This window comes from Panthera tigris, chromosome E3, assembly GCF_018350195.1.
Source record: "Panthera tigris isolate Pti1 chromosome E3, P.tigris_Pti1_mat1.1, whole genome shotgun sequence".
Taxonomy (NCBI): Eukaryota; Metazoa; Chordata; class Mammalia; order Carnivora; family Felidae; genus Panthera; species Panthera tigris.
In genome coordinates, this window is record NC_056675.1 from 18,554,803 (window position 1) to 18,697,104 (window position 142,302).

The 142,302-nt window shown below is 48.3% G+C and overlaps 3 protein-coding genes and 2 long non-coding RNA genes across 18 annotated transcripts; 2 read left to right on the forward strand and 3 right to left on the reverse strand.

Annotated features, from left to right (window-relative positions):
- The first annotated feature begins 27,091 nt into the window (after positions 1-27,091).
- LOC122234645 lies at positions 27,092-37,616 on the forward strand. 6 transcript variants are annotated; one of them, XM_042971892.1, is made up of 4 exons: positions 27,092-27,374; positions 28,866-29,122; positions 32,094-32,174; positions 36,906-37,616. In XM_042971892.1, exons 1-4 carry the CDS (start codon positions 27,108-27,110, stop codon positions 36,907-36,909), a joined length of 609 nt encoding a protein of 202 aa, XP_042827826.1. In that variant the 5' UTR covers positions 27,092-27,107; the 3' UTR covers positions 36,910-37,616. The 6 variants fall into 6 exon arrangements, 3 of the variants coding, with proteins under 3 accessions (XP_042827826.1, XP_042827828.1, XP_042827829.1); XR_006212518.1 differs by lacking the exon at positions 32,094-32,174 and having other exon boundaries at positions 28,844-29,122; XR_006212517.1 differs by lacking the exon at positions 32,094-32,174 and having other exon boundaries at positions 28,866-29,846.
- A 15,326-nt stretch (positions 37,617-52,942) lies between these two features.
- On the reverse strand, positions 52,943-61,092 carry LOC122234759 (translation initiation factor IF-2-like). Its single transcript, XM_042972422.1, has 3 exons — positions 60,964-61,092; positions 59,574-59,890; positions 52,943-54,024 (listed from the first exon to the last, which is right to left on the reverse strand). Exons 1-3 carry the CDS (start codon positions 61,090-61,092, stop codon positions 53,973-53,975), a joined length of 498 nt encoding a protein of 165 aa, XP_042828356.1. The 3' UTR covers positions 52,943-53,972.
- Positions 61,093-75,567: 14,475 nt separating this feature from the next.
- On the reverse strand, positions 75,568-91,482 carry LOC122234650. 4 transcript variants are annotated; one of them, XR_006212530.1, is made up of 2 exons: positions 91,339-91,482; positions 75,568-76,508 (listed from the first exon to the last, which is right to left on the reverse strand). It is a non-coding gene; the product is annotated as an uncharacterized LOC122234650 (long non-coding RNA). The 4 variants fall into 4 exon arrangements; XR_006212531.1 differs by lacking the exon at positions 91,339-91,482 and adding an exon at positions 90,976-91,241; XR_006212533.1 differs by lacking the exon at positions 91,339-91,482 and adding an exon at positions 84,749-85,353.
- A 13-nt stretch (positions 91,483-91,495) lies between these two features.
- LOC122234644 lies at positions 91,496-102,020 on the forward strand. 5 transcript variants are annotated; one of them, XR_006212515.1, is made up of 4 exons: positions 91,496-91,875; positions 93,253-94,255; positions 96,506-96,586; positions 101,310-102,020. XR_006212515.1 is itself a non-coding variant. In XM_042971889.1 (4 exons), the coding sequence occupies exons 1-4, from the start codon at positions 91,496-91,498 to the stop codon at positions 101,311-101,313; spliced, it is 744 nt and encodes a 247-aa protein (XP_042827823.1). In that variant the 3' UTR covers positions 101,314-102,020. The 5 variants fall into 5 exon arrangements, 3 of the variants coding, with proteins under 3 accessions (XP_042827823.1, XP_042827825.1, XP_042827824.1); XM_042971889.1 differs by having other exon boundaries at positions 93,253-93,531; XM_042971891.1 differs by having other exon boundaries at positions 91,496-91,762; positions 93,275-93,531.
- Positions 102,021-108,617: 6,597 nt separating this feature from the next.
- Positions 108,618-111,780, reverse strand: LOC122234649. Of its 2 annotated transcripts, none has more exons than XR_006212529.1 (2): positions 111,194-111,780; positions 108,618-109,699 (listed from the first exon to the last, which is right to left on the reverse strand). It is a non-coding gene; the product is annotated as an uncharacterized LOC122234649 (long non-coding RNA). The 2 variants fall into 2 exon arrangements; XR_006212528.1 differs by having other exon boundaries at positions 108,618-110,569.
- Between the last annotated feature and the right edge of the window lie 30,522 nt (positions 111,781-142,302).

Below are 142,302 nucleotides of genomic sequence, written 5' to 3' on the forward strand. Positions count from 1 at the left end.
AATGCTTGTAGATTTCCACTGAGAACCACTCAGATTAGGACATTCGCACTTAAACACGACTTCACCTTACCACATTTCTGGAATGCCTAATTAGGGTGAAATCACGCCCTTTAGACAATATTCCTAGAAACAATTATACAGCTACACATTATTTTCGAGTCTAACCAATTAAATGAGAGATGAAAAAGAAATTGCTGAAAGAAAAGGAAAAGGAGAAATAAAAACATAGATAATACATACGTAGAAATTCAAAGAAGTAACAAAAATGATCAGCTGTGACTAATTTAGCACATCTTTATTTAGTACATAAAGATATGGACAGACATTAACATCACTCACGTTTGCCAACTGAACTAATCAGGCACTCTTCCAATGACAACAAAGCCCTCAGGAAGCACAGAAAACCTTTGTGTGTAGAAAGAGACGTGCCAGGCTCATGGGAAAGGACATCAATCCTCCCCAAAGTTTAGTTCACAGATATGCCAGGCCATCAATGCCTGGGATTTACTTATTTTTGGGTTCTCAGGACCCACCCCATAGCAGGGACCCACTAAATATATGGATTAATGTGCTCTCGACCAATCACAATCATAGCATTTTCCTAGAACTAGAAACGATACCAAAATTCACTTCTACACAGAAATGGGAGACAGCAACTGAAAAAGGAAAGCCAAAGGAGCCCAGCTCTGCCAGATTGAGAACACATTACACACCCACAGTTATTATTAGCACAGTGTGGTGTCGGTGCGCACAAACACACCCACCCGAAGCCACGTGTCGATGAAAACAAAGTCAACAGAAAGTCGAGGCAGGTGTGAGAATTCTATGGTTCAAAAAAGAGAAGCATCTGAAACGAATGGAAAAGCGAATAATCACTGCGTCACGACTTCAGTAAATAACATCCAGACGTAACCCGAATCACGCCAACCCCTCCCTTCTTCGCCCCTAAAGCCATGGTGCTAAATAGTTTCTCACGTCAGTCCCATGCCATTGTCCTGCTCTGGGGGCCATCACCTCTCCCTTAGGCTGCTGCTATCGCTTCCTGCTTCCTGACTCCCTGCTTCCTGACTCGACTTTCACTCGTGTCCCTTCCCCTTCCTCCACAGTCCTGGCTCACCTGCCACCACAGGACACCTCCTCAATCACCAGCTTGGCTTCCTCAACCTTCTGCACATATGGGCTCCCCCAATTCTACTGCAGTGGTCCTCAAACCACGATCCCCCAAAACTGGCCCGGAAGCTTTTCGAACAATGGTTCTCCACCGATGAGCACAAAGGCCGATCGATACTGCCCATCTCTAAGAGTCGACGTCCACGGCCACAGGTGTTCGTGTGTTTTAGCCCTGCCATCTTGGGGTTGTCTGAGGAACGTTACACATCCTAGCGTGTCCAAGAAGGTAAAAGCCGTGAGAGTAGTGAAAAGGTTCTAAGGGGAGATGAACAAGCATGATGCAAATTAAGGACATGAGAAGCTTCACTGTGAGAAATGATGCCTCCACAGATTTTCACAGACACATATGGGGCACATTCATTTCAACCTTAGCAGAAAAAATTAAAAACTGTCTATTTTGGGGAAAGATGGCTGTCAGTTATTATTAAGCAAAGAAAATAAGGGTACACTGGTTTTAAACCTTGTTATTAATGTTGATTTATTTTGAGAGAAGAGAGAGAGAGAGAGAGAGAGAGAGAGAGAGAGGGAGGGAGGGAGGGAGGGAGGGAGGGAGGGAGAGAGAGAGAGAGAGAGAGAGAGAGAGAGAGAGAGAGAGAGAGAATCCTAAGCAGGCTTCAAGCTATCAGCGCAGAGCCTGACACGGGACGGGGCTCGAACCCATGAACCGTGGGATCATGACCTGAGCCAAAATCAAGAGCTGGTTACTTAACTATGAGCCACCTAAGCCCCCTGATTTTAGACCTTCAAAGCTTTTAAGAACCAACTTACTCTATCTATTGGATGGAAATGCATCCAGAGGCTTGTGAATTTAACCACCACAATTGCTCTGGACTTAAGAACATATGGATCTACAAACAGCCGTTAGTTCACTACCTCATTGGAAAATAAGAGCTGAACAGACTTTTTCCACTGCTAGCAATCAGATAGTGTTGCCTTTTTCCAATTTAAAGCAAACAAACAAAACATGAAGTTAAAGGACAAGATGGTCAGTGGGTTAGGTTTCCCCCGAGAATTTTTCTTCTCCCTGGGAATTCTCTACCACCCATCACCCCTACCTTCCTGTTCTCAAGATTATTCAGGTGTCCCATGTCCGAGAAGGCTTCACGGACCCCTGGGCACGTCTCAGCGACCCCATGCCAGCGCCCACGCTACATCTATCCTGCACCCACTGTACCTAGTGAAGTAGAAGTACTTTCGTGTATTTCCCCAAGGTACAGACGGGCATGGGTTCAAGTGGCCAGTCCTGTCTATGCATCAAAGTATCCAGCGACCATGTGGCAGGTACCAAGTTGGTAGACTTCTAAATGTTCACACTGACAGGGAGCTGGTCATTGCTTAGAAGAATTTCTGTGCAGTTCTGAACATTTATTTTCATTTGAGTACCTGGTCACTCAGTCTACCATTTCTACTATAAACTCTTTAGGAGGCAGAAATTTAACGAACCCATTCAGAAATGATGGAAAAACTGCTAATGAAACATGAATGGAGAGATCAAGTGGACAACAGGCCGAAGTATCTCTGATAAGGAAGACACTTAAAAAAAAGAACTGTGAGAAAGGACAGAGAGAACCATGCTGGGACCAATCAAAAGGAAGGAGTCTAGGCAAGTAATGAATAAGCTGTAATTCACAGGGAATAGCAAGACTTCAGAAATGAGTCTTGAAACCTGGAGAGCTGAGATGAACTTAATATTGTTTTCGTGTCACTGGCTACAAAGAGGCTCCTCCTATTCAAAAGCAGTTTCTTCTATAAACCACAGGGTCGGTCGGATTTTCAACAGAATCCGCTTTATTTTCTGAATCTTGTATCAAACCTGTACCTAGTCGTGAATGCGTTCCCTCAAGATTCTGTCCCTGCACTCATTATGTAATGTACCTGAGGATAAGAACGTGAACTTGTTTACCTTGTCATGTATAAATAAATCAAGATGTGGCATTCATACTTCCTAAGGCCTGCTAGAATAAGTACAACCGGCTGTATTCAAATTATCTGCTTGTAGGTCTCTCTCCCCACTCAAATTCCTAGGAATCCGTTATCTTTTTCACCCCAGCATTTGACAGGTTCTCAGCAGACAGGTGTTGAACCGAAACTGGCGATTAAAAAACGAAATTGACAACTGGCAATTAAATGACCAAATAACACATACAGAAAACTCATCAAGAAATACAAATATGGGACACATTCATTTCAACCTTAACAGAAAACATTAAAATAGGTAGATTTTTTACAAGACAGCATCTAATGTTACCAGCCTAACGGTGAAACACGACATTCGTCATATCACGCACGGTGACATACGATCCAGTGTAAATTATCTGCCGCACCGTAACTCAATGACAGCACTATCGTTTCAAAGACAATTTAGCAATACTAGGACGACATAAAATGTCCTCCGAACGTCATGATGTCATCAGAAGAAAATAATTTAGAGAGGAATAGCTATGACCATTAAAATTTCGATTGGCCATGTCGGACCAAAGTGGAGGCCCAGATGTCCCACGTATGGATAAAATCCAGCTCAAGCTAGCTAAGCCGGTTGGAAGACAATTGTGAGTCCAGGTTAAAAAAAAAAAACAAAAAACAGTTCAAACCTTAAGAGACTCTTAAATACGGAGAACAAAACTGAGAGTTGATGGGGGGGGGGGGGGGAGAGGAAAGCGGGTGATGGGCCTTGAGGAGGGCACCTGTTGGGATGAACACTGGGTGTTGTATGGAAACCAATTTGACAGTACATTTCATTAAAAAAAAAAAAGAAGAAGAAAGAAAGAAAGAAAAAACCCCGCGAGCTTGAACTAACTAAGGCCACCGAGAGGCAGAGACCAAGTCAGAGATGGTCCAGAGGCAGAGCTGCCAGATGGCAGGGAGAGCCTGGGTATAAAGAAGATGGAGGAGAAAGAGGGAGATCGCAGGTGACAGAGGAGATGCGGTTTCTGGCATTCAGTGCACCAGGGCGGGTGTCCACAAACTCTTCCTGCAAAGGGCCAGGCGGTAAATAGCATGGGCTCCGTGGGCCATACAGTCACCGTGAGATCTGCTTGACTGTGCTGCTGCAGTGCGTGGCTGTGATCCAATAAACCTTTTTCACAAAACAGGCAGTGGGCAGGATTTGGCCTACAGGCCAGAGGTTGCTGACCCACGGCCTAAGGAATACAGGGAAAGAAGGCCAATTTGAGGATGCAGTTCATGAGCTGAATTTCAGCAGGACATTTAAATAGAGAAGTTCAAGACAAAGATCAATCTGGAGATGAAGAGATGCCAGGACTAGACACATAAAATTAAGGAGCACCCAGAGGGGGGTCAGTCTTGATCAAGCATCTTGATCTTAAGCCAAGACTCTTGATCTCAGCTCAGGTCACGATCTCCCGGTTCGTGAGTTTGAGCCTCGCGTCAGGCTCCGCCCTCACAGCATGGAGCCTGCTTGGGATTCTCTTTTCCTCTCTCTCTGCCCCTTCCCTGCTTGTGTGCGCTCCCTCTGTCTCTCTCTCTCTCGCTCTCTCAAAATAAATAAATAAACTTAAAAAAAAAAGACATCAAGTTGAAGGTCATCAGCCGTGTGGCGGTAGGTATGGGGATAGGACCAGGGATACGGTCTGAGAGGACAGAAGATGAGGCACACCTCCCAGTCCAAATACAGGGGCGGACATGCAATGGCACTTCAGATCACTGTGGCCCTGGAAAGGCAGGGACATTATAATCTAACCCCCCTTAACTCAAACTTTTTAAAAAAGAGGGCCCTATTTTCACTTGGGGTTCTCATTCCCTTTTCCAAAATAAATAACATTAAACTTTCAAATTCATAGAAGAGAACGAAAACTTCCCAGTGGCTAGAAAATAAGGCAGTGCTCCAGTGTTTTTTTCTTTTGAAATATTTTACGCTCCAAAATTATATAATAGGGGTTATAGCTCAGGGGTAGAGCACCTGACCGCAAAATTATGTGACATATACGTAAAGCACAACGAACAATGATAAAGCAAACGTCCCATCCCCATCTCAAGAAAGCGTTCACTACCAAAACACCACGGTCCAACTTTTCATTCGGTAAGAATCAGTCTCGCAACCGGAGGTCAGAGCAGGCAGCCCAAGGCCAGATAAAGCTTGCAGATATATTTTCTCTGGCCTACGTCCAGCGGTTTCTTTTCTTTTCCTTTTTCACTGCTGATACTTAAGTATCGATAAACTTCACAAAAAAATCAGCGTTCTGGAGTATCCTTAAAAGTGGGAACGTGGGTGTTCCTGCACCCACATTCACCATGTCAACAGGTAGCTAGACTTGCCAAGAGCAAGCAAGCCCGTGCAATGAGCTAGTTTTGCTATTCCTCGCCTCTCTCTACTGCCTTACATCTACCTTCCCTTAGCTTATTAATTTTACCTGCCTGGCACTTGAGTCTGTGACCCCTAGTTACAGAACATCATTGTGGTTTCTAACTTTTTGGAGTAAGGAGACATTACGTAGAGTAAAAGGCAAAACAACAAAACAAAACAAAAAACAAAAAACCATCTCAGACTCTCTCAATAGGAATATTACTACTGAGTAAACCAGCTCCATAACCCCTTATCCATCATTTTGAAATCTAAAAAACAAGGTGTTTTGGTAACTTATTTGGTAACAAAACTTGACCTGAACTAATATGAAACCATTTACAATCTTTAAGTGTTCCATTTAGCATGAAGTACCTTTATATTTTCACTCTAGAAATATTAACATATTCAACGAAGGGTTGCTGACCCACACCATGGATTATACAGTAACAGCATATGTACATTTTTACTTTTCTAAAATCTGAAAAAGGGGCGCCTGGATGGCTCCGTCGGTTAAGCGTCCGACTTTGGCTCGGGTCATGGTCTTGCGGTCCGTGAGTTCGAGCCCCGCGTCAGGCCCTGTGCTGACAGCTCAGAGCCTGGGCGGGGGGCGGGGCGGGGGGGAGGCCTGGGGAAAGCTTGGGTCCAGACCCCAGAGGACGATGCTCAGCGGGGCCGGGACAATGGGCGGCGGGGACCCGCGCGGGGGGCGTCCCGGGAGGCCGGCCCGCCCCGCTGTTCCCGGGCGCTCGGACGGTGGCTCTGAGCTGGGCGCCTGGCCGCTGCGTGGCCCAGCCCTCCTCCCTGGCCCGCAGCGGACCCGGCGCAGAGCGGGCGGCAGGGCGGCCGCGCCGGAGCGCGGGGCCACTACACCGACCCCCAGTCCCCGGCCCACGCGCTCACGGCCGGCCCGGCTACATCGCTTCCAGGCCGAGGCGGCGGCGGCGGCGGCGGCGGCGGCGGCGGCGGCGGCGGCGGCGGCGGCGGCGGGGGCGACTGCGGCAGCTGCTGCTGCGGCGGCGGCGGCGGCGGTAATGGCTGCTGCTGCTGCTGCTGCTGTTGCTGCTGCTGATCCCGGGCCGAAGCCCCGCCCTCCCCGCCTTACTTGCAATGGTACCGCAAGCCGGGGGCGCGCGGGACCGGGCTGGGAGAGGAGCGCCTGGCTCCAGCGCGGCTTGCAGCCTGTCCCCTGCCGCCCGAGCCCCCTCGGCCCCACCCCCCCCCCACCCGGGCTGCACCGCCGAGCGCGCAGAGCCCTGTGGCCAGGCGCCGCCTCGGTCCTGACTCCCGGCCCCTGCTAGGCGGGGCGCCGGTGGGAGGGGGCAGCAGGCGCCAGCGGTGTGACCCCATGGTCCTGGCGGCCGGGAACAGCCACACCCGGGCTTGGGGCACTCTGGGCAGGGGGCGGGGACCCGCGGGGGGGTGGGGGGGCGATGGTGGGAGAGGAAGAGGAGGGGTTGGGGTACCCGGGAGCCTCCGGATGCCCATTTCATGTCAATTACCAAAAAAAAAAAAATTGTTAAGTGGAAACCACAAGCTGCAGAGCGGTGTGTGCTTTGATTGGACTTCCCAGGAAGGTCCAGGGCGAGTCGCTTTTTCCACCGCAGGTGCGCACAGGCACCTGGGGACCGCGAAGGATGGCCGCGGGGCAGTGGGGGGAGGGTAAGGGGGCAGAGGGCGTGGGCAGGGGTCCCGGAACCTAGTAGCCCACGCGCGGTGTGGCGTTGCCTAGAAACGCCTGGTTGTGATTTGATTAGTAGCCTCGCGCAGGCCTCCGTTTGGAGACACTTAGCGGGACTGTCCGACTGCGCTGGACGCTTTTTGCCGAGCGGACCAGGTCAGTTCTGTGACCCGCAGCGATGTCCTTTTCGTTTGGTGGCCTGGGCCATTCCCTAGAGCAAGTGGGTGGCAGTGTGGCTTCTTTCACTGACCACATCTCTGAGGTCATCAAAGATGTGAGGATGGAGGGAACCGAAAAGGTGGGAGAAGGGCCTGACTCTGACCGAAAAGAGAGTGAAGGGAGTCGGGAAACCTTAAGATGGGAGAATCAGAGACTTAAACGTCTTTGTAGTCATCTGGAAGAGAAGTATGAAGCCTCGGAGCTTCAAATAAAGCGGCAGACTCTTAGCTACCGACATCAGCTACAACAGAAAGAGGCAGAAATGAAACTTCTTAAAGCGAGACAGATAGGGCTCAAGAACCAGTTGCTGAAGCTCCAATCAGCCCTTCGATCAACCACAGCGTCACCTTCCTTGGGTTACCGTATCAACTACTTTGCTTCAGCTTCCCCGGGGGATGACCTGGACTTTGCTGACCTCATTTGGTCACAACAAGAAATAAGCAGACTGTCAAATGAAGTCTTAAGACTGGAGGCTGAAGTTAGCTATTGGAAGCATTTTTCCCAGACTTCAGCACCGGGAGCGAATAGCGACGAGCAAAATGAAATCTACAAACTGCAGGTTACCATCAGGGAACTTGAACAGAATCGAAATGAGGCCATCGATGACCATCAACTTGAAAAGGCAGTACTGCAGAACGTCTATCAACAGACACTGGCAGAAATACGTCGCAGGTACCATCAAAAGTCAAAAGGCTATGAAAAAAGAATCAAAGAACTGGAAAATCTGTTAGAGAAGGACGACTCTGGACTCAGAGCAGCTGATGAGTCTGTCATTGAGGATATGCAAAACACCATTCAAGTGCTACAGACTGAAAAAGTGGAGTCTACCAGGAAAATTGAAGAACTTGAGGACACTGTAAAATACATCAATAACAAATTATCTTCGGTAGAAAGTGAGAGAGACGCTTTAAGGAGAGAATGGGACCGGATCAATGAGGAAAAGAAAGAAAGGACTGAAGAATGTGAATCGCAGCCTTCCGTTTTGAGGCAAAGTGACACAGTGACGGAAAAGGAAAGAGTTCTTTCCGAGAGTACAGCAGTGGAAGAAGTGTCTGGACCGCGGCAAGTGCTGTCCGATGCGGAAAAGGAGATGACGCCACGGTGTAGCTTAACCCAGGGTGACAATCTCATTGGAGACGATCTGAAACTTGAAGGGCGAGTCTACGTTTTAGAACAAGAAAACTCATCAGGTCAAGGACGGGAAGCACTTCAACTGGCACTTTGGAAAGTGAGCCATGAGCAGGAAGTGATTGAAGGTACGGCTCCAGGAGGTGTGAATGTGGATTCAGAAGTAGAGCATTTCAGATGTGACTTGGAGGCCGACGGACAAAAATCCACTCAGGGTAGGACCGAGAAGGAACTCCCAACAGCAGAGCTGGGGGAGTTCGATGGACAGAAACAAACTACACGGCCCAGGGTTTTGATGAAAGGTCAGCTATCAGAACAACAAAATGAAGGCAACGGCATCAACGGCAAAGTGGAACACGATCTCAATGATGAAAAGGGAGCTTGTCCATTTGAAGATGAGCAGATGGACACAGCTGAAGAGTTAGATGCGCAAAACGAAGAATCACCTCAAAGTCAATCGGCTGTTAATGATTTGCATCGGTCAGATCCGTCGCGAATACATAATTTAAACATCCCGAAGGAGAACGCTGAACTTAAGGAACACATTAAACAAGAGGAGGAGGAATCTGCTAGAGCTGAGAAGGAGCCAGAAGACTCTGACAATACTGTTGAAGATGACTCACTTAAGGGGAGGGAAACGACGGTTAGAAAGTTGCAGCAAAGCCTTTCAGAAATGGAAGAGCTGAATGGCAATTTAAAGAAAGCTGCTTTCAATCTCAAGGTGGAAAATGGAAAGTTGGTTTTGGAGCTTGAAGACGTAAGACGTCGGCTGGAAGAAACTACCGTCTGTAACCGTAAGAATTCTCTGGAAACAAAATCTATTACGCGGGCCTTAAAAATAGAAAAAGGACAGTTAATAGTAAAATTGTGCCGGGCTGAAAAGAAGCTGTTGGAGAAAACAGCCAGGTACGAGCAAGCTATTAAAGAACTGACCAACACGTATAACTTGTCTAAGTCGTCCTCCCAGTTAGAGCAGGAGTGTTTAATTCAACGCACTCAAGAGAAAGACGATGAAATACTACAACTCAAAAAGAGTGTTGAGCAGATGGATGCCGACCATAGAGAAACTAAGGAAATGCTCTCCTCTGCTCTGGAGGAGCATAAGCGATTGACACGACTTATTAAAGACAAAGAAATCTGTATCGAAAAACTTGAAAGAAGGCCAGAGCTCCAGGAGCTATTAGAGAAGTACGGCCAAGTCTTAAGAGAAAACGAAATTTTACAGCAAACCGTGGAGGAGCAAGACGTTCGTCTTGCATCCACGAGAGAAGAGAATGAATTTCTGCAAGACGAACTGGAGTGTCTGCGAGAAGACAGCCAAACTGTACCTGTGGTCGACCCGCAAACGCAAGACCGTATCATGGAACTGGAATGCGAGGTGTATGAGCTGAATGCAGAAAGAGTTCGTCTGGAAGACGAAATCAAACAACAACAAAAGATCATTGAGGATCAACGCCAGGGCAAGCTGCAACGGCTTCGTGCTTTACAAGACCAGAAACGGAAGTTAGATGATCTCACACGCCAGCATGAGCAAATGAACATTAAACACGCTCAGCTCCTTTCAGCGAAAGAGGAGATTAAGATTTTGCAGAACACAATAGAGCAAATGAAAACCCGGATCCTTCAAAAACCCAGCAAGTACATTCCTACAAAACATTCTGACGTTTTCCAAGTAACAACGATTCAGCATCTTCCTGTAGAAACACGGAAGTGAAAAGCATGATTTATCTAAAGCTGAAACTGAAAGATTAAGTAAAAGGAACAAAAGGACAAGAATTGGAGATTAGAAAAAAAAAAAAAAAACATAAAAAAAAAAAAAGAATTGGAGAATAAACTCCTCACTGAAAAGAACATCTGATTAAGTGAACAGATTGATCGATCACCCATCCAAAGATGAGACTGGTAAACTCACTCAGATTATCCGGCAAAAAGATTTGGAGATAGAGGATCGCCCCAGCAGGACATCTGTGGCTTCCTACAACCAGAATGTGGCAAACCTTCTGCAGCAATTGCAAGGTATGCTTTGGAAAGAGAACAAGTATTAGCTGCCTTCCAGGAGAACTAGGGAAAACAGCAATCTGAACAGAGAGTATCACAAAATGCCAGATAGAATTGTTGCCAAAGAAGCATATCTCACGAAGCTGTAAGATGAAAAGATTCACTAGAATCGAATTCACTATAATTCGATTCACTAGAATTCGATATTCACTAGAATCGGTCCACCTGGACCGGAAACGGATGGGTGTGGGCATCATCTTCTAAATGCTGTGACTGACACTTTACCCACGTACAACACCATTAATACTGTCACCTGGGAAGAGGACTGACCTGGCAAAAGACCTTTCAAAGCAATACAGGATTCTTAAGCCAGAGAGGAGACAGTACTTGAAAGAAACCAAGTCACTATGCACGTGTACCTTATCACAAAATGGCCTTTTGCGAAATGCAATATATTTATAGTTTTGGTTTAAGTGAAATGAAAATATTTTTAATGTTTGAAAAGACTGTCTTTTAATGACTGCAGAGGTATTCACCAAACTGAAAACAGTGGCTACTTATGGGGCACCTGGGTGGCTCAGTCGGTTGAGCGTCCGAAAAAGAGCTCAGGTCTCTAGGCAGGAGGGAGCAGGAAGAAGGAAGTCAAAAAAAGGTGGGTTGCTTATTGCAAGGTTACTTTCCTTTAGGGGATGGAAGGGGCTTATCATGCAGACTACCTGACTCACGATGATCAGGCTATTCGAAGGTTTATGGTTCCCTTTCTGGGAGAGCCAAAACTGTAATTAAGTTAAGCCTTAGTTTGGTGCAGTGGGACTTAGCACAAGCGACTCCATTCTGGGTATGCTGTCTTGTCTTTAACACTCTCGAGGTGGAAAGAACCAGCACTGGAAAGGCTCGCCCAGTTGCCACTAGAGAAGGAGGGGCATCTGCTTCAGGGCTCCGCACTAAAGCACCCCTAAAGCACCAGGGGTCAAGTGGGGCCTTAAATACAGTCTACGCTTTCCTTACCAAAGCACATTCCCTGGTTCAGGGCTGAATGTGCCAGGGGAAAGAGGCACATTTTCCTCCAAGAAGGAGCCCTCCCATTGCCAAGCTGTGTGGCCATGGGGTTGTGTCCATGTACCCAGAGGGGGCACATCTTGCAAATCCACTCAAAGGCATTACATAAGCTAGCAGCAAGCCTGAGCTGTACCACCCCTGCACCACTGTGGCCCCTCAGATCTCTACTACCCCTCAGAACATGGAGGACAGGTTCCTATGGATCCCATCCCCGAATCAGGCTTACCCTGACAGGTCATCTGAAGAGCAATCTTCTGTCTATTATGAATCACGAATCATTTGCAAAATAGGAAGCTGCCTAAATGCTGGCATGAGCTCCCTGAGAATCGCTGGATGAGGCAGATGGTTGCCAACGAAGGTAGGACTCGGCCATCATGGATTCAGTAGGCCTTCAAACGGGGTGCCTCAAACGGGCTTTGTTCCCGCGCCGAGGCTCCAGCTCTAAATGCTGAAGCACCTTCGCCCTGGCCTGTCCTTGTTGCTTACAGAGCCGACAGAAGCCCAGCTGTGGATGTTCAGGGACATCTTTGGGCAGAATACCAAGCCTCGCAGCAGTCAGCCCCTGTTCAATTAAGAGAAGAGAGGACTGATAAATGTTCGGTTTACTTGCATTCCCTCCAATATCCAACACAAGGGAGAGAATGATCTAATATATTCTGAAATAACTTAGACTCATTAAAATCGAAAAGAAGAAAGGGAAGAAAGAATTCTGCAGCAATGAGCTGACACAGAGAACAGGGATTTGGTGACTTCGCACAACAAGCCAAAGATGGGGCTCAGAAAAGACAGGAAACCCACTCAGGATACTTAAAAGTATGACCGCTCAGCTAGCTAGCTAACCAACTAACCAGACAGGCAAACCGGGACCAGGAGATCAGTCTCAAACACCCTGTGAGGTGAGGACGGATGGTTGAGTTCTGTTCTCAATGTTAAACCCGAATGAATTATCCTGGAGGAGGGAGAACTGCTATCCATTAAACAAATAACATGCTGATCAAAGAGCTGTGTGATGAGAACAATGAGGCACATTTATTCAGATGCTGTACACACATTTCATGCCCTCTGTTCAAGACATAGGCTCCTCATCTGTCACAGTCACACAGACGCGATGTAGGTACTTGCTCTGATGCCAGCAGATACAAAGCCCCTCTCCCTCGGCACGCACACCACTCACCCGACACCACCTAGGGAAAGGGCCTCCACACGCCGACCCCACATGCACCTTCATCCATTCCCCCGCCTCAGAGCCACACATACCAGCGGCCAGCCTCTTCATGCCTAGCAAGATGATGGAACATTCTGCAAAGCTGGTGGGGTCACTCCACTCCTCAGGAAGGTGCCACCTCCTGTGGCCTTGTGTGGCCCCTGGCTTGGGTCATGGCACTGCAAGCACTGCTCTGCTCCCCCGAAGGGTGTAAGGACCCCGTTGACCTGAGGCTCCCGGTTGGCCATCCACAAGTCAGTACCTGTGATCTATCCTAGGCTGTGAGGACCCGGGGAAGACACAGGAAGACACCCACTTCTGTCCTCTGGGAAGTCCTGCTGCTCTGTTCTCCGTAAAACAGAGAGTTATAAATGCACAAGGAACCAGCCAGACTGGGGATATAAACAAGGGCAGCTGGCCGGGTGGCCCCCTGTGAATGAAGCCCTAGGCCCCATTTAAAGAAGGCAGATGCTGCTGCTCAAGCCCTAGAGTATAAGAGAAGCTAGAAATAGGATTTTCAAATGCACGCTCCTCATGAAAAAAAAAATGCTATCAGGACACATGGGTGGCTGTCAGCTGAGCATCTGACTTCGGCTCAGGTCATGATCTCAATGTTGATGGGTTTGAGCCCCACATCAGGCTCTGAGCTGACAGCCCAGAGCTTGAAGCCTGCTTTGGATTCTGTGTCTCCCTCTCTCTCTGCCTATCCTCTACTCACAATCTGTCTCTCAAATAAATAAATAAATAAATAAATAAATAAATAAATAAATAAAATGTTGAAATGAAAAAAAAAATTTTAGAAATGCTATCAAATTCTTTACATTTCCCCTTTTCCAAGATAAAACAAATCTATCTGCAACTTGGTCTGTTGTCCCCAATATCTGGTGAATTATAGCTTTTGCTGTACTTGAGGATGCTGTTTTGGTTAATCTTCATCATCAACAGCTCTTCTGGTTATTGCACGTGTGCAAAAAATTCATGGTCACAATGTTTCTGATGGGGCTTTCCACACATGACAACTGTCTTGGACCTCAGCACAGAAATAATTTTCATGCTAACCTGTGCTCCTTCCAGGGTTTTCTTGTTCTCTACCCCCAGTGTACCCACCTGTACCCTGGACTCACTGCACTGACCTCATGGTAACACAGATGTTGATGAATGATGGGGCCTTTTACACTGTACAGGATTTGTTGACTGTCATCCACCCAAAGAACCTTCTCAAACATTTGTCATACAGAAGCTCCAAAGAAGAGCTTGACAAGTTAGGGGAATGTCTAAGGAAGGTGGCCTTATTAAGTTCCAAAAAGCCTTCTAGGGTGGCATTTGCTTTTTCTGTTCACAATACAGTTCTCAGTTTATTGGGCTGAAATATGGTCCAGAATATGACATCGGACCCATTTCTGAGGTGGACTTACCGAAGTAAAGGCTGGTATGTAAGGTGTAATTTCAAAGCATTCATTTACGATGAGAAATACAATTGTTCATTCAAGCCCAATGGCCAGCACCGTCTTTACGGTAGAGAAAGCCACACGGGAAGCCAAACGAGAACTAAAAGTTTGCCGATGGGGGGAAAAAATGAATTTGATTAACCTCAAATGTAGTAGCTACGTTGAGTTTGGCCAGAAGCCAGGGCCTCTGGCTTCTCATTCATCTGCTAAATGTCACCATGGGTGCTCAAGAGAAAGAATACTGTAGGCAAAATCACACTTTGTACTGAAAGGCTCGTGTCCCAAATCTAAACCGTGTGGCCCATTTTAGAGGCAGGCCAAGGTCCTCCTCCAGGGTAAGCAATTCTTCCTCCCTGGCCTCTTCTCTCACATTGACTGCTTGATTTGGGGGCTTGTGGAAGACCCAGAGACACAGCACTCGAGTTCCCCTTCAAAAGAAGCAAACTGCCGTGGCAACAATAGGAATAACTGACAGCCTCCATCCGGCAGCTCCTTCCAGGTACTTAGATTTGAACCAAAGTAACCCTTTTTGTGGGTTGGTCCTTGGCCAAGACTGAGAAGTATGGCAGTCCTAGGGGCTGGTCATTTCTGCCCAGTGCAGGACTCCTCTAATGGGCAACCTGGGCTCTGGAGCACCCTATACTCTCGAATTCCCCTGGGATTCTGGACATGCTGGACATTCTGGAGAAGAGACGGGAACTCCTTGAGAGGAACCAGACATTGAGAGGATCCAAGGAAGAGGTGACCTCGGCTTGCCTCTCTCTATCCCCGGAAGGATGTGCCGGTGTCTCGGCTGCAAAGACTCAGACCTCAGTGATGAATAGTGTCTTTACTCCAAAGTCCTCTGCTGTGATTGTGGTGTCCTGAGCAGGTATTTTTCCAGTTTCAGTGAAGCAATTCCTTCAAGAAACAGTCCGATGGTATTTCCAAATCCTCAAAGCTGGGTAACCAGGGGGATTTTATTACACATATTTATTCTACAATCCAGCATCTCACAAGACATCCAGAAGCTTCTTGTAAGCTGCCGCTCCTGCCTCCCAGGCAGAATGCTCATGTTGCTTCTCAGACATTAAAAATAAAATGAAAAAGCTCCCGTTGTGCAGGATGAAACCTTCTTAGCTGAAAGGTTCCTGCTTCCACCCCGGCCAGTTGGTAGACATGCCTGCCTTCCACCTCCTTCCTGTCTGTGTAAGTCCCCTTGTGGCTGGGAGCCTTTCTCGGCCATGGTCAGACCGACTTTCGATCTGCAATGCTGAGCCAATGGTTGAAATGTAACACAAAACTACCCTCCTTATATTTTCATTTCTATTAGACCTTTATCATGATTCCTTCTTGAACTGAAGCTTAAATGGCTAAAGACTGATCATAATAGAACATTTAATTGTTTACTTGTCTAACTCTCTCAGCCCTAATCAAATATTGTTTTTTCACTGAGCAGCTTACATGGTGTGTTTTTCCTGTCACTGAAGAGAGCAAGGGGGCTGAGGCAGAATTCAGATGAGCCCATGCTCACTTGGTGTTCTCATCCTATTCATTTTTCATCCAACAGCGAGGAACAGAGCCCTCTGGAGGGAGAATCACAGAGTTCTGGGGAAGGAGCTTTTGGACACGATCACACGCAGGTCCTCAGAGAGGAAGAAGGCGGCTGAAGAGGAGTTACCAGAGACCATGTCACCCTGTGGGGATTCCTAGAGGGGGTGCGGGCTCTGGGTGTTAAAGGCTGGTGTTGGAGCCGCCCCAGTTCCCTTTCTTCACACACCCCTTTCTCGCTGCCTATGGTGTCACCTCCGTGCCATCACCCAGGTGCACACCACCCTCCCCTGTCACCAGATCATTACAGAAGCCTCTTGACTGACCTGTGTCTGTCTATCCCAGCTTCACTACAGTCTGCTTCCAGCACAGCAGCAAGAGGTCTTTCATGTCCCCCTCCATCTGAGGACCCTCCAGTGGCTCCCAGCTCACTTAGAAGAAAGCCAGGGTTCTGACCACAGCCTCCACCCCACTGTTCCCTCTAACCTCGCCTCTTAGCGTTCACCCTTTGCTTATTCAGCTCCAGCACTACTGACCTCCTACCTCAGATATTCTGCACATGCCTCCTCTTTAGGGCTTTTCACTTGCCATCCCCTCTACTGGAACAGAACTCTCCTGGAAACCTGCGGGGTTCACTCCCTCAGGCCTTTATCCAAATGTCATCATTCAATGGGGCCTCTACCCCTTACATACTCCCTAGCCTCCCTCTCTGTCTTATTTTTCTCCATAGACTTTACTACTGACATACACTTTAGTTCACCTACTTATTTGTTTACTGCTGATCCACCTTACTGGGGTATTAGCTCTAGGAGGGCAAGGATTTTCCTCTGTTGTTTTCACTGCTGAATCGTCAGTGCCTAGAAAAATGTCCAGCACTAATTAGGTGTGCAAATACATATTTTTTTGAGTGACTAGAGTACATAAATAAATGTAAACATGCATAAATGAATGAATAGGCATTCATTTCTGGCCATGAATCCCAATGGCCAGAGTCTACTCTAGGCCAGAAGCCTGGATGTATCTGCACTTTGCATTCTAGGATTCTGGGCATAAAGGAATCTTCCAATGGGAGATGGCGATGCTAAAGGCAGAGTGAGATCCAGAGCTCAGAATGAGCCCCAGCCTTCCAGCCAAAAGTGCTGATTTAAGCCTAGGGCAACATGATGGAAGAGGAGGAGGAGGGGATGTGAACCTGAGTTCAAAAAGGCCCTGCTTCACAGCATGAGAAGGGACAAGTTGACTCAAGGAGCTTCCCTGGAGGCATCAGATAAAGACAGTTCAGTGAGTAGAGAAGGCATCATTGTGAACACCCCTTGAGTCTGGGGATGCTCTGGGAGCCTGGGGATGGTTTGGGCTGTTAGAGCCCAGAACAATCCAGGAAAATTTTCCAGAAGGAGAAGAGGGGAAGTTGGCTACCTAGGACCATGTCCTTTGTATAGGACTGATTCATAGAATCATGGGGCCAAGGTCAATGACTGAGACACATCCCTCTCCAAAGGCTTTTGGAGAGGGGAGTTCCATTTATCCCCTGTTCGCCAAGTCTGGGGTTTCAACCTTCTTACAAAAAAGTAGTACTTTTCCATGAGACTTCAACATTTGAGAACCTCAGTCAGTTCAACCTAACACTTATTTATCCATCAAATTTTCAAGGTACGCACATTTTACATTTTGACAGTTGTGTCAATCCGCCCACCAGAAATATGGTACCAATTTATATTGTCTGTTTCTCATGCCTTACATTGAGTATCTATCTCTTTCTACCTGCTTTGAGGAGAATCCTATTTCCCAGAGACTTGTCTACTTGATTTATCCTTCCAGAGTTCTGGTCCTTGATTCGATTAATCAATTCCACAGACCTTTTGCTCTGTGATTAATGTAGGCTCTTATCTTTATTAATTTCTTCCACTTTTTATTCTGCTGTTCATTTTCTAGCTTATTTTGAATTCTTCATCCAATTATTCTCAATCTTCCAACGTTTAAGCAGATTTATGTTAGCAGTATCAGCTTTAGATCATGAATTTTTACTAAGAATCACTTTAGTCCCATCCCCGTATGTATTTTTATACAGTGGTCTCATCATCTTAAATGTCTAGTCTGTCTTTTCAGTATTGATTTCCACTTTGACAGAGGAGCTGTTTTTTATTTTGTTTCACTTCCAGGTGGCTATCATTTATCTTCATTTAGGCACAGTCTTGCTATTAATGTGATCAGGAAATATAGTTTGTAAAATTTTAATTTGGGGATTAGTTGCGGATTTCTTTGCCTGGGTACGTACATTGTTATCAGTCAGGATGGGTTAGGTTAGGCTGCAATAACAACTAAATATTCTCAGTGCCTTCACTAACATGGGTAAGCTGGGTGTTCTTCTCATCGTATCCATTTAAGGACTGGAGCGGATACAGGCTCCACTTTGACACCTGCTTCCATGATCACAGGGGCAAAGAAAAGAGAACCTGGCTCTTAAAGCCACTTCTGTGTTCATTTCATTGGCTGAAGGAAGTTTAGATGCCAAGGTTCCACACAGCATGGATGTCTCAACCTCCCAAGGGAGGAGGACTGAGTATCTGTGAATAAACATTCTATCATATGCATTCAACAGATACTTATGAAGGACTGTGGAGACACCTCCTACTATATACCAACATTTGTCATAGACTTTGGAATCCTAGCAGATATTGTCAGTTGATGTCCTGCCTCCCCTTCTCATCCCTGACCCTCCTTTTATCATCCACTTTCCAGCCAGAGGAGGCCATGTGACCCAGATGTAAGTGGAAGTTGGTGAGGTTCCTAGGAAAGCTTTTTTTTTTTTTTCTTTTTTCTTTTTTAAGCTTCTGTTTTTCTGATGTTGGTGCTGCCTGGTCTTCTTCCTCCTTCTTCCTGTCTTGAGTGCTAATGTTGAGAAAGGCCAAGAGAATGCCAGAAACATTTGCCTTGACATTGTTGAGCATCTGAACCAATGTCAGCAGCTGCCTACTCACAGATTTCTCATATGAAGAAAAAAGTAGCCTCGTGTTTGTATACACCACTGTGGTTGGGTTTCTTGTTACTTGCATCTGAAAACATTTCTGAGTCATAAAAGAATTCAGCATGTAAACAAGACAATTCCCATCTTCAGTGAGTAATAATCCATTAGAAGTATTGTTATGAAAGTATAGAAAATATGTTCATTGGTCTCTGCCCCCAGTTCCTGCACAGAACTTCCAAAAGCCTTGTAATTTCCTAACTGATCAGAGCACTAAGAGCTTCTTTTGTTCCAATATTTGATATTTGATCCCAGTCCCTGACACAGTTCCTAAATTCCCCGGAACTTCCTGGGTGATAGCAGTGCCTTTTGTTCTAATGAGAACTCTGGATGGGCTAATGGGTGGCCCCTGGATGGGGGCTGGTTACTAGAAAGACTGTGATTAGAAGCTTGGGATTTTCAGCCCTACCACCTCTCTCTGTGCCTCGCCCCTCCGACCGTTCTCCACAGAGGAAAGAGGGATGAAAACGAGTCAATAGTTGTTCATGCCAACGTGATGAAGTCTCCATAAAAATCCAATAGCACAGGGTTTGGAGAACTTCCATGTTGGTGAACAGGGTTGGTGAACCCACCCAGAACTTGCCCTATGTATCTCTTCATCTGGATAGTCATCTGTATGCTCTATCACACATGATCTTTGTAAATGTAAATAAGTGTTGCTCTTAGTCCTATGAGCTGTTCTAGCAAGTAACTGAATTCAAAATGGGGGTGGTGGTGGTCATGGGAACCTCTGACTAACAACCAGGTCAAGAGAAATTGTGGGTAATCTGAGGACCTACCACTTGTAAATGGCATCTGAAGTGGGGGGCAGTCTCGTGGGACTGGGCCCTTAACCTATGGGTTCTGTGCTACTCCTGTTAGGGTCAGAATTGAATTGAATTGTAAGATACCCAGCCGGTATCATGGAGAATTGCTTGGTATCAGGGGGCGGGAGGGGAACACAACACATCTGGTGTTAGAAGTGTTGTGAGTGTGGTAGTTGTGTGAGAGTAAAGGAGAAAGTCACAAGAAGAGTGCGTTTTTCCTACTCATCTGTGGACAGCTGAAAAGAATGCTAAATAGGTATTCTAAATATGTAAAAGAATTTATACGGTCCCAGATTATCAAAGGTGTTCAAATATATGCTAGGAGACAAAGTAAGGTTGTCAAAATGTTGATAATCGTTGCACAAAGAATCTATTTTTTCCCAAAACGTATTTTTCTCAATTACAGGTGCAACAACCACACTAACAATTACTTAGCCAACTCTAATTTTCACTGGTATCAGTGATTCACCACTGTTATTTTCACAACAGCTTTATTGCAACTATAACTCACGTACCATATAATTTACCAAATTAAAATGTACATAGTTTTTAGTATATTTGCAGAGTTGAGCAACCATCACCACAATCTATTTTAGGATATTTTCATCACTCCAACAAGAAACTCTATATCCTCTTAGGAGTACTCCTCATTTCATCCCAACCTCCCCCAACCCCTCCTGCCCCTCCTCCATCCCACTTCTGCCCACAGCCCTAGGCAACCACTAATCTATTTTCTGTTTCCAGGGATTTACACCTATTCTGGACATTTCATATAAGTGGAATGATACCTACATTAGGTGGTCTTTCGAGATGAGCTTCTTCCACTCAGCGTGTTCTCACAGTTCCTCCATGTTGTAGCACACATCGGGACTTCCTTTCTCTTACTCCCAGTTATTCCCTTATGTGAGTATACCACATCTCTTCATCCGTTCACCGGACATTGCATTTTTTTCCTTTTTCATATGATGAATAATGCTGCTACAAATATTCACGTACAAGTTTTTGTTTGGACACGTGTTTTTGATTCTTTGGGGGTACATACCTGTGAGTGAAATTACTGGATGTTTAACTTTTTGAGGAACTTCCAGGCTGTTTTCCGAAGTGGCTGCACCCTTTTACATTTCTACCAACAGCGGATCACATTCCTATTTCTCCTATCCTCTCCAATGCTTGTCATCATCTGTCTTTTTTACTTTAACCATTCTAGTAAGCTTAAAGTGGTATACTGTTGAGGGTTGGATTTGCATTTCCCTGATGACTAACAATGTTGACATCTTTTCACATGTTTATTGGCCATGGGTGTATCTTCTTAGACTGAGTTGTTTGCCCACTTTTTAAATTTTTTAAAAAATCTTTTATTTATTTTTGAGAGTCAGAGACAGAGAGAGAGAGAGAGAGGGAGGGAGGGGCAGAGATAGAGAGAGACACAGAAGCTAAAGGAGGGTCCAGGCTTTGAGCTGTTAGCACAGAGACAGATGTGGGGTTTGAGCCCACAAACTGTGAAATCACGACCTGAGCCAAAGTTGGACGTTTAACTGACTGAGCCACCCAGGCATCCCTTTTGCCCATTCTTTTTTTTTTTTTTTTTTTTAATTTTTTTTTTTTTTCAACGTTTTTTATTTATTTTTTTGGGACAGAGAGAGACAGAGCATGAACGGGGGAGGGGCAGAGATAGAGGGTGACACAGAATCGGAAACAGGCTCCAGGCTCCGAGCCATCAGCCCAGAGCCTGACGCGGGGCTCGAACTCACGGACCGCGAGATCGTGACCTGGCTGAAGTCGGACGCTTAACCGACTGCGCCACCCAGGCGCCCCCCTTTTGCCCATTCTTAAATTGAGTTATTTGTTTTTGCATTTTTGAGTTGTAAGAGTTCTGTATCTATATTAGTACAAGTTTCTTGTCAGAAATATGATTTCCAAAAATTATCTCCCATTCTATGGGTTGTCTTTTCACTTTTCAACTATGTCCTTTAAAGCACAAACATTGTTTAATGTTTACTTATTTTGAGAGAGAGAGAGAGAGAGAGAGAGTGCATGAGTGGGGGCAGGAGCAGAGACAGAGGGAGAGAATCCCAAGCAGGCTCCATGCCGTCAGCATAGAGCCTGACGTGGGGCTTGATCTCACGAACTGTGGGATCATGACCTGAACCGAAATCAAGAAATGCTTGACTGACTGAGCCAGCCAGGCACCCCAAAGCACAACATTTTTAAATTGTGATAATGTCAATTACCTGCTTTTTTCCTTCTGCTGTGTTTTTGGTGTCAAGGCCACAAAGATGGACATCTATGTTTTCTTCTAAGAATTTAATAGTTTTAGCACTTAACATTTAGGTCTTTGATCCATTTTGAGTTAATTTTTACATAGGGTGTGAGGTAGAAGTTCAACTTCATTCTTTTGCGTGCAATATCCAGCTGTCCCCACACTGTTGAAAAGACTGTTCTTTCTCCCATTGGGTTGTCTCGATGCCTTTGTTGAAAATCAATTGGCTATAAATATGATGGTACATTTCTAGATTTTCAATTCTATCCATTAATCAATATGTCTTTCCTTACACTAATACTACACTATCTCGATTACTGTAGCTTTCTAATAAGTTTTTAAGTCAGGAAGGGTGAGTTCTCCAACTTTGTCCTTCTCTTTAAAGATGTGCTTTGGCTATTTTGGGTTCCATAAATTCCCATATGAATTTTAGCATCAGCTTGTCAGTTTCTGCAAAGAAGCCAGCTGTGGTTTTGATAAAGATTTCACTGAATCTGTAGATCAACTGGAGAAGTGCTGCCATCTTAACAACATTGTCTTCCAATCCACGAGTCTGTTTATTTAAATCTTGTTTAATTTCTTTCAATAATGTTTTATAGTTTTAGTGTACAAGTTTTGAATCTCTTTTTTAGTTAAATGTAATTAGTATTTTATTTTTTGATGCCGTTGCAAATGCAATTTTTTTTTGGTGGGGGGTTAGGTTTATTAATTTATTTTGAGAGTGAGAGTGCGTGAGTGGGGGGAATGCAGAGAGAGAGAATCCCAAGCAGGCTTAGCATTGTCTGTGCAGAGCCCAACGCAGGGCTCGAACTCAAGAACCATGAGATCATGACCTAAGCTGGTCTATAGCCTGGCCCCCTGAGGCTTGGAGTTTGCAACCCTGACCTACCTAAAGGCTACTATCCAGGAGAACATTCAGGCCTCCAGGGAGAGCTTCCATCTTGGCAGAAACCGACACCCAAAGAGACACTCCCTCCCAGAGCCTCACCCGCGTAGTCAAGTCTGCTATGAGGCCCCCAGATTGCTGTCCTCCTGGACTCATCGACCTCACAACCAAACGCTCAGGTTCCTCACCTTGGTGCACCCCTTCCTCCACACCCTCCACGCCAACTGCCATCCGCAGCTACTGGATTCTCTGCGCCACGGATTTCCAAAAAGCTCTTTCTTTCCTTTTAGCAGGACTAGAAAAGACCACACTTCCTGCCTCCTGCTGGGAAGAACACCCTGGGTATCTTGCGGGGGAGGGGGCTCAGCACTCTCCCATTCTAGGCCCCTGTGGCTTGGGTGGGGCTGACTCCATTTCCCTGTCCAGGCAAAGGCCACTGACCCCATCAGATACCTTCAGAGTCAATCCTGGGGCTCTGGCCACAGTGAAAGGTATTCTTTGTCCCTCTGGGACTTGAACTGAAGATGTTGGAAGCCGGGGGGTGGAGGGGTGGGGTGGGGGTCGATTCCTGCTTATAGACACAGCTTACCTAAAGAGTGGAACCCCTGGATCCAGCCCTGGCTGCAACTATATTGCTTTTGGACTCTTTTCCTCACATAGGAGCCAATCAAATTCGCAGCTTGGCTTATAACAATTCCAGTTGGTTTGGTTTTGTGTGTTTTTTTTCTTTTTTCGTCATTGAGACAGAGAGCGGGGAAGGGGCAGAGACAGAGAAGATCCCAAGCAGGCTCCGCACCATTGGCACAGAGCTTGATCCCAGGAACTGTGAGATCATGACCTGAGCTGAAATCAAGAGCCGGATACTCAGCCAACTGAGCCACCCAGTCGCCCCTCGAGGTGGGTTTACTGACAATCAAAAGAGACCTACCTACGGGGCACCTGGGTGGCTCACTGGGTCAAGTGTCAGACTTCGGCTCCGGTCAGGATCTCTCGGTTCGTGGGCTTGAGGCCCGCGTCAGGCTCTGTGCTGACAGCTCGGAGCCAGGAGCCTGCTTCGGATTCTGTGTTTCCCTCTCTCTCTGCCTCTACCCCGCTCATGTTCTGTCTACCCTTTCTCTCAAAAATAAATATTTACAAAAAAAATTTTTTTTTAATAAAAAAAAAAAAGGGACCCACTCAATACAACAGAAGTTTGAAAGAAGTGTTGAAAGATAGAGGGGAAAGGCTCTGGTCATATTTTCTCCTGTTTTTTTTTTTGTTTTTGTTTTGCTGTGTTGTGTTACCTCTCTCCTTCCAGTAAGAGTAGAGTTTCACTTAGTGTGTCAGCCATCCCTGTATAAGGACTTACCTCATGGTGTATAATCATTTTTGCTTGCCTATCTCTTCCACAAGTCTGTGGAGCCCCTTCAGGGCAGAAGCCGCGTTTGTATTCACTTGGATTCTTTTCTACTTTCCACAACGGCACATAATTTGGGCTCAAGAAGGGTCTCTTGAACGGATGAATCAAGCATCCTAATTCTCTTCTTTGGGATGCCCCACTCAAGAGACCACTGCATCGTCCTTGCGCCTGTGATACACAAACCATCCTCCGAAACAGACTCATGCACCCATTGTCCACAAACTGCATCATGAGAACTCAACTTCTTTCAGCCATTACAAATTCTCCCACATGTCCATCCCACAGAACCTCACTGTGGGGTGACTCATGAGATCCTCATTGTTGGGAAGAGAATACTTCCTCGCGGGACACCACTCAGAACTCTATACATCTGTAACAGACACAACAGGCGAGCCACTCACACACAGAATATCACTCCTGGCTGCGGCGGGGGGGCGGGGGGACGGGGGGGAGGTAACTTCTCTGCTTTCTAGCTTTCCTCGTGACCCAAATACCCCCCCCAAATCCCAATCCTGATGCCTACGCCAATAACACACAATTACAATTCTAGGCTCTCTCTTGCCTCCATTTTTCCTCCCGAGTCCTTCGTAATTCTTGACATGGAAAAAATACAAACTTATCCAGGGACTCAACAGCAGTAAAGCCAAAGCTTCCCCAGTAAACAGTTTTGGATTTGGGAGCAGAAATTGCCACACCCCTAACACCTCTGTAACAGCTGCTGCTTCCACTGGCATCTGGCAATAAAGATTTTCAAACATAGTCAAGGGTCTGGGCCAGAATTACAATGCTAGCACGAATCACCATTTACTCTATCCAGCTTTCATTTTCCCTTCTTGGGCTCACACCACCGGAGCGAGCTGGTGAGATCTAGATGTGTGCTATATTGACAAATGTTTATGGAGAATCGACCATATGACAGGAGCCACAGCAGAGCTGGCCAAGGAAACAGAAAGACGGCAAGGACTCTCAAGGCGTTCAGTCTAATGGAGAATACTAACAACTAAACAGGCGTTGCATTATAGAAAAACAGGTGCTATGCGGACGTATGTAAGTGGCCAGGAGAGGGACTCCCAACACGTTGGAGCATCACAGAAGGTCTTTTAGAGGCAGTGACCTTTACCTGGACACCTAAAGAATGAGTAGGAGGCAGGTCTAGGGCAGGTGAGGTGAAAGGAGCTTTGGAGAATTCCAGGTAGAGGCTAACAGGGAAGAAGGCTCGGCGGCCTCTGGCAACCGAAAGGAGGCACATATGGCTGTAATTCGGCAGCGTGAAGGGAGAACCTGCTACACAGAGGAAGCCGGAGCCAAAGAGACCCTGAGTGGCTTGATAGCTTGAAAAGTCTCAGAACTTTGTGCAAAAGAGCAAACACCCCTTTCCTCATGAGATGTACAAACTGGCCAGAACGACAATGTGACACGTGTCTTGAGAGTCACTAAATACTGATTTCACAATGCATGTTACTGAGAATCCGGGGGGGTGGGGGGCAGAAAACTCCTAAGGAGTGATCTTGTAACTCATTCACAGATGCCTGCTTGAAGCTTTGGGCCCCACGACTATTCCGTCTGCCTTCCCCTTGGCACTCCCTATTCCTATCATTTTCCTACAAATGACAGGAAGGTAGGCACTGCTAGGCTGTAGGGATAGGGATCCACTCTGGAAACAGGATAAGTGCACACGGAGATAATAGGGTGGGGGTAGCAACGAAATTGAACAAAACTAAGCAAAACGTTGGGGGGGTGGGACGCAAGTGTAAAAAGCAAATATAGAAAGCTCAAGGGGAAGTAAAAGTATTTTCAGACACACACAGAAAAGAAGCATCCCCACGTGCTCTGGACAAACCAAACGCCCCCTTTTACTCAACTCTTGAAAACAAGGAAGAAGAAAAAGCGATGAAAAAGTCACGCTTTCGTACCCCTTCTCGGAATAAACAGTCAGCAGGGACAGGACAGCTCACTGCCCTGAAAGACCTTGAAAGATTTACCCCAGAGAACACAGCACACGATAATCAACCTCCAGAGGCTCTCAAAACCACTACAAACTCCGGTCTCTTCTGTCATTTCATCGTCGATCGTTTCCTGTCAAGCATTAAAGCGATACCAGACAAACCTGGAGAAGGATTTGCTCCCCAATCCAAAGTGAGAAAAGCTGTTTTGAAAGCCCCCCCTCTTTTTGTTTTTCCATTTGCCCAAGGCGTTTCCACAATTCTTTCCTCCCGGTTCCAAATGTCTACAGGTCAAGAACTTGAGCAGTCCGGTCCACAGGGGCCACGGTTGGGAGACGGCACACCCTCCAAAGTGCCTCCAAGGGAGTCCTGAGTCTCCCTAAGCGGCTCCGATGGGCTCTGATCGCCCCTTATTTACTGCTATTAGGCACTTGGAGGTGGACGGCCGGTCGGCAACGGCCGGGCGACCCGGAAAGGCTGAGAATGCCGCCCCCCAGAGCACCGCGCCCGCCCTGCCTCAGGCACGCCGCTTACCCGAATTTTCGCTCAAGGCAAAGCCCCGGGAGAGGGGGGGAGGCCCGGGGAAAGCTTGGGTCCAGACCCCAGAGGACGATGCTCAGCGGGGCCGGGACAATGGGCGGCGGGGACCCGCGCTGGGGGCGTCCCGGGAGGCCGGCCCTCCCCGCTGTTCCCGGGGGGCTCGGGCGGCGGCCCGAGTTGGGCGCCAAGCCGCGATGTGGCGCAGCCCTCGTCCCTGGCCCGCAGGGGACCCGGCGCGGAGCGGGCGGGCGGCCGGGCCGGAGCGCGGGGCCCCGCGGGGCGGCCGGCCCGCGCCCATTCCCATTCCCGACCCCAGGTCTCCGGCCCGCGCGCTCCCGCCCGGCACGGCTCACTCACCTGCCCACTGTCTGGTTGACCAGCTGTTTCCTGCGGTTTAACTGCCTCTTCACGGCGGCCGCGCCAGCTGCGGCTCGCGGGTCTCGTGCTGTGCAGCTCCGGGGACAGCCTGGCGGGACTACATCGCTTCCGGGCCGAAGCGGCAGCAGCGGCGGCGATGGCTGCTGCTCCGGGGCCGGAGCCCCTCCCTCTCCGCCGGGGGGCCGCGGTTGAAGTGGTTCTTCTTGGCGGCGGCAGCAGCGGCCCGCGGGGCTCGGGCCGGGGAGGTCGGGGGACGGCCTGGCGCAGATACATCGCTTGCCGGCGGAGACAGCGTTGGCGGCGGCGACGGCGGCGGCGGCGGCAGCGAAGGCGACGGAACCTCCTCTTCCCCCTCCCGGGCCAGAACATCGCCCTCGCCGACGCGGGGGACGGCCTAGCGGAGGTACGTCGCTTCCAGCCGAGGCGGCGGCGGCGTCGGCGACAGCGGCGGCGGCGGCGGCTCCTCCTCTTTCTCCTCCTCCAAGGCCTGAGCAAGTATGCCACAGGGGTCTACATACTTGGGGTGTAGTGAGGGCAGTATCCTGAACACAGACATGTATCACACACCTGGAAGCACGAGGCTCGAGTGTACTTTATTCATTCGTGACACAGAAATTATTGAGCGTATCCGTTGTGCCAAAGCCTTCTTTTTTGAATGGTTGGTGGGTATTCAGTTTTTGGGAACACATGATGAATAGGACTGACGTGGCGTCTGAGGGCAGCACCATCCACCTCGTGGGAAAAGTCAGGAAGCAAATAATTCCCTGTGAAATCCATAATTACGGTTTTGTGTTGAGTGCTGAGAAATACGGCATGCCATTCGAGTTTGTCATTGAGGCAATAATGTTGAAGCTGAGATCACAAGGCTGAATGCAAAACGGGGATATAGGAGGGTGTTGGGGCAGAGCAGGGGAGTGCGAACTGTTAAAGGAATGAATAGAATGCCCTTGAAGCTGGGGCCACTAGGGAATGGAGGTGGGGAATGCCAAGGTTTTGGGTTAAGGCTCGCACTTTTTGTAGGTTCTTGGAGACTAAGCGTAGTGATTTAAAACATGGACCTTGGGGCCGGGCTCTGTCAAGCTGATCCCAGCTCTGCCACTAAACCATTCTGCATCAAGTTTCTTGATCGGGCTCTGCTGCTGATGCTGTGACTCCCTCTCTTTCTGCCCCTCTCCTGCTCATGCTGTGTCTCTTTCTCTCAAAAAATAAATAAATGTTTAAAAAAAAATTAAGAAAGAAAGAAAGGAAGAAACCACAGATGCTCACGTCCTACTCTAGACTCACGGAATCAGAATCTGCTGGGATAGGTCCTGGGCTATAAAGACTGGGCGTGTTTGCCATCTGGGTGCATTTCATTGAAGCTTCTTTTGCACTGGCCTTTCCCTCATCTGAAAAAAACATGCAAAAAGATTGTGAGAATCCGTAAGTTAGTGTTTTAAGACATGTTGTAGGTCTCTCTCCTTCAAGTTCTGTGATATCTTCACCGTAATGTGTTAAACCCTTCAATCTTGTCAAAAGATCACGTTATTAAATAGGGATTCCTTGCATGAACCGTGGGCTGTCTGTCGTCTGAGTTTTGAAGTGGGGGGATAACAATGGTAACCCACCTTCGGGATGTAAGGATTCAATGAGATCACAGACACGTGGCAGTTAGCACAGGATCTGGCACAGCGTGAAGCCTTCAATAAATTGTTACTACTGGTTTTGATTTCCCTCCATTGCAAACACTGTTTGGTTGAAGTTACTGAATATGTCATACCTGTGGATCAGGCTGGTTCCCCCCGCCTTAGGTTAAGGCCATAAAAGCCCTAATTTAACACAGGAGCCAGTTAGCTTCCCAGGACTCGTGCGGTTCTGTTACTTCTCTTGCAGGTTGTTCCCTCCTTCCTTTCAGAGCCCTCCTGGGGATAGTAGTGACGTGAACGGTGTCAGACGGCTGTCGGCAGGATTAAATGTGGCGCGCTCCCCACAGTGCCTGGCACACGGCAGGTGTCGAAGACTGGTGGTTATTATCAGCACTGTCCCAGTCGTCATCGTCAGTGCCGTGACCATCAGCATGGGCCTGTGCTCTCAGTCCTGCGGTCCTACAGCGAGAACTCTTCTGAGCGGACATTCTGGGCTTATGCTTAAAAATTCCGTGGGATTCCGCAGGTATTTTCCCAGCACTTACTGTGATCGCTAACTCTCGCCACTACCCATCTCCCCTCTCCTTGTCTTCTCCGTCCTGTGCTGCCCGCCCAAGGCAGTTCCCTCTGTTGTTTACCCCTGACCCCCTCTCCCCAGACCCTCCCTGTGTCCTGGGAAATTCCCACTCCTTAATCGCCAGCCTCGTCTCCTTCCTCAGCCTCTCCTTAGCCATCTCTTCCCTCTCTTTGCTTTGACCCTGGTCCTTCCCCGGGGATATCCTTTTTTGAAGTCCTCTCAGATGGTGCCTCTGTTTTCTCATACCCCAGGGTATGAGATTTCAGGATCAGGGGTGCAAGATTAGTGTCCTTGTTCTCTGACCCCCCCAACCCCCCGTTTCCTTGAGATCCATGGTCCCCAGGCGGAGCATCCTCTCTTCCTCCTCATTACTGTTTTCTCCGGGTTATTCACCTGATTCGTGGACGTCTTGGGTGCCCGGCCCACAGTCCTCCTGTCTGTCTCGATCTTCTTGCCATCAGCCCAGTCGGCTTCACTCTGCGTGTGGAGGACCCAGGCTACGCACAGGGCACTCATTTTCTGGAACGCCTCGTCTGTAGGGATCACCTCTTCTCATCCATGTCTGTCACCATCGCCGCGGTGGCACCCTGTGTTTCCGCCCTGGTGCCGCACCACCTCATGCGTGAGCAGCGCGGCCCCTCTCGACCCTGATCTCTGCTTTCCACCTTGCTTGGTCAGTTATTTCTGCTATGTCCTCAGGGTGTTTTTCCTTAGGACCTGAGGGGTTTTGGGGTTTTTTTTTTTTTTTTTCTGTCCTTTAGATGCCCCTCTAGGCTGGTATCTCTGAGTAGAGCTTAGAGTTTCCCCTGAGATGGCCCCCCGAGAAGGACAATGGTGGGGACAGGCTTGTAGGAGGTGAGGGAGGGAGCCCTGTGGATGTCTCTGGAAACGGTGTCCCAGGCAGAGAGCAGGGAGGGTAGGAAGGCCCATGGAGGGAGCAGGCCTGACTTGTTCCAGGAAGGACCAGGCCAGCATGAGGGAGAAGGAGGTGGGCTGAAGGGGCCTTAGGGACTTGTGGTGGTGTCCAATGGAGAATTTTGACCCGAAGAACGAGGTGACCTGACTTGGGTTTTAATGGGATCACTCTGGCTTCTCTGTTGAGAGCAGCCTGTAGGGAGCAAGGACGGAAGCAGGGAGATCAGTTAATAGGCTGATGGAATATTCCAAGACAGAGGCGCTGATGTCTTGGGTCAGGATGGTAGCACCGGAAGGGCTGAGAATCGACCAGATTCTGGGTACGTTTTGAAGGAGGAGGTGATGGGATGTGTTGACAGATTGGATGTGGGTGAGGCCAGTGAGTGAAAGAAGAAGCCAAGCCCTCTGGCTCATCTCAGATGCGGCTCCCACCAGGAGGCCCCTGACACCTGCAGACCAGGCCCAGCCCCTCCCGTGTTCTCTGTGCGTGTCCTTGGCGGCGGTCAGTCAGCTGCGGCGTAGGCAGGCGTAGTGTTGAACGTTTGTCTCCCCCCCGCGAGAAGAAAGGTGTGGGGAATGACCGTGTCTGCCTTAGCCACGTGCCTGCTAGACCCATTTCTCAGGCGGCCAAGTGACGAGGAACTGAATGCCGATGCTCAGGGTTGCACTTCCCGATGAGGTCTCCACATTCTGCTGTTCTGTTTCACTGGATTTGAGTGGTCTGTCTGTTTTAGAAGCCAGGCCCGGGGCTGTAAGACTGAAATCCTGTTGTAAAAATTACAGAAGTCAATCTGATTTCCACCGAATCCAAAAATGTCCCCCTTGAGGTGCAGGTGGGTCACAGGATCACCTCCCTGGAGAGGCGGCATTTTCCCAAGGGCCCAGGCCTTTCCAGCACACGGATTGCATCTTTGCAGCCGTGCCCAGAGAGCAGGGCTTGAGAGATTGATCTGAATATTTGAAGGTGGGCGCTGCTGCTTTCCATCCTCAGAGAAGATGTGTCACTTTAGAATTAGAATATTCTGGTGAGGATAAATTAGCTGCCCAACTTGCCCATCACGAAGGTCCCGTAAATCGTGGATTTTCTGCAACCCTCCTCATGTTTTCAAAAAAGCAACAAACTAAATTTTGGAAAATATCTATGAAAAACAATGGTTTCAAATCTAGAATACTAATTTTTTTAATGATTATGTTTTTAAGATTTTTTAATTTTTTAAACATTCTTATTATTGATGTTTTGTTTATTTATTTTTGAGGGGGAAGGTGGAGGAGCAGAGAGAGAGAGGGTGAGAGAGGCTCCATGCCATCTACGTGGAGCCCAGTGTGGGGCTCGGTCCCACAAACCATGAGATCGTGACCTGAGCCAAAATCAAGAGCCAGGCGCTTAACCAACGGAGCCACTCATGTGCCCCTAAGATTTTATTTATTTATTTTTTGTTATTTTTTAATGCTTATTTATTTTGAGAGAGAGCGCACGCGGGGTTGAGGAGGGTGGCAGAGAGAGAGAGAGAGAGAGCGAAAGAAAGAATCCCAAGCAGGCTCCACTCTGTCAGTGCAGAGCCTGATGTGGAGCTTGATCTCACAAAATGTGAGATCATGAGCTGAGCTGATACCAAGAGTCGGATGCTTAACTGACTGAGCCACCCAGATTCCCCTACCCCCACCCGCAAGATTTTGTTTTTAGGTAGTCTCTACACCCAACGTGGAGCTCAAACTCACAACCCTGAGATCAAGCATCACATACTCTTTGAGCCAGCCAGGTGCCCCTTAATGGTTAATTTGTTAAAGGGCCAAAGTGAATACTCTTCCCCAACTCATTAGTCTAATTTGAATATACCGTACATATAATTTTTTGTCTCCTTTTTTTGTTGTTGTCATAATGGCTGAACAGTATTCCACAATGTGGTTTTAGTTTATGTGACTGTTCTTCTGTTCATTATTTGGGTAGCTATGATTTTGCTATTAAAATGGGGTTGCGATAAACATCTTTGCATGTGCGTTTCAGTTTTCCAGTGAGATGGATTTCAGGGGAGAAGCCTTTGCAAAGTGGTCCTCGAAAGAGGTTGTGTCCGTTTCTGTTCTCATGGTAAGAGAGATGCTAAACACAGAATATTCTCAGTCTCTTAAATTGTTTGTCAGCTGGCAGGTGGATAATACCTCTTAAAAATTTTTATTTTATTTAAAAAACTTTTTTATTATACTCACTAGTAAGACTATTTTTATTAAAAAAAATTATGTTTATTTTTGAGAGAGAGAGAGAGAGAGAGAGAGAGAGAGAGAGCAAGCGGGGAAGGGGCAGAGAGAGGGAGAGAGAGGATCCGAAGCAGGCCCTGTGCTATTAGCACAGAGCCTGACGCGGGGCTCGAACTCACAAACTGTGAGATCATGACCTGAGCTGAAGCCAGACGTTCAACTGCCCGAGCCACCCTGGCGTCCTAAGACTGAGCATTTTTAGTTCTTCACTATCTCTGATATTTTTTTACATGACGCCTTTCTCCTTATCATTTTCCTAACTGGGTTTTTGGGGTTTTGTTTCATTTATGTTTTTATTGGTCTGTAAGAACTTGTCATATGTATGGTAGTAGTCCTTTGCCTACGTATGTGTTCCATTATTTTCTCTCAAACTGTTGCTTGTCTTTAAGTTTAGCTTGTACCATACATTTCATGATGCAGAAATTCTGAATCTTTATGGTGCCAAATCTGACAGTCTAACTTTATGGCTTGGGGCTTTTGGGTAACGTTTTATGCGACCATTTTCAATCACTGCCTTTTCTTTCAGCACTTTTACGGTTTTGGCTTCTATTGCTTAGAGCATTCATCTATCTTTATAATTTTGTATGTTATAAGTTAGCGGTTTTTGTTCCTACGCTGTCCGTTGATGGTCTGTATCCTCCATTGATTTGAAATATCACTTCCATACTAAATTCTTACGTATACTTTAGCACAGCAATGCGTAGATCATCCTTGACTTCCAGTCGGAATTGCTTTTTTCATTTCGATGCCTAAACATTTTGACTTGCGAAGTGTTAGTCGTGACTTGCCAAGAGCTCCTCTAGCTTGGGGTAAAACAGGGTTGTATCAAGGACTAGCACAATCTCCTTAGTTCATCTGAGCAGCTGCACTCCAGGAAGAAAGAAAAGAAAGCGATACTAACCAAAGCGTGTGTTTGAGTCTGTGAAAGCAATAGATTTTCAGGGAGTCCCACCCTGTAGACTTCTACATACTTCTCATTGGCCAGAATTGGGCAGGTGACCTCACCCCTAGCTGCAAGAAAGTATGGGAGGGGAGAATTTCTCAGGGGGCAGATTGATACCTCAAACAAAATGGGGGTAAGGAGGAAGGGGTAAGTGGATATTGAATGGGGCACTGGGAGGGTCAGCTATATCGCTCATCTTTCTTGTTCTTCAGAATTTCCCCAGGTATTCTTAAGAGACAGAGGGAGAGGGGAAGGAAGAAAATGGAGGTGGGAGAGCAGGGGTGGGAGGGTCATGATTTATAAAATAAAATGCTCAGGTCTTCAGTGTTCAGTTTGATGAGCCTTAACAAGTGTATATGGTTGACTCTTGAACAACATGGGTTTGAACTGCACTTATATGTGACTTTTTCAATAAATGCAGTACAGTACTCTAAACGTATTTTCTTTATGATTTTCTTAATATTTTCTCTTTTTTTTAATGCTTATTTATTTTTGAGAGAGAGAGAGAGAGAGCATGCACGAGCAAGGGAGAGGCAGAGACAGGGAGAAAGAGGTCCAAAGTGGGTTCCGCACTGACAGCAGAATGCCCGATGCAGGGCTCGAATCCATGAACTATGAGATCGTGCCCTGAGCTAAAGTCAGACACTTAACCAACTGAGCCACCCAGGTGCCCCTCTTCATATTTTCTTTAGCCTACTTTATTGAAAGAATACAATATATAATAAATCTAACGTACGAAATACATGTTAATCAACTGTTAAGACTTCTGGTCAACAGTAGTCAATTTGTAGTTAAGTTTTTGGGGAATCGAAAGTTATATTCAAAGTTTTGATTGCACAGGAGGTTGACACCCCAACCTGTGTTGTTCAAGAGTCAACGGTATATCTGTGTACCACCGCCCAAACAAGATATAAAATATATCTGAAACTCTAGAAACTTCCCTTGTTATATGTTTCTAATTAGTCTCCTTACCCTCACCAGTCATTTTCTGGTTTCGAAATCTGTGGTAGATTAGATCTGCCTGTTTTCGAGTGTCATGGAAATGGAGTCATACAGTATGTGTTCTTTTGTTTTCTTTCACTCAACTGTGTTCCTTGAGATTCACCCATGTTGTTTGCGTTATCAAAGATAAAGCCAGGGGCGCCTGGGTGGCTTGGTCACTTGAGCATCTGTCTCTTGATTCCGGCTCAGGGCATGATCTCACGGTTTGTGGGATTGAGCCCCATGTCTGGCTCTGCATTGACAGTGTAGAGCCTGCTTAGGATTCTCTCTCTCTCTCTCTCTCTCTCTCTCTCTCTCTCTCTCTCTGTCTTCCCCACCCCCTGCTCCTCCTTTGAGTGTGCATCCACACGCACACACAGTCTCTCAAAATAAATAAACATTAAAAAAAATTTTTTAAAGATAAAGCTAGATACTAGTTCACGTGGTGAGGACAGAGTTTAATCAGTAATTAACTATTCCAATAAGGAAAAGAGTCCAGAGTGAATGAAACTCAACTTCAGTTTGTACAGAGGAGATTTTAAAGAGAGAATGAGGGAGGAAAGTTGGGGGTGAATGAAATCAGAAGTAAAAAATTACAAAAGCCAGGAAAGGTATTGGTTCATGTGAAACCACCTGGATTTGCTCACTGGGAGACAGGGACCTGATCTTTCAGTGTTGGCTAGAAGAAACAATGGATGCTTTTGGCAGCCTTGAGTGTTCTCGGGCAGGCACTAAGGGGTACGGGAATCATCCTAGGGGTGGAGCCTTGAGCTGTTAAAGTCTACGTTAGTGTTTGTTCGAGTCTCTATACAGTAAGTCAAGGTTGAAGCCTAGTGGAGAAGAGGGCTCGAGGAACCTGGCTAGAGTTTGGTCAAGGAAAGAGTCTTTGTCAGTGTAGTTTGTTCCTATACATGTATGAATACACCATGATTTGTTCGCGTGTTCTCCAATGATAGGACATTTGAGTTGTATCGAAGTTTTTGGTCATTGTGAATAGGCTACAAGGGACATTCTCATACAAGTCTTCAATTTCTCTCAAATAAATGTCTAGGAATAGAATTGCTTAGTCACAGGTTGGGTATATATTTAACTGCTAGACTAATTGCCAAAGTGGTTTATCGCTTTACACTTCCCACCAGCAATATATTGAAACTCCAGTTGCTCAACATCCTTGTTAACATTCTGTATTGTCAGTGAGGGTGAAAGAGCATCTCAGTATGGTTTTAAATTGCACTTCCCTGGTGACTAATGATCTTAGGCATCTTTTTGTGTGCTTACTGGACATTCCTACATCTTTCGTGAACTGTCTGTTCAAGTCTTTTGCCCATTTTTGTTCTTAATGGTCTTTGGTTTTGACTCATTGGAGTTTATTCTATATTCTGGATAGGAATTCTTTGTCAGAGAGATATATTGTACGTATACATACATGGGTAGGAACATTCAAATTGAAAACATTGACAATAGCATCCAAAAACCTAAACTGGGTAGGAATAAATATAATGAAAGACGCAAAACACCTTTACACAGAAAACCGTAAAACATTGTTGAGAGGAATTCAAGGAGACTGAAATAAATGGGATATATGCTTTGTTCATGCATTGGAAGATTTGATGTTTTGAGATGCCTGTTCTCCCTGACTTGATCCGTGGAATCAGTGCAATCACCGTCAAAATCCTAGCCATCTTTTTTTTTTAGAAGAAATTAACAGATTGTTTCGAAAATGTATATGGAAACGTGAAGGGTCTTGAATAGCCAAAAAAGTCTTCAAACGAAGAGCAGAGTTGAAGCACTTAAACTGCTTAATACTGCTTAATTTGAAGACTTGCAGTAAAGCCACAGCAATCAAAGTCTTTGGCATAGAGATAGATCAGTGACACAGAATAAAGAGTCCAAGAAATAGACCAAACACAAGGACTGTTGGTTGATCTTCACCTAGATTATCAAGCCAATTCAGTGGGCGAAAGGGACGTCTTTTTAATGAATAAATCTGGGTAAAGTGGAAATTCAAGTGGAAACAAAATGGACCTTAGCCCCTACCTCGTTCTTTACACATGAATTTGGGATGGATCATAAACCGAAATATAAAAGCTAGAACCATAAATCTTTTAGATGAAACCATGAGAGCATATGTTGACAACCTTGAGGTAGGCAAATGTTTTGGATACAGAACCAAAAAAAGCACTAATTACAAAGGAAAAATGGATGCATTCAGAAAATGAACGGGCAAGACAGACTGGGAGAAATATTCAGACTACATGCGCTTAAGTGTTTTATTTTTTCCAAAAGAACTTTCGCATTATTCAGGCCCAAGACATCCTGTTACTATATTCTGTATTAACTGGGTTTTTTGTTTGCTTAAGTCAGATAGGAGACATTGTACGATGGGAACTTTCTGATTGACTTCTCCTACTTAACTCACCCTCTTGTGAATGTTGGTTCCTTTTTCATAAATGCCTTGCCCACTAGTCAATGAGTACTTACAGTGGAGGCAGTAGATTTTAGATCATATTAATCCTTGTAAAGTAATTGGGTGTTAGCTGAAGCCAAAAGGCAATACCAATAGCCTCTGTTGGGAAGAAACGATAGCGTGTGAGTTCATTGAGGCTCAGTTTTGTTTTTTGTTGTTGTTGTTTTTTTTAGGTGATTCAACACTTAAGGCCTTGCGGATCTACTTAAGAAAGCAACAGAGCTCACAAGAAAGGAAACAAACTGAAAGTCTGTTTAGGTACAAAGTCTGTTGCCCTTAAGACTTTGCTTCCTGCCTTCCATTTATAACCAAGAATAAAACTACCAAGAAATAGAAACAAAAAAAAAATGAGACTAAAAAAAAGAACAATAAAATTAACAATAAGAGGTAGAGCAGTATCTTAGGCTAGTATGCAGTAGGTAGTTCCGATTTCAAACTTAAAAATTGATGCTAAGAGTATCGGATTGATTTTTGCAATTGCATTTAAGTACGTTGTATGTATGTGTATGCGTGCATACGTTTCATATATGTGTTCAATGTATAAATATATATGTGTGTGTGTACATTTATACACACACGCGCGCACACATGAACACACACACATACACACACACAGATATCATTTAAGCAACTGAAGTGTCGGGGGAGGGATCCAAATCCAGGTGGGTAAATAGGTTTGAAAAGCAATAGAATGACATTTTCTACAAGGTTCCGCAGCTTGAGGGACCGACCTTCACCTCAGTGTGTAAAGCAGTGCCTTCCACAGGGGGTCATTATGAGGGTTGTAGGCGTTCCGTTCCTATCGGTCAAGCATTTGGAATGATGCCTGGCATTGTAGTCAGCTCTCAGGAGTGTTGATAGAAGTAAAATGAACCTGGCCTTGATCCTCACTTCCTTTCAATTTGCATTAAATGCCACCTAATCTTCATGAAAATCCAGACTTGAGGCCTTTCTCAACATCTCCAAAGGTCAGCCAGACAGCGGGCCCAGATTCTCACCTGGGCCCAGATTCTCACCCGGCCCTTTGGTAAGACAGGCACCGTCGGGGGACGACCCTCACCTGGTATAAGTCAGGCCCTGGTCGACGTCGCTCTTATTTTATTATCATTAGCCTGGCCCCCTGAGGATTGGAGTTTGCAACCCTGACCTACCTAAAGGCTACTACTACCTAGGAGAACATTCAGGCCTCCAGGGAGAGCTTCCACCTTGGCAGAAACCGACACCCAAAGAGACACTCCCTCCCAGAGCCTCACCCACGTAGTCAAGTCTGCTATGAGGCCCCCAGATTCCTGTCCTCCTGGACTCATCGACCTCACAACCAAACGCTCAAGTTCCTCACCTTGGTGCACCCCTTCCTCCACACCCTCCACGCCAACGACCATCCGCAGCTACTGGATTCTCTGCGCCACGGATTTCCAAAAAGCTCTTTCTTTCTGTTTAGCAGGACTAGAAAAGACCACACTTCCTGTCTCCTGCTGGGAAGAACACCCTGGTTATCTGGCAGGGGAGGGGGCTCAGCACTCTCCCATTCTAGGCCCCTGTGGCTTGGGTGGGGCTGACTCCATTTCCCTGTCCAGGCAAAGGCCACTGACCCCATCAGATACCTTCAGAGTCAATCCTGGGGCTCTGGCCACAGTGAAAGGTATTCTTTGTCCCCCTCGGACATGAACTGAAGACGCTGGAAGTCGGGTGGTGGAGGGGTGGGGGTGGGGGGGCCGATTCCTGCTTAAAGACACAGCTTCCCTAAAGAGTGGAACCCCTGGATCCAGCCCTGGCTGCAACTATATTGCTTTTGGACTCTTTTCCTCACATAGGAGCCAATCAAATTCGCAGCTTGGCTTATAATAATTCCAGTTGGTTTGGTTTTGTGTGTTTTTTTCCTTTTTCGTCATTGAGACAGAGAGCGGGGAAGGGGCAGAGACAGAGAAGATCCCAAGCAGGCTCCGCACCATTGGCACAGAGCTTGATCCCAGGAACTGTGAGATCATGACCTGAGCTGAAATCAAGAGCCGGATACTCAGCCAACTGAGCCACCCAGTCGTCCCTCGAGTTGGGTTTACTGACAATCCAAAGAGACCTACCTACGGGGCACCTGGGTGGCTCACTGGGTCAAGTGTCAGACTTCGGCTCCGGTCAGGATCTCTCGGTTCGTGGGTTTGAGGCCCGCGTCAGGCTCTGTGCTGACAGCTCGGAGCCAGGAGCCTGCTTCGGATTCTGTGTTTCCCTCTCTCTCTGCCTCTCCCCCGCTCATGTTCTGTCTACCCTTTTCTCTCAAAAAATAAAAATTAAAAAAATTTTTTTCTCTTATTAAAAACAAATAGGGACGCACTCAATACAAAAGAAGTTTGAAAGAAGTGTTGTAAGATAGAGGGGAAAGGCTCTGGTCAAATTTTCTCCTGTTTGTTTTGTTGTGTTGTGTTACCTCTCTCCTTCCAGTAAGGGCAGAGTTTCACTTAGTGTGTCAGCCATCCCTCCTATACCTCATGGTATAGAAGCATTTTTGCTTGCCTATCTCTTCCACAAGTCTGTGGAGCCCCTTCAGGGCAGAAGCCGGATTTGTATTCACTTGGATTCTTTTCTACTTTCCACAACGGCACATAATTTGGGCTCAAGAAGGGTCTCTTGAACGGATGAATCAAGCATCCTAATTCTCTTCTTTGGGATGCCCCACTCAAGAGACCACTGCATCATCCTTGCGCCTGTGATACACAAACCATCCTCCGAAACAGACTCATGCACCCATTGTCCACAAACTGCATCATGAGAACTCACTTCTTCTAGCCATTACGAATTCTCCCACATGTCCATCCCACAGAACCTCACTGTGGGGTGACTCACGAGGTCCTCATTGTCGGGAAGAGAATACTTCCTCGCAGGACACCACTCAGAACTCTATGCATCTGTAACAGACACAACGGGCGAGCCACTCACACACAGAATATCACTCCTGGCTGCGGCGGGGGGGCGGGGGGACGGGGGGAGGTAACTTCTCTGCTTTCTCGCTTTCCTCTTGACCCAAATACCCCCCAAATCCCAATCCTGATGCCTACGCCACTAACACACAATTACAATTCTAGGCTCTCTCTTGCCTCCCTTTTTCCTCCCTAGTCCTTCAAAACTCTTGACGTGGAAAAAATACAAACTTATCGAGGGACTCAACAGCAGTAAAGCCAAAGCTTCCCCAGGAAACTGTTTTGACTTTGGGAGCAGAAATTGCCACACCCCTAACACCTCTGTAACAGCTGCTGCTTCCACTGGCATCTAGCAAGAAAGATTTTCAAACAGAGTCAAAGGTCAGGGCCATTATGACAATGCTAGCACGAATCACTATTTACTCTATCCAGCTTTCATTTTCCCTTCTTGGGCTCACACCACCGGAGCGAGCTGGTAAGAACTAGATGTGTGCTAGATTGACAAATGTTTATGGAGAATCGACCATATGACAGGAGCCACAGCAGAGCTGGCCAAGGAAACAGAAAGACGGCAAGGACTCTCAAGGCGTTCAGTCTAATGGAGAATACTAACAACTAAACAGGAGTTGCATTATAGAAAAACAGGTGCTATGCGGACGTATGTAAGTGGCCAGGAGAGGGACTCCCAACACGTTGGAGCATCACAGAAGGTCTTTTAGAGGCAGTGACCTTTACCTGGACACCTAAAGAATGAGTAGGAGGCAGGTCTAGGGCAGGTGAGGTGAAAGGAGCTTTGGAGAATTCCAGGTAGAGGCTAACAGGGAAGAAGGCTCGGCGGCCTCTGGCAACCGAAAGGAGGCACATATGGCTGTAATTCGGCAGCGTGAAGGGAGAACCTGCTACACAGAGGAAGCCGGAGCCAAAGAGACCCTGAGTGGCTTGATAGCTTGAAAAGTCTCAGAACTTTGTGCAAAAGAGCAAACACCCCTTTCCTCATGAGATGTACAAACTGGCCAGAACGACAATGTGACACGTGTCTTGAGAGTCACTAAATACTGATTTCACAATGCATGTTACTGAGAATCCGGGGGGGGGTGGGGGGCAGAAAACTCCTAAGGAGTGATCTTGTAACTCATTCACAGATGCCTGCTTGAAGCTTTGGGCCCCACGACTATTCCGTCTGCCTTCCCCTTGGCACTCCCTATTCCTATCATTTTCCTACAAATGACAGGAAGGTAGGCACTGCTAGGCTGTAGGGATAGGGATCCACTCTGGAAACAGGATAAGTGCACACGGAGATAATAGGGTGGGGGTAGCAACGGAATTGAACAAAACTAAGCAAAAAGTTGGGGGGGAGGAACGAAAGTGTAAAAGGCAAATATAGAAAGCTCAAGGGGAAGTAAAAGTATTTTCAGACACACACAGAAAAGAAGTGTCCCCACGTGCTCCGGCTAAACCAAACGCCCCCTTTTACTCAACTGTTGAAAACAAAGAAGAAGAAAAAGCAATGAAAAAGTCACACTTTCATACCCCTTCTCGGAATAAGCAGTCAACGGGTACAGGACAGCTCACTGCCCTGAAAGACCTTGAAAGATTTACCCCAGAGAACACAGCACACGATAATCAACCTCCAGAGGCTCTCAAAACCACTACAAACTCCGGTCTCTTCTGTCATTTCATAATCGATCGTTTCCTGTCAAGCATTAAAGCGATACCAGACAAACCTGGAGAAGGATTTGCTCCCCAATCCAAAGTGAGAAAAGCTGTTTTGAAAGCCCCCCCTCTTTTTGTTTTTCCATTTGCCCAAGGCGTTTCCACAATTCTTTCCTCCCGGTTCCAAATGTCTACAGGTCAAGAACTTGAGCAGTCCGGTCCATTAGGGGCCACGGTTTGGAGACGGCACACCCTCCAAAGTCCCTCCAAGGGAGTCCTGAGTCTCCCTAAGCGGCTCTCTTGGGCTCTGATCGCCCCTTACTTATTGACTGCCATCAGGCACTTGGAGGTGGACGGCCGGTCGGCAGCGGCCAGGCGACCCGGAAAGGCTGAGAATGCCGCCCCCCAGAGCACCATGCCCGCCCGGCCTCAGGTACACCAGTTAGCCGAGTTTTCGCCCAAGGCAAAGCCCCGGGAGAGGGGGGCAGGCCCGGGGAAAGCATGGGTCCAGACCCCAGAGGACGATGCTCAGCGGGGCCGGGACAATGGGCGGTGGGGACCCGAGCGGGGGGGGGGGGCGTCCCGGGAGGCCGGCCCGCCCCGCTGTTCCTGAGGGCTCGGGCGGCGGCCCCGAGATGGCCGCCTGGCCGCTGCGTGGCGCAGCCCTCGTCCCTGGCCCGCCGCGGACCCGGCGCGGAGCGGGCGGCCGGGCGGCCGGGGCCCCCGCGGGGCAGCGGGCCCGCCCCGGCCCGGGCCACGACCCCGACCCCCGGTCCCCGGCCCGCGCGCTCCCGGCGGGCCCGGCACGGCTGACTCACCTGCCCACGGTCTGGTTGGCGAGCTGCTTCATGCGGTTCAAGGGCAGCGGCAGCGGCGGCCCGCGGGGCTCGGGCCTGGCGCGGCTACATCGATTCCGGGCCGAGGCGGCGGCGGCGGCGGCGGCGGCGGCTGCGCCGGCTGCGACTGCTACTGCGGCTGCTGTGGCGACTGAGCGGCGGCTGCGGCTGCTATTGTGGCTGCGGCGGCGGCGGCGGCGGCGGCGGTTGGGCCGACTGCGGCTGCTACTGCGTCGGCTGCGGCTGCTACTGCGGCTGCGGCGACTGAGCGGCGGCGGCGGCGGCGGCCAAGGCGGCTGTGGCGGCTGCTGCTCCCGGACCGGCGCCACGCCCTCGCCGCGTCACTTCCAGCGGCCCCGCCCGCCGGAGGCCGCGCGGGGCCAGACGAGCGCCAGGCTCGCCGCTTGGCCCCCGCCCCCCAACCCGGGCCGCTCCGAGGAGCGCGCGGAGCCCCGCGTCCCGACGCCTCCTAGGATCCCGACTCCCGGCCCCGGCTAGGCCGCGCACCGTTGGGAGGGGGCGGCGGTTCGGGATCTCGCGGTTCCTGAGTTTTAGCTCCGCACTGGGCTCTGTGCTGACGGCTCGGAGCCTGGAGCCTGCTTCGGATTCTGGGTCGCCCTCTCTCTCCGCCCCAACCCTGCTTGTGCTCTCTTTCAAAAATGAATAAACATAAAAAAAAATTTAGGGGCGCCTGGGTGGCTCCCTGGGTTGAGCGTCCAACTTGGGCTCAGGTCATGATCTCGCAGTTTGTGAGTTTGAGCCCTGCGTCGGGCTCTGTGCACACAGCCGGAAGCCTGGAGCCTGCTTCCCATCCTGTGTCTCCCTCTCTCTCTCTCTGCCCCTTCCCCGCCCATGCTCTGTCTCTGTCTCTCAAAAATAAATAAACGTTAATAAATTTTTTTTAATTAAAAAAAACAGTGGCTTCTTCTTTTTTTGCAATAATTTTTTGATGTTTATTTTTCTTGTTTGAGAGTGAAAATGGGGGAGGAGCAGAGAGAGAGAGAGGGAGAAAGAGGACCTGAAGGAGGTTCTGCGCTGACGCAGGCGGGGCTTGAACTCCAGAGCTGAGAGGTCACGAGCCACAAGATCACAAGGCACAAGATCACAACCCGAGCCAAAGTCAGATGCTTACACTGACCGAGCCCAAGGCACCCCAAAACAGTGCTCACTTCTTACCAGGGTAGACATTGGTGGGTTTGGAGGCTCTGGCCAAAGGAAGACATAGACGTACATTTGTCTATATGGGAGGAGAGTATTCTCCAACCGCTTTGTTTGGGTGGAGGCCCACTCCATGTGGTCTGATTTACAAGTAACAGCATAAATCGGCTGAAGTAAAATTAACAACAAGGAATATGTTGCCTCCAGAACCCCCAAAATACGGAAAGATTTGAGACTTGTATGTCCTCAACAAACGTGTCCAACAAATGTCCTCACGGTAGGATGTCATACCCGTGCTCTCGGAGAAAGATGGGTAAGTTAAGATCCTGCCTGCAAAGATGACATGTGATAGCAGAAGGGTTCGGGTGGCCTGTGCATAACAGGGTAAAACATGTCCCCTTCAAGCTCAAGGGAAAGGTGGCTGAGAGGACATTGAAATGGGCGCTGAACAGAACCTATTAGCCAAATCTATAAGAAAGAGCAAAATATGTACCGTCTTTAAATTTGTTGGGATCCCAGGTGTTTTAAGGGTAGCAGGGTTTATACGGCTACTTATGGGGCACCTGGCTGGCTCGGTCGGTCGAGCGTCCCACTTCGGCTCGGGTCACAATCTCGCGGTCCGTGAGTTCGAGCCCCGCGACAGACCCTGTGCTGACGGCTCAGAGCCTGGAGCCTGTTTCGGATTCTGTGTCTCCCTCTCTCTGACCCTCCCCTGTTCATGTTCAGTCTCTCTCTTTCTCAAAAATCAATAAACGTAAAAAAAAAAAAAAAAAAAAAAAAAAGGAAATTAAAAAAAAATGAAATAAAATCTGAAAACGTCTGAATTCCAAAACTCATCTGGCCCCTAGGGTTTTGGAAAAAGGACCGTGGGCCTGCTGTACTTTTCACATCCATGTTTAAGAAAATAGACACACACGGCAGGTAGGAGCGTAATAATATTTGTACGTGGATTTATACTTGGATTGATTACGAGGGCATCTGCCTACATTGGAGACACAGAAACAGAATGATAAAGGCCAGACATCGCCAGTCCGACAAGACTGCGTGGTGTGCATACTGACTCTGGGACCCTATACCATAAACCCATGTCCAATCTCAGGGGCAGGGGCCTGCCGTGGACACACTGGGAACCACGACCACAGACATCATTTCCTCTTAGAATAACATGCTGCCTTCACGTGTAAAACCAATGCCATAAGGCCACACATGACCACATCTGTTTAGGGTTCATTTTGGTTCAGTGAACCATGGGCTTTCTTCACGCACCTATAAACAACCCTGTTTGATTTCACAGGAGGTAAAGTGGATGACCAGGCCACGGAAGCTCGGATTCAGAAGTCGTGGGGAGAAAACATTCCTTTCCTCCTCTGCTCTATGCAGAGGCTGGACGGGATCCACTCAGACCGGAGCGAACCAAGCACAGCCACCTCCCCTGGAAAAGGCGGAGGAAGTCGGGGTGTGGAATAGGTGAGGGGTGGAGAATGTTACCGCTGATAGAGAGAGGACACGGTGTGCGGTTTGCGACGCCGAATACAGAAAGGGCCGTCTCGCGGAAGAGAGACGCAGGCATCGTGGCACCAGAGGACTCCCCTGGGACTCACGGGCAGAGATGCCTTTGACTCACGTTGCCCCTAACGCAATGGGCTACCTCGCGAGGCAGAGACTCACTCCGCTGCTCCTGGAGAAGGTCGTTGAGAGATCCATGAGCAGGGAGGGGTCCGCAAGGAATGTACCACAGCAGGACAAGCCAGGTAGGGACCCGGGCACACTGGACGGTCGATGCCCCACCCGGACGGGACAGCACCTACGCAGCTGCAGCTACGACGACGTGTACCTGCGCGAGGGCGCGATGCCAGGCTTCGCTAGGTCTTGCAAGATTGGAGAAGCAGCAGGAAGTCCAGGTTTCCACGTGAAAACTCCCAAGTGTTCAATATGGGCCGGGCCAATGATTGTCAGAAATGCTTCCACACGTAAGAAACCGACCAAATGGAACGCACCTTCACCCTGCAGGCAAACATCACGGATCTTTGGTTTTCACGATTCACGTATCCAGAATCTCAAAGGACTCAACCAGGCTTTCCCAACCTCACCACTCTTGACATTTGGGACCAGATAGTTCTGTGCGGCGAGGCTGTCCTGGGCGGTGTAGGCTGGTCAGCAGCATCCCTGGCCTGTGTCGCCAGATGCCAGGAGCACCCCACACCCGAGCCAAGTCACGACAAAAACAAAAAAGTCTCCGGCCATTGCCAAATGTCCCCCAGGGGGCCATCCCTGGCGGGAGCCGCTGGACTAAAGCAACATCCAACTCTCAGCTTCCAGGATTTTGTGGAAGCGTCGTCACACGGAATTCTAACACGGGGTTTCTGAAAGAAAGAGTTGCCTGCGTGAAGTAAGGACTCCTATCTGCTTTGGAAGCAGAACCCTGGTTTCTGATGAACGGCAGTGCTCTTCTTAACTAGCCCGATGACCTCTTTGAGTCCTCGCTTCCTCATCATTAAACCAGGAGTAAATAACATCACCTCTGGGAGTTGCTGTGGAGAAGGCAGCGAGAGACTTGACTCAAAAGCATCTAGCCCAGCAAGTCAGCAAGCACCAAAGACATTTCATCCACACGAACCCTTCCCTGGCGGGCAGCCGGCCCAGTGTCTACAGTCGGAAACACACGGGGTCCGGAGTCACACCCCGGCCCCAAGTCCTGCCTCGGCCACTCGCTGGCCGGGCAGACAACGGCAGGTCATTTTTCTTCTCTCTAAACCAGAAATGATAACAAGCACCAGTAGGTGAGACCAGGCCAGGTGGTTCGGTACAGCGCTTGGTAAACCAAACCAGGAGACAAGTAGTGATGATTACTACTCTCGGATCTCTGAAACGTTTCTGTAAAGGAAAGGACAAGCTCGTCGACACATCCAAGAACTCAGAAGGTAGTCATAGGAGGGTGGGGTGCAGGAGGAAAAAGAGAAAAATCACCACAGGAATCTCCACCTCCCCAACCTGTTACACAAGCAACTGCCCTCTGGTGACCCACAGACCAACTCTGGCCACAGATGTATTTTGTTTAGTCCCGCTCAGGGTCCTGGTGGTTGTTTTCAATTGGCATTAAATGCCACCTAATCTTCATGAAAATCCAGACTTGAGGCCTTTCTCAACAACTCCAAAGGTCGGGCCCGACAGCGGGCCCAGATTCTCACGCGGCCCTTTGGTAAGACAGGCACCGTCGGGTCCCCCACGGCCCTCACCTGGTCTAAGTCGCTCTTGTTTTCTTCTTCTTAGCCTGGCCCCCTGAGGCTTGGAGTTTGCGACCGTGACTTACCTAAAGGCTACTACTACCTAGGAGAACATTCAGGCCTCCAGGGAGAGCTTCCATCTTGGCAGAAACCGACACCCAAAGAGACACTCCCTCCCAGAGCCTCACCCACGTAGTCAAGTCTGCTATCAGGCCCCCAGATTGCTGTCCTCCTGGACTCATCGACCTCACAACCAAACGCTCAGGTTCCTCACCTTGATGCACCCCTTCCTCCACACCCTCCACGCCAACGACCATCCGCAGCTACTGGATTCTCTGCGCCACGGATTTCCAAAAAGCTCTTTCTTTCTGTTTAGCAGGACTAGAAAAGACCACACTTCCTGCCTCCTGCTGGGAAGAACACCCCGGTTATCTTGTGGGGGAGGGGGCTCAGCACTCTCCCATTCTAGGCCCCTGTGGCTTGGGTGGGGCTGACTCCATTTCCATGTCCAGGCAAAGGCCACTGACCCCATCAGATACCTTCAGAGTCAATCCTGGGGCTCTGGCCACAGTGAAAGGTATTCTTTGTCCCTCTGGGACTTGAACTGAAGATGTTGGAAGCCGGGGGGTGGAGGGGTGGGGTGGGGGGGCGATTCCTCCTTGTAGACACAGGTTACCTAAAGAGTGGAACCCCTGGATCTAGCCCTGGCTGCAACTATATTGCTTTTGGACTCTTTTCCTCACATAGGAGCCAATCAAATTCGCAGCTTGGCTTATAACAATTCCAGTTGGTTTGGTTTTGTGTGTTTTTTTCTTTTTTCGTCATTGAGACAGAGAGCGGGGAAGGGGCAGAGACAGAGAAGATCCCAAGCAGGCTCCGCACCATTGGCACAGAGCTTGATCCCAGGAACTGTGAGATCATGACCTGAGCTGAAATCAAGAGCCAGATACTCAGCCAAGTGAGCCACCCAGGCGCCCCTCAAGTTGGGTTTACTGACAATCCAAAGAGACCTACGGGGCACCTGGGTGGCTCACTGGGTCAAGTGTCAGACTTCGGCTCCGGTCACGATCTCTCGTTTCGTGGGTTTGAGGCCCGCGTCAGGCTCTGTGCTGACAGCTCGGAGCCTGGAGCCTGCTTCGGATTCTGTGTTTCCCTCTCTCTCTGCCTCTCCCCCGCTCATGTTCTGTCTACCCTTTCTCTCAAAAATAAATATTTACAAAGAAAAAATTTTCTTTAATAAAAAAAAAAAAGGGGACCTACTCAATATAACAGAATTTTGAAAGAAGTGTTGAAAGATAGAGGGGAAAGGCTCTCGTCAAATTTTCTCCTGTTTGTTTTGTTGTGTTGTGTTGTGTTACCTCTCTCCTTCCAGTAAGGGCAGAGTTTCACTTAGTGTGTCAGCCATCCCTGTATAAGGACTTACCTCATGGTGTATAATCATTTTTGCTTGCCTATCTCTTCCACAAGTCTGTGGAGCCCCTTCAGGGCAGAAGCCGGATTTGTATTCACTTGGATTCTTTTCTACTTTCCACAACGGCACATAATTTGGGCTCAAGAAGGGTCTCTTGAACGGATGAATCAAGCATCCTAATTCTCTTCTTTGGGATGCCCCACTCAAGAGACCACTGCATCATCCTTGCGCCTGTGATACACAAACCATCCTCCGAAACAGACTCATGCACCCATTGTCCACAAACTGCATCATGAGAACTCACTTCTTCTAGCCATTACGAATTCTCCCACATGTCCATCCCACAGAACCTCACTGTGGGGTGACTCACGAGGTCCTCATTGTCGGGAAGAGAATACTTCCTCGCAGGACACCACTCAGAACTCTATGCATCTGTAACAGACACAACGGGCGAGCCACTCACACACAGAATATCACTCCTGGCTGCGGCGGGGGGGCGGGGGGACGGGGGGAGGTAACTTCTCTGCTTTCTCGCTTTCCTCTTGACCCAAATACCCCCCAAATCCCAATCCTGATGCCTACGCCACTAACACACAATTACAATTCTAGGCTCTCTCTTGCCTCCCTTTTTCCTCCCTAGTCCTTCAAAACTCTTGACGTGGAAAAAATACAAACTTATCGAGGGACTCAACAGCAGTAAAGCCAAAGCTTCCCCAGGAAACTGTTTTGACTTTGGGAGCAGAAATTGCCACACCCCTAACACCTCTGTAACAGCTGCTGCTTCCACTGGCATCTAGCAAGAAAGATTTTCAAACAGAGTCAAAGGTCAGGGCCATTATGACAATGCTAGCACGAATCACTATTTACTCTATCCAGCTTTCATTTTCCCTTCTTGGGCTCACACCACCGGAGCGAGCTGGTAAGAACTAGATGTGTGCTAGATTGACAAATGTTTATGGAGAATCGACCATATGACAGGAGCCACAGCAGAGCTGGCCAAGGAAACAGAAAGACGGCAAGGACTCTCAAGGCGTTCAGTCTAATGGAGAATACTAACAACTAAACAGGAGTTGCATTATAGAAAAACAGGTGCTATGCGGACGTATGTAAGTGGCCAGGAGAGGGACTCCCAACACGTTGGAGCATCACAGAAGGTCTTTTAGAGGCAGTGACCTTTACCTGGACACCTAAAGAATGAGTAGGAGGCAGGTCTAGGGCAGGTGAGGTGAAAGGAGCTTTGGAGAATTCCAGGTAGAGGCTAACAGGGAAGAAGGCTCGGCGGCCTCTGGCAACCGAAAGGAGGCACATATGGCTGTAATTCGGCAGCGTGAAGGGAGAACCTGCTACAGAGGAAGCCGGAGCCAAAGAGACCCTGAGTGGCTTGATAGCTTGAAAAGTCTCAGAACTTTGTGCAAAAGAGCAAACACCCCTTTCCTCATGAGATGTACAAACTGGCCAGAACGACAATGTGACACGTGTCTTGAGAGTCACTAAATACTGATTTCACAATGCATGTTACTGAGAATCCGGGGGGGTGGGGGGCAGAAAACTCCTAAGGAGTGATCTTGTAACTCATTCACAGATGCCTGCTTGAAGCTTTGGGCCCCACGACTATTCCGTCTGCCTTCCCCTTGGCACTCCCTATTCCTATCATTTTCCTACAAATGACAGGAAGGTAGGCACTGCTAGGCTGTAGGGATAGGGATCCACTCTGGAAACAGGATAAGTGCACACGGAGATAATAGGGTGGGGGTAGCAACGAAATTGAACAAAACTAAGCAAAAAGTTGGGGGGGAGGAACGAAAGTGTAAAAGGCAAATATAGAAAGCTCAAGGGGAAGTAAAAGTATTTTCAGACACACACAGAAAAGAAGTGTCCCCACGTGCTCCGGCTAAACCAAACGCCCCCTTTTACTCAACTGTTGAAAACAAAGAAGAAGAAAAAGCAATGAAAAAGTCACACTTTCATACCCCTTCTCGGAATAAGCAGTCAACGGGTACAGGACAGCTCACTGCCCTGAAAGACCTTGAAAGATTTACCCCAGAGAACACAGCACACGATAATCAACCTCCAGAGGCTCTCAAAACCACTACAAACTCCGGTCTCTTCTGTCATTTCATAATCGATCGTTTCCTGTCAAGCATTAAAGCGATACCAGACAAACCTGGAGAAGGATTTGCTCCCCAATCCAAAGTGAGAAAAGCTGTTTTGAAAGCCCCCCCTCTTTTTGTTTTTCCATTTGCCCAAGGCGTTTCCACAATTCTTTCCTCCCGGTTCCAAATGTCTACAGGTCAAGAACTTGAGCAGTCCGGTCCATTAGGGGCCACGGTTTGGAGACGGCACACCCTCCAAAGTCCCTCCAAGGGAGTCCTGAGTCTCCCTAAGCGGCTCTCTTGGGCTCTGATCGCCCCTTACTTATTGACTGCCATCAGGCACTTGGAGGTGGACGGCCGGTCGGCAGCGGCCAGGCGACCCGGAAAGGCTGAGAATGCCGCCCCCCAGAGCACCATGCCCGCCCGGCCTCAGGTACACCAGTTAGCCGAGTTTTCGCCCAAGGCAAAGCCCCGGGAGAGGGGGGCAGGCCCGGGGAAAGCATGGGTCCAGACCCCAGAGGACGATGCTCAGCGGGGCCGGGACAATGGGCGGTGGGGACCCGAGCGGGGGGGGGGGGGGGGGGCGTCCCGGGAGGCCGGCCCGCCCCGCTGTTCCTGGGGGCTCGGGCGGCGGCCCCGAGATGGCCGCCTGGCCGCTGCGTGGCGCAGCCCTCGTCCCTGGCCCGCCGCGGACCCGGCGCGGAGCGGGCGGCCGGGCGGCCGGGGCCCCCGCGGGGCAGCGGGCCCGCCCCGGCCCGGGCCACGACCCCGACCCCCGGTCCCCGGCCCGCGCGCTCCCGGCGGGCCCGGCACGGCTGACTCACCTGCCCACGGTCTGGTTGGCGAGCTGCTTCATGCGGTTCAAGGGCAGCGGCAGCGGCGGCCCGCGGGGCTCGGGCCTGGCGCGGCTACATCGATTCCGGGCCGAGGCGGCGGCGGCGGCGGCGGCGGCTGCGCCGGCTGCGACTGCTACTGCGGCTGCTGTGGCGACTGAGCGGCGGCTGCGGCTGCTATTGTGGCTGCGGCGGCGGCGGCGGCGGCGGTTGGGCCGACTGCGGCTGCTACTGCGTCGGCTGCGGCTGCTACTGCGGCTGCGGCGACTGAGCGGCGGCGGCGGCGGCGGCCAAGGCGGCTGTGGCGGCTGCTGCTCCCGGACCGGCGCCACGCCCTCGCCGCGTCACTTCCAGCGGCCCCGCCCGCCGGAGGCCGCGCGGGGCCAGACGAGCGCCAGGCTCGCCGCTTGGCCCCCGCCCCCCAACCCGGGCCGCTCCGAGGAGCGCGCGGAGCCCCGCGTCCCGACGCCTCCTAGGATCCCGACTCCCGGCCCCGGCTAGGCCGCGCACCGTTGGGAGGGGGCGGCGGTTCGGGATCTCGCGGTTCCTGAGTTTTAGCTCCGCACTGGGCTCTGTGCTGACGGCTCGGAGCCTGGAGCCTGCTTCGGATTCTGGGTCGCCCTCTCTCTCCGCCCCAACCCTGCTTGTGCTCTCTTTCAAAAATGAATAAACATAAAAAAAAATTTAGGGGCGCCTGGGTGGCTCCCTGGGTTGAGCGTCCAACTTGGGCTCAGGTCATGATCTCGCAGTTTGTGAGTTTGAGCCCTGCGTCGGGCTCTGTGCACACAGCCGGAAGCCTGGAGCCTGCTTCCCATCCTGTGTCTCCCTCTCTCTCTCTCTGCCCCTTCCCCGCCCATGCTCTGTCTCTGTCTCTCAAAAATAAATAAACGTTAATAAATTTTTTTTAATTAAAAAAAACAGTGGCTTCTTCTTTTTTTGCAATAATTTTTTGATGTTTATTTTTCTTGTTTGAGAGTGAAAATGGGGGAGGAGCAGAGAGAGAGAGAGAGGGAGAAAGAGGACCTGAAGGAGGTTCTGCGCTGACGCAGGCGGGGCTTGAACTCCAGAGCTGAGAGGTCACGAGCCACAAGATCACAAGGCACAAGATCACAACCCGAGCCAAAGTCAGATGCTTACACTGACCGAGCCCAAGGCACCCCAAAACAGTGCTCACTTCTTACCAGGGTAGACATTGGTGGGTTTGGAGGCTCTGGCCAAAGGAAGACATAGACGTACATTTGTCTATATGGGAGGAGAGTATTCTCCAACCGCTTTGTTTGGGTGGAGGCCCACTCCATGTGGTCTGATTTACAAGTAACAGCATAAATCGGCTGAAGTAAAATTAACAACAAGGAATATGTTGCCTCCAGAACCCCCAAAATACGGAAAGATTTGAGACTTGTATGTCCTCAACAAACGTGTCCAACAAATGTCCTCACGGTAGGATGTCATACCCGTGCTCTCGGAGAAAGATGGGTAAGTTAAGATCCTGCCTGCAAAGATGACATGTGATAGCAGAAGGGTTCGGGTGGCCTGTGCATAACAGGGTAAAACATGTCCCCTTCAAGCTCAAGGGAAAGGTGGCTGAGAGGACATTGAAATGGGCGCTGAACAGAACCTATTAGCCAAATCTATAAGAAAGAGCAAAATATGTACCGTCTTTAAATTTGTTGGGATCCCAGGTGTTTTAAGGGTAGCAGGGTTTATACGGCTACTTATGGGGCACCTGGCTGGCTCGGTCGGTCGAGCGTCCCACTTCGGCTCGGGTCACAATCTCGCGGTCCGTGAGTTCGAGCCCCGCGACAGACCCTGTGCTGACGGCTCAGAGCCTGGAGCCTGTTTCGGATTCTGTGTCTCCCTCTCTCTGACCCTCCCCTGTTCATGTTCAGTCTCTCTCTTTCTCAAAAATCAATAAACGTAAAAAAAAAAAAAAAAAAAAAAAAAAAAAAAGGAAATTAAAAAAAAATGAAATAAAATCTGAAAACGTCTGAATTCCAAAACTCATCTGGCCCCTAGGGTTTTGGAAAAAGGACCGTGGGCCTGCTGTACTTTTCACATCCATGTTTAAGAAAATAGACACACACGGCAGGTAGGAGCGTAATAATATTTGTACGTGGATTTATACTTGGATTGATTACGAGGGCATCTGCCTACATTGGAGACACAGAAACAGAATGATAAAGGCCAGACATCGCCAGTCCGACAAGACTGCGTGGTGTGCATACTGACTCTGGGACCCTATACCATAAACCCATGTCCAATCTCAGGGGCAGGGGCCTGCCGTGGACACACTGGGAACCACGACCACAGACATCATTTCCTCTTAGAATAACATGCTGCCTTCACGTGTAAAACCAATGCCATAAGGCCACACATGACCACATCTGTTTAGGGTTCATTTTGGTTCAGTGAACCATGGGCTTTCTTCACGCACCTATAAACAACCCTGTTTGATTTCACAGGAGGTAAAGTGGATGACCAGGCCACGGAAGCTCGGACTCAGAAGTCGTGGGGAGAAAACATTCCTTTCCTCCTCTGCTCTATGCAGAGGCTGGACGGGATCCACTCAGACCGGAGCGAACCAAGCACAGCCACCTCCCCTGGAAAAGGCGGAGGAAGTCGGGGTGTGGAATAGGTGAGGGGTGGAGAATGTTACCGCTGATAGAGAGAGGACACGGTGTGCGGTTTGCGACGCCGAATACAGAAAGGGCCGTCTCGCGGAAGAGAGACGCAGGCATCGTGGCACCAGAGGACTCCCCTGGGACTCACGGGCAGAGATGCCTTTGACTCACGTTGCCCCTAACGCAATGGGCTACCTCGCGAGGCAGAGACTCACTCCGCTGCTCCTGGAGAAGGTCGTTGAGAGATCCATGAGCAGGGAGGGGTCCGCAAGGAATGTACCACAGCAGGACAAGCCAGGTAGGGACCCGGGCACACTGGACGGTCGATGCCCCACCCGGACGGGACAGCACCTACGCAGCTGCAGCTACGACGACGTGTACCCGCGCGAGGGCGCGATGCCAGGCTTCGCTAGGTCTTGCAAGATTGGAGAAGCAGCAGGAAGTCCAGGTTTCCACGTGAAAACTCCCAAGTGTTCAATATGGGCCGGGCCAATGATTGTCAGAAATGCTTCCACACGTAAGAAACCGACCAAATGGAACGCACCTTCACCCTGCAGGCAAACATCACGGATCTTTGGTTTTCACGATTCACGTATCCAGAATCTCAAAGGACTCAACCAGGCTTTCCCAACCTCACCACTCTTGACATTTGGGACCAGATAGTTCTGTGCGGCGAGGCTGTCCTGGGCGGTGTAGGCTGGTCAGCAGCATCCCTGGCCTGTGTCGCCAGATGCCAGGAGCACCCCACACCCGAGCCAAGTCACGACAAAAACAAAAAAGTCTCCGGCCATTGCCAAATGTCCCCCAGGGGGCCATCCCTGGCGGGAGCCGCTGGACTAAAGCAACATCCAACTCTCAGCTTCCAGGATTTTGTGGAAGCGTCGTCACACAGAATTCTAACACGGGGTTTCTGAAAGAAAGAGTTGCCTGCGTGAAGTAAGGACTCCTATCTGCTTTGGAAGCAGAACCCTGGTTTCTGATGAACGGCAGTGCTCTTCTTAACTAGCCCGATGACCTCTTTGAGTCCTCGCTTCCTCATCATTAAACCAGGAGTAAATAACATCACCTCTGGGAGTTGCTGTGGAGAAGGCAGCGAGAGACTTGACTCAAAAGCATCTAGCCCAGCAAGTCAGCAAGCACCAAAGACATTTCATCCACACGAACCCTTCCCTGGCGGGCAGCCGGCCCAGTGTCTACAGTCGGAAACACACGGGGTCCGGAGTCACACCCCGGCCCCAAGTCCTGCCTCGGCCACTCGCTGGCCGGGCAGACAACGGCAGGTCATTTTTCTTCTCTCTAAACCAGAAATGATAACAAGCACCAGTAGGTGAGACCAGGCCAGGTGGTTCGGTACAGCGCTTGGTAAACCAAACCAGGAGACAAGTAGTGATGATTACTACTCTCGGATCTCTGAAACGTTTCTGTAAAGGAAAGGACAAGCTCGTCGACACATCCAAGAACTCAGAAGGTAGCCATAGGAGGGTGGGGTGCAGGAGGAAAAAGAGAAAAATCACCACAGGAATCTCCACCTCCCCAACCTGTTACACAAGCAACTGCCCTCTGGTGACCCACAGACCAACTCTGGCCACAGATGTATTTTGTTTAGTCCCGCTCAGGGTCCTGGTGGTTGTTTTCAATTGGCATTAAATGCCACCTAATCTTCATGAAAATCCAGACTTGAGGCCTTTCTCAACAACTCCAAAGGTCGGGCCCGACAGCGGGCCCAGATTCTCACGCGGCCCTTTGGTAAGACAGGCACCGTCGGGTCCCCCACGGCCCTCACCTGGTCTAAGTCGCTCTTGTTTTCTTCTTCTTAGCCTGGCCCCCTGAGGCTTGGAGTTTGCGACCGTGACTTACCTAAAGGCTACTACTACCTAGGAGAACATTCAGGCCTCCAGGGAGAGCTTCCATCTTGGCAGAAACCGACACCCAAAGAGACACTCCCTCCCAGAGCCTCACCCACGTAGTCAAGTCTGCTATCAGGCCCCCAGATTGCTGTCCTCCTGGACTCATCGACCTCACAACCAAACGCTCAGGTTCCTCACCTTGATGCACCCCTTCCTCCACACCCTCCACGCCAACGACCATCCGCAGCTACTGGATTCTCTGCGCCACGGATTTCCAAAAAGCTCTTTCTTTCTGTTTAGCAGGACTAGAAAAGACCACACTTCCTGCCTCCTGCTGGGAAGAACACCCCGGTTATCTTGTGGGGGAGGGGGCTCAGCACTCTCCCATTCTAGGCCCCTGTGGCTTGGGTGGGGCTGACTCCATTTCCATGTCCAGGCAAAGGCCACTGACCCCATCAGATACCTTCAGAGTCAATCCTGGGGCTCTGGCCACAGTGAAAGGTATTCTTTGTCCCTCTGGGACTTGAACTGAAGATGTTGGAAGCCGGGGGGTGGAGGGGTGGGGTGGGGGGGCGATTCCTCCTTGTAGACACAGGTTACCTAAAGAGTGGAACCCCTGGATCTAGCCCTGGCTGCAACTATATTGCTTTTGGACTCTTTTCCTCACATAGGAGCCAATCAAATTCGCAGCTTGGCTTATAACAATTCCAGTTGGTTTGGTTTTGTGTGTTTTTTTCTTTTTTCGTCATTGAGACAGAGAGCGGGGAAGGGGCAGAGACAGAGAAGATCCCAAGCAGGCTCCGCACCATTGGCACAGAGCTTGATCCCAGGAACTGTGAGATCATGACCTGAGCTGAAATCAAGAGCCAGATACTCACCCAACTGAGCCACCCAGGCGCCCCTCAAGTTGGGTTTACTGACAATCCAAAGAGACCTACGGGGCACCTGGGTGGCTCACTGGGTCAAGTGTCAGACTTCGGCTCCGGTCACGATCTCTCGTTTCATGGGTTTGAGGCCCGCGTCAGGCTCTGTGCTGACAGCTCGGAGCCTGGAGCCTGCTTCGGATTCTGTGTTTCCCTCTCTCTCTGCCTCTCCCCCGCTCATGTTCTGTCTACCCTTTCTCTCAAAAATAAATATTTACAAAGAAAAAATTTTCTTTAATAAAAAAAAAAAAGGGGACCTACTCAATATAACAGAATTTTGAAAGAAGTGTTGAAAGATAGAGGGGAAAGGCTCTCGTCAAATTTTCTCCTGTTTGTTTTGTTGTGTTGTGTTGTGTTACCTCTCTCCTTCCAGTAAGGGCAGAGTTTCACTTAGTGTGTCAGCCATCCCTGTATAAGGACTTACCTCATGGTGTATAATCATTTTTGCTTGCCTATCTCTTCCACAAGTCTGTGGAGCCCCTTCAGGGCAGAAGCCGGATTTGTATTCACTTGGATTCTTTTCTACTTTCCACAACGGCACATAATTTGGGCTCAAGAAGGGTCTCTTGAACGGATGAATCAAGCATCCTAATTCTCTTCTTTGGGATGCCCCACTCAAGAGACCACTGCATCATCCTTGCGCCTGTGATACACAAACCATCCTCCGAAACAGACTCATGCACCCATTGTCCACAAACTGCATCATGAGAACTCACTTCTTCTAGCCATTACGAATTCTCCCACATGTCCATCCCACAGAACCTCACTGTGGGGTGACTCACGAGGTCCTCATTGTCGGGAAGAGAATACTTCCTCGCAGGACACCACTCAGAACTCTATGCATCTGTAACAGACACAACGGGCGAGCCACTCACACACAGAATATCACTCCTGGCTGCGGCGGGGGGGCGGGGGGACGGGGGGAGGTAACTTCTCTGCTTTCTCGCTTTCCTCTTGACCCAAATACCCCCCAAATCCCAATCCTGATGCCTACGCCACTAACACACAATTACAATTCTAGGCTCTCTCTTGCCTCCCTTTTTCCTCCCTAGTCCTTCAAAACTCTTGACGTGGAAAAAATACAAACTTATCGAGGGACTCAACAGCAGTAAAGCCAAAGCTTCCCCAGGAAACTGTTTTGACTTTGGGAGCAGAAATTGCCACACCCCTAACACCTCTGTAACAGCTGCTGCTTCCACTGGCATCTAGCAAGAAAGATTTTCAAACAGAGTCAAAGGTCAGGGCCATTATGACAATGCTAGCACGAATCACTATTTACTCTATCCAGCTTTCATTTTCCCTTCTTGGGCTCACACCACCGGAGCGAGCTGGTAAGAACTAGATGTGTGCTAGATTGACAAATGTTTATGGAGAATCGACCATATGACAGGAGCCACAGCAGAGCTGGCCAAGGAAACAGAAAGACGGCAAGGACTCTCAAGGCGTTCAGTCTAATGGAGAATACTAACAACTAAACAGGAGTTGCATTATAGAAAAACAGGTGCTATGCGGACGTATGTAAGTGGCCAGGAGAGGGACTCCCAACACGTTGGAGCATCACAGAAGGTCTTTTAGAGGCAGTGACCTTTACCTGGACACCTAAAGAATGAGTAGGAGGCAGGTCTAGGGCAGGTGAGGTGAAAGGAGCTTTGGAGAATTCCAGGTAGAGGCTAACAGGGAAGAAGGCTCGGCGGCCTCTGGCAACCGAAAGGAGGCACATATGGCTGTAATTCGGCAGCGTGAAGGGAGAACCTGCTACACAGAGGAAGCCGGAGCCAAAGAGACCCTGAGTGGCTTGATAGCTTGAAAAGTCTCAGAACTTTGTGCAAAAGAGCAAACACCCCTTTCCTCATGAGATGTACAAACTGGCCAGAACGACAATGTGACACGTGTCTTGAGAGTCACTAAATACTGATTTCACAATGCATGTTACTGAGAATCCGGGGGGGTGGGGGGCAGAAAACTCCTAAGGAGTGATCTTGTAACTCATTCACAGATGCCTGCTTGAAGCTTTGGGCCCCACGACTATTCCGTCTGCCTTCCCCTTGGCACTCCCTATTCCTATCATTTTCCTACAAATGACAGGAAGGTAGGCACTGCTAGGCTGTAGGGATAGGGATCCACTCTGGAAACAGGATAAGTGCACACGGAGATAATAGGGTGGGGGTAGCAACGAAATTGAACAAAACTAAGCAAAAAGTTGGGGGGGAGGAACGAAAGTGTAAAAGGCAAATATAGAAAGCTCAAGGGGAAGTAAAAGTATTTTCAGACACACACAGAAAAGAAGTGTCCCCACGTGCTCCGGCTAAACCAAACGCCCCCTTTTACTCAACTGTTGAAAACAAAGAAGAAGAAAAAGCAATGAAAAAGTCACACTTTCATACCCCTTCTCGGAATAAGCAGTCAACGGGTACAGGACAGCTCACTGCCCTGAAAGACCTTGAAAGATTTACCCCAGAGAACACAGCACACGATAATCAACCTCCAGAGGCTCTCAAAACCACTACAAACTCCGGTCTCTTCTGTCATTTCATAATCGATCGTTTCCTGTCAAGCATTAAAGCGATACCAGACAAACCTGGAGAAGGATTTGCTCCCCAATCCAAAGTGAGAAAAGCTGTTTTGAAAGCCCCCCCTCTTTTTGTTTTTCCATTTGCCCAAGGCGTTTCCACAATTCTTTCCTCCCGGTTCCAAATGTCTACAGGTCAAGAACTTGAGCAGTCCGGTCCATTAGGGGCCACGGTTTGGAGACGGCACACCCTCCAAAGTCCCTCCAAGGGAGTCCTGAGTCTCCCTAAGCGGCTCTCTTGGGCTCTGATCGCCCCTTACTTATTGACTGCCATCAGGCACTTGGAGGTGGACGGCCGGTCGGCAGCGGCCAGGCGACCCGGAAAGGCTGAGAATGCCGCCCCCCAGAGCACCATGCCCGCCCGGCCTCAGGTACACCAGTTAGCCGAGTTTTCGCCCAAGGCAAAGCCCCGGGAGAGGGGGGCAGGCCCGGGGAAAGCATGGGTCCAGACCCCAGAGGACGATGCTCAGCGGGGCCGGGACAATGGGCGGTGGGGACCCGAACGGGGGGGGGGGGGGGGGCGTCCCGGGAGGCCGGCCCGCCCCGCTGTTCCTGGGGGCTCGGGCGGCGGCCCCGAGATGGCCGCCTGGCCGCTGCGTGGCGCAGCCCTCGTCCCTGGCCCGCCGCGGACCCGGCGCGGAGCGGGCGGCCGGGCGGCCGGGGCCCCCGCGGGGCAGCGGGCCCGCCCCGGCCCGGGCCACGACCCCGACCCCCGGTCCCCGGCCCGCGCGCTCCCGGCGGGCCCGGCACGGCTGACTCACCTGCCCACGGTCTGGTTGGCGAGCTGCTTCATGCGGTTCAAGGGCAGCGGCAGCGGCGGCCCGCGGGGCTCGGGCCTGGCGCGGCTACATCGATTCCGGGCCGAGGCGGCGGCGGCGGCGGCGGCTGCGCCGGCTGCGACTGCTACTGCGGCTGCTGTGGCGACTGAGCGGCGGCTGCGGCTGCTATTGTGGCTGCGGCGGCGGCGGCGGCGGCGGTTGGGCCGACTGCGGCTGCTACTGCGTCGGCTGCGGCTGCTACTGCGGCTGCGGCGACTGAGCAGCGGCGGCGGCGGCGGCCAAGGCGGCTGTGGCGGCTGCTGCTCCCGGACCGGCGCCACGCCCTCGCCGCGTCACTTCCAGCGGCCCCGCCCGCCGGAGGCCGCGCGGGGCCAGACGAGCGCCAGGCTCGCCGCTTGGCCCCCGCCCCCCAACCCGGGCCGCTCAAAACAAAACAGCTAGGGACGGACGCCTGGGTGGCTCGGTCGGTTGAGCGTTCAACTCTTGACTTCAGCTCAGGTCATGATCCAGGGTCGTGGGATCAAACCCCACGTCGGGCTCTGTGTGGAGGGTGGTGCCTGCTTGGGGTCCTCTCCGTCTCCCTCGGCCCCTGTCTCCCCCCGTTCCCCGCTTGTGTATGCACGCTCTCGCTCTCTAAAATAAAAAAATAAAAAATAAACAAAACAGGCAGAAATGAATGATAACATGGGGAGAAATTCCACCAATGTTGACATCAGAGGGCTCCTTGAGCAAAACCAAAGAAAAAAAAACCAGCAAACAAAAGTCTGCAAAGAATAGCAACCCCAAACAAGAACAAAGCCTCAAGACCAGTGGCTCCCAGACCTGGGCGTGGATAGAATCACGGAGGGTGGGGAGTGTGCTGATTTAAAATGCCAGTTTCCAGGCCTCACCTCTGTTCAAAAGCAGGTCTGGAACAAGATCCTGCTTCTTTAAGAGGCCCTTTCCTCCCAGAATTCCATGGTCGAGACCCACAGGCCACCCTTGCAGAAAAGACTGCTCTAGAGGCACCTCGCTGGCTCAGTCGGTAGAATGTGCAACTCTAGATCTGGGGGTCATGAGTTTGAGCCCCACATTGGGCATGGAGCCTACTTCAAATAAATTAAAAAAATAAAATAAAAAAAGACCGCTGTAGAGAAGCCGAACCTTCAGTTTCTAAAATGATCATTTCTGAGCTGCACAGCCTTACTGAAACAAGTTTGTCACAAATCCAGGAACGTGATTCAATACCACACACACAAATAGTAACAACTGAGTACTCCTTCCTTCAGGCATCTCATTTTTACTTTAAAAAGAAACAAAGTATTTTCACAGCTTTCTCCCACTCATGCTTTCCAATTATCATTAACTATGTAGACCTTTCCAGAAAGCCGACCTGGCGGCCATCAACCGGCAGAGGAACATCCTGAGTTGCTCGAGCCTCAGTTGCCAGATCACGGTACTTTCCGAGGACTCCTCTGCAGTCCAAAGGGGCAGCACTGTTGCTGTACGTAATACCCAGCATGATGGCAATCGAGGTGCCATAGTGGGACTTCTGGTTCAAACAGCGATTTAAGTCGAGTCATTTGACTCCCCTGTAATCAAGTCATTTGATTACAAAGCAAATCAATGTATTTCTTATCCTTGTTTTCATTTTACCAACCAGACCCTTTGCTTTCAACTTAGAGGTACTTTACCTAAAAAGGTATCTGGAGACTGAAATCTATGTGGAACATATTATGCGAAAATGTTAACATACAGCTTGAAAATAAGTTGACACTATGTTTCCTGCCTTTATGGACACTCAGCCACATATTACATTGATAAAATTAATTTTAGAAAGAGATCCAATATCTCTTCTTAATCAGGTTTATTTCTGGGCTTTCTAGTCTGTTCCATTCATGTATCTTTTTTATGCCAATACCATCCTATTTTGATGACTACTGCTTTGTAATATATAGCCAACCCTTGACCAACATAGGAGTTAGGGGTGTTGACCCTGTGCAGTGAGAAATTGGCACGTAACTTTTAACTCCCTGAAAATTTAACTACTAGTAGCTACTGTTGACCAGAAACATCACTGAGAACATAAATAGTTGGCTAACATGTATTATATGTTATGTGCATTATTTAATGTATTCTTACAATAAAGAAAGTTAGAAAATGTAATTACTTTTTAAATTTTTTTAATATTTACTTTTGAGAGAGAGAGAGAGAGAGAGAGAGAGAGAGAGTGTGTGTGTGTGTGTGTGTGTGTGTGTGTGTGCGCGCAGGTGAGGGACAGAGAGAGGGAGACAGAATCCAAACCAGGCTTCAGACTCTGAGCTGTTAGCACAGAGCCCAATGCAGGGTTCGAACTCACGAACTGCGAGACCATGACCTGAGTCGAAGTTGGACGCTTAACCGACTGAGCCAGCCAGGCACCCCTAGAAAGAAAATGTTACTAAGCAAATTGTATGGAAGAGAAAGTACATCTACAGTATAGTACTGTAAAAAATCTGCATATAAGTGGACGCATGCAATTCAAAACCACGTTGTTCAAGGATCAAGGAGTTTGAAATCGGGAAGTGTGACGCCTCCAGCCTTGTTCTTCTAGCTCAGGATTGCTTTTGCTGTTTCAGTCGTTTGTGGTTCCATGTGGATTTTACAATTGTTTTTCTTTTTTTTGTGAAGAATGCCATTAGAATGTTGATAGGAACTGTACTGAATCTGTAGACAGCTTTGGGTAGTATGGAGGTTTTAATAATATTAAATCGTCTAAACCATGAATACAGGCTATCTGGGAAGATTACTTTTCGTGACGAATCATGAGTCTGGAATGTAACATACAAATTGGGGTGGCTCCTTCACACAAAGATACCCCCATTGGTCTATGCTATCCCCACCTTAATTTTAGGGAACCACCATGGTCCCTACCTCCCCCAATATGTGCTCCAAATGACTCGATCTTTCTCATCACTGTGTCTGGTCCAAGGCTCAGCCCTTTCTATGCTGAACTGTTTGGGAGTGTTCATCTTTATCAGAGAATGTGCCAGGAGAATTTTTACCCAGGGAAAGTCTAGCAATTACTCAGAATACTGGCCACGGTGCCCATTCAAAGAGTGTATTAGCCACAGAAACTTGGTTTTTACGGAGATGTGATTTTTTTTTTTAAGTTTACTTATTTATTTTGAGAGAGCCAGGGAGAGTGTGAATAGGGGAGGGGCAGAGAGAGAGGGAGAATCCCAAGCAGGCTCCTCGAGATCAGTGCACAGAATCTGATGCAGGGCTCAATCTAACATCTGAACCGCGAGATCTTTCAACTGATCGATAACACAGCTTTATACATTAAAGATATTAATGCACCGTGGTGTCTGCTCCTGTTTCCAACTAGTCATTGGCCATAATTTTAATTATGAGATAGGCAGACAGAAGTTTAATTCTTGTGTGGTTAAGTTTACAATGGTGGTTTTATTTGCATGGTTATCTTTTATTGTTCATTCTCTGTACTTTTATGCCAGAGCATGAAGAACTTTCCATCTTTTCCTCCATTCTGTGGTTCTGGGTTTTCACTTGAAACTCTTCATCCGTTTGGAATCGACTTTGGCCCCTAATGGTGAGGTAAAATCTAACCCGCCTGCTTTTTCCAGTGCTAACCTGTTGTTTCATACTGTTTCCTCCCTGTCTTCTGATGCCTCCTTACCTCATGCCGCCTTCTTAAATCTCCCAGGGCCGGTTCCCAGGTGGTAGCAGGAGCCCCGTCTCACCAGCGTGGGAGCGCAGCCGGGAGGCTCGGGCGGCCAAGGTCAGACAGAGAGCTGGGGGACCACACGGACTCGAGTCCAGTTACTCTTTACTAGACTCCAGCTGCCCCACAGGAGTCTTCGTTTTCTTAAGCCCTCACCTAAAAGCTTTGAAAACATTATGGAACGGACTGACTATCAAAAGAAGCCGATTATTCAGGGAAAGTAATTTCATGGGATCGCCAGAGCTCATCATGGAGAATATCCCATCTCAGCTTTTCTGGGCAAGGCTCTCACAGACGTCAAGTGTGTGTTCTGGAGAACAGCGGAACACCACCCACCTACACGGGAGGTAGACACCTGTAAACAGCACTTCTCCACAGATGTGTTTCTAGCGTGGGGGCCGTGACTACACATCTCTCCAGGAACTAGCCCGGGGTTCTTGGCCATGGGCTTGAAGAGGTCTGTGGAGTCCGTGAAATTCTCTGCCAATTTGTGTGTGTGGATGATTTTTTGGGGGGGAAGAGGCCGTCAGAACCTCCCTGTAACATCTACAGGGAGCAAGGTTTCTATTCCTAAAGACTGTTCTAAGAGTCAAAGGCTGCAGTTAAGTCCACTGCCCTGTGACCTGCTGATCACTTCTTTAGAAGTTATGTTAACATATATTGCCGGGGCGCCTGGGTGGCTCAGTCAATTAAGCATCCGACGTCAGCTCCTGTCACGATCTCGCGATCTGTAGGTTTGAGCCCCGTGTTGGGCTCTGTGCTGACAGCTCAGAGCCCGGAGCCTGCTTCGGATTCTGTGTCTCCCTCTCTCTCTGCCCCTCCCCTGCTCACATTTTCTCTCTCTCTCTCAAAAATAAAAACCTTTTAAAAATTAAAACTAACGAACAAATAAAAACCTATTGCCACATAGGCTCCATTTCAAATTTCTCTTCCAGTTCCTTCCTCAGTCCAAGTGCACTGTGATTGTTTTCTCCATACGGTTAGGCTACCTCAATTCAGTATTCTGCCTTTAAGCCACACGCCTGCCAATCTTATGACTGAGCCTTGGAACAAAGGCTCAAGCATCAGACACACTACAAGGTGTGTGGCTCCAAAAGCAGAGGGAAAATGCTTGTAGATTTCCACTGAGAACCACTCAGATTAGGACATTCGCACTTAAACACGACTTCACCTTACCACATTTCTGGAATGCCTAATTAGGGTGAAATCACGCCCTTTAGACAATATTCCTAGAAACAATTATACAGCTACACATTATTTTCGAGTCTAACCAATTAAATGAGAGATGAAAAAGAAATTGCTGAAAGAAAAGGAAAAGGAGAAATAAAAACATAGATAATACATACGTAGAAATTCAAAGAAGTAACAAAAATGATCAGCTGTGACTAATTTAGCACATCTTTATTTAGTACATAAAGATATGGACAGACATTAACATCACTCACGTTTGCCAACTGAACTAATCAGGCACTCTTCCAATGACAACAAAGCCCTCAGGAAGCACAGAAAACCTTTGTGTGTAGAAAGAGACGTGCCAGGCTCATGGGAAAGGACATCAATCCTCCCCAAAGTTTAGTTCACAGATATGCCAGGCCATCAATGCCTGGGATTTACTTATTTTTGGGTTCTCAGGACCCACCCCATAGCAGGGACCCACTAAATATATGGATTAATGTGCTCTCGACCAATCACAATCATAGCATTTTCCTAGAACTAGAAACGATACCAAAATTCACTTCTACACAGAAATGGGAGACAGCAACTGAAAAAGGAAAGCCAAAGGAGCCCAGCTCTGCCAGATTGAGAACACATTACACACCCACAGTTATTATTAGCACAGTGTGGTGTCGGTGCGCACAAACACACCCACCCGAAGCCACGTGTCGATGAAAACAAAGTCAACAGAAAGTCGAGGCAGGTGTGAGAATTCTATGGTTCAAAAAAGAGAAGCATCTGAAACGAATGGAAAAGCGAATAATCACTGCGTCACGACTTCAGTAAATAACATCCAGACGTAACCCGAATCACGCCAACCCCTCCCTTCTTCGCCCCTAAAGCCATGGTGCTAAATAGTTTCTCACGTCAGTCCCATGCCATTGTCCTGCTCTGGGGGCCATCACCTCTCCCTTAGGCTGCTGCTATCGCTTCCTGCTTCCTGACTCCCTGCTTCCTGACTCGACTTTCACTCGTGTCCCTTCCCCTTCCTCCACAGTCCTGGCTCACCTGCCACCACAGGACACCTCCTCAATCACCAGCTTGGCTTCCTCAACCTTCTGCACATATGGGCTCCCCCAATTCTACTGCAGTGGTCCTCAAACCACGATCCCCCAAAACTGGCCCGGAAGCTTTTCGAACAATGGTTCTCCACCGATGAGCACAAAGGCCGATCGATACTGCCCATCTCTAAGAGTCGACGTCCACGGCCACAGGTGTTCGTGTGTTTTAGCCCTGCCATCTTGGGGTTGTCTGAGGAACGTTACACATCCTAGCGTGTCCAAGAAGGTAAAAGCCGTGAGAGTAGTGAAAAGGTTCTAAGGGGAGATGAACAAGCATGATGCAAATTAAGGACATGAGAAGCTTCACTGTGAGAAATGATGCCTCCACAGATTTTCACAGACACATATGGGGCACATTCATTTCAACCTTAGCAGAAAAAATTAAAAACTGTCTATTTTGGGGAAAGATGGCTGTCAGTTATTATTAAGCAAAGAAAATAAGGGTACACTGGTTTTAAACCTTGTTATTAATGTTGATTTATTTTGAGAGAAGAGAGAGAGAGAGAGAGAGAGAGAGAGAGAGAGAGGGAGGGAGGGAGGGAGGGAGAGAGAGAGAGAGAGAGAGAGAGAGAGAGAGAGAGAGAGAGAGAATCCTAAGCAGGCTTCAAGCTATCAGCGCAGAGCCTGACACGGGACGGGGCTCGAACCCATGAACCGTGGGATCATGACCTGAGCCAAAATCAAGAGCTGGTTACTTAACTATGAGCCACCTAAGCCCCCTGATTTTAGACCTTCAAAGCTTTTAAGAACCAACTTACTCTATCTATTGGATGGAAATGCATCCAGAGGCTTGTGAATTTAACCACCACAATTGCTCTGGACTTAAGAACATATGGATCTACAAACAGCCGTTAGTTCACTACCTCATTGGAAAATAAGAGCTGAACAGACTTTTTCCACTGCTAGCAATCAGATAGTGTTGCCTTTTTCCAATTTAAAGCAAACAAACAAAACATGAAGTTAAAGGACAAGATGGTCAGTGGGTTAGGTTTCCCCCGAGAATTTTTCTTCTCCCTGGGAATTCTCTACCACCCATCACCCCTACCTTCCTGTTCTCAAGATTATTCAGGTGTCCCATGTCCGAGAAGGCTTCACGGACCCCTGGGCACGTCTCAGCGACCCCATGCCAGCGCCCACGCTACATCTATCCTGCACCCACTGTACCTAGTGAAGTAGAAGTACTTTCGTGTATTTCCCCAAGGTACAGACGGGCATGGGTTCAAGTGGCCAGTCCTGTCTATGCATCAAAGTATCCAGCGACCATGTGGCAGGTACCAAGTTGGTAGACTTCTAAATGTTCACACTGACAGGGAGCTGGTCATTGCTTAGAAGAATTTCTGTGCAGTTCTGAACATTTATTTTCATTTGAGTACCTGGTCACTCAGTCTACCATTTCTACTATAAACTCTTTAGGAGGCAGAAATTTAACGAACCCATTCAGAAATGATGGAAAAACTGCTAATGAAACATGAATGGAGAGATCAAGTGGACAACAGGCCGAAGTATCTCTGATAAGGAAGACACTTAAAAAAAAGAACTGTGAGAAAGGACAGAGAGAACCATGCTGGGACCAATCAAAAGGAAGGAGTCTAGGCAAGTAATGAATAAGCTGTAATTCACAGGGAATAGCAAGACTTCAGAAATGAGTCTTGAAACCTGGAGAGCTGAGATGAACTTAATATTGTTTTCGTGTCACTGGCTACAAAGAGGCTCCTCCTATTCAAAAGCAGTTTCTTCTATAAACCACAGGGTCGGTCGGATTTTCAACAGAATCCGCTTTATTTTCTGAATCTTGTATCAAACCTGTACCTAGTCGTGAATGCGTTCCCTCAAGATTCTGTCCCTGCACTCATTATGTAATGTACCTGAGGATAAGAACGTGAACTTGTTTACCTTGTCATGTATAAATAAATCAAGATGTGGCATTCATACTTCCTAAGGCCTGCTAGAATAAGTACAACCGGCTGTATTCAAATTATCTGCTTGTAGGTCTCTCTCCCCACTCAAATTCCTAGGAATCCGTTATCTTTTTCACCCCAGCATTTGACAGGTTCTCAGCAGACAGGTGTTGAACCGAAACTGGCGATTAAAAAACGAAATTGACAACTGGCAATTAAATGACCAAATAACACATACAGAAAACTCATCAAGAAATACAAATATGGGACACATTCATTTCAACCTTAACAGAAAACATTAAAATAGGTAGATTTTTTACAAGACAGCATCTAATGTTACCAGCCTAACGGTGAAACACGACATTCGTCATATCACGCACGGTGACATACGATCCAGTGTAAATTATCTGCCGCACCGTAACTCAATGACAGCACTATCGTTTCAAAGACAATTTAGCAATACTAGGACGACATAAAATGTCCTCCGAACGTCATGATGTCATCAGAAGAAAATAATTTAGAGAGGAATAGCTATGACCATTAAAATTTCGATTGGCCATGTCGGACCAAAGTGGAGGCCCAGATGTCCCACGTATGGATAAAATCCAGCTCAAGCTAGCTAAGCCGGTTGGAAGACAATTGTGAGTCCAGGTTAAAAAAAAAAAACAAAAAACAGTTCAAACCTTAAGAGACTCTTAAATACGGAGAACAAAACTGAGAGTTGATGGGGGGGGGGGGGGGAGAGGAAAGCGGGTGATGGGCCTTGAGGAGGGCACCTGTTGGGATGAACACTGGGTGTTGTATGGAAACCAATTTGACAGTACATTTCATTAAAAAAAAAAAAGAAGAAGAAAGAAAGAAAGAAAAAACCCCGCGAGCTTGAACTAACTAAGGCCACCGAGAGGCAGAGACCAAGTCAGAGATGGTCCAGAGGCAGAGCTGCCAGATGGCAGGGAGAGCCTGGGTATAAAGAAGATGGAGGAGAAAGAGGGAGATCGCAGGTGACAGAGGAGATGCGGTTTCTGGCATTCAGTGCACCAGGGCGGGTGTCCACAAACTCTTCCTGCAAAGGGCCAGGCGGTAAATAGCATGGGCTCCGTGGGCCATACAGTCACCGTGAGATCTGCTTGACTGTGCTGCTGCAGTGCGTGGCTGTGATCCAATAAACCTTTTTCACAAAACAGGCAGTGGGCAGGATTTGGCCTACAGGCCAGAGGTTGCTGACCCACGGCCTAAGGAATACAGGGAAAGAAGGCCAATTTGAGGATGCAGTTCATGAGCTGAATTTCAGCAGGACATTTAAATAGAGAAGTTCAAGACAAAGATCAATCTGGAGATGAAGAGATGCCAGGACTAGACACATAAAATTAAGGAGCACCCAGAGGGGGGTCAGTCTTGATCAAGCATCTTGATCTTAAGCCAAGACTCTTGATCTCAGCTCAGGTCACGATCTCCCGGTTCGTGAGTTTGAGCCTCGCGTCAGGCTCCGCCCTCACAGCATGGAGCCTGCTTGGGATTCTCTTTTCCTCTCTCTCTGCCCCTTCCCTGCTTGTGTGCGCTCCCTCTGTCTCTCTCTCTCTCGCTCTCTCAAAATAAATAAATAAACTTAAAAAAAAAAGACATCAAGTTGAAGGTCATCAGCCGTGTGGCGGTAGGTATGGGGATAGGACCAGGGATACGGTCTGAGAGGACAGAAGATGAGGCACACCTCCCAGTCCAAATACAGGGGCGGACATGCAATGGCACTTCAGATCACTGTGGCCCTGGAAAGGCAGGGACATTATAATCTAACCCCCCTTAACTCAAACTTTTTAAAAAAGAGGGCCCTATTTTCACTTGGGGTTCTCATTCCCTTTTCCAAAATAAATAACATTAAACTTTCAAATTCATAGAAGAGAACGAAAACTTCCCAGTGGCTAGAAAATAAGGCAGTGCTCCAGTGTTTTTTTCTTTTGAAATATTTTACGCTCCAAAATTATATAATAGGGGTTATAGCTCAGGGGTAGAGCACCTGACCGCAAAATTATGTGACATATACGTAAAGCACAACGAACAATGATAAAGCAAACGTCCCATCCCCATCTCAAGAAAGCGTTCACTACCAAAACACCACGGTCCAACTTTTCATTCGGTAAGAATCAGTCTCGCAACCGGAGGTCAGAGCAGGCAGCCCAAGGCCAGATAAAGCTTGCAGATATATTTTCTCTGGCCTACGTCCAGCGGTTTCTTTTCTTTTCCTTTTTCACTGCTGATACTTAAGTATCGATAAACTTCACAAAAAAATCAGCGTTCTGGAGTATCCTTAAAAGTGGGAACGTGGGTGTTCCTGCACCCACATTCACCATGTCAACAGGTAGCTAGACTTGCCAAGAGCAAGCAAGCCCGTGCAATGAGCTAGTTTTGCTATTCCTCGCCTCTCTCTACTGCCTTACATCTACCTTCCCTTAGCTTATTAATTTTACCTGCCTGGCACTTGAGTCTGTGACCCCTAGTTACAGAACATCATTGTGGTTTCTAACTTTTTGGAGTAAGGAGACATTACGTAGAGTAAAAGGCAAAACAACAAAACAAAACAAAAAACAAAAAACCATCTCAGACTCTCTCAATAGGAATATTACTACTGAGTAAACCAGCTCCATAACCCCTTATCCATCATTTTGAAATCTAAAAAACAAGGTGTTTTGGTAACTTATTTGGTAACAAAACTTGACCTGAACTAATATGAAACCATTTACAATCTTTAAGTGTTCCATTTAGCATGAAGTACCTTTATATTTTCACTCTAGAAATATTAACATATTCAACGAAGGGTTGCTGACCCACACCATGGATTATACAGTAACAGCATATGTACATTTTTACTTTTCTAAAATCTGAAAAAGGGGCGCCTGGATGGCTCCGTCGGTTAAGCGTCCGACTTTGGCTCGGGTCATGGTCTTGCGGTCCGTGAGTTCGAGCCCCGCGTCAGGCCCTGTGCTGACAGCTCAGAGCCTGGGCGGGGGGCGGGGCGGGGGGGAGGCCTGGGGAAAGCTTGGGTCCAGACCCCAGAGGACGATGCTCAGCGGGGCCGGGACAATGGGCGGCGGGGACCCGCGCGGGGGGCGTCCCGGGAGGCCGGCCCGCCCCGCTGTTCCCGGGCGCTCGGACGGTGGCTCTGAGCTGGGCGCCTGGCCGCTGCGTGGCCCAGCCCTCCTCCCTGGCCCGCAGCGGACCCGGCGCAGAGCGGGCGGCAGGGCGGCCGCGCCGGAGCGCGGGGCCACTACACCGACCCCCAGTCCCCGGCCCACGCGCTCACGGCCGGCCCGGCTACATCGCTTCCAGGCCGAGGCGGCGGCGGCGGCGGCGGCGGCGGCGGCGGCGGCGGCGGCGGCGGCGGCGGCGGGGGCGACTGCGGCAGCTGCTGCTGCGGCGGCGGCGGCGGCGGTAATGGCTGCTGCTGCTGCTGCTGCTGTTGCTGCTGCTGATCCCGGGCCGAAGCCCCGCCCTCCCCGCCTTACTTGCAATGGTACCGCAAGCCGGGGGCGCGCGGGACCGGGCTGGGAGAGGAGCGCCTGGCTCCAGCGCGGCTTGCAGCCTGTCCCCTGCCGCCCGAGCCCCCTCGGCCCCACCCCCCCCCCACCCGGGCTGCACCGCCGAGCGCGCAGAGCCCTGTGGCCAGGCGCCGCCTCGGTCCTGACTCCCGGCCCCTGCTAGGCGGGGCGCCGGTGGGAGGGGGCAGCAGGCGCCAGCGGTGTGACCCCATGGTCCTGGCGGCCGGGAACAGCCACACCCGGGCTTGGGGCACTCTGGGCAGGGGGCGGGGACCCGCGGGGGGGTGGGGGGGCGATGGTGGGAGAGGAAGAGGAGGGGTTGGGGTACCCGGGAGCCTCCGGATGCCCATTTCATGTCAATTACCAAAAAAAAAAAAATTGTTAAGTGGAAACCACAAGCTGCAGAGCGGTGTGTGCTTTGATTGGACTTCCCAGGAAGGTCCAGGGCGAGTCGCTTTTTCCACCGCAGGTGCGCACAGGCACCTGGGGACCGCGAAGGATGGCCGCGGGGCAGTGGGGGGAGGGTAAGGGGGCAGAGGGCGTGGGCAGGGGTCCCGGAACCTAGTAGCCCACGCGCGGTGTGGCGTTGCCTAGAAACGCCTGGTTGTGATTTGATTAGTAGCCTCGCGCAGGCCTCCGTTTGGAGACACTTAGCGGGACTGTCCGACTGCGCTGGACGCTTTTTGCCGAGCGGACCAGGTCAGTTCTGTGACCCGCAGCGATGTCCTTTTCGTTTGGTGGCCTGGGCCATTCCCTAGAGCAAGTGGGTGGCAGTGTGGCTTCTTTCACTGACCACATCTCTGAGGTCATCAAAGATGTGAGGATGGAGGGAACCGAAAAGGTGGGAGAAGGGCCTGACTCTGACCGAAAAGAGAGTGAAGGGAGTCGGGAAACCTTAAGATGGGAGAATCAGAGACTTAAACGTCTTTGTAGTCATCTGGAAGAGAAGTATGAAGCCTCGGAGCTTCAAATAAAGCGGCAGACTCTTAGCTACCGACATCAGCTACAACAGAAAGAGGCAGAAATGAAACTTCTTAAAGCGAGACAGATAGGGCTCAAGAACCAGTTGCTGAAGCTCCAATCAGCCCTTCGATCAACCACAGCGTCACCTTCCTTGGGTTACCGTATCAACTACTTTGCTTCAGCTTCCCCGGGGGATGACCTGGACTTTGCTGACCTCATTTGGTCACAACAAGAAATAAGCAGACTGTCAAATGAAGTCTTAAGACTGGAGGCTGAAGTTAGCTATTGGAAGCATTTTTCCCAGACTTCAGCACCGGGAGCGAATAGCGACGAGCAAAATGAAATCTACAAACTGCAGGTTACCATCAGGGAACTTGAACAGAATCGAAATGAGGCCATCGATGACCATCAACTTGAAAAGGCAGTACTGCAGAACGTCTATCAACAGACACTGGCAGAAATACGTCGCAGGTACCATCAAAAGTCAAAAGGCTATGAAAAAAGAATCAAAGAACTGGAAAATCTGTTAGAGAAGGACGACTCTGGACTCAGAGCAGCTGATGAGTCTGTCATTGAGGATATGCAAAACACCATTCAAGTGCTACAGACTGAAAAAGTGGAGTCTACCAGGAAAATTGAAGAACTTGAGGACACTGTAAAATACATCAATAACAAATTATCTTCGGTAGAAAGTGAGAGAGACGCTTTAAGGAGAGAATGGGACCGGATCAATGAGGAAAAGAAAGAAAGGACTGAAGAATGTGAATCGCAGCCTTCCGTTTTGAGGCAAAGTGACACAGTGACGGAAAAGGAAAGAGTTCTTTCCGAGAGTACAGCAGTGGAAGAAGTGTCTGGACCGCGGCAAGTGCTGTCCGATGCGGAAAAGGAGATGACGCCACGGTGTAGCTTAACCCAGGGTGACAATCTCATTGGAGACGATCTGAAACTTGAAGGGCGAGTCTACGTTTTAGAACAAGAAAACTCATCAGGTCAAGGACGGGAAGCACTTCAACTGGCACTTTGGAAAGTGAGCCATGAGCAGGAAGTGATTGAAGGTACGGCTCCAGGAGGTGTGAATGTGGATTCAGAAGTAGAGCATTTCAGATGTGACTTGGAGGCCGACGGACAAAAATCCACTCAGGGTAGGACCGAGAAGGAACTCCCAACAGCAGAGCTGGGGGAGTTCGATGGACAGAAACAAACTACACGGCCCAGGGTTTTGATGAAAGGTCAGCTATCAGAACAACAAAATGAAGGCAACGGCATCAACGGCAAAGTGGAACACGATCTCAATGATGAAAAGGGAGCTTGTCCATTTGAAGATGAGCAGATGGACACAGCTGAAGAGTTAGATGCGCAAAACGAAGAATCACCTCAAAGTCAATCGGCTGTTAATGATTTGCATCGGTCAGATCCGTCGCGAATACATAATTTAAACATCCCGAAGGAGAACGCTGAACTTAAGGAACACATTAAACAAGAGGAGGAGGAATCTGCTAGAGCTGAGAAGGAGCCAGAAGACTCTGACAATACTGTTGAAGATGACTCACTTAAGGGGAGGGAAACGACGGTTAGAAAGTTGCAGCAAAGCCTTTCAGAAATGGAAGAGCTGAATGGCAATTTAAAGAAAGCTGCTTTCAATCTCAAGGTGGAAAATGGAAAGTTGGTTTTGGAGCTTGAAGACGTAAGACGTCGGCTGGAAGAAACTACCGTCTGTAACCGTAAGAATTCTCTGGAAACAAAATCTATTACGCGGGCCTTAAAAATAGAAAAAGGACAGTTAATAGTAAAATTGTGCCGGGCTGAAAAGAAGCTGTTGGAGAAAACAGCCAGGTACGAGCAAGCTATTAAAGAACTGACCAACACGTATAACTTGTCTAAGTCGTCCTCCCAGTTAGAGCAGGAGTGTTTAATTCAACGCACTCAAGAGAAAGACGATGAAATACTACAACTCAAAAAGAGTGTTGAGCAGATGGATGCCGACCATAGAGAAACTAAGGAAATGCTCTCCTCTGCTCTGGAGGAGCATAAGCGATTGACACGACTTATTAAAGACAAAGAAATCTGTATCGAAAAACTTGAAAGAAGGCCAGAGCTCCAGGAGCTATTAGAGAAGTACGGCCAAGTCTTAAGAGAAAACGAAATTTTACAGCAAACCGTGGAGGAGCAAGACGTTCGTCTTGCATCCACGAGAGAAGAGAATGAATTTCTGCAAGACGAACTGGAGTGTCTGCGAGAAGACAGCCAAACTGTACCTGTGGTCGACCCGCAAACGCAAGACCGTATCATGGAACTGGAATGCGAGGTGTATGAGCTGAATGCAGAAAGAGTTCGTCTGGAAGACGAAATCAAACAACAACAAAAGATCATTGAGGATCAACGCCAGGGCAAGCTGCAACGGCTTCGTGCTTTACAAGACCAGAAACGGAAGTTAGATGATCTCACACGCCAGCATGAGCAAATGAACATTAAACACGCTCAGCTCCTTTCAGCGAAAGAGGAGATTAAGATTTTGCAGAACACAATAGAGCAAATGAAAACCCGGATCCTTCAAAAACCCAGCAAGTACATTCCTACAAAACATTCTGACGTTTTCCAAGTAACAACGATTCAGCATCTTCCTGTAGAAACACGGAAGTGAAAAGCATGATTTATCTAAAGCTGAAACTGAAAGATTAAGTAAAAGGAACAAAAGGACAAGAATTGGAGATTAGAAAAAAAAAAAAAAAACATAAAAAAAAAAAAAAGAATTGGAGAATAAACTCCTCACTGAAAAGAACATCTGATTAAGTGAACAGATTGATCGATCACCCATCCAAAGATGAGACTGGTAAACTCACTCAGATTATCCGGCAAAAAGATTTGGAGATAGAGGATCGCCCCAGCAGGACATCTGTGGCTTCCTACAACCAGAATGTGGCAAACCTTCTGCAGCAATTGCAAGGTATGCTTTGGAAAGAGAACAAGTATTAGCTGCCTTCCAGGAGAACTAGGGAAAACAGCAATCTGAACAGAGAGTATCACAAAATGCCAGATAGAATTGTTGCCAAAGAAGCATATCTCACGAAGCTGTAAGATGAAAAGATTCACTAGAATCGAATTCACTATAATTCGATTCACTAGAATTCGATATTCACTAGAATCGGTCCACCTGGACCGGAAACGGATGGGTGTGGGCATCATCTTCTAAATGCTGTGACTGACACTTTACCCACGTACAACACCATTAATACTGTCACCTGGGAAGAGGACTGACCTGGCAAAAGACCTTTCAAAGCAATACAGGATTCTTAAGCCAGAGAGGAGACAGTACTTGAAAGAAACCAAGTCACTATGCACGTGTACCTTATCACAAAATGGCCTTTTGCGAAATGCAATATATTTATAGTTTTGGTTTAAGTGAAATGAAAATATTTTTAATGTTTGAAAAGACTGTCTTTTAATGACTGCAGAGGTATTCACCAAACTGAAAACAGTGGCTACTTATGGGGCACCTGGGTGGCTCAGTCGGTTGAGCGTCCGAAAAAGAGCTCAGGTCTCTAGGCAGGAGGGAGCAGGAAGAAGGAAGTCAAAAAAAGGTGGGTTGCTTATTGCAAGGTTACTTTCCTTTAGGGGATGGAAGGGGCTTATCATGCAGACTACCTGACTCACGATGATCAGGCTATTCGAAGGTTTATGGTTCCCTTTCTGGGAGAGCCAAAACTGTAATTAAGTTAAGCCTTAGTTTGGTGCAGTGGGACTTAGCACAAGCGACTCCATTCTGGGTATGCTGTCTTGTCTTTAACACTCTCGAGGTGGAAAGAACCAGCACTGGAAAGGCTCGCCCAGTTGCCACTAGAGAAGGAGGGGCATCTGCTTCAGGGCTCCGCACTAAAGCACCCCTAAAGCACCAGGGGTCAAGTGGGGCCTTAAATACAGTCTACGCTTTCCTTACCAAAGCACATTCCCTGGTTCAGGGCTGAATGTGCCAGGGGAAAGAGGCACATTTTCCTCCAAGAAGGAGCCCTCCCATTGCCAAGCTGTGTGGCCATGGGGTTGTGTCCATGTACCCAGAGGGGGCACATCTTGCAAATCCACTCAAAGGCATTACATAAGCTAGCAGCAAGCCTGAGCTGTACCACCCCTGCACCACTGTGGCCCCTCAGATCTCTACTACCCCTCAGAACATGGAGGACAGGTTCCTATGGATCCCATCCCCGAATCAGGCTTACCCTGACAGGTCATCTGAAGAGCAATCTTCTGTCTATTATGAATCACGAATCATTTGCAAAATAGGAAGCTGCCTAAATGCTGGCATGAGCTCCCTGAGAATCGCTGGATGAGGCAGATGGTTGCCAACGAAGGTAGGACTCGGCCATCATGGATTCAGTAGGCCTTCAAACGGGGTGCCTCAAACGGGCTTTGTTCCCGTGCCGAGGCTCCAGCTCTAAATGCTGAAGCACCTTCGCCCTGGCCTGTCCTTGTTGCTTACAGAGCCGACAGAAGCCCAGCTGTGGATGTTCAGGGACATCTTTGGGCAGAATACCAAGCCTCGCAGCAGTCAGCCCCTGTTCAATTAAGAGAAGAGAGGACTGATAAATGTTCGGTTTACTTGCATTCCCTCCAATATCCAACACAAGGGAGAGAATGATCTAATATATTCTGAAATAACTTAGACTCATTAAAATCGAAAAGAAGAAAGGGAAGAAAGAATTCTGCAGCAATGAGCTGACACAGAGAACAGGGATTTGGTGACTTCGCACAACAAGCCAAAGATGGGGCTCAGAAAAGACAGGAAACCCACTCAGGATACTTAAAAGTATGACCGCTCAGCTAGCTAGCTAACCAACTAACCAGACAGGCAAACCGGGACCAGGAGATCAGTCTCAAACACCCTGTGAGGTGAGGACGGATGGTTGAGTTCTGTTCTCAATGTTAAACCCGAATGAATTATCCTGGAGGAGGGAGAACTGCTATCCATTAAACAAATAACATGCTGATCAAAGAGCTGTGTGATGAGAACAATGAGGCACATTTATTCAGATGCTGTACACACATTTCATGCCCTCTGTTCAAGACATAGGCTCCTCATCTGTCACAGTCACACAGACGCGATGTAGGTACTTGCTCTGATGCCAGCAGATACAAAGCCCCTCTCCCTCGGCACGCACACCACTCACCCGACACCACCTAGGGAAAGGGCCTCCACACGCCGACCCCACATGCACCTTCATCCATTCCCCCGCCTCAGAGCCACACATACCAGCGGCCAGCCTCTTCATGCCTAGCAAGATGATGGAACATTCTGCAAAGCTGGTGGGGTCACTCCACTCCTCAGGAAGGTGCCACCTCCTGTGGCCTTGTGTGGCCCCTGGCTTGGGTCATGGCACTGCAAGCACTGCTCTGCTCCCCCGAAGGGTGTAAGGACCCCGTTGACCTGAGGCTCCCGGTTGGCCATCCACAAGTCAGTACCTGTGATCTATCCTAGGCTGTGAGGACCCGGGGAAGACACAGGAAGACACCCACTTCTGTCCTCTGGGAAGTCCTGCTGCTCTGTTCTCCGTAAAACAGAGAGTTATAAATGCACAAGGAACCAGCCAGACTGGGGATATAAACAAGGGCAGCTGGCCGGGTGGCCCCCTGTGAATGAAGCCCTAGGCCCCATTTAAAGAAGGCAGATGCTGCTGCTCAAGCCCTAGAGTATAAGAGAAGCTAGAAATAGGATTTTCAAATGCACGCTCCTCATGAAAAAAAAAATGCTATCAGGACACATGGGTGGCTGTCAGCTGAGCATCTGACTTCGGCTCAGGTCATGATCTCAATGTTGATGGGTTTGAGCCCCACATCAGGCTCTGAGCTGACAGCCCAGAGCTTGAAGCCTGCTTTGGATTCTGTGTCTCCCTCTCTCTCTGCCTATCCTCTACTCACAATCTGTCTCTCAAATAAATAAATAAATAAATAAATAAATAAATAAATAAATAAAATGTTGAAATGAAAAAAAAAATTTTAGAAATGCTATCAAATTCTTTACATTTCCCCTTTTCCAAGATAAAACAAATCTATCTGCAACTTGGTCTGTTGTCCCCAATATCTGGTGAATTATAGCTTTTGCTGTACTTGAGGATGCTGTTTTGGTTAATCTTCATCATCAACAGCTCTTCTGGTTATTGCACGTGTGCAAAAAATTCATGGTCACAATGTTTCTGATGGGGCTTTCCACACATGACAACTGTCTTGGACCTCAGCACAGAAATAATTTTCATGCTAACCTGTGCTCCTTCCAGGGTTTTCTTGTTCTCTACCCCCAGTGTACCCACCTGTACCCTGGACTCACTGCACTGACCTCATGGTAACACAGATGTTGATGAATGATGGGGCCTTTTACACTGTACAGGATTTGTTGACTGTCATCCACCCAAAGAACCTTCTCAAACATTTGTCATACAGAAGCTCCAAAGAAGAGCTTGACAAGTTAGGGGAATGTCTAAGGAAGGTGGCCTTATTAAGTTCCAAAAAGCCTTCTAGGGTGGCATTTGCTTTTTCTGTTCACAATACAGTTCTCAGTTTATTGGGCTGAAATATGGTCCAGAATATGACATCGGACCCATTTCTGAGGTGGACTTACCGAAGTAAAGGCTGGTATGTAAGGTGTAATTTCAAAGCATTCATTTACGATGAGAAATACAATTGTTCATTCAAGCCCAATGGCCAGCACCGTCTTTACGGTAGAGAAAGCCACACGGGAAGCCAAACGAGAACTAAAAGTTTGCCGATGGGGGGAAAAAATGAATTTGATTAACCTCAAATGTAGTAGCTACGTTGAGTTTGGCCAGAAGCCAGGGCCTCTGGCTTCTCATTCATCTGCTAAATGTCACCATGGGTGCTCAAGAGAAAGAATACTGTAGGCAAAATCACACTTTGTACTGAAAGGCTCGTGTCCCAAATCTAAACCGTGTGGCCCATTTTAGAGGCAGGCCAAGGTCCTCCTCCAGGGTAAGCAATTCTTCCTCCCTGGCCTCTTCTCTCACATTGACTGCTTGATTTGGGGGCTTGTGGAAGACCCAGAGACACAGCACTCGAGTTCCCCTTCAAAAGAAGCAAACTGCCGTGGCAACAATAGGAATAACTGACAGCCTCCATCCGGCAGCTCCTTCCAGGTACTTAGATTTGAACCAAAGTAACCCTTTTTGTGGGTTGGTCCTTGGCCAAGACTGAGAAGTATGGCAGTCCTAGGGGCTGGTCATTTCTGCCCAGTGCAGGACTCCTCTAATGGGCAACCTGGGCTCTGGAGCACCCTATACTCTCGAATTCCCCTGGGATTCTGGACATGCTGGACATTCTGGAGAAGAGACGGGAACTCCTTGAGAGGAACCAGACATTGAGAGGATCCAAGGAAGAGGTGACCTCGGCTTGCCTCTCTCTATCCCCGGAAGGATGTGCCGGTGTCTCGGCTGCAAAGACTCAGACCTCAGTGATGAATAGTGTCTTTACTCCAAAGTCCTCTGCTGTGATTGTGGTGTCCTGAGCAGGTATTTTTCCAGTTTCAGTGAAGCAATTCCTTCAAGAAACAGTCCGATGGTATTTCCAAATCCTCAAAGCTGGGTAACCAGGGGGATTTTATTACACATATTTATTCTACAATCCAGCATCTCACAAGACATCCAGAAGCTTCTTGTAAGCTGCCGCTCCTGCCTCCCAGGCAGAATGCTCATGTTGCTTCTCAGACATTAAAAATAAAATGAAAAAGCTCCCGTTGTGCAGGATGAAACCTTCTTAGCTGAAAGGTTCCTGCTTCCACCCCGGCCAGTTGGTAGACATGCCTGCCTTCCACCTCCTTCCTGTCTGTGTAAGTCCCCTTGTGGCTGGGAGCCTTTCTCGGCCATGGTCAGACCGACTTTCGATCTGCAATGCTGAGCCAATGGTTGAAATGTAACACAAAACTACCCTCCTTATATTTTCATTTCTATTAGACCTTTATCATGATTCCTTCTTGAACTGAAGCTTAAATGGCTAAAGACTGATCATAATAGAACATTTAATTGTTTACTTGTCTAACTCTCTCAGCCCTAATCAAATATTGTTTTTTCACTGAGCAGCTTACATGGTGTGTTTTTCCTGTCACTGAAGAGAGCAAGGGGGCTGAGGCAGAATTCAGATGAGCCCATGCTCACTTGGTGTTCTCATCCTATTCATTTTTCATCCAACAGCGAGGAACAGAGCCCTCTGGAGGGAGAATCACAGAGTTCTGGGGAAGGAGCTTTTGGACACGATCACACGCAGGTCCTCAGAGAGGAAGAAGGCGGCTGAAGAGGAGTTACCAGAGACCATGTCACCCTGTGGGGATTCCTAGAGGGGGTGCGGGCTCTGGGTGTTAAAGGCTGGTGTTGGAGCCGCCCCAGTTCCCTTTCTTCACACACCCCTTTCTCGCTGCCTATGGTGTCACCTCCGTGCCATCACCCAGGTGCACACCACCCTCCCCTGTCACCAGATCATTACAGAAGCCTCTTGACTGACCTGTGTCTGTCTATCCCAGCTTCACTACAGTCTGCTTCCAGCACAGCAGCAAGAGGTCTTTCATGTCCCCCTCCATCTGAGGACCCTCCAGTGGCTCCCAGCTCACTTAGAAGAAAGCCAGGGTTCTGACCACAGCCTCCACCCCACTGTTCCCTCTAACCTCGCCTCTTAGCGTTCACCCTTTGCTTATTCAGCTCCAGCACTACTGACCTCCTACCTCAGATATTCTGCACATGCCTCCTCTTTAGGGCTTTTCACTTGCCATCCCCTCTACTGGAACAGAACTCTCCTGGAAACCTGCGGGGTTCACTCCCTCAGGCCTTTATCCAAATGTCATCATTCAATGGGGCCTCTACCCCTTACATACTCCCTAGCCTCCCTCTCTGTCTTATTTTTCTCCATAGACTTTACTACTGACATACACTTTAGTTCACCTACTTATTTGTTTACTGCTGATCCACCTTACTGGGGTATTAGCTCTAGGAGGGCAAGGATTTTCCTCTGTTGTTTTCACTGCTGAATCGTCAGTGCCTAGAAAAATGTCCAGCACTAATTAGGTGTGCAAATACATATTTTTTTGAGTGACTAGAGTACATAAATAAATGTAAACATGCATAAATGAATGAATAGGCATTCATTTCTGGCCATGAATCCCAATGGCCAGAGTCTACTCTAGGCCAGAAGCCTGGATGTATCTGCACTTTGCATTCTAGGATTCTGGGCATAAAGGAATCTTCCAATGGGAGATGGCGATGCTAAAGGCAGAGTGAGATCCAGAGCTCAGAATGAGCCCCAGCCTTCCAGCCAAAAGTGCTGATTTAAGCCTAGGGCAACATGATGGAAGAGGAGGAGGAGGGGATGTGAACCTGAGTTCAAAAAGGCCCTGCTTCACAGCATGAGAAGGGACAAGTTGACTCAAGGAGCTTCCCTGGAGGCATCAGATAAAGACAGTTCAGTGAGTAGAGAAGGCATCATTGTGAACACCCCTTGAGTCTGGGGATGCTCTGGGAGCCTGGGGATGGTTTGGGCTGTTAGAGCCCAGAACAATCCAGGAAAATTTTCCAGAAGGAGAAGAGGGGAAGTTGGCTACCTAGGACCATGTCCTTTGTATAGGACTGATTCATAGAATCATGGGGCCAAGGTCAATGACTGAGACACATCCCTCTCCAAAGGCTTTTGGAGAGGGGAGTTCCATTTATCCCCTGTTCGCCAAGTCTGGGGTTTCAACCTTCTTACAAAAAAGTAGTACTTTTCCATGAGACTTCAACATTTGAGAACCTCAGTCAGTTCAACCTAACACTTATTTATCCATCAAATTTTCAAGGTACGCACATTTTACATTTTGACAGTTGTGTCAATCCGCCCACCAGAAATATGGTACCAATTTATATTGTCTGTTTCTCATGCCTTACATTGAGTATCTATCTCTTTCTACCTGCTTTGAGGAGAATCCTATTTCCCAGAGACTTGTCTACTTGATTTATCCTTCCAGAGTTCTGGTCCTTGATTCGATTAATCAATTCCACAGACCTTTTGCTCTGTGATTAATGTAGGCTCTTATCTTTATTAATTTCTTCCACTTTTTATTCTGCTGTTCATTTTCTAGCTTATTTTGAATTCTTCATCCAATTATTCTCAATCTTCCAACGTTTAAGCAGATTTATGTTAGCAGTATCAGCTTTAGATCATGAATTTTTACTAAGAATCACTTTAGTCCCATCCCCGTATGTATTTTTATACAGTGGTCTCATCATCTTAAATGTCTAGTCTGTCTTTTCAGTATTGATTTCCACTTTGACAGAGGAGCTGTTTTTTATTTTGTTTCACTTCCAGGTGGCTATCATTTATCTTCATTTAGGCACAGTCTTGCTATTAATGTGATCAGGAAATATAGTTTGTAAAATTTTAATTTGGGGATTAGTTGCGGATTTCTTTGCCTGGGTACGTACATTGTTATCAGTCAGGATGGGTTAGGTTAGGCTGCAATAACAACTAAATATTCTCAGTGCCTTCACTAACATGGGTAAGCTGGGTGTTCTTCTCATCGTATCCATTTAAGGACTGGAGCGGATACAGGCTCCACTTTGACACCTGCTTCCATGATCACAGGGGCAAAGAAAAGAGAACCTGGCTCTTAAAGCCACTTCTGTGTTCATTTCATTGGCTGAAGGAAGTTTAGATGCCAAGGTTCCACACAGCATGGATGTCTCAACCTCCCAAGGGAGGAGGACTGAGTATCTGTGAATAAACATTCTATCATATGCATTCAACAGATACTTATGAAGGACTGTGGAGACACCTCCTACTATATACCAACATTTGTCATAGACTTTGGAATCCTAGCAGATATTGTCAGTTGATGTCCTGCCTCCCCTTCTCATCCCTGACCCTCCTTTTATCATCCACTTTCCAGCCAGAGGAGGCCATGTGACCCAGATGTAAGTGGAAGTTGGTGAGGTTCCTAGGAAAGCTTTTTTTTTTTTTTCTTTTTTCTTTTTTAAGCTTCTGTTTTTCTGATGTTGGTGCTGCCTGGTCTTCTTCCTCCTTCTTCCTGTCTTGAGTGCTAATGTTGAGAAAGGCCAAGAGAATGCCAGAAACATTTGCCTTGACATTGTTGAGCATCTGAACCAATGTCAGCAGCTGCCTACTCACAGATTTCTCATATGAAGAAAAAAGTAGCCTCGTGTTTGTATACACCACTGTGGTTGGGTTTCTTGTTACTTGCATCTGAAAACATTTCTGAGTCATAAAAGAATTCAGCATGTAAACAAGACAATTCCCATCTTCAGTGAGTAATAATCCATTAGAAGTATTGTTATGAAAGTATAGAAAATATGTTCATTGGTCTCTGCCCCCAGTTCCTGCACAGAACTTCCAAAAGCCTTGTAATTTCCTAACTGATCAGAGCACTAAGAGCTTCTTTTGTTCCAATATTTGATATTTGATCCCAGTCCCTGACACAGTTCCTAAATTCCCCGGAACTTCCTGGGTGATAGCAGTGCCTTTTGTTCTAATGAGAACTCTGGATGGGCTAATGGGTGGCCCCTGGATGGGGGCTGGTTACTAGAAAGACTGTGATTAGAAGCTTGGGATTTTCAGCCCTACCACCTCTCTCTGTGCCTCGCCCCTCCGACCGTTCTCCACAGAGGAAAGAGGGATGAAAACGAGTCAATAGTTGTTCATGCCAACGTGATGAAGTCTCCATAAAAATCCAATAGCACAGGGTTTGGAGAACTTCCATGTTGGTGAACAGGGTTGGTGAACCCACCCAGAACTTGCCCTATGTATCTCTTCATCTGGATAGTCATCTGTATGCTCTATCACACATGATCTTTGTAAATGTAAATAAGTGTTGCTCTTAGTCCTATGAGCTGTTCTAGCAAGTAACTGAATTCAAAATGGGGGTGGTGGTGGTCATGGGAACCTCTGACTAACAACCAGGTCAAGAGAAATTGTGGGTAATCTGAGGACCTACCACTTGTAAATGGCATCTGAAGTGGGGGGCAGTCTCGTGGGACTGGGCCCTTAACCTATGGGTTCTGTGCTACTCCTGTTAGGGTCAGAATTGAATTGAATTGTAAGATACCCAGCCGGTATCATGGAGAATTGCTTGGTATCAGGGGGCGGGAGGGGAACACAACACATCTGGTGTTAGAAGTGTTGTGAGTGTGGTAGTTGTGTGAGAGTAAAGGAGAAAGTCACAAGAAGAGTGCGTTTTTCCTACTCATCTGTGGACAGCTGAAAAGAATGCTAAATAGGTATTCTAAATATGTAAAAGAATTTATACGGTCCCAGATTATCAAAGGTGTTCAAATATATGCTAGGAGACAAAGTAAGGTTGTCAAAATGTTGATAATCGTTGCACAAAGAATCTATTTTTTCCCAAAACGTATTTTTCTCAATTACAGGTGCAACAACCACACTAACAATTACTTAGCCAACTCTAATTTTCACTGGTATCAGTGATTCACCACTGTTATTTTCACAACAGCTTTATTGCAACTATAACTCACGTACCATATAATTTACCAAATTAAAATGTACATAGTTTTTAGTATATTTGCAGAGTTGAGCAACCATCACCACAATCTATTTTAGGATATTTTCATCACTCCAACAAGAAACTCTATATCCTCTTAGGAGTACTCCTCATTTCATCCCAACCTCCCCCAACCCCTCCTGCCCCTCCTCCATCCCACTTCTGCCCACAGCCCTAGGCAACCACTAATCTATTTTCTGTTTCCAGGGATTTACACCTATTCTGGACATTTCATATAAGTGGAATGATACCTACATTAGGTGGTCTTTCGAGATGAGCTTCTTCCACTCAGCGTGTTCTCACAGTTCCTCCATGTTGTAGCACACATCGGGACTTCCTTTCTCTTACTCCCAGTTATTCCCTTATGTGAGTATACCACATCTCTTCATCCGTTCACCGGACATTGCATTTTTTTCCTTTTTCATATGATGAATAATGCTGCTACAAATATTCACGTACAAGTTTTTGTTTGGACACGTGTTTTTGATTCTTTGGGGGTACATACCTGTGAGTGAAATTACTGGATGTTTAACTTTTTGAGGAACTTCCAGGCTGTTTTCCGAAGTGGCTGCACCCTTTTACATTTCTACCAACAGCGGATCACATTCCTATTTCTCCTATCCTCTCCAATGCTTGTCATCATCTGTCTTTTTTACTTTAACCATTCTAGTAAGCTTAAAGTGGTATACTGTTGAGGGTTGGATTTGCATTTCCCTGATGACTAACAATGTTGACATCTTTTCACATGTTTATTGGCCATGGGTGTATCTTCTTAGACTGAGTTGTTTGCCCACTTTTTAAATTTTTTAAAAAATCTTTTATTTATTTTTGAGAGTCAGAGACAGAGAGAGAGAGAGAGAGGGAGGGAGGGGCAGAGATAGAGAGAGACACAGAAGCTAAAGGAGGGTCCAGGCTTTGAGCTGTTAGCACAGAGACAGATGTGGGGTTTGAGCCCACAAACTGTGAAATCACGACCTGAGCCAAAGTTGGACGTTTAACTGACTGAGCCACCCAGGCATCCCTTTTGCCCATTCTTTTTTTTTTTTTTTTTTTTAATTTTTTTTTTTTTTCAACGTTTTTTATTTATTTTTTTGGGACAGAGAGAGACAGAGCATGAACGGGGGAGGGGCAGAGATAGAGGGTGACACAGAATCGGAAACAGGCTCCAGGCTCCGAGCCATCAGCCCAGAGCCTGACGCGGGGCTCGAACTCACGGACCGCGAGATCGTGACCTGGCTGAAGTCGGACGCTTAACCGACTGCGCCACCCAGGCGCCCCCCTTTTGCCCATTCTTAAATTGAGTTATTTGTTTTTGCATTTTTGAGTTGTAAGAGTTCTGTATCTATATTAGTACAAGTTTCTTGTCAGAAATATGATTTCCAAAAATTATCTCCCATTCTATGGGTTGTCTTTTCACTTTTCAACTATGTCCTTTAAAGCACAAACATTGTTTAATGTTTACTTATTTTGAGAGAGAGAGAGAGAGAGAGAGAGTGCATGAGTGGGGGCAGGAGCAGAGACAGAGGGAGAGAATCCCAAGCAGGCTCCATGCCGTCAGCATAGAGCCTGACGTGGGGCTTGATCTCACGAACTGTGGGATCATGACCTGAACCGAAATCAAGAAATGCTTGACTGACTGAGCCAGCCAGGCACCCCAAAGCACAACATTTTTAAATTGTGATAATGTCAATTACCTGCTTTTTTCCTTCTGCTGTGTTTTTGGTGTCAAGGCCACAAAGATGGACATCTATGTTTTCTTCTAAGAATTTAATAGTTTTAGCACTTAACATTTAGGTCTTTGATCCATTTTGAGTTAATTTTTACATAGGGTGTGAGGTAGAAGTTCAACTTCATTCTTTTGCGTGCAATATCCAGCTGTCCCCACACTGTTGAAAAGACTGTTCTTTCTCCCATTGGGTTGTCTCGATGCCTTTGTTGAAAATCAATTGGCTATAAATATGATGGTACATTTCTAGATTTTCAATTCTATCCATTAATCAATATGTCTTTCCTTACACTAATACTACACTATCTCGATTACTGTAGCTTTCTAATAAGTTTTTAAGTCAGGAAGGGTGAGTTCTCCAACTTTGTCCTTCTCTTTAAAGATGTGCTTTGGCTATTTTGGGTTCCATAAATTCCCATATGAATTTTAGCATCAGCTTGTCAGTTTCTGCAAAGAAGCCAGCTGTGGTTTTGATAAAGATTTCACTGAATCTGTAGATCAACTGGAGAAGTGCTGCCATCTTAACAACATTGTCTTCCAATCCACGAGTCTGTTTATTTAAATCTTGTTTAATTTCTTTCAATAATGTTTTATAGTTTTAGTGTACAAGTTTTGAATCTCTTTTTTAGTTAAATGTAATTAGTATTTTATTTTTTGATGCCGTTGCAAATGCAATTTTTTTTTGGTGGGGGGTTAGGTTTATTAATTTATTTTGAGAGTGAGAGTGCGTGAGTGGGGGGAATGCAGAGAGAGAGAATCCCAAGCAGGCTTAGCATTGTCTGTGCAGAGCCCAACGCAGGGCTCGAACTCAAGAACCATGAGATCATGACCTAAGCTGGTCTATAGCCTGGCCCCCTGAGGCTTGGAGTTTGCAACCCTGACCTACCTAAAGGCTACTATCCAGGAGAACATTCAGGCCTCCAGGGAGAGCTTCCATCTTGGCAGAAACCGACACCCAAAGAGACACTCCCTCCCAGAGCCTCACCCGCGTAGTCAAGTCTGCTATGAGGCCCCCAGATTGCTGTCCTCCTGGACTCATCGACCTCACAACCAAACGCTCAGGTTCCTCACCTTGGTGCACCCCTTCCTCCACACCCTCCACGCCAACTGCCATCCGCAGCTACTGGATTCTCTGCGCCACGGATTTCCAAAAAGCTCTTTCTTTCCTTTTAGCAGGACTAGAAAAGACCACACTTCCTGCCTCCTGCTGGGAAGAACACCCTGGGTATCTTGCGGGGGAGGGGGCTCAGCACTCTCCCATTCTAGGCCCCTGTGGCTTGGGTGGGGCTGACTCCATTTCCCTGTCCAGGCAAAGGCCACTGACCCCATCAGATACCTTCAGAGTCAATCCTGGGGCTCTGGCCACAGTGAAAGGTATTCTTTGTCCCTCTGGGACTTGAACTGAAGATGTTGGAAGCCGGGGGGTGGAGGGGTGGGGTGGGGGTCGATTCCTGCTTATAGACACAGCTTACCTAAAGAGTGGAACCCCTGGATCCAGCCCTGGCTGCAACTATATTGCTTTTGGACTCTTTTCCTCACATAGGAGCCAATCAAATTCGCAGCTTGGCTTATAACAATTCCAGTTGGTTTGGTTTTGTGTGTTTTTTTTCTTTTTTCGTCATTGAGACAGAGAGCGGGGAAGGGGCAGAGACAGAGAAGATCCCAAGCAGGCTCCGCACCATTGGCACAGAGCTTGATCCCAGGAACTGTGAGATCATGACCTGAGCTGAAATCAAGAGCCGGATACTCAGCCAACTGAGCCACCCAGTCGCCCCTCGAGGTGGGTTTACTGACAATCAAAAGAGACCTACCTACGGGGCACCTGGGTGGCTCACTGGGTCAAGTGTCAGACTTCGGCTCCGGTCAGGATCTCTCGGTTCGTGGGCTTGAGGCCCGCGTCAGGCTCTGTGCTGACAGCTCGGAGCCAGGAGCCTGCTTCGGATTCTGTGTTTCCCTCTCTCTCTGCCTCTACCCCGCTCATGTTCTGTCTACCCTTTCTCTCAAAAATAAATATTTACAAAAAAAATTTTTTTTTAATAAAAAAAAAAAAGGGACCCACTCAATACAACAGAAGTTTGAAAGAAGTGTTGAAAGATAGAGGGGAAAGGCTCTGGTCATATGTTCTCCTGTTTTTTTTTTTTTTTTTGTTTTGCTGTGTTGTGTTACCTCTCTCCTTCCAGTAAGAGTAGAGTTTCACTTAGTGTGTCAGCCATCCCTGTATAAGGACTTACCTCATGGTGTATAATCATTTTTGCTTGCCTATCTCTTCCACAAGTCTGTGGAGCCCCTTCAGGGCAGAAGCCGCGTTTGTATTCACTTGGATTCTTTTCTACTTTGCACAACGGCACATAATTTGGGCTCAAGAAGGGTCTCTTGAACGGATGAATCAAGCATCCTAATTCTCTTCTTTGGGATGCCCCACTCAAGAGACCACTGCATCGTCCTTGCGCCTGTGATACACAAACCATCCTCCGAAACAGACTCATGCACCCATTGTCCACAAACTGCATCATGAGAACTCAACTTCTTTCAGCCATTACAAATTCTCCCACATGTCCATCCCACAGAACCTCACTGTGGGGTGACTCATGAGATCCTCATTGTTGGGAAGAGAATACTTCCTCGCGGGACACCACTCAGAACTCTATACATCTGTAACAGACACAACAGGCGAGCCACTCACACACAGAATATCACTCCTGGCTGCGGTGGGGGGGCGGGGGGACGGGGGGGAGGTAACTTCTCTGCTTTCTAGCTTTCCTCGTGACCCAAATACCCCCCCAAATCCCAATCCTGATGCCTACGCCAATAACACACAATTACAATTCTAGGCTCTCTCTTGCCTCCATTTTTCCTCCCGAGTCCTTCGTAATTCTTGACATGGAAAAAATACAAACTTATCCAGGGACTCAACAGCAGTAAAGCCAAAGCTTCCCCAGTAAACAGTTTTGGATTTGGGAGCAGAAATTGCCACACCCCTAACACCTCTGTAACAGCTGCTGCTTCCACTGGCATCTGGCAATAAAGATTTTCAAACATAGTCAAGGGTCTGGGCCAGAATTACAATGCTAGCACGAATCACCATTTACTCTATCCAGCTTTCATTTTCCCTTCTTGGGCTCACACCACCGGAGCGAGCTGGTGAGATCTAGATGTGTGCTATATTGACAAATGTTTATGGAGAATCGACCATATGACAGGAGCCACAGCAGAGCTGGCCAAGGAAACAGAAAGACGGCAAGGACTCTCAAGGCGTTCAGTCTAATGGAGAATACTAACAACTAAACAGGCGTTGCATTATAGAAAAACAGGTGCTATGCGGACGTATGTAAGTGGCCAGGAGAGGGACTCCCAACACGTTGGAGCATCACAGAAGGTCTTTTAGAGGCAGTGACCTTTACCTGGACACCTAAAGAATGAGTAGGAGGCAGGTCTAGGGCAGGTGAGGTGAAAGGAGCTTTGGAGAATTCCAGGTAGAGGCTAACAGGGAAGAAGGCTCGGCGGCCTCTGGCAACCGAAAGGAGGCACATATGGCTGTAATTCGGCAGCGTGAAGGGAGAACCTGCTACAGAGGAAGCCGGAGCCAAAGAGACCCTGAGTGGCTTGATAGCTTGAAAAGTCTCAGAACTTTGTGCAAAAGAGCAAACACCCCTTTCCTCATGAGATGTACAAACTGGCCAGAACGACAATGTGACACGTGTCTTGAGAGTCACTAAATACTGATTTCACAATGCATGTTACTGAGAATCCGGGGGGGTGGGGGGCAGAAAACTCCTAAGGAGTGATCTTGTAACTCATTCACAGATGCCTGCTTGAAGCTTTGGGCCCCACGACTATTCCGTCTGCCTTCCCCTTGGCACTCCCTATTCCTATCATTTTCCTACAAATGACAGGAAGGTAGGCACTGCTAGGCTGTAGGGATAGGGATCCACTCTGGAAACAGGATAAGTGCACACGGAGATAATAGGGTGGGGGTAGCAACGAAATTGAACAAAACTAAGCAAAACGTTGGGGGGGTGGGACGCAAGTGTAAAAAGCAAATATAGAAAGCTCAAGGGGAAGTAAAAGTATTTTCAGACACACACAGAAAAGAAGCATCCCCACGTGCTCTGGACAAACCAAACGCCCCCTTTTACTCAACTCTTGAAAACAAGGAAGAAGAAAAAGCGATGAAAAAGTCACGCTTTCGTACCCCTTCTCGGAATAAACAGTCAGCAGGGACAGGACAGCTCACTGCCCTGAAAGACCTTGAAAGATTTACCCCAGAGAACACAGCACACGATAATCAACCTCCAGAGGCTCTCAAAACCACTACAAACTCCGGTCTCTTCTGTCATTTCATCGTCGATCGTTTCCTGTCAAGCATTAAAGCGATACCAGACAAACCTGGAGAAGGATTTGCTCCCCAATCCAAAGTGAGAAAAGCTGTTTTGAAAGCCCCCCCTCTTTTTGTTTTTCCATTTGCCCAAGGCGTTTCCACAATTCTTTCCTCCCGGTTCCAAATGTCTACAGGTCAAGAACTTGAGCAGTCCGGTCCACAGGGGCCACGGTTGGGAGACGGCACACCCTCCAAAGTGCCTCCAAGGGAGTCCTGAGTCTCCCTAAGCGGCTCCGATGGGCTCTGATCGCCCCTTATTTACTGCTATTAGGCACTTGGAGGTGGACGGCCGGTCGGCAACGGCCGGGCGACCCGGAAAGGCTGAGAATGCCGCCCCCCAGAGCACCGCGCCCGCCCTGCCTCAGGCACGCCGCTTACCCGAATTTTCGCTCAAGGCAAAGCCCCGGGAGAGGGGGGGAGGCCCGGGGAAAGCTTGGGTCCAGACCCCAGAGGACGATGCTCAGCGGGGCCGGGACAATGGGCGGCGGGGACCCGCGCTGGGGGCGTCCCGGGAGGCCGGCCCTCCCCGCTGTTCCCGGGGGGCTCGGGCGGCGGCCCGAGTTGGGCGCCAAGCCGCGATGTGGCGCAGCCCTCGTCCCTGGCCCGCAGGGGACCCGGCGCGGAGCGGGCGGGCGGCCGGGCCGGAGCGCGGGGCCCCGCGGGGCGGCCGGCCCGCGCCCATTCCCATTCCCGACCCCAGGTCTCCGGCCCGCGCGCTCCCGCCCGGCACGGCTCACTCACCTGCCCACTGTCTGGTTGACCAGCTGTTTCCTGCGGTTTAACTGCCTCTTCACGGCGGCCGCGCCAGCTGCGGCTCGCGGGTCTCGTGCTGTGCAGCTCCGGGGACAGCCTGGCGGGACTACATCGCTTCCGGGCCGAAGCGGCAGCAGCGGCGGCGATGGCTGCTGCTCCGGGGCCGGAGCCCCTCCCTCTCCGCCGGGGGGCCGCGGTTGAAGTGGTTCTTCTTGGCGGCGGCAGCAGCGGCCCGCGGGGCTCGGGCCGGGGAGGTCGGGGGACGGCCTGGCGCAGATACATCGCTTGCCGGCGGAGACAGCGTTGGCGGCGGCGACGGCGGCGGCGGCGGCAGCGAAGGCGACGGAACCTCCTCTTCCCCCTCCCGGGCCAGAACATCGCCCTCGCCGACGCGGGGGACGGCCTAGCGGAGGTACGTCGCTTCCAGCCGAGGCGGCGGCGGCGTCGGCGACAGCGGCGGCGGCGGCGGCTCCTCCTCTTTCTCCTCCTCCTCCTCCTCCTCCTCCTCCTCCAAGGCCTGAGCAAGTATGCCACAGGGGTCTACATACTTGGGGTGTAGTGAGGGCAGTATCCTGAACACAGACATGTATCACACACCTGGAAGCACGAGGCTCGAGTGTACTTTATTCATTCGTGACACAGAAATTATTGAGCGTATCCGTTGTGCCAAAGCCTTCTTTTTTGAATGGTTGGTGGGTATTCAGTTTTTGGGAACACATGATGAATAGGACTGACGTGGCGTCTGAGGGCAGCACCATCCACCTCGTGGGAAAAGTCAGGAAGCAAATAATTCCCTGTGAAATCCATAATTACGGTTTTGTGTTGAGTGCTGAGAAATACGGCATGCCATTCGAGTTTGTCATTGAGGCAATAATGTTGAAGCTGAGATCACAAGGCTGAATGCAAAACGGGGATATAGGAGGGTGTTGGGGCAGAGCAGGGGAGTGCGAACTGTTAAAGGAATGAATAGAATGCCCTTGAAGCTGGGGCCACTAGGGAATGGAGGTGGGGAATGCCAAGGTTTTGGGTTAAGGCTCGCACTTTTTGTAGGTTCTTGGAGACTAAGCGTAGTGATTTAAAACATGGACCTTGGGGCCGGGCTCTGTCAAGCTGATCCCAGCTCTGCCACTAAACCATTCTGCATCAAGTTTCTTGATCGGGCTCTGCTGCTGATGCTGTGACTCCCTCTCTTTCTGCCCCTCTCCTGCTCATGCTGTGTCTCTTTCTCTCAAAAAATAAATAAATGTTTAAAAAAAAATTAAGAAAGAAAGAAAGGAAGAAACCACAGATGCTCACGTCCTACTCTAGACTCACGGAATCAGAATCTGCTGGGATAGGTCCTGGGCTATAAAGACTGGGCGTGTTTGCCATCTGGGTGCATTTCATTGAAGCTTCTTTTGCACTGGCCTTTCCCTCATCTGAAAAAAACATGCAAAAAGATTGTGAGAATCCGTAAGTTAGTGTTTTAAGACATGTTGTAGGTCTCTCTCCTTCAAGTTCTGTGATATCTTCACCGTAATGTGTTAAACCCTTCAATCTTGTCAAAAGATCACGTTATTAAATAGGGATTCCTTGCATGAACCGTGGGCTGTCTGTCGTCTGAGTTTTGAAGTGGGGGGATAACAATGGTAACCCACCTTCGGGATGTAAGGATTCAATGAGATCACAGACACGTGGCAGTTAGCACAGGATCTGGCACAGCGTGAAGCCTTCAATAAATTGTTACTACTGGTTTTGATTTCCCTCCATTGCAAACACTGTTTGGTTGAAGTTACTGAATATGTCATACCTGTGGATCAGGCTGGTTCCCCCCGCCTTAGGTTAAGGCCATAAAAGCCCTAATTTAACACAGGAGCCAGTTAGCTTCCCAGGACTCGTGCGGTTCTGTTACTTCTCTTGCAGGTTGTTCCCTCCTTCCTTTCAGAGCCCTCCTGGGGATAGTAGTGACGTGAACGGTGTCAGACGGCTGTCGGCAGGATTAAATGTGGCGCGCTCCCCACAGTGCCTGGCACACGGCAGGTGTCGAAGACTGGTGGTTATTATCAGCACTGTCCCAGTCGTCATCGTCAGTGCCGTGACCATCAGCATGGGCCTGTGCTCTCAGTCCTGCGGTCCTACAGCGAGAACTCTTCTGAGCGGACATTCTGGGCTTATGCTTAAAAATTCCGTGGGATTCCGCAGGTATTTTCCCAGCACTTACTGTGATCGCTAACTCTCGCCACTACCCATCTCCCCTCTCCTTGTCTTCTCCGTCCTGTGCTGCCCGCCCAAGGCAGTTCCCTCTGTTGTTTACCCCTGACCCCCTCTCCCCAGACCCTCCCTGTGTCCTGGGAAATTCCCACTCCTTAATCGCCAGCCTCGTCTCCTTCCTCAGCCTCTCCTTAGCCATCTCTTCCCTCTCTTTGCTTTGACCCTGGTCCTTCCCCGGGGATATCCTTTTTTGAAGTCCTCTCAGATGGTGCCTCTGTTTTCTCATACCCCAGGGTATGAGATTTCAGGATCAGGGGTGCAAGATTAGTGTCCTTGTTCTCTGACCCCCCCAACCCCCCGTTTCCTTGAGATCCATGGTCCCCAGGCGGAGCATCCTCTCTTCCTCCTCATTACTGTTTTCTCCGGGTTATTCACCTGATTCGTGGACGTCTTGGGTGCCCGGCCCACAGTCCTCCTGTCTGTCTCGATCTTCTTGCCATCAGCCCAGTCGGCTTCACTCTGCGTGTGGAGGACCCAGGCTACGCACAGGGCACTCATTTTCTGGAACGCCTCGTCTGTAGGGATCACCTCTTCTCATCCATGTCTGTCACCATCGCCGCGGTGGCACCCTGTGTTTCCGCCCTGGTGCCGCACCACCTCATGCGTGAGCAGCGCGGCCCCTCTCGACCCTGATCTCTGCTTTCCACCTTGCTTGGTCAGTTATTTCTGCTATGTCCTCAGGGTGTTTTTCCTTAGGACCTGAGGGGTTTTGGGGTTTTTTTTTTTTTTTTTTCTGTCCTTTAGATGCCCCTCTAGGCTGGTATCTCTGAGTAGAGCTTAGAGTTTCCCCTGAGATGGCCCCCCGAGAAGGACAATGGTGGGGACAGGCTTGTAGGAGGTGAGGGAGGGAGCCCTGTGGATGTCTCTGGAAACGGTGTCCCAGGCAGAGAGCAGGGAGGGTAGGAAGGCCCATGGAGGGAGCAGGCCTGACTTGTTCCAGGAAGGACCAGGCCAGCATGAGGGAGAAGGAGGTGGGCTGAAGGGGCCTTAGGGACTTGTGGTGGTGTCCAATGGAGAATTTTGACCCGAAGAACGAGGTGACCTGACTTGGGTTTTAATGGGATCACTCTGGCTTCTCTGTTGAGAGCAGCCTGTAGGGAGCAAGGACGGAAGCAGGGAGATCAGTTAATAGGCTGATGGAATATTCCAAGACAGAGGCGCTGATGTCTTGGGTCAGGATGGTAGCACCGGAAGGGCTGAGAATCGACCAGATTCTGGGTACGTTTTGAAGGAGGAGGTGATGGGATGTGTTGACAGATTGGATGTGGGTGAGGCCAGTGAGTGAAAGAAGAAGCCAAGCCCTCTGGCTCATCTCAGATGCGGCTCCCACCAGGAGGCCCCTGACACCTGCAGACCAGGCCCAGCCCCTCCCGTGTTCTCTGTGCGTGTCCTTGGCGGCGGTCAGTCAGCTGCGGCGTAGGCAGGCGTAGTGTTGAACGTTTGTCTCCCCCCCGCGAGAAGAAAGGTGTGGGGAATGACCGTGTCTGCCTTAGCCACGTGCCTGCTAGACCCATTTCTCAGGCGGCCAAGTGACGAGGAACTGAATGCCGATGCTCAGGGTTGCACTTCCCGATGAGGTCTCCACATTCTGCTGTTCTGTTTCACTGGATTTGAGTGGTCTGTCTGTTTTAGAAGCCAGGCCCGGGGCTGTAAGACTGAAATCCTGTTGTAAAAATTACAGAAGTCAATCTGATTTCCACCGAATCCAAAAATGTCCCCCTTGAGGTGCAGGTGGGTCACAGGATCACCTCCCTGGAGAGGCGGCATTTTCCCAAGGGCCCAGGCCTTTCCAGCACACGGATTGCATCTTTGCAGCCGTGCCCAGAGAGCAGGGCTTGAGAGATTGATCTGAATATTTGAAGGTGGGCGCTGCTGCTTTCCATCCTCAGAGAAGATGTGTCACTTTAGAATTAGAATATTCTGGTGAGGATAAATTAGCTGCCCAACTTGCCCATCACGAAGGTCCCGTAAATCGTGGACTTTCTGCAACCCTCCTCATGTTTTCAAAAAAGCAACAAATTAAATTTTGGAAAATATCAATGAAAAACAATGGTTTCAAATCTAGAATATTAATTGTTTTTAATGATTATGTTTTTAAGATTTTTTCAATTTTTTAAACATTCTTATTATTGATGTTTTGTTTATTTATTTTTGAGGGGGAAGGTGGAGGAGCAGAGAGAGAGAGGGTGAGAGAGGCTCCATGCCATCTACGTGGAGCCCAGTGTGGGGCTCGGTCCCACAAACCATGAGATCGTGACCTGAGCCAAAATCAAGAGCCAGGCGCTTAACCAACGGAGCCACTCATGTGCCCCTAAGATTTTATTTATTTATTTTTTGTTATTTTTTAATGCTTATTTATTTTGAGAGAGAGCGCACGCGGGGTTGAGGAGGGTGGCAGAGAGAGAGAGAGAGAGAGCGAAAGAAAGAATCCCAAGCAGGCTCCACTCTGTCAGTGCAGAGCCTGATGTGGAGCTTGATCTCACAAAATGTGAGATCATGAGCTGAGCTGATACCAAGAGTCGGATGCTTAACTGACTGAGCCACCCAGATTCCCCTACCCCCACCCGCAAGATTTTGTTTTTAGGTAGTCTCTACACCCAACGTGGAGCTCAAACTCACAACCCTGAGATCAAGCATCACATACTCTTTGAGCCAGCCAGGTGCCCCTTAATGGTTAATTTGTTAAAGGGCCAAAGTGAATACTCTTCCCCAACTCATTAGTCTAATTTGAATATACCGTACATATAATTTTTTGTCTCCTTTTTTTGTTGTTGTCATAATGGCTGAACAGTATTCCACAATGTGGTTTTAGTTTATGTGACTGTTCTTCTGTTCATTATTTGGGTAGCTATGATTTTGCTATTAAAATGGGGTTGCGATAAACATCTTTGCATGTGCGTTTCAGTTTTCCAGTGAGATGGATTTCAGGGGAGAAGCCTTTGCAAAGTGGTCCTCGAAAGAGGTTGTGTCCGTTTCTGTTCTCATGGTAAGAGAGATGCTAAACACAGAATATTCTCAGTCTCTTAAATTGTTTGTCAGCTGGCAGGTGGATAATACCTCTTAAAAATTTTTATTTTATTTAAAAAACTTTTTTATTATACTCACTAGTAAGACTATTTTTATTAAAAAAAATTATGTTTATTTTTGAGAGAGAGAGAGAGAGAGAGAGAGAGAGAGAGAGCAAGCGGGGAAGGGGCAGAGAGAGGGAGAGAGAGGATCCGAAGCAGGCCCTGTGCTATTAGCACAGAGCCTGACGCGGGGCTCGAACTCACAAACTGTGAGATCATGACCTGAGCTGAAGCCAGACGTTCAACTGCCCGAGCCACCCTGGCGTCCTAAGACTGAGCATTTTTAGTTCTTCACTATCTCTGATATTTTTTTACATGACGCCTTTCTCCTTATCATTTTCCTAACTGGGTTTTTGGGGTTTTGTTTCATTTATGTTTTTATTGGTCTGTAAGAACTTGTCATATGTATGGTAGTAGTCCTTTGCCTACGTATGTGTTCCATTATTTTCTCTCAAACTGTTGCTTGTCTTTAAGTTTAGCTTGTACCATACATTTCATGATGCAGAAATTCTGAATCTTTATGGTGCCAAATCTGACAGTCTAACTTTATGGCTTGGGGCTTTTGGGTAACGTTTTATGCGACCATTTTCAATCACTGCCTTTTCTTTCAGCACTTTTACGGTTTTGGCTTCTATTGCTTAGAGCATTCATCTATCTTTATAATTTTGTATGTTATAAGTTAGCGGTTTTTGTTCCTACGCTGTCCGTTGATGGTCTGTATCCTCCATTGATTTGAAATATCACTTCCATACTAAATTCTTACGTATACTTTAGCACAGCAATGCGTAGATCATCCTTGACTTCCAGTCGGAATTGCTTTTTTCATTTCGATGCCTAAACATTTTGACTTGCGAAGTGTTAGTCGTGACTTGCCAAGAGCTCCTCTAGCTTGGGGTAAAACAGGGTTGTATCAAGGACTAGCACAATCTCCTTAGTTCATCTGAGCAGCTGCACTCCAGGAAGAAAGAAAAGAAAGCGATACTAACCAAAGCGTGTGTTTGAGTCTGTGAAAGCAATAGATTTTCAGGGAGTCCCACCCTGTAGACTTCTACATACTTCTCATTGGCCAGAATTGGGCAGGTGACCTCACCCCTAGCTGCAAGAAAGTATGGGAGGGGAGAATTTCTCAGGGGGCAGATTGATACCTCAAACAAAATGGGGGTAAGGAGGAAGGGGTAAGTGGATATTGAATGGGGCACTGGGAGGGTCAGCTATATCGCTCATCTTTCTTGTTCTTCAGAATTTCCCCAGGTATTCTTAAGAGACAGAGGGAGAGGGGAAGGAAGAAAATGGAGGTGGGAGAGCAGGGGTGGGAGGGTCATGATTTATAAAATAAAATGCTCAGGTCTTCAGTGTTCAGTTTGATGAGCCTTAACAAGTGTATATGGTTGACTCTTGAACAACATGGGTTTGAACTGCACTTATATGTGACTTTTTCAATAAATGCAGTACAGTACTCTAAACGTATTTTCTTTATGATTTTCTTAATATTTTCTCTTTTTTTTAATGCTTATTTATTTTTGAGAGAGAGAGAGAGAGAGCATGCACGAGCAAGGGAGAGGCAGAGACAGGGAGAAAGAGGTCCAAAGTGGGTTCCGCACTGACAGCAGAATGCCCGATGCAGGGCTCGAATCCATGAACTATGAGATCGTGCCCTGAGCTAAAGTCAGACACTTAACCAACTGAGCCACCCAGGTGCCCCTCTTCATATTTTCTTTAGCCTACTTTATTGAAAGAATACAATATATAATAAATCTAACGTACGAAATACATGTTAATCAACTGTTAAGACTTCTGGTCAACAGTAGTCAATTTGTAGTTAAGTTTTTGGGGAATCGAAAGTTATATTCAAAGTTTTGATTGCACAGGAGGTTGACACCCCAACCTGTGTTGTTCAAGAGTCAACGGTATATCTGTGTACCACCGCCCAAACAAGATATAAAATATATCTGAAACTCTAGAAACTTCCCTTGTTATATGTTTCTAATTAGTCTCCTTACCCTCACCAGTCATTTTCTGGTTTCGAAATCTGTGGTAGATTAGATCTGCCTGTTTTCGAGTGTCATGGAAATGGAGTCATACAGTATGTGTTCTTTTGTTTTCTTTCACTCAACTGTGTTCCTTGAGATTCACCCATGTTGTTTGCGTTATCAAAGATAAAGCCAGGGGCGCCTGGGTGGCTTGGTCACTTGAGCATCTGTCTCTTGATTCCGGCTCAGGGCATGATCTCACGGTTTGTGGGATTGAGCCCCATGTCTGGCTCTGCATTGACAGTGTAGAGCCTGCTTAGGATTCTCTCTCTCTCTCTCTCTCTCTCTCTCTCTCTCTGTCTTCCCCACCCCCTGCTCCTCCTTTGAGTGTGCATCCACACGCACACACAGTCTCTCAAAATAAATAAACATTAAAAAAAATTTTTTAAAGATAAAGCTAGATACTAGTTCACGTGGTGAGGACAGAGTTTAATCAGTAATTAACTATTCCAATAAGGAAAAGAGTCCAGAGTGAATGAAACTCAACTTCAGTTTGTACAGAGGAGATTTTAAAGAGAGAATGAGGGAGGAAAGTTGGGGGTGAATGAAATCAGAAGTAAAAAATTACAAAAGCCAGGAAAGGTATTGGTTCATGTGAAACCACCTGGATTTGCTCACTGGGAGACAGGGACCTGATCTTTCAGTGTTGGCTAGAAGAAACAATGGATGCTTTTGGCAGCCTTGAGTGTTCTCGGGCAGGCACTAAGGGGTACGGGAATCATCCTAGGGGTGGAGCCTTGAGCTGTTAAAGTCTACGTTAGTGTTTGTTCGAGTCTCTATACAGTAAGTCAAGGTTGAAGCCTAGTGGAGAAGAGGGCTCGAGGAACCTGGCTAGAGTTTGGTCAAGGAAAGAGTCTTTGTCAGTGTAGTTTGTTCCTATACATGTATGAATACACCATGATTTGTTCGTGTGTTCTCCAATGATAGGACATTTGAGTTGTATCGAAGTTTTTGGTCATTGTGAATAGGCTACAAGGGACATTCTCATACAAGTCTTCAATTTCTCTCAAATAAATGTCTAGGAATAGAATTGCTTAGTCACAGGTTGGGTATATATTTAACTGCTAGACTAATTGCCAAAGTGGTTTATCGCTTTACACTTCCCACCAGCAATATATTGAAACTCCAGTTGCTCAACATCCTTGTTAACATTCTGTATTGTCAGTGAGGGTGAAAGAGCATCTCAGTATGGTTTTAAATTGCACTTCCCTGGTGACTAATGATCTTAGGCATCTTTTTGTGTGCTTACTGGACATTCCTACATCTTTCGTGAACTGTCTGTTCAAGTCTTTTGCCCATTTTTGTTCTTAATGGTCTTTGGTTTTGACTCATTGGAGTTTATTCTATATTCTGGATAGGAATTCTTTGTCAGAGAGATATATTGTACGTATACATACATGGGTAGGAACATTCAAATTGAAAACATTGACAATAGCATCCAAAAACCTAAACTGGGTAGGAATAAATATAATGAAAGACGCAAAACACCTTTACACAGAAAACCGTAAAACATTGTTGAGAGGAATTCAAGGAGACTGAAATAAATGGGATATATGCTTTGTTCATGCATTGGAAGATTTGATGTTTTGAGATGCCTGTTCTCCCTGACTTGATCCGTGGAATCAGTGCAATCACCGTCAAAATCCTAGCCATCTTTTTTTTTTAGAAGAAATTAACAGATTGTTTCGAAAATGTATATGGAAACGTGAAGGGTCTTGAATAGCCAAAAAAGTCTTCAAACGAAGAGCAGAGTTGAAGCACTTAAACTGCTTAATACTGCTTAATTTGAAGACTTGCAGTAAAGCCACAGCAATCAAAGTCTTTGGCATAGAGATAGATCAGTGACACAGAATAAAGAGTCCAAGAAATAGACCAAACACAAGGACTGTTGGTTGATCTTCACCTAGATTATCAAGCCAATTCAGTGGGCGAAAGGGACGTCTTTTTAATGAATAAATCTGGGTAAAGTGGAAATTCAAGTGGAAACAAAATGGACCTTAGCCCCTACCTCGTTCTTTACACATGAATTTGGGATGGATCATAAACCGAAATATAAAAGCTAGAACCATAAATCTTTTAGATGAAACCATGAGAGCATATGTTGACAACCTTGAGGTAGGCAAATGTTTTGGATACAGAACCAAAAAAAGCACTAATTACAAAGGAAAAATGGATGCATTCAGAAAATGAACGGGCAAGACAGACTGGGAGAAATATTCAGACTACATGCGCTTAAGTGTTTTATTTTTTCCAAAAGAACTTTCGCATTATTCAGGCCCAAGACATCCTGTTACTATATTCTGTATTAACTGGGTTTTTTGTTTGCTTAAGTCAGATAGGAGACATTGTACGATGGGAACTTTCTGATTGACTTCTCCTACTTAACTCACCCTCTTGTGAATGTTGGTTCCTTTTTCATAAATGCCTTGCCCACTAGTCAATGAGTACTTACAGTGGAGGCAGTAGATTTTAGATCATATTAATCCTTGTAAAGTAATTGGGTGTTAGCTGAAGCCAAAAGGCAATACCAATAGCCTCTGTTGGGAAGAAACGATAGCGTGTGAGTTCATTGAGGCTCAGTTTTGTTTTTTGTTGTTGTTGTTTTTTTTAGGTGATTCAACACTTAAGGCCTTGCGGATCTACTTAAGAAAGCAACAGAGCTCACAAGAAAAGAAACAAACTGAAAGTCTGTTTAGGTACAAAGTCTGTTGCCCTTAAGACTTTGCTTCCTGCCTTCCATTTATAACCAAGAATAAAACTACCAAGAAATAGAAACAAAAAAAAAATGAGACTAAAAAAAAGAACAATAAAATTAACAATAAGAGGTAGAGCAGTATCTTAGGCTAGTATGCAGTAGGTAGTTCCGATTTCAAACTTAAAAATTGATGCTAAGAGTATCGGATTGATTTTTGCAATTACATTTAAGTACGTTGTATGTATGTGTATGCGTGCATACGTTTCATATATGTGTTCAATGTATAAATATATATGTGTGTGTGTACATTTATACACACACGCGCGCACACATGAACACACACACATACACACACACAGATATCATTTAAGCAACTGAAGTGTCGGGGGAGGGATCCAAATCCAGGTGGGTAAATAGGTTTGAAAAGCAATAGAATGACATTTTCTACAAGGTTCCGCAGCTTGAGGGACCGACCTTCACCTCAGTGTGTAAAGCAGTGCCTTCCACAGGGGGTCATTATGAGGGTTGTAGGCGTTCCGTTCCTATCGGTCAAGCATTTGGAATGATGCCTGGCATTGTAGTCAGCTCTCAGGAGTGTTGATAGAAGTAAAATGAACCTGGCCTTGATCCTCACTTCCTTTCAATTTGCATTAAATGCCACCTAATCTTCATGAAAATCCAGACTTGAGGCCTTTCTCAACATCTCCAAAGGTCGGGCCAGACAGCGGGCCCAGATTCTCACCTGGGCCCAGATTCTCACCCGGCCCTGTGGTAAGACAGGCACCGTCGGGGGACGACCCTCACCTGGTATAAGTCAGGCCCTGGTCGACGTCGCTCTTATTTTATTATCATTAGCCTGGCCCCCTGAGGATTGGAGTTTGCAACCCTGACCTACCTAAAGGCTACTACTACCTAGGAGAACATTCAGGCCTCCAGGGAGAGCTTCCATCTTGGCAGAAACCGACACCCAAAGAGACACTCCCTCCCAGAGCCTCACCCACGTAGTCAAGTCTGCTATCAGGCCCCCAGATTCCTGTCCTCCTGGACTCATCGACCTCACAACCAAACGCTCAGGTTCCTCACCTTGATGCACCCCTTCCTCCACACCCTCCACGCCAACGACCATCCGCAGCTACTGGATTCTCTGCGCCACGGATTTCCAAAAAGCTCTTTCTTTCTGTTTAGCAGGACTAGAAAAGACCACACTTCCTGTCTCCTGCTGGGAAGAACACCCTGGTTATCTGGCAGGGGAGGGGGCTCAGCACTCTCCCATTCTAGGCCCCTGTGGCTTGGGTGGGGCTGACTCCATTTCCCTGTCCAGGCAAAGGCCACTGACCCCATCAGATACCTTCAGAGTCAATCCTGGGGCTCTGGCCACAGTGAAAGGTATTCTTTGTCCCCCTCGGACATGAACTGAAGACGCTGGAAGTCGGGTGGTGGAGGGGTGGGGGTGGGGGGGCCGATTCCTGCTTAAAGACACAGCTTCCCTAAAGAGTGGAACCCCTGAATCCAGCCCTGGCTGCAACTATATTGCTTTTGGACTCTTTTCCTCACATAGGAGCCAATCAAATTCGCAGCTTGGCTTATAATAATTCCAGTTGGTTTGGTTTTGTGTGTTTTTTTCCTTTTTCGTCATTGAGACAGAGAGCGGGGAAGGGGCAGAGACAGAGAAGATCCCAAGCAGGCTCCGCACCATTGGCACAGAGCTTGATCCCAGGAACTGTGAGATCATGACCTGAGCTGAAATCAAGAGCCGGATACTCAGCCAACTGAGCCACCCAGTCGTCCCTCGAGTTGGGTTTACTGACAATCCAAAGAGACCTACCTACGGGGCACCTGGGTGGCTCACTGGGTCAAGTGTCAGACTTCGGCTCCGGTCAGGATCTCTCGGTTCGTGGGTTTGAGGCCCGCGTCAGGCTCTGTGCTGACAGCTCGGAGCCAGGAGCCTGCTTCGGATTCTGTGTTTCCCTCTCTCTCTGCCTCTCCCCCGCTCATGTTCTGTCTACCCTTTTCTCTCAAAAAATAAAAATTAAAAAAATTTTTTTCTCTTATTAAAAACAAATAGGGACGCACTCAATACAAAAGAAGTTTGAAAGAAGTGTTGTAAGATAGAGGGGAAAGGCTCTGGTCAAATTTTCTCCTGTTTGTTTTGTTGTGTTGTGTTACCTCTCTCCTTCCAGTAAGGGCAGAGTTTCACTTAGTGTGTCAGCCATCCCTCCTATACCTCATGGTATAGAAGCATTTTTGCTTGCCTATCTCTTCCACAAGTCTGTGGAGCCCCTTCAGGGCAGAAGCCGGATTTGTATTCACTTGGATTCTTTTCTACTTTCCACAACGGCACATAATTTGGGCTCAAGAAGGGTCTCTTGAACGGATGAATCAAGCATCCTAATTCTCTTCTTTGGGATGCCCACTCAAGAGACCACTGCATCATCCTTGCGCCTGTGATACACAAACCATCCTCCGAAACAGACTCATGCACCCATTGTCCACAAACTGCATCATGAGAACTCACTTCTTCTAGCCATTACGAATTCTCCCACATGTCCATCCCACAGAACCTCACTGTGGGGTGACTCACGAGGTCCTCATTGTCGGGAAGAGAATACTTCCTCGCAGGACACCACTCAGAACTCTATGCATCTGTAACAGACACAACGGGCGAGCCACTCACACACAGAATATCACTCCTGGCTGCGGCGGGGGGGCGGGGGGACGGGGGGAGGTAACTTCTCTGCTTTCTCGCTTTCCTCTTGACCCAAATACCCCCCAAATCCCAATCCTGATGCCTACGCCACTAACACACAATTACAATTCTAGGCTCTCTCTTGCCTCCCTTTTTCCTCCCTAGTCCTTCAAAACTCTTGACGTGGAAAAAATACAAACTTATCGAGGGACTCAACAGCAGTAAAGCCAAAGCTTCCCCAGGAAACTGTTTTGACTTTGGGAGCAGAAATTGCCACACCCCTAACACCTCTGTAACAGCTGCTGCTTCCACTGGCATCTAGCAAGAAAGATTTTCAAACAGAGTCAAAGGTCAGGGCCATTATGACAATGCTAGCACGAATCACTATTTACTCTATCCAGCTTTCATTTTCCCTTCTTGGGCTCACACCACCGGAGCGAGCTGGTAAGAACTAGATGTGTGCTAGATTGACAAATGTTTATGGAGAATCGACCATATGACAGGAGCCACAGCAGAGCTGGCCAAGGAAACAGAAAGACGGCAAGGACTCTCAAGGCGTTCAGTCTAATGGAGAATACTAACAACTAAACAGGAGTTGCATTATAGAAAAACAGGTGCTATGCGGACGTATGTAAGTGGCCAGGAGAGGGACTCCCAACACGTTGGAGCATCACAGAAGGTCTTTTAGAGGCAGTGACCTTTACCTGGACACCTAAAGAATGAGTAGGAGGCAGGTCTAGGGCAGGTGAGGTGAAAGGAGCTTTGGAGAATTCCAGGTAGAGGCTAACAGGGAAGAAGGCTCGGCGGCCTCTGGCAACCGAAAGGAGGCACATATGGCTGTAATTCGGCAGCGTGAAGGGAGAACCTGCTACACAGAGGAAGCCGGAGCCAAAGAGACCCTGAGTGGCTTGATAGCTTGAAAAGTCTCAGAACTTTGTGCAAAAGAGCAAACACCCCTTTCCTCATGAGATGTACAAACTGGCCAGAACGACAATGTGACACGTGTCTTGAGAGTCACTAAATACTGATTTCACAATGCATGTTACTGAGAATCCGGGGGGGGGTGGGGGGCAGAAAACTCCTAAGGAGTGATCTTGTAACTCATTCACAGATGCCTGCTTGAAGCTTTGGGCCCCACGACTATTCCGTCTGCCTTCCCCTTGGCACTCCCTATTCCTATCATTTTCCTACAAATGACAGGAAGGTAGGCACTGCTAGGCTGTAGGGATAGGGATCCACTCTGGAAACAGGATAAGTGCACACGGAGATAATAGGGTGGGGGTAGCAACGGAATTGAACAAAACTAAGCAAAAAGTTGGGGGGGAGGAACGAAAGTGTAAAAGGCAAATATAGAAAGCTCAAGGGGAAGTAAAAGTATTTTCAGACACACACAGAAAAGAAGTGTCCCCACGTGCTCCGGCTAAACCAAACGCCCCCTTTTACTCAACTGTTGAAAACAAAGAAGAAGAAAAAGCAATGAAAAAGTCACACTTTCATACCCCTTCTCGGAATAAGCAGTCAACGGGTACAGGACAGCTCACTGCCCTGAAAGACCTTGAAAGATTTACCCCAGAGAACACAGCACACGATAATCAACCTCCAGAGGCTCTCAAAACCACTACAAACTCCGGTCTCTTCTGTCATTTCATAATCGATCGTTTCCTGTCAAGCATTAAAGCGATACCAGACAAACCTGGAGAAGGATTTGCTCCCCAATCCAAAGTGAGAAAAGCTGTTTTGAAAGCCCCCCCTCTTTTTGTTTTTCCATTTGCCCAAGGCGTTTCCACAATTCTTTCCTCCCGGTTCCAAATGTCTACAGGTCAAGAACTTGAGCAGTCCGGTCCATTAGGGGCCACGGTTTGGAGACGGCACACCCTCCAAAGTCCCTCCAAGGGAGTCCTGAGTCTCCCTAAGCGGCTCTCTTGGGCTCTGATCGCCCCTTACTTATTGACTGCCATCAGGCACTTGGAGGTGGACGGCCGGTCGGCAGCGGCCAGGCGACCCGGAAAGGCTGAGAATGCCGCCCCCCAGAGCACCATGCCCGCCCGGCCTCAGGTACACCAGTTAGCCGAGTTTTCGCCCAAGGCAAAGCCCCGGGAGAGGGGGGCAGGCCCGGGGAAAGCATGGGTCCAGACCCCAGAGGACGATGCTCAGCGGGGCCGGGACAATGGGCGGTGGGGACCCGAGCGGGGGGGGGGGGGCGTCCCGGGAGGCCGGCCCGCCCCGCTGTTCCTGAGGGCTCGGGCGGCGGCCCCGAGATGGCCGCCTGGCCGCTGCGTGGCGCAGCCCTCGTCCCTGGCCCGCCGCGGACCCGGCGCGGAGCGGGCGGCCGGGCGGCCGGGGCCCCCGCGGGGCAGCGGGCCCGCCCCGGCCCGGGCCACGACCCCGACCCCCGGTCCCCGGCCCGCGCGCTCCCGGCGGGCCCGGCACGGCTGACTCACCTGCCCACGGTCTGGTTGGCGAGCTGCTTCATGCGGTTCAAGGGCAGCGGCAGCGGCGGCCCGCGGGGCTCGGGCCTGGCGCGGCTACATCGATTCCGGGCCGAGGCGGCGGCGGCGGCGGCGGCGGCGGCTGCGCCGGCTGCGACTGCTACTGCGGCTGCTGTGGCGACTGAGCGGCGGCTGCGGCTGCTATTGTGGCTGCGGCGGCGGCGGCGGCGGCGGCGGTTGGGCCGACTGCGGCTGCTACTGCGTCGGCTGCGGCTGCTACTGCGGCTGCGGCGACTGAGCGGCGGCGGCGGCGGCGGCCAAGGCGGCTGTGGCGGCTGCTGCTCCCGGACCGGCGCCACGCCCTCGCCGCGTCACTTCCAGTGGCCCCGCCCGCCGGAGGCCGCGCGCGGGGCCAGACGAGCGCCAGGCTCGCCGCTTGGCCCCCGCCCCCCAACCCGGGCCGCTCCGAGGAGCGCGCGGAGCCCCGCGTCCCGACGCCTCCTAGGATCCCGACTCCCCGCCCCGGCTAGGCCGCGCACCGTTGGGAGGGGGCGGCGGTTCGGGATCTCGCGGTTCCTGAGTTTTAGCTCCGCACTGGGCTCTGTGCTGACGGCTCGGAGCCTGGAGCCTGCTTCGGATTCTGGGTCGCCCTCTCTCTCCGCCCCAACCCTGCTTGTGCTCTCTTTCAAAAATGAATAAACATAAAAAAAAATTTAGGGGCGCCTGGGTGGCTCCCTGGGTTGAGCGTCCAACTTGGGCTCGGGTCATGATCTCGCAGTTTGTGAGTTTGAGCCCTGCGTCGGGCTCTGTGCACACAGCCGGAAGCCTGGAGCCTGCTTCCCATCCTGTGTCTCCCTCTCTCTCTCTCTGCCCCTTCCCCGCCCATGCTCTGTCTCTGTCTCTCAAAAATAAATAAACGTTAATAAATTTTTTTTAATTAAAAAAAACAGTGGCTTCTTCTTTTTTTGCAATAATTTTTTGATGTTTATTTTTCTTGTTTGAGAGTGAAAATGGGGGAGGAGCAGAGAGAGAGAGAGGGAGAAAGAGGACCTGAAGGAGGTTCTGCGCTGACGCAGGCGGGGCTTGAACTCCAGAGCTGAGAGGTCACGAGCCACAAGATCACAAGGCACAAGATCACAACCCGAGCCAAAGTCAGATGCTTACACTGACCGAGCCCAAGGCACCCCAAAACAGTGCTCACTTCTTACCAGGGTAGACATTGGTGGGTTTGGAGGCTCTGGCCAAAGGAAGACATAGACGTACATTTGTCTATATGGGAGGAGAGTATTCTCCAACCGCTTTGTTTGGGTGGAGGCCCACTCCATGTGGTCTGATTTACAAGTAACAGCATAAATCGGCTGAAGTAAAATTAACAACAAGGAATATGTTGCCTCCAGAACCCCCAAAATACGGAAAGATTTGAGACTTGTATGTCCTCAACAAACGTGTCCAACAAATGTCCTCACGGTAGGATGTCATACCCGTGCTCTCGGAGAAAGATGGGTAAGTTAAGATCCTGCCTGCAAAGATGACATGTGATAGCAGAAGGGTTCGGGTGGCCTGTGCATAACAGGGTAAAACATGTCCCCTTCAAGCTCAAGGGAAAGGTGGCTGAGAGGACATTGAAATGGGCGCTGAACAGAACCTATTAGCCAAATCTATAAGAAAGAGCAAAATATGTACCGTCTTTAAATTTGTTGGGATCCCAGGTGTTTTAAGGGTAGCAGGGTTTATACGGCTACTTATGGGGCACCTGGCTGGCTCGGTCGGTCGAGCGTCCCACTTCGGCTCGGGTCACAATCTCGCGGTCCGTGAGTTCGAGCCCCGCGACAGACCCTGTGCTGACGGCTCAGAGCCTGGAGCCTGTTTCGGATTCTGTGTCTCCCTCTCTCTGACCCTCCCCTGTTCATGTTCAGTCTCTCTCTTTCTCAAAAATCAATAAACGTAAAAAAAAAAAAAAAAAAAAAAAGGAAATTAAAAAAAAATGAAATAAAATCTGAAAACGTCTGAATTCCAAAACTCATCTGGCCCCTAGGGTTTTGGAAAAAGGACCGTGGGCCTGCTGTACTTTTCACATCCATGTTTAAGAAAATAGACACACACGGCAGGTAGGAGCGTAATAATATTTGTACGTGGATTTATACTTGGATTGATTACGAGGGCATCTGCCTACATTGGAGACACAGAAACAGAATGATAAAGGCCAGACATCGCCAGTCCGACAAGACTGCGTGGTGTGCATACTGACTCTGGGACCCTATACCATAAACCCATGTCCAATCTCAGGGGCAGGGGCCTGCCGTGGACACACTGGGAACCACGACCACAGACATCATTTCCTCTTAGAATAACATGCTGCCTTCACGTGTAAAACCAATGCCATAAGGCCACACATGACCACATCTGTTTAGGGTTCATTTTGGTTCAGTGAACCATGGGCTTTCTTCACGCACCTATAAACAACCCTGTTTGATTTCACAGGAGGTAAAGTGGATGACCAGGCCACGGAAGCTCGGATTCAGAAGTCGTGGGGAGAAAACATTCCTTTCCTCCTCTGCTCTATGCAGAGGCTGGACGGGATCCACTCAGACCGGAGCGAACCAAGCACAGCCACCTCCCCTGGAAAAGGCGGAGGAAGTCGGGGTGTGGAATAGGTGAGGGGTGGAGAATGTTACCGCTGATAGAGAGAGGACACGGTGTGCGGTTTGCGACGCCGAATACAGAAAGGGCCGTCTCGCGGAAGAGAGACGCAGGCATCGTGGCACCAGAGGACTCCCCTGGGACTCACGGGCAGAGATGCCTTTGACTCACGTTGCCCCTAACGCAATGGGCTACCTCGCGAGGCAGAGACTCACTCCGCTGCTCCTGGAGAAGGTCGTTGAGAGATCCATGAGCAGGGAGGGGTCCGCAAGGAATGTACCACAGCAGGACAAGCCAGGTAGGGACCCGGGCACACTGGACGGTCGATGCCCCACCCGGACGGGACAGCACCTACGCAGCTGCAGCTACGACGACGTGTACCTGCGCGAGGGCGCGATGCCAGGCTTCGCTAGGTCTTGCAAGATTGGAGAAGCAGCAGGAAGTCCAGGTTTCCACGTGAAAACTCCCAAGTGTTCAATATGGGCCGGGCCAATGATTGTCAGAAATGCTTCCACACGTAAGAAACCGACCAAATGGAACGCACCTTCACCCTGCAGGCAAACATCACGGATCTTTGGTTTTCACGATTCACGTATCCAGAATCTCAAAGGACTCAACCAGGCTTTCCCAACCTCACCACTCTTGACATTTGGGACCAGATAGTTCTGTGCGGCGAGGCTGTCCTGGGCGGTGTAGGCTGGTCAGCAGCATCCCTGGCCTGTGTCGCCAGATGCCAGGAGCACCCCACACCCGAGCCAAGTCACGACAAAAACAAAAAAGTCTCCGGCCATTGCCAAATGTCCCCCAGGGGGCCATCCCTGGCGGGAGCCGCTGGACTAAAGCAACATCCAACTCTCAGCTTCCAGGATTTTGTGGAAGCGTCGTCACACAGAATTCTAACACGGGGTTTCTGAAAGAAAGAGTTGCCTGCGTGAAGTAAGGACTCCTATCTGCTTTGGAAGCAGAACCCTGGTTTCTGATGAACGGCAGTGCTCTTCTTAACTAGCCCGATGACCTCTTTGAGTCCTCGCTTCCTCATCATTAAACCAGGAGTAAATAACATCACCTCTGGGAGTTGCTGTGGAGAAGGCAGCGAGAGACTTGACTCAAAAGCATCTAGCCCAGCAAGTCAGCAAGCACCAAAGACATTTCATCCACACGAACCCTTCCCTGGCGGGCAGCCGGCCCAGTGTCTACAGTCGGAAACACACGGGGTCCGGAGTCACACCCCGGCCCCAAGTCCTGCCTCGGCCACTCGCTGGCCGGGCAGACAACGGCAGGTCATTTTTCTTCTCTCTAAACCAGAAATGATAACAAGCACCAGTAGGTGAGACCAGGCCAGGTGGTTCGGTACAGCGCTTGGTAAACCAAACCAGGAGACAAGTAGTGATGATTACTACTCTCGGATCTCTGAAACGTTTCTGTAAAGGACAGGACAAGCTCGTCGACACATCCAAGAACTCAGAAGGTAGCCATAGGAGGGTGGGGTGCAGGAGGAAAAAGAGAAAAATCACCACAGGAATCTCCACCTCCCCAACCTGTTACACAAGCAACTGCCCTCTGGTGACCCACAGACCAACTCTGGCCACAGATGTATTTTGTTTAGTCCCGCTCAGGGTCCTGGTGGTTGTTTTCAATTGGCATTAAATGCCACCTAATCTTCATGAAAATCCAGACTTGAGGCCTTTCTCAACAACTCCAAAGGTCGGGCCCGACAGCGGGCCCAGATTCTCACGCGGCCCTTTGGTAAGACAGGCACCGTCGGGTCCCCCACGGCCCTCACCTGGTCTAAGTCGCTCTTGTTTTCTTCTTCTTAGCCTGGCCCCCTGAGGCTTGGAGTTTGCGACCGTGACTTACCTAAAGGCTACTACTACCTAGGAGAACATTCAGGCCTCCAGGGAGAGCTTCCATCTTGGCAGAAACCGACACCCAAAGAGACACTCCCTCCCAGAGCCTCACCCACGTAGTCAAGTCTGCTATCAGGCCCCCAGATTGCTGTCCTCCTGGACTCATCGACCTCACAACCAAACGCTCAGGTTCCTCACCTTGATGCACCCCTTCCTCCACACCCTCCACGCCAACGACCATCCGCAGCTACTGGATTCTCTGCGCCACGGATTTCCAAAAAGCTCTTTCTTTCTGTTTAGCAGGACTAGAAAAGACCACACTTCCTGCCTCCTGCTGGGAAGAACACCCCGGTTATCTTGTGGGGGAGGGGGCTCAGCACTCTCCCATTCTAGGCCCCTGTGGCTTGGGTGGGGCTGACTCCATTTCCATGTCCAGGCAAAGGCCACTGACCCCATCAGATACCTTCAGAGTCAATCCTGGGGCTCTGGCCACAGTGAAAGGTATTCTTTGTCCCTCTGGGACTTGAACTGAAGATGTTGGAAGCCGGGGGGTGGAGGGGTGGGGTGGGGGGGCGATTCCTCCTTGTAGACACAGGTTACCTAAAGAGTGGAACCCCTGGATCTAGCCCTGGCTGCAACTATATTGCTTTTGGACTCTTTTCCTCACATAGGAGCCAATCAAATTCGCAGCTTGGCTTATAACAATTCCAGTTGGTTTGGTTTTGTGTGTTTTTTTCTTTTTTCGTCATTGAGACAGAGAGCGGGGAAGGGGCAGAGACAGAGAAGATCCCAAGCAGGCTCCGCACCATTGGCACAGAGCTTGATCCCAGGAACTGTGAGATCATGACCTGAGCTGAAATCAAGAGCCAGATACTCAGCCAACTGAGCCACCCAGGCGCCCCTCAAGTTGGGTTTACTGACAATCCAAAGAGACCTACGGGGCACCTGGGTGGCTCACTGGGTCAAGTGTCAGACTTCGGCTCCGGTCACGATCTCTCGTTTCATGGGTTTGAGGCCCGCGTCAGGCTCTGTGCTGACAGCTCGGAGCCTGGAGCCTGCTTCGGATTCTGTGTTTCCCTCTCTCTCTGCCTCTCCCCCGCTCATGTTCTGTCTACCCTTTCTCTCAAAAATAAATATTTACAAAGAAAAAATTTTCTTTAATAAAAAAAAAAAAGGGGACCTACTCAATATAACAGAATTTTGAAAGAAGTGTTGAAAGATAGAGGGGAAAGGCTCTCGTCAAATTTTCTCCTGTTTGTTTTGTTGTGTTGTGTTGTGTTACCTCTCTCCTTCCAGTAAGGGCAGAGTTTCACTTAGTGTGTCAGCCATCCCTGTATAAGGACTTACCTCATGGTGTATAATCATTTTTGCTTGCCTATCTCTTCCACAAGTCTGTGGAGCCCCTTCAGGGCAGAAGCCGGATTTGTATTCACTTGGATTCTTTTCTACTTTCCACAACGGCACATAATTTGGGCTCAAGAAGGGTCTCTTGAACGGATGAATCAAGCATCCTAATTCTCTTCTTTGGGATGCCCCACTCAAGAGACCACTGCATCATCCTTGCGCCTGTGATACACAAACCATCCTCCGAAACAGACTCATGCACCCATTGTCCACAAACTGCATCATGAGAACTCACTTCTTCTAGCCATTACGAATTCTCCCACATGTCCATCCCACAGAACCTCACTGTGGGGTGACTCACGAGGTCCTCATTGTCGGGAAGAGAATACTTCCTCGCAGGACACCACTCAGAACTCTATGCATCTGTAACAGACACAACGGGCGAGCCACTCACACACAGAATATCACTCCTGGCTGCGGCGGGGGGGCGGGGGGACGGGGGGAGGTAACTTCTCTGCTTTCTCGCTTTCCTCTTGACCCAAATACCCCCCAAATCCCAATCCTGATGCCTACGCCACTAACACACAATTACAATTCTAGGCTCTCTCTTGCCTCCCTTTTTCCTCCCTAGTCCTTCAAAACTCTTGACGTGGAAAAAATACAAACTTATCGAGGGACTCAACAGCAGTAAAGCCAAAGCTTCCCCAGGAAACTGTTTTGACTTTGGGAGCAGAAATTGCCACACCCCTAACACCTCTGTAACAGCTGCTGCTTCCACTGGCATCTAGCAAGAAAGATTTTCAAACAGAGTCAAAGGTCAGGGCCATTATGACAATGCTAGCACGAATCACTATTTACTCTATCCAGCTTTCATTTTCCCTTCTTGGGCTCACACCACCGGAGCGAGCTGGTAAGAACTAGATGTGTGCTAGATTGACAAATGTTTATGGAGAATCGACCATATGACAGGAGCCACAGCAGAGCTGGCCAAGGAAACAGAAAGACGGCAAGGACTCTCAAGGCGTTCAGTCTAATGGAGAATACTAACAACTAAACAGGAGTTGCATTATAGAAAAACAGGTGCTATGCGGACGTATGTAAGTGGCCAGGAGAGGGACTCCCAACACGTTGGAGCATCACAGAAGGTCTTTTAGAGGCAGTGACCTTTACCTGGACACCTAAAGAATGAGTAGGAGGCAGGTCTAGGGCAGGTGAGGTGAAAGGAGCTTTGGAGAATTCCAGGTAGAGGCTAACAGGGAAGAAGGCTCGGCGGCCTCTGGCAACCGAAAGGAGGCACATATGGCTGTAATTCGGCAGCGTGAAGGGAGAACCTGCTACAGAGGAAGCCGGAGCCAAAGAGACCCTGAGTGGCTTGATAGCTTGAAAAGTCTCAGAACTTTGTGCAAAAGAGCAAACACCCCTTTCCTCATGAGATGTACAAACTGGCCAGAACGACAATGTGACACGTGTCTTGAGAGTCACTAAATACTGATTTCACAATGCATGTTACTGAGAATCCGGGGGGGTGGGGGGCAGAAAACTCCTAAGGAGTGATCTTGTAACTCATTCACAGATGCCTGCTTGAAGCTTTGGGCCCCACGACTATTCCGTCTGCCTTCCCCTTGGCACTCCCTATTCCTATCATTTTCCTACAAATGACAGGAAGGTAGGCACTGCTAGGCTGTAGGGATAGGGATCCACTCTGGAAACAGGATAAGTGCACACGGAGATAATAGGGTGGGGGTAGCAACGAAATTGAACAAAACTAAGCAAAAAGTTGGGGGGGAGGAACGAAAGTGTAAAAGGCAAATATAGAAAGCTCAAGGGGAAGTAAAAGTATTTTCAGACACACACAGAAAAGAAGTGTCCCCACGTGCTCCGGCTAAACCAAACGCCCCCTTTTACTCAACTGTTGAAAACAAAGAAGAAGAAAAAGCAATGAAAAAGTCACACTTTCATACCCCTTCTCGGAATAAGCAGTCAACGGGTACAGGACAGCTCACTGCCCTGAAAGACCTTGAAAGATTTACCCCAGAGAACACAGCACACGATAATCAACCTCCAGAGGCTCTCAAAACCACTACAAACTCCGGTCTCTTCTGTCATTTCATAATCGATCGTTTCCTGTCAAGCATTAAAGCGATACCAGACAAACCTGGAGAAGGATTTGCTCCCCAATCCAAAGTGAGAAAAGCTGTTTTGAAAGCCCCCCCTCTTTTTGTTTTTCCATTTGCCCAAGGCGTTTCCACAATTCTTTCCTCCCGGTTCCAAATGTCTACAGGTCAAGAACTTGAGCAGTCCGGTCCATTAGGGGCCACGGTTTGGAGACGGCACACCCTCCAAAGTCCCTCCAAGGGAGTCCTGAGTCTCCCTAAGCGGCTCTCTTGGGCTCTGATCGCCCCTTACTTATTGACTGCCATCAGGCACTTGGAGGTGGACGGCCGGTCGGCAGCGGCCAGGCGACCCGGAAAGGCTGAGAATGCCGCCCCCCAGAGCACCATGCCCGCCCGGCCTCAGGTACACCAGTTAGCCGAGTTTTCGCCCAAGGCAAAGCCCCGGGAGAGGGGGGCAGGCCCGGGGAAAGCATGGGTCCAGACCCCAGAGGACGATGCTCAGCGGGGCCGGGACAATGGGCGGTGGGGACCCGAACGGGGGGGGGGGGGGGGGCGTCCCGGGAGGCCGGCCCGCCCCGCTGTTCCTGGGGGCTCGGGCGGCGGCCCCGAGATGGCCGCCTGGCCGCTGCGTGGCGCAGCCCTCGTCCCTGGCCCGCCGCGGACCCGGCGCGGAGCGGGCGGCCGGGCGGCCGGGGCCCCCGCGGGGCAGCGGGCCCGCCCCGGCCCGGGCCACGACCCCGACCCCCGGTCCCCGGCCCGCGCGCTCCCGGCGGGCCCGGCACGGCTGACTCACCTGCCCACGGTCTGGTTGGCGAGCTGCTTCATGCGGTTCAAGGGCAGCGGCAGCGGCGGCCCGCGGGGCTCGGGCCTGGCGCGGCTACATCGATTCCGGGCCGAGGCGGCGGCGGCGGCGGCGGCTGCGCCGGCTGCGACTGCTACTGCGGCTGCTGTGGCGACTGAGCGGCGGCTGCGGCTGCTATTGTGGCTGCGGCGGCGGCGGCGGCGGCGGTTGGGCCGACTGCGGCTGCTACTGCGTCGGCTGCGGCTGCTACTGCGGCTGCGGCGACTGAGCAGCGGCGGCGGCGGCGGCCAAGGCGGCTGTGGCGGCTGCTGCTCCCGGACCGGCGCCACGCCCTCGCCGCGTCACTTCCAGCGGCCCCGCCCGCCGGAGGCCGCGCGGGGCCAGACGAGCGCCAGGCTCGCCGCTTGGCCCCCGCCCCCCAACCCGGGCCGCTCAAAACAAAACAGCTAGGGACGGACGCCTGGGTGGCTCGGTCGGTTGAGCGTTCAACTCTTGACTTCAGCTCAGGTCATGATCCAGGGTCGTGGGATCAAACCCCACGTCGGGCTCTGTGTGGAGGGTGGTGCCTGCTTGGGGTCCTCTCCGTCTCCCTCGGCCCCTGTCTCCCCCCGTTCCCCGCTTGTGTATGCACGCTCTCGCTCTCTAAAATAAAAAAATAAAAAATAAACAAAACAGGCAGAAATGAATGATAACATGGGGAGAAATTCCACCAATGTTGACATCAGAGGGCTCCTTGAGCAAAACCAAAGAAAAAAAAACCAGCAAACAAAAGTCTGCAAAGAATAGCAACCCCAAACAAGAACAAAGCCTCAAGACCAGTGGCTCCCAGACCTGGGCGTGGATAGAATCACGGAGGGTGGGGAGTGTGCTGATTTAAAATGCCAGTTTCCAGGCCTCACCTCTGTTCAAAAGCAGGTCTGGAACAAGATCCTGCTTCTTTAAGAGGCCCTTTCCTCCCAGAATTCCATGGTCGAGACCCACAGGCCACCCTTGCAGAAAAGACTGCTCTAGAGGCACCTCGCTGGCTCAGTCGGTAGAATGTGCAACTCTAGATCTGGGGGTCATGAGTTTGAGCCCCACATTGGGCATGGAGCCTACTTCAAATAAATTAAAAAAATAAAATAAAAAAAGACCGCTGTAGAGAAGCCGAACCTTCAGTTTCTAAAATGATCATTTCTGAGCTGCACAGCCTTACTGAAACAAGTTTGTCACAAATCCAGGAACGTGATTCAATACCACACACACAAATAGTAACAACTGAGTACTCCTTCCTTCAGGCATCTCATTTTTACTTTAAAAAGAAACAAAGTATTTTCACAGCTTTCTCCCACTCATGCTTTCCAATTATCATTAACTATGTAGACCTTTCCAGAAAGCCGACCTGGCGGCCATCAACCGGCAGAGGAACATCCTGAGTTGCTCGAGCCTCAGTTGCCAGATCACGGTACTTTCCGAGGACTCCTCTGCAGTCCAAAGGGGCAGCACTGTTGCTGTACGTAATACCCAGCATGATGGCAATCGAGGTGCCATAGTGGGACTTCTGGTTCAAACAGCGATTTAAGTCGAGTCATTTGACTCCCCTGTAATCAAGTCATTTGATTACAAAGCAAATCAATGTATTTCTTATCCTTGTTTTCATTTTACCAACCAGACCCTTTGCTTTCAACTTAGAGGTACTTTACCTAAAAAGGTATCTGGAGACTGAAATCTATGTGGAACATATTATGCGAAAATGTTAACATACAGCTTGAAAATAAGTTGACACTATGTTTCCTGCCTTTATGGACACTCAGCCACATATTACATTGATAAAATTAATTTTAGAAAGAGATCCAATATCTCTTCTTAATCAGGTTTATTTCTGGGCTTTCTAGTCTGTTCCATTCATGTATCTTTTTTATGCCAATACCATCCTATTTTGATGACTACTGCTTTGTAATATATAGCCAACCCTTGACCAACATAGGAGTTAGGGGTGTTGACCCTGTGCAGTGAGAAATTGGCACGTAACTTTTAACTCCCTGAAAATTTAACTACTAGTAGCTACTGTTGACCAGAAACATCACTGAGAACATAAATAGTTGGCTAACATGTATTATATGTTATGTGCATTATTTAATGTATTCTTACAATAAAGAAAGTTAGAAAATGTAATTACTTTTTAAATTTTTTTAATATTTACTTTTGAGAGAGAGAGAGAGAGAGAGAGAGAGAGAGTGTGTGTGTGTGTGTGTGTGTGTGTGTGTGTGTGCGCGCAGGTGAGGGACAGAGAGAGGGAGACAGAATCCAAACCAGGCTTCAGACTCTGAGCTGTTAGCACAGAGCCCAATGCAGGGTTCGAACTCACGAACTGCGAGACCATGACCTGAGTCGAAGTTGGACGCTTAACCGACTGAGCCAGCCAGGCACCCCTAGAAAGAAAATGTTACTAAGCAAATTGTATGGAAGAGAAAGTACATCTACAGTATAGTACTGTAAAAAATCTGCATATAAGTGGACGCATGCAATTCAAAACCACGTTGTTCAAGGATCAAGGAGTTTGAAATCGGGAAGTGTGACGCCTCCAGCCTTGTTCTTCTAGCTCAGGATTGCTTTTGCTGTTTCAGTCGTTTGTGGTTCCATGTGGATTTTACAATTGTTTTTCTTTTTTTTGTGAAGAATGCCATTAGAATGTTGATAGGAACTGTACTGAATCTGTAGACAGCTTTGGGTAGTATGGAGGTTTTAATAATATTAAATCGTCTAAACCATGAATACAGGCTATCTGGGAAGATTACTTTTCGTGACGAATCATGAGTCTGGAATGTAACATACAAATTGGGGTGGCTCCTTCACACAAAGATACCCCCATTGGTCTATGCTATCCCCACCTTAATTTTAGGGAACCACCATGGTCCCTACCTCCCCCAATATGTGCTCCAAATGACTCGATCTTTCTCATCACTGTGTCTGGTCCAAGGCTCAGCCCTTTCTATGCTGAACTGTTTGGGAGTGTTCATCTTTATCAGAGAATGTGCCAGGAGAATTTTTACCCAGGGAAAGTCTAGCAATTACTCAGAATACTGGCCACGGTGCCCATTCAAAGAGTGTATTAGCCACAGAAACTTGGTTTTTACGGAGATGTGATTTTTTTTTTTAAGTTTACTTATTTATTTTGAGAGAGCCAGGGAGAGTGTGAATAGGGGAGGGGCAGAGAGAGAGGGAGAATCCCAAGCAGGCTCCTCGAGATCAGTGCACAGAATCTGATGCAGGGCTCAATCTAACATCTGAACCGCGAGATCTTTCAACTGATCGATAACACAGCTTTATACATTAAAGATATTAATGCACCGTGGTGTCTGCTCCTGTTTCCAACTAGTCATTGGCCATAATTTTAATTATGAGATAGGCAGACAGAAGTTTAATTCTTGTGTGGTTAAGTTTACAATGGTGGTTTTATTTGCATGGTTATCTTTTATTGTTCATTCTCTGTACTTTTATGCCAGAGCATGAAGAACTTTCCATCTTTTCCTCCATTCTGTGGTTCTGGGTTTTCACTTGAAACTCTTCATCCGTTTGGAATCGACTTTGGCCCCTAATGGTGAGGTAAAATCTAACCCGCCTGCTTTTTCCAGTGCTAACCTGTTGTTTCATACTGTTTCCTCCCTGTCTTCTGATGCCTCCTTACCTCATGCCGCCTTCTTAAATCTCCCAGGGCCGGTTCCCAGGTGGTAGCAGGAGCCCCGTCTCACCAGCGTGGGAGCGCAGCCGGGAGGCTCGGGCGGCCAAGGTCAGACAGAGAGCTGGGGGACCACACGGACTCGAGTCCAGTTACTCTTTACTAGACTCCAGCTGCCCCACAGGAGTCTTCGTTTTCTTAAGCCCTCACCTAAAAGCTTTGAAAACATTATGGAACGGACTGACTATCAAAAGAAGCCGATTATTCAGGGAAAGTAATTTCATGGGATCGCCAGAGCTCATCATGGAGAATATCCCATCTCAGCTTTTCTGGGCAAGGCTCTCACAGACGTCAAGTGTGTGTTCTGGAGAACAGCGGAACACCACCCACCTACACGGGAGGTAGACACCTGTAAACAGCACTTCTCCACAGATGTGTTTCTAGCGTGGGGGCCGTGACTACACATCTCTCCAGGAACTAGCCCGGGGTTCTTGGCCATGGGCTTGAAGAGGTCTGTGGAGTCCGTGAAATTCTCTGCCAATTTGTGTGTGTGGATGATTTTTTGGGGGGGAAGAGGCCGTCAGAACCTCCCTGTAACATCTACAGGGAGCAAGGTTTCTATTCCTAAAGACTGTTCTAAGAGTCAAAGGCTGCAGTTAAGTCCACTGCCCTGTGACCTGCTGATCACTTCTTTAGAAGTTATGTTAACATATATTGCCGGGGCGCCTGGGTGGCTCAGTCAATTAAGCATCCGACGTCAGCTCCTGTCACGATCTCGCGATCTGTAGGTTTGAGCCCCGTGTTGGGCTCTGTGCTGACAGCTCAGAGCCCGGAGCCTGCTTCGGATTCTGTGTCTCCCTCTCTCTCTGCCCCTCCCCTGCTCACATTTTCTCTCTCTCTCTCAAAAATAAAAACCTTTTAAAAATTAAAACTAACGAACAAATAAAAACCTATTGCCACATAGGCTCCATTTCAAATTTCTCTTCCAGTTCCTTCCTCAGTCCAAGTGCACTGTGATTGTTTTCTCCATACGGTTAGGCTACCTCAATTCAGTATTCTGCCTTTAAGCCACACGCCTGCCAATCTTATGACTGAGCCTTGGAACAAAGGCTCAAGCATCAGACACACTACAAGGTGTGTGGCTCCAAAAGCAGAGGGAAAATGCTTGTAGATTTCCACTGAGAACCACTCAGATTAGGACATTCGCACTTAAACACGACTTCACCTTACCACATTTCTGGAATGCCTAATTAGGGTGAAATCACGCCCTTTAGACAATATTCCTAGAAACAATTATACAGCTACACATTATTTTCGAGTCTAACCAATTAAATGAGAGATGAAAAAGAAATTGCTGAAAGAAAAGGAAAAGGAGAAATAAAAACATAGATAATACATACGTAGAAATTCAAAGAAGTAACAAAAATGATCAGCTGTGACTAATTTAGCACATCTTTATTTAGTACATAAAGATATGGACAGACATTAACATCACTCACGTTTGCCAACTGAACTAATCAGGCACTCTTCCAATGACAACAAAGCCCTCAGGAAGCACAGAAAACCTTTGTGTGTAGAAAGAGACGTGCCAGGCTCATGGGAAAGGACATCAATCCTCCCCAAAGTTTAGTTCACAGATATGCCAGGCCATCAATGCCTGGGATTTACTTATTTTTGGGTTCTCAGGACCCACCCCATAGCAGGGACCCACTAAATATATGGATTAATGTGCTCTCGACCAATCACAATCATAGCATTTTCCTAGAACTAGAAACGATACCAAAATTCACTTCTACACAGAAATGGGAGACAGCAACTGAAAAAGGAAAGCCAAAGGAGCCCAGCTCTGCCAGATTGAGAACACATTACACACCCACAGTTATTATTAGCACAGTGTGGTGTCGGTGCGCACAAACACACCCACCCGAAGCCACGTGTCGATGAAAACAAAGTCAACAGAAAGTCGAGGCAGGTGTGAGAATTCTATGGTTCAAAAAAGAGAAGCATCTGAAACGAATGGAAAAGCGAATAATCACTGCGTCACGACTTCAGTAAATAACATCCAGACGTAACCCGAATCACGCCAACCCCTCCCTTCTTCGCCCCTAAAGCCATGGTGCTAAATAGTTTCTCACGTCAGTCCCATGCCATTGTCCTGCTCTGGGGGCCATCACCTCTCCCTTAGGCTGCTGCTATCGCTTCCTGCTTCCTGACTCCCTGCTTCCTGACTCGACTTTCACTCGTGTCCCTTCCCCTTCCTCCACAGTCCTGGCTCACCTGCCACCACAGGACACCTCCTCAATCACCAGCTTGGCTTCCTCAACCTTCTGCACATATGGGCTCCCCCAATTCTACTGCAGTGGTCCTCAAACCACGATCCCCCAAAACTGGCCCGGAAGCTTTTCGAACAATGGTTCTCCACCGATGAGCACAAAGGCCGATCGATACTGCCCATCTCTAAGAGTCGACGTCCACGGCCACAGGTGTTCGTGTGTTTTAGCCCTGCCATCTTGGGGTTGTCTGAGGAACGTTACACATCCTAGCGTGTCCAAGAAGGTAAAAGCCGTGAGAGTAGTGAAAAGGTTCTAAGGGGAGATGAACAAGCATGATGCAAATTAAGGACATGAGAAGCTTCACTGTGAGAAATGATGCCTCCACAGATTTTCACAGACACATATGGGGCACATTCATTTCAACCTTAGCAGAAAAAATTAAAAACTGTCTATTTTGGGGAAAGATGGCTGTCAGTTATTATTAAGCAAAGAAAATAAGGGTACACTGGTTTTAAACCTTGTTATTAATGTTGATTTATTTTGAGAGAAGAGAGAGAGAGAGAGAGAGAGAGAGAGAGAGGGAGGGAGGGAGGGAGAGAGAGAGAGAGAGAGAGAGAGAGAGAGAGAGAGAGAGAGAGAGAGAATCCTAAGCAGGCTTCAAGCTATCAGCGCAGAGCCTGACACGGGACGGGGCTCGAACCCATGAACCGTGGGATCATGACCTGAGCCAAAATCAAGAGCTGGTTACTTAACTATGAGCCACCTAAGCCCCCTGATTTTAGACCTTCAAAGCTTTTAAGAACCAACTTACTCTATCTATTGGATGGAAATGCATCCAGAGGCTTGTGAATTTAACCACCACAATTGCTCTGGACTTAAGAACATATGGATCTACAAACAGCCGTTAGTTCACTACCTCATTGGAAAATAAGAGCTGAACAGACTTTTTCCACTGCTAGCAATCAGATAGTGTTGCCTTTTTCCAATTTAAAGCAAACAAACAAAACATGAAGTTAAAGGACAAGATGGTCAGTGGGTTAGGTTTCCCCCGAGAATTTTTCTTCTCCCTGGGAATTCTCTACCACCCATCACCCCTACCTTCCTGTTCTCAAGATTATTCAGGTGTCCCATGTCCGAGAAGGCTTCACGGACCCCTGGGCACGTCTCAGCGACCCCATGCCAGCGCCCACGCTACATCTATCCTGCACCCACTGTACCTAGTGAAGTAGAAGTACTTTCGTGTATTTCCCCAAGGTACAGACGGGCATGGGTTCAAGTGGCCAGTCCTGTCTATGCATCAAAGTATCCAGCGACCATGTGGCAGGTACCAAGTTGGTAGACTTCTAAATGTTCACACTGACAGGGAGCTGGTCATTGCTTAGAAGAATTTCTGTGCAGTTCTGAACATTTATTTTCATTTGAGTACCTGGTCACTCAGTCTACCATTTCTACTATAAACTCTTTAGGAGGCAGAAATTTAACGAACCCATTCAGAAATGATGGAAAAACTGCTAATGAAACATGAATGGAGAGATCAAGTGGACAACAGGCCGAAGTATCTCTGATAAGGAAGACACTTAAAAAAAAGAACTGTGAGAAAGGACAGAGAGAACCATGCTGGGACCAATCAAAAGGAAGGAGTCTAGGCAAGTAATGAATAAGCTGTAATTCACAGGGAATAGCAAGACTTCAGAAATGAGTCTTGAAACCTGGAGAGCTGAGATGAACTTAATATTGTTTTCGTGTCACTGGCTACAAAGAGGCTCCTCCTATTCAAAAGCAGTTTCTTCTATAAACCACAGGGTCGGTCGGATTTTCAACAGAATCCGCTTTATTTTCTGAATCTTGTATCAAACCTGTACCTAGTCGTGAATGCGTTCCCTCAAGATTCTGTCCCTGCACTCATTATGTAATGTACCTGAGGATAAGAACGTGAACTTGTTTACCTTGTCATGTATAAATAAATCAAGATGTGGCATTCATACTTCCTAAGGCCTGCTAGAATAAGTACAACCGGCTGTATTCAAATTATCTGCTTGTAGGTCTCTCTCCCCACTCAAATTCCTAGGAATCCGTTATCTTTTTCACCCCAGCATTTGACAGGTTCTCAGCAGACAGGTGTTGAACCGAAACTGGCGATTAAAAAACGAAATTGACAACTGGCAATTAAATGACCAAATAACACATACAGAAAACTCATCAAGAAATACAAATATGGGACACATTCATTTCAACCTTAACAGAAAACATTAAAATAGGTAGATTTTTTACAAGACAGCATCTAATGTTACCAGCCTAACGGTGAAACACGACATTCGTCATATCACGCACGGTGACATACGATCCAGTGTAAATTATCTGCCGCACCGTAACTCAATGACAGCACTATCGTTTCAAAGACAATTTAGCAATACTAGGACGACATAAAATGTCCTCCGAACGTCATGATGTCATCAGAAGAAAATAATTTAGAGAGGAATAGCTATGACCATTAAAATTTCGATTGGCCATGTCGGACCAAAGTGGAGGCCCAGATGTCCCACGTATGGATAAAATCCAGCTCAAGCTAGCTAAGCCGGTTGGAAGACAATTGTGAGTCCAGGTTAAAAAAAAAAAACAAAAAACAGTTCAAACCTTAAGAGACTCTTAAATACGGAGAACAAAACTGAGAGTTGATGGGGGGGGGGGGGGGAGAGGAAAGCGGGTGATGGGCCTTGAGGAGGGCACCTGTTGGGATGAACACTGGGTGTTGTATGGAAACCAATTTGACAGTACATTTCATTAAAAAAAAAAAAGAAGAAGAAAGAAAGAAAGAAAAAACCCCGCGAGCTTGAACTAACTAAGGCCACCGAGAGGCAGAGACCAAGTCAGAGATGGTCCAGAGGCAGAGCTGCCAGATGGCAGGGAGAGCCTGGGTATAAAGAAGATGGAGGAGAAAGAGGGAGATCGCAGGTGACAGAGGAGATGCGGTTTCTGGCATTCAGTGCACCAGGGCGGGTGTCCACAAACTCTTCCTGCAAAGGGCCAGGCGGTAAATAGCATGGGCTCCGTGGGCCATACAGTCACCGTGAGATCTGCTTGACTGTGCTGCTGCAGTGCGTGGCTGTGATCCAATAAACCTTTTTCACAAAACAGGCAGTGGGCAGGATTTGGCCTACAGGCCAGAGGTTGCTGACCCACGGCCTAAGGAATACAGGGAAAGAAGGCCAATTTGAGGATGCAGTTCATGAGCTGAATTTCAGCAGGACATTTAAATAGAGAAGTTCAAGACAAAGATCAATCTGGAGATGAAGAGATGCCAGGACTAGACACATAAAATTAAGGAGCACCCAGAGGGGGGTCAGTCTTGATCAAGCATCTTGATCTTAAGCCAAGACTCTTGATCTCAGCTCAGGTCACGATCTCCCGGTTCGTGAGTTTGAGCCTCGCGTCAGGCTCCGCCCTCACAGCATGGAGCCTGCTTGGGATTCTCTTTTCCTCTCTCTCTGCCCCTTCCCTGCTTGTGTGCGCTCCCTCTGTCTCTCTCTCTCTCGCTCTCTCAAAATAAATAAATAAACTTAAAAAAAAAAGACATCAAGTTGAAGGTCATCAGCCGTGTGGCGGTAGGTATGGGGATAGGACCAGGGATACGGTCTGAGAGGACAGAAGATGAGGCACACCTCCCAGTCCAAATACAGGGGCGGACATGCAATGGCACTTCAGATCACTGTGGCCCTGGAAAGGCAGGGACATTATAATCTAACCCCCCTTAACTCAAACTTTTTAAAAAAGAGGGCCCTATTTTCACTTGGGGTTCTCATTCCCTTTTCCAAAATAAATAACATTAAACTTTCAAATTCATAGAAGAGAACGAAAACTTCCCAGTGGCTAGAAAATAAGGCAGTGCTCCAGTGTTTTTTTCTTTTGAAATATTTTACGCTCCAAAATTATATAATAGGGGTTATAGCTCAGGGGTAGAGCACCTGACCGCAAAATTATGTGACATATACGTAAAGCACAACGAACAATGATAAAGCAAACGTCCCATCCCCATCTCAAGAAAGCGTTCACTACCAAAACACCACGGTCCAACTTTTCATTCGGTAAGAATCAGTCTCGCAACCGGAGGTCAGAGCAGGCAGCCCAAGGCCAGATAAAGCTTGCAGATATATTTTCTCTGGCCTACGTCCAGCGGTTTCTTTTCTTTTCCTTTTTCACTGCTGATACTTAAGTATCGATAAACTTCACAAAAAAATCAGCGTTCTGGAGTATCCTTAAAAGTGGGAACGTGGGTGTTCCTGCACCCACATTCACCATGTCAACAGGTAGCTAGACTTGCCAAGAGCAAGCAAGCCCGTGCAATGAGCTAGTTTTGCTATTCCTCGCCTCTCTCTACTGCCTTACATCTACCTTCCCTTAGCTTATTAATTTTACCTGCCTGGCACTTGAGTCTGTGACCCCTAGTTACAGAACATCATTGTGGTTTCTAACTTTTTGGAGTAAGGAGACATTACGTAGAGTAAAAGGCAAAACAACAAAACAAAACAAAAAACAAAAAACCATCTCAGACTCTCTCAATAGGAATATTACTACTGAGTAAACCAGCTCCATAACCCCTTATCCATCATTTTGAAATCTAAAAAACAAGGTGTTTTGGTAACTTATTTGGTAACAAAACTTGACCTGAACTAATATGAAACCATTTACAATCTTTAAGTGTTCCATTTAGCATGAAGTACCTTTATATTTTCACTCTAGAAATATTAACATATTCAACGAAGGGTTGCTGACCCACACCATGGATTATACAGTAACAGCATATGTACATTTTTACTTTTCTAAAATCTGAAAAAGGGGCGCCTGGATGGCTCCGTCGGTTAAGCGTCCGACTTTGGCTCGGGTCATGGTCTTGCGGTCCGTGAGTTCGAGCCCCGCGTCAGGCCCTGTGCTGACAGCTCAGAGCCTGGGCGGGGGGCGGGGCGGGGGGGAGGCCTGGGGAAAGCTTGGGTCCAGACCCCAGAGGACGATGCTCAGCGGGGCCGGGACAATGGGCGGCGGGGACCCGCGCGGGGGGCGTCCCGGGAGGCCGGCCCGCCCCGCTGTTCCCGGGCGCTCGGACGGTGGCTCTGAGCTGGGCGCCTGGCCGCTGCGTGGCCCAGCCCTCCTCCCTGGCCCGCAGCGGACCCGGCGCAGAGCGGGCGGCAGGGCGGCCGCGCCGGAGCGCGGGGCCACTACACCGACCCCCAGTCCCCGGCCCACGCGCTCACGGCCGGCCCGGCTACATCGCTTCCAGGCCGAGGCGGCGGCGGCGGCGGCGGCGGCGGCGGCGGCGGCGGCGGCGGCGGCGGCGGCGGGGGCGACTGCGGCAGCTGCTGCTGCGGCGGCGGCGGCGGCGGTAATGGCTGCTGCTGCTGCTGCTGCTGTTGCTGCTGCTGATCCCGGGCCGAAGCCCCGCCCTCCCCGCCTTACTTGCAATGGTACCGCAAGCCGGGGGCGCGCGGGACCGGGCTGGGAGAGGAGCGCCTGGCTCCAGCGCGGCTTGCAGCCTGTCCCCTGCCGCCCGAGCCCCCTCGGCCCCACCCCCCCCCCACCCGGGCTGCACCGCCGAGCGCGCAGAGCCCTGTGGCCAGGCGCCGCCTCGGTCCTGACTCCCGGCCCCTGCTAGGCGGGGCGCCGGTGGGAGGGGGCAGCAGGCGCCAGCGGTGTGACCCCATGGTCCTGGCGGCCGGGAACAGCCACACCCGGGCTTGGGGCACTCTGGGCAGGGGGCGGGGACCCGCGGGGGGGTGGGGGGGCGATGGTGGGAGAGGAAGAGGAGGGGTTGGGGTACCCGGGAGCCTCCGGATGCCCATTTCATGTCAATTACCAAAAAAAAAAAAATTGTTAAGTGGAAACCACAAGCTGCAGAGCGGTGTGTGCTTTGATTGGACTTCCCAGGAAGGTCCAGGGCGAGTCGCTTTTTCCACCGCAGGTGCGCACAGGCACCTGGGGACCGCGAAGGATGGCCGCGGGGCAGTGGGGGGAGGGTAAGGGGGCAGAGGGCGTGGGCAGGGGTCCCGGAACCTAGTAGCCCACGCGCGGTGTGGCGTTGCCTAGAAACGCCTGGTTGTGATTTGATTAGTAGCCTCGCGCAGGCCTCCGTTTGGAGACACTTAGCGGGACTGTCCGACTGCGCTGGACGCTTTTTGCCGAGCGGACCAGGTCAGTTCTGTGACCCGCAGCGATGTCCTTTTCGTTTGGTGGCCTGGGCCATTCCCTAGAGCAAGTGGGTGGCAGTGTGGCTTCTTTCACTGACCACATCTCTGAGGTCATCAAAGATGTGAGGATGGAGGGAACCGAAAAGGTGGGAGAAGGGCCTGACTCTGACCGAAAAGAGAGTGAAGGGAGTCGGGAAACCTTAAGATGGGAGAATCAGAGACTTAAACGTCTTTGTAGTCATCTGGAAGAGAAGTATGAAGCCTCGGAGCTTCAAATAAAGCGGCAGACTCTTAGCTACCGACATCAGCTACAACAGAAAGAGGCAGAAATGAAACTTCTTAAAGCGAGACAGATAGGGCTCAAGAACCAGTTGCTGAAGCTCCAATCAGCCCTTCGATCAACCACAGCGTCACCTTCCTTGGGTTACCGTATCAACTACTTTGCTTCAGCTTCCCCGGGGGATGACCTGGACTTTGCTGACCTCATTTGGTCACAACAAGAAATAAGCAGACTGTCAAATGAAGTCTTAAGACTGGAGGCTGAAGTTAGCTATTGGAAGCATTTTTCCCAGACTTCAGCACCGGGAGCGAATAGCGACGAGCAAAATGAAATCTACAAACTGCAGGTTACCATCAGGGAACTTGAACAGAATCGAAATGAGGCCATCGATGACCATCAACTTGAAAAGGCAGTACTGCAGAACGTCTATCAACAGACACTGGCAGAAATACGTCGCAGGTACCATCAAAAGTCAAAAGGCTATGAAAAAAGAATCAAAGAACTGGAAAATCTGTTAGAGAAGGACGACTCTGGACTCAGAGCAGCTGATGAGTCTGTCATTGAGGATATGCAAAACACCATTCAAGTGCTACAGACTGAAAAAGTGGAGTCTACCAGGAAAATTGAAGAACTTGAGGACACTGTAAAATACATCAATAACAAATTATCTTCGGTAGAAAGTGAGAGAGACGCTTTAAGGAGAGAATGGGACCGGATCAATGAGGAAAAGAAAGAAAGGACTGAAGAATGTGAATCGCAGCCTTCCGTTTTGAGGCAAAGTGACACAGTGACGGAAAAGGAAAGAGTTCTTTCCGAGAGTACAGCAGTGGAAGAAGTGTCTGGACCGCGGCAAGTGCTGTCCGATGCGGAAAAGGAGATGACGCCACGGTGTAGCTTAACCCAGGGTGACAATCTCATTGGAGACGATCTGAAACTTGAAGGGCGAGTCTACGTTTTAGAACAAGAAAACTCATCAGGTCAAGGACGGGAAGCACTTCAACTGGCACTTTGGAAAGTGAGCCATGAGCAGGAAGTGATTGAAGGTACGGCTCCAGGAGGTGTGAATGTGGATTCAGAAGTAGAGCATTTCAGATGTGACTTGGAGGCCGACGGACAAAAATCCACTCAGGGTAGGACCGAGAAGGAACTCCCAACAGCAGAGCTGGGGGAGTTCGATGGACAGAAACAAACTACACGGCCCAGGGTTTTGATGAAAGGTCAGCTATCAGAACAACAAAATGAAGGCAACGGCATCAACGGCAAAGTGGAACACGATCTCAATGATGAAAAGGGAGCTTGTCCATTTGAAGATGAGCAGATGGACACAGCTGAAGAGTTAGATGCGCAAAACGAAGAATCACCTCAAAGTCAATCGGCTGTTAATGATTTGCATCGGTCAGATCCGTCGCGAATACATAATTTAAACATCCCGAAGGAGAACGCTGAACTTAAGGAACACATTAAACAAGAGGAGGAGGAATCTGCTAGAGCTGAGAAGGAGCCAGAAGACTCTGACAATACTGTTGAAGATGACTCACTTAAGGGGAGGGAAACGACGGTTAGAAAGTTGCAGCAAAGCCTTTCAGAAATGGAAGAGCTGAATGGCAATTTAAAGAAAGCTGCTTTCAATCTCAAGGTGGAAAATGGAAAGTTGGTTTTGGAGCTTGAAGACGTAAGACGTCGGCTGGAAGAAACTACCGTCTGTAACCGTAAGAATTCTCTGGAAACAAAATCTATTACGCGGGCCTTAAAAATAGAAAAAGGACAGTTAATAGTAAAATTGTGCCGGGCTGAAAAGAAGCTGTTGGAGAAAACAGCCAGGTACGAGCAAGCTATTAAAGAACTGACCAACACGTATAACTTGTCTAAGTCGTCCTCCCAGTTAGAGCAGGAGTGTTTAATTCAACGCACTCAAGAGAAAGACGATGAAATACTACAACTCAAAAAGAGTGTTGAGCAGATGGATGCCGACCATAGAGAAACTAAGGAAATGCTCTCCTCTGCTCTGGAGGAGCATAAGCGATTGACACGACTTATTAAAGACAAAGAAATCTGTATCGAAAAACTTGAAAGAAGGCCAGAGCTCCAGGAGCTATTAGAGAAGTACGGCCAAGTCTTAAGAGAAAACGAAATTTTACAGCAAACCGTGGAGGAGCAAGACGTTCGTCTTGCATCCACGAGAGAAGAGAATGAATTTCTGCAAGACGAACTGGAGTGTCTGCGAGAAGACAGCCAAACTGTACCTGTGGTCGACCCGCAAACGCAAGACCGTATCATGGAACTGGAATGCGAGGTGTATGAGCTGAATGCAGAAAGAGTTCGTCTGGAAGACGAAATCAAACAACAACAAAAGATCATTGAGGATCAACGCCAGGGCAAGCTGCAACGGCTTCGTGCTTTACAAGACCAGAAACGGAAGTTAGATGATCTCACACGCCAGCATGAGCAAATGAACATTAAACACGCTCAGCTCCTTTCAGCGAAAGAGGAGATTAAGATTTTGCAGAACACAATAGAGCAAATGAAAACCCGGATCCTTCAAAAACCCAGCAAGTACATTCCTACAAAACATTCTGACGTTTTCCAAGTAACAACGATTCAGCATCTTCCTGTAGAAACACGGAAGTGAAAAGCATGATTTATCTAAAGCTGAAACTGAAAGATTAAGTAAAAGGAACAAAAGGACAAGAATTGGAGATTAGAAAAAAAAAAAAAAAAACATAAAAAAAAAAAAAAGAATTGGAGAATAAACTCCTCACTGAAAAGAACATCTGATTAAGTGAACAGATTGATCGATCACCCATCCAAAGATGAGACTGGTAAACTCACTCAGATTATCCGGCAAAAAGATTTGGAGATAGAGGATCGCCCCAGCAGGACATCTGTGGCTTCCTACAACCAGAATGTGGCAAACCTTCTGCAGCAATTGCAAGGTATGCTTTGGAAAGAGAACAAGTATTAGCTGCCTTCCAGGAGAACTAGGGAAAACAGCAATCTGAACAGAGAGTATCACAAAATGCCAGATAGAATTGTTGCCAAAGAAGCATATCTCACGAAGCTGTAAGATGAAAAGATTCACTAGAATCGAATTCACTATAATTCGATTCACTAGAATTCGATATTCACTAGAATCGGTCCACCTGGACCGGAAACGGATGGGTGTGGGCATCATCTTCTAAATGCTGTGACTGACACTTTACCCACGTACAACACCATTAATACTGTCACCTGGGAAGAGGACTGACCTGGCAAAAGACCTTTCAAAGCAATACAGGATTCTTAAGCCAGAGAGGAGACAGTACTTGAAAGAAACCAAGTCACTATGCACGTGTACCTTATCACAAAATGGCCTTTTGCGAAATGCAATATATTTATAGTTTTGGTTTAAGTGAAATGAAAATATTTTTAATGTTTGAAAAGACTGTCTTTTAATGACTGCAGAGGTATTCACCAAACTGAAAACAGTGGCTACTTATGGGGCACCTGGGTGGCTCAGTCGGTTGAGCGTCCGAAAAAGAGCTCAGGTCTCTAGGCAGGAGGGAGCAGGAAGAAGGAAGTCAAAAAAAGGTGGGTTGCTTATTGCAAGGTTACTTTCCTTTAGGGGATGGAAGGGGCTTATCATGCAGACTACCTGACTCACGATGATCAGGCTATTCGAAGGTTTATGGTTCCCTTTCTGGGAGAGCCAAAACTGTAATTAAGTTAAGCCTTAGTTTGGTGCAGTGGGACTTAGCACAAGCGACTCCATTCTGGGTATGCTGTCTTGTCTTTAACACTCTCGAGGTGGAAAGAACCAGCACTGGAAAGGCTCGCCCAGTTGCCACTAGAGAAGGAGGGGCATCTGCTTCAGGGCTCCGCACTAAAGCACCCCTAAAGCACCAGGGGTCAAGTGGGGCCTTAAATACAGTCTACGCTTTCCTTACCAAAGCACATTCCCTGGTTCAGGGCTGAATGTGCCAGGGGAAAGAGGCACATTTTCCTCCAAGAAGGAGCCCTCCCATTGCCAAGCTGTGTGGCCATGGGGTTGTGTCCATGTACCCAGAGGGGGCACATCTTGCAAATCCACTCAAAGGCATTACATAAGCTAGCAGCAAGCCTGAGCTGTACCACCCCTGCACCACTGTGGCCCCTCAGATCTCTACTACCCCTCAGAACATGGAGGACAGGTTCCTATGGATCCCATCCCCGAATCAGGCTTACCCTGACAGGTCATCTGAAGAGCAATCTTCTGTCTATTATGAATCACGAATCATTTGCAAAATAGGAAGCTGCCTAAATGCTGGCATGAGCTCCCTGAGAATCGCTGGATGAGGCAGATGGTTGCCAACGAAGGTAGGACTCGGCCATCATGGATTCAGTAGGCCTTCAAACGGGGTGCCTCAAACGGGCTTTGTTCCCGTGCCGAGGCTCCAGCTCTAAATGCTGAAGCACCTTCGCCCTGGCCTGTCCTTGTTGCTTACAGAGCCGACAGAAGCCCAGCTGTGGATGTTCAGGGACATCTTTGGGCAGAATACCAAGCCTCGCAGCAGTCAGCCCCTGTTCAATTAAGAGAAGAGAGGACTGATAAATGTTCGGTTTACTTGCATTCCCTCCAATATCCAACACAAGGGAGAGAATGATCTAATATATTCTGAAATAACTTAGACTCATTAAAATCGAAAAGAAGAAAGGGAAGAAAGAATTCTGCAGCAATGAGCTGACACAGAGAACAGGGATTTGGTGACTTCGCACAACAAGCCAAAGATGGGGCTCAGAAAAGACAGGAAACCCACTCAGGATACTTAAAAGTATGACCGCTCAGCTAGCTAGCTAACCAACTAACCAGACAGGCAAACCGGGACCAGGAGATCAGTCTCAAACACCCTGTGAGGTGAGGACGGATGGTTGAGTTCTGTTCTCAATGTTAAACCCGAATGAATTATCCTGGAGGAGGGAGAACTGCTATCCATTAAACAAATAACATGCTGATCAAAGAGCTGTGTGATGAGAACAATGAGGCACATTTATTCAGATGCTGTACACACATTTCATGCCCTCTGTTCAAGACATAGGCTCCTCATCTGTCACAGTCACACAGACGCGATGTAGGTACTTGCTCTGATGCCAGCAGATACAAAGCCCCTCTCCCTCGGCACGCACACCACTCACCCGACACCACCTAGGGAAAGGGCCTCCACACGCCGACCCCACATGCACCTTCATCCATTCCCCCGCCTCAGAGCCACACATACCAGCGGCCAGCCTCTTCATGCCTAGCAAGATGATGGAACATTCTGCAAAGCTGGTGGGGTCACTCCACTCCTCAGGAAGGTGCCACCTCCTGTGGCCTTGTGTGGCCCCTGGCTTGGGTCATGGCACTGCAAGCACTGCTCTGCTCCCCCGAAGGGTGTAAGGACCCCGTTGACCTGAGGCTCCCGGTTGGCCATCCACAAGTCAGTACCTGTGATCTATCCTAGGCTGTGAGGACCCGGGGAAGACACAGGAAGACACCCACTTCTGTCCTCTGGGAAGTCCTGCTGCTCTGTTCTCCGTAAAACAGAGAGTTATAAATGCACAAGGAACCAGCCAGACTGGGGATATAAACAAGGGCAGCTGGCCGGGTGGCCCCCTGTGAATGAAGCCCTAGGCCCCATTTAAAGAAGGCAGATGCTGCTGCTCAAGCCCTAGAGTATAAGAGAAGCTAGAAATAGGATTTTCAAATGCACGCTCCTCATGAAAAAAAAAATGCTATCAGGACACATGGGTGGCTGTCAGCTGAGCATCTGACTTCGGCTCAGGTCATGATCTCAATGTTGATGGGTTTGAGCCCCACATCAGGCTCTGAGCTGACAGCCCAGAGCTTGAAGCCTGCTTTGGATTCTGTGTCTCCCTCTCTCTCTGCCTATCCTCTACTCACAATCTGTCTCTCAAATAAATAAATAAATAAATAAATAAATAAATAAATAAATAAAATGTTGAAATGAAAAAAAAAATTTTAGAAATGCTATCAAATTCTTTACATTTCCCCTTTTCCAAGATAAAACAAATCTATCTGCAACTTGGTCTGTTGTCCCCAATATCTGGTGAATTATAGCTTTTGCTGTACTTGAGGATGCTGTTTTGGTTAATCTTCATCATCAACAGCTCTTCTGGTTATTGCACGTGTGCAAAAAATTCATGGTCACAATGTTTCTGATGGGGCTTTCCACACATGACAACTGTCTTGGACCTCAGCACAGAAATAATTTTCATGCTAACCTGTGCTCCTTCCAGGGTTTTCTTGTTCTCTACCCCCAGTGTACCCACCTGTACCCTGGACTCACTGCACTGACCTCATGGTAACACAGATGTTGATGAATGATGGGGCCTTTTACACTGTACAGGATTTGTTGACTGTCATCCACCCAAAGAACCTTCTCAAACATTTGTCATACAGAAGCTCCAAAGAAGAGCTTGACAAGTTAGGGGAATGTCTAAGGAAGGTGGCCTTATTAAGTTCCAAAAAGCCTTCTAGGGTGGCATTTGCTTTTTCTGTTCACAATACAGTTCTCAGTTTATTGGGCTGAAATATGGTCCAGAATATGACATCGGACCCATTTCTGAGGTGGACTTACCGAAGTAAAGGCTGGTATGTAAGGTGTAATTTCAAAGCATTCATTTACGATGAGAAATACAATTGTTCATTCAAGCCCAATGGCCAGCACCGTCTTTACGGTAGAGAAAGCCACACGGGAAGCCAAACGAGAACTAAAAGTTTGCCGATGGGGGGAAAAAATGAATTTGATTAACCTCAAATGTAGTAGCTACGTTGAGTTTGGCCAGAAGCCAGGGCCTCTGGCTTCTCATTCATCTGCTAAATGTCACCATGGGTGCTCAAGAGAAAGAATACTGTAGGCAAAATCACACTTTGTACTGAAAGGCTCGTGTCCCAAATCTAAACCGTGTGGCCCATTTTAGAGGCAGGCCAAGGTCCTCCTCCAGGGTAAGCAATTCTTCCTCCCTGGCCTCTTCTCTCACATTGACTGCTTGATTTGGGGGCTTGTGGAAGACCCAGAGACACAGCACTCGAGTTCCCCTTCAAAAGAAGCAAACTGCCGTGGCAACAATAGGAATAACTGACAGCCTCCATCCGGCAGCTCCTTCCAGGTACTTAGATTTGAACCAAAGTAACCCTTTTTGTGGGTTGGTCCTTGGCCAAGACTGAGAAGTATGGCAGTCCTAGGGGCTGGTCATTTCTGCCCAGTGCAGGACTCCTCTAATGGGCAACCTGGGCTCTGGAGCACCCTATACTCTCGAATTCCCCTGGGATTCTGGACATGCTGGACATTCTGGAGAAGAGACGGGAACTCCTTGAGAGGAACCAGACATTGAGAGGATCCAAGGAAGAGGTGACCTCGGCTTGCCTCTCTCTATCCCCGGAAGGATGTGCCGGTGTCTCGGCTGCAAAGACTCAGACCTCAGTGATGAATAGTGTCTTTACTCCAAAGTCCTCTGCTGTGATTGTGGTGTCCTGAGCAGGTATTTTTCCAGTTTCAGTGAAGCAATTCCTTCAAGAAACAGTCCGATGGTATTTCCAAATCCTCAAAGCTGGGTAACCAGGGGGATTTTATTACACATATTTATTCTACAATCCAGCATCTCACAAGACATCCAGAAGCTTCTTGTAAGCTGCCGCTCCTGCCTCCCAGGCAGAATGCTCATGTTGCTTCTCAGACATTAAAAATAAAATGAAAAAGCTCCCGTTGTGCAGGATGAAACCTTCTTAGCTGAAAGGTTCCTGCTTCCACCCCGGCCAGTTGGTAGACATGCCTGCCTTCCACCTCCTTCCTGTCTGTGTAAGTCCCCTTGTGGCTGGGAGCCTTTCTCGGCCATGGTCAGACCGACTTTCGATCTGCAATGCTGAGCCAATGGTTGAAATGTAACACAAAACTACCCTCCTTATATTTTCATTTCTATTAGACCTTTATCATGATTCCTTCTTGAACTGAAGCTTAAATGGCTAAAGACTGATCATAATAGAACATTTAATTGTTTACTTGTCTAACTCTCTCAGCCCTAATCAAATATTGTTTTTTCACTGAGCAGCTTACATGGTGTGTTTTTCCTGTCACTGAAGAGAGCAAGGGGGCTGAGGCAGAATTCAGATGAGCCCATGCTCACTTGGTGTTCTCATCCTATTCATTTTTCATCCAACAGCGAGGAACAGAGCCCTCTGGAGGGAGAATCACAGAGTTCTGGGGAAGGAGCTTTTGGACACGATCACACGCAGGTCCTCAGAGAGGAAGAAGGCGGCTGAAGAGGAGTTACCAGAGACCATGTCACCCTGTGGGGATTCCTAGAGGGGGTGCGGGCTCTGGGTGTTAAAGGCTGGTGTTGGAGCCGCCCCAGTTCCCTTTCTTCACACACCCCTTTCTCGCTGCCTATGGTGTCACCTCCGTGCCATCACCCAGGTGCACACCACCCTCCCCTGTCACCAGATCATTACAGAAGCCTCTTGACTGACCTGTGTCTGTCTATCCCAGCTTCACTACAGTCTGCTTCCAGCACAGCAGCAAGAGGTCTTTCATGTCCCCCTCCATCTGAGGACCCTCCAGTGGCTCCCAGCTCACTTAGAAGAAAGCCAGGGTTCTGACCACAGCCTCCACCCCACTGTTCCCTCTAACCTCGCCTCTTAGCGTTCACCCTTTGCTTATTCAGCTCCAGCACTACTGACCTCCTACCTCAGATATTCTGCACATGCCTCCTCTTTAGGGCTTTTCACTTGCCATCCCCTCTACTGGAACAGAACTCTCCTGGAAACCTGCGGGGTTCACTCCCTCAGGCCTTTATCCAAATGTCATCATTCAATGGGGCCTCTACCCCTTACATACTCCCTAGCCTCCCTCTCTGTCTTATTTTTCTCCATAGACTTTACTACTGACATACACTTTAGTTCACCTACTTATTTGTTTACTGCTGATCCACCTTACTGGGGTATTAGCTCTAGGAGGGCAAGGATTTTCCTCTGTTGTTTTCACTGCTGAATCGTCAGTGCCTAGAAAAATGTCCAGCACTAATTAGGTGTGCAAATACATATTTTTTTGAGTGACTAGAGTACATAAATAAATGTAAACATGCATAAATGAATGAATAGGCATTCATTTCTGGCCATGAATCCCAATGGCCAGAGTCTACTCTAGGCCAGAAGCCTGGATGTATCTGCACTTTGCATTCTAGGATTCTGGGCATAAAGGAATCTTCCAATGGGAGATGGCGATGCTAAAGGCAGAGTGAGATCCAGAGCTCAGAATGAGCCCCAGCCTTCCAGCCAAAAGTGCTGATTTAAGCCTAGGGCAACATGATGGAAGAGGAGGAGGAGGGGATGTGAACCTGAGTTCAAAAAGGCCCTGCTTCACAGCATGAGAAGGGACAAGTTGACTCAAGGAGCTTCCCTGGAGGCATCAGATAAAGACAGTTCAGTGAGTAGAGAAGGCATCATTGTGAACACCCCTTGAGTCTGGGGATGCTCTGGGAGCCTGGGGATGGTTTGGGCTGTTAGAGCCCAGAACAATCCAGGAAAATTTTCCAGAAGGAGAAGAGGGGAAGTTGGCTACCTAGGACCATGTCCTTTGTATAGGACTGATTCATAGAATCATGGGGCCAAGGTCAATGACTGAGACACATCCCTCTCCAAAGGCTTTTGGAGAGGGGAGTTCCATTTATCCCCTGTTCGCCAAGTCTGGGGTTTCAACCTTCTTACAAAAAAGTAGTACTTTTCCATGAGACTTCAACATTTGAGAACCTCAGTCAGTTCAACCTAACACTTATTTATCCATCAAATTTTCAAGGTACGCACATTTTACATTTTGACAGTTGTGTCAATCCGCCCACCAGAAATATGGTACCAATTTATATTGTCTGTTTCTCATGCCTTACATTGAGTATCTATCTCTTTCTACCTGCTTTGAGGAGAATCCTATTTCCCAGAGACTTGTCTACTTGATTTATCCTTCCAGAGTTCTGGTCCTTGATTCGATTAATCAATTCCACAGACCTTTTGCTCTGTGATTAATGTAGGCTCTTATCTTTATTAATTTCTTCCACTTTTTATTCTGCTGTTCATTTTCTAGCTTATTTTGAATTCTTCATCCAATTATTCTCAATCTTCCAACGTTTAAGCAGATTTATGTTAGCAGTATCAGCTTTAGATCATGAATTTTTACTAAGAATCACTTTAGTCCCATCCCCGTATGTATTTTTATACAGTGGTCTCATCATCTTAAATGTCTAGTCTGTCTTTTCAGTATTGATTTCCACTTTGACAGAGGAGCTGTTTTTTATTTTGTTTCACTTCCAGGTGGCTATCATTTATCTTCATTTAGGCACAGTCTTGCTATTAATGTGATCAGGAAATATAGTTTGTAAAATTTTAATTTGGGGATTAGTTGCGGATTTCTTTGCCTGGGTACGTACATTGTTATCAGTCAGGATGGGTTAGGTTAGGCTGCAATAACAACTAAATATTCTCAGTGCCTTCACTAACATGGGTAAGCTGGGTGTTCTTCTCATCGTATCCATTTAAGGACTGGAGCGGATACAGGCTCCACTTTGACACCTGCTTCCATGATCACAGGGGCAAAGAAAAGAGAACCTGGCTCTTAAAGCCACTTCTGTGTTCATTTCATTGGCTGAAGGAAGTTTAGATGCCAAGGTTCCACACAGCATGGATGTCTCAACCTCCCAAGGGAGGAGGACTGAGTATCTGTGAATAAACATTCTATCATATGCATTCAACAGATACTTATGAAGGACTGTGGAGACACCTCCTACTATATACCAACATTTGTCATAGACTTTGGAATCCTAGCAGATATTGTCAGTTGATGTCCTGCCTCCCCTTCTCATCCCTGACCCTCCTTTTATCATCCACTTTCCAGCCAGAGGAGGCCATGTGACCCAGATGTAAGTGGAAGTTGGTGAGGTTCCTAGGAAAGCTTTTTTTTTTTTTTCTTTTTTCTTTTTTAAGCTTCTGTTTTTCTGATGTTGGTGCTGCCTGGTCTTCTTCCTCCTTCTTCCTGTCTTGAGTGCTAATGTTGAGAAAGGCCAAGAGAATGCCAGAAACATTTGCCTTGACATTGTTGAGCATCTGAACCAATGTCAGCAGCTGCCTACTCACAGATTTCTCATATGAAGAAAAAAGTAGCCTCGTGTTTGTATACACCACTGTGGTTGGGTTTCTTGTTACTTGCATCTGAAAACATTTCTGAGTCATAAAAGAATTCAGCATGTAAACAAGACAATTCCCATCTTCAGTGAGTAATAATCCATTAGAAGTATTGTTATGAAAGTATAGAAAATATGTTCATTGGTCTCTGCCCCCAGTTCCTGCACAGAACTTCCAAAAGCCTTGTAATTTCCTAACTGATCAGAGCACTAAGAGCTTCTTTTGTTCCAATATTTGATATTTGATCCCAGTCCCTGACACAGTTCCTAAATTCCCCGGAACTTCCTGGGTGATAGCAGTGCCTTTTGTTCTAATGAGAACTCTGGATGGGCTAATGGGTGGCCCCTGGATGGGGGCTGGTTACTAGAAAGACTGTGATTAGAAGCTTGGGATTTTCAGCCCTACCACCTCTCTCTGTGCCTCGCCCCTCCGACCGTTCTCCACAGAGGAAAGAGGGATGAAAACGAGTCAATAGTTGTTCATGCCAACGTGATGAAGTCTCCATAAAAATCCAATAGCACAGGGTTTGGAGAACTTCCATGTTGGTGAACAGGGTTGGTGAACCCACCCAGAACTTGCCCTATGTATCTCTTCATCTGGATAGTCATCTGTATGCTCTATCACACATGATCTTTGTAAATGTAAATAAGTGTTGCTCTTAGTCCTATGAGCTGTTCTAGCAAGTAACTGAATTCAAAATGGGGGTGGTGGTGGTCATGGGAACCTCTGACTAACAACCAGGTCAAGAGAAATTGTGGGTAATCTGAGGACCTACCACTTGTAAATGGCATCTGAAGTGGGGGGCAGTCTCGTGGGACTGGGCCCTTAACCTATGGGTTCTGTGCTACTCCTGTTAGGGTCAGAATTGAATTGAATTGTAAGATACCCAGCCGGTATCATGGAGAATTGCTTGGTATCAGGGGGCGGGAGGGGAACACAACACATCTGGTGTTAGAAGTGTTGTGAGTGTGGTAGTTGTGTGAGAGTAAAGGAGAAAGTCACAAGAAGAGTGCGTTTTTCCTACTCATCTGTGGACAGCTGAAAAGAATGCTAAATAGGTATTCTAAATATGTAAAAGAATTTATACGGTCCCAGATTATCAAAGGTGTTCAAATATATGCTAGGAGACAAAGTAAGGTTGTCAAAATGTTGATAATCGTTGCACAAAGAATCTATTTTTTCCCAAAACGTATTTTTCTCAATTACAGGTGCAACAACCACACTAACAATTACTTAGCCAACTCTAATTTTCACTGGTATCAGTGATTCACCACTGTTATTTTCACAACAGCTTTATTGCAACTATAACTCACGTACCATATAATTTACCAAATTAAAATGTACATAGTTTTTAGTATATTTGCAGAGTTGAGCAACCATCACCACAATCTATTTTAGGATATTTTCATCACTCCAACAAGAAACTCTATATCCTCTTAGGAGTACTCCTCATTTCATCCCAACCTCCCCCAACCCCTCCTGCCCCTCCTCCATCCCACTTCTGCCCACAGCCCTAGGCAACCACTAATCTATTTTCTGTTTCCAGGGATTTACACCTATTCTGGACATTTCATATAAGTGGAATGATACCTACATTAGGTGGTCTTTCGAGATGAGCTTCTTCCACTCAGCGTGTTCTCACAGTTCCTCCATGTTGTAGCACACATCGGGACTTCCTTTCTCTTACTCCCAGTTATTCCCTTATGTGAGTATACCACATCTCTTCATCCGTTCACCGGACATTGCATTTTTTTCCTTTTTCATATGATGAATAATGCTGCTACAAATATTCACGTACAAGTTTTTGTTTGGACACGTGTTTTTGATTCTTTGGGGGTACATACCTGTGAGTGAAATTACTGGATGTTTAACTTTTTGAGGAACTTCCAGGCTGTTTTCCGAAGTGGCTGCACCCTTTTACATTTCTACCAACAGCGGATCACATTCCTATTTCTCCTATCCTCTCCAATGCTTGTCATCATCTGTCTTTTTTACTTTAACCATTCTAGTAAGCTTAAAGTGGTATACTGTTGAGGGTTGGATTTGCATTTCCCTGATGACTAACAATGTTGACATCTTTTCACATGTTTATTGGCCATGGGTGTATCTTCTTAGACTGAGTTGTTTGCCCACTTTTTAAATTTTTTAAAAAATCTTTTATTTATTTTTGAGAGTCAGAGACAGAGAGAGAGAGAGAGAGGGAGGGAGGGGCAGAGATAGAGAGAGACACAGAAGCTAAAGGAGGGTCCAGGCTTTGAGCTGTTAGCACAGAGACAGATGTGGGGTTTGAGCCCACAAACTGTGAAATCACGACCTGAGCCAAAGTTGGACGTTTAACTGACTGAGCCACCCAGGCATCCCTTTTGCCCATTCTTTTTTTTTTTTTTTTTTTTAATTTTTTTTTTTTTTCAACGTTTTTTATTTATTTTTTTGGGACAGAGAGAGACAGAGCATGAACGGGGGAGGGGCAGAGATAGAGGGTGACACAGAATCGGAAACAGGCTCCAGGCTCCGAGCCATCAGCCCAGAGCCTGACGCGGGGCTCGAACTCACGGACCGCGAGATCGTGACCTGGCTGAAGTCGGACGCTTAACCGACTGCGCCACCCAGGCGCCCCCCTTTTGCCCATTCTTAAATTGAGTTATTTGTTTTTGCATTTTTGAGTTGTAAGAGTTCTGTATCTATATTAGTACAAGTTTCTTGTCAGAAATATGATTTCCAAAAATTATCTCCCATTCTATGGGTTGTCTTTTCACTTTTCAACTATGTCCTTTAAAGCACAAACATTGTTTAATGTTTACTTATTTTGAGAGAGAGAGAGAGAGAGAGAGAGTGCATGAGTGGGGGCAGGAGCAGAGACAGAGGGAGAGAATCCCAAGCAGGCTCCATGCCGTCAGCATAGAGCCTGACGTGGGGCTTGATCTCACGAACTGTGGGATCATGACCTGAACCGAAATCAAGAAATGCTTGACTGACTGAGCCAGCCAGGCACCCCAAAGCACAACATTTTTAAATTGTGATAATGTCAATTACCTGCTTTTTTCCTTCTGCTGTGTTTTTGGTGTCAAGGCCACAAAGATGGACATCTATGTTTTCTTCTAAGAATTTAATAGTTTTAGCACTTAACATTTAGGTCTTTGATCCATTTTGAGTTAATTTTTACATAGGGTGTGAGGTAGAAGTTCAACTTCATTCTTTTGCGTGCAATATCCAGCTGTCCCCACACTGTTGAAAAGACTGTTCTTTCTCCCATTGGGTTGTCTCGATGCCTTTGTTGAAAATCAATTGGCTATAAATATGATGGTACATTTCTAGATTTTCAATTCTATCCATTAATCAATATGTCTTTCCTTACACTAATACTACACTATCTCGATTACTGTAGCTTTCTAATAAGTTTTTAAGTCAGGAAGGGTGAGTTCTCCAACTTTGTCCTTCTCTTTAAAGATGTGCTTTGGCTATTTTGGGTTCCATAAAT

Coding starts and splice junctions, on each gene's coding strand:
- LOC122234759 (XM_042972422.1), bottom strand. CDS start 61,092: ATGCTGGGTATTACGTACAGCAACAGTGCTGCCCCTTTGGACTGCAGA. Junction 59,891..60,963: donor TGCCGGTTGATGGCCGCCAG/GTCGGCTTTCTG, acceptor GTCCGGGAGCAG/CAGCCGCCACAGCCGCCTTG. Junction 54,025..59,573: donor GCCAACCAGACCGTGGGCAG/GTGAGTCAGCCG, acceptor GTTTGCCTGCAG/GGTGAAGGTGCGTTCCATTT.
- LOC122234645 (XM_042971892.1), top strand. CDS start 27,108: ATGGCTGCTGCTCCGGGGCCGGAGCCCCTCCCTCTCCGCCGGGGGGCC. Junction 27,375..28,865: donor CGGGGGACGGCCTAGCGGAG/GTACGTCGCTTC, acceptor CCTTCCTTTCAG/AGCCCTCCTGGGGATAGTAG. Junction 29,123..32,093: donor AATTCCGTGGGATTCCGCAG/GTATTTTCCCAG, acceptor TGTGCGTTTCAG/TTTTCCAGTGAGATGGATTT.
- LOC122234644 (XM_042971889.1), top strand. CDS start 91,496: ATGGCTGCTGCTCCGGGGCCGGAGCCCCTCCCTCTCCGCCGGGGGGCC. Junction 91,876..93,252: donor CTCCTCCAAGGCCTGAGCAA/GTATGCCACAGG, acceptor CTTCTCTTGCAG/GTTGTTCCCTCCTTCCTTTC. Junction 93,532..96,505: donor AATTCCGTGGGATTCCGCAG/GTATTTTCCCAG, acceptor TGTGCGTTTCAG/TTTTCCAGTGAGATGGATTT.